This window comes from Podarcis raffonei, chromosome 9, assembly GCF_027172205.1.
Source record: "Podarcis raffonei isolate rPodRaf1 chromosome 9, rPodRaf1.pri, whole genome shotgun sequence".
In the NCBI taxonomy this organism is placed as follows: Eukaryota; Metazoa; Chordata; class Lepidosauria; order Squamata; family Lacertidae; genus Podarcis; species Podarcis raffonei.
This window is the reverse complement of record NC_070610.1, coordinates 69,301,519-69,445,697: the sequence shown is the minus strand read 5'-3', so window position 1 is coordinate 69,445,697 and position 144,179 is coordinate 69,301,519. Positions and strand designations below refer to the sequence as shown.

Below are 144,179 nucleotides of genomic sequence, written 5' to 3'. Positions count from 1 at the left end.
CGTGAGAATGAGCACACACAAAAATATAAATTCACTTCTGAGCATCAAAGGCATTAAATGGATATTCTGGGCCAGAGGGTCACAGATATTAGGGTGGGCATTTCCAACCTGACATGGCACCAGGGCTGTTTGAGGGAAGGGAAGGGAAGGAACTGGAGTTTGCCATGCACATAGAAATGGTTGCCAATACCCCGCAGGACTTACTCCAGGTAGAAAAAGGGGGTCCTTTGCATAGGACCCTCTGGTGGTTACCCCGCCACCACCATTGGTGGGCCTTGGCAGGCATATCTGGAGGTGTTAGCCATTGGCATCACGCACCTTCAACAACTTAGAGCCACCATTTTAATTTCCCACAAAGCCCTCGATACAGTGGCTTTCAGGGGCATTGGGTGGAATGCAAATGGCAGCTAGCTCCCAGTCCAGCTGCCTACAAACACATGAGGAGACCTGGTCAGGTCAGATCAAAAACCTATCTAATTCAGCATCCTTTTCTCACAATGGCCAACCAGCTGGCTGTGGGAATCTCAAAAGCAAGACCTGAGCACAAGAGCTCTCTTGCCACTAGTGATTACCAGGAACTGGTATTCAGATGCACACCGCCTTTGACAGTGCAGGTTGCCTGGTACTGCTCACCTGCCACATTAAGCATCATTGCAGCAGGGAGTCTTGACAGCTAAGAACACTGTGTGCCAGAATCAGGCCTGGTGGCATGGATACATGGTCAGGTGTTGCAAACAAACCGTAGAGGCACTGCAGACAGGTCCCAGCCATAGCTGCCAACTTACAGACTTGAAAATAAGGGACCAGCAGCCTCGAAAATAAGGGATCAGCAGCCAAAATAAGGGATTTTTCCAAGCACAGGTAGGTTCAACTTCTGAGCCCCTCTGAGCCAAAGGCAGAAAGCCCAGCCAGCAGCCAAACGAAGCCTCAAGCAGTGGTTCCCACAGCGAAGCAACCCGGCAAAGGGGATGCAGCAAGGGAAACCACTGTCACCTCTCCACTGAGAAGCGCTGAGCAAATGCGAGTCCCCAGGCAACGCGGCCGATTTGATCAGCACAAGGCATGCAAGCTCCACCCCCCAGTCGTCCTTAAACTCCTTATTGGGTGAGCAACGCAGCCAAGCAACACAGTTGGAGCCTCCCTCCTCCCTGGCCGGCAGGGAGGGAGGGAGAGGAGCTGCTTCCTTTGAAACCCAGGAAATTTAAGGGACATCATCAATAAGGGACAGCAGCGGGACACGGCGCTGCAATAAGGGGGTTTCCTGCCAAATAAGGGACAGTTGACAGCTATGGTCCCAGCTGAGCAGATATCTATGCGCAGTTCAGGCTTCCCAGCGCTGTCTCGTCAAACATTTAGTTTGTACCCCATCAGGGGAAGCGTCACGTCACTGCTGCTTCACTCTCATACAGCACCTTGCACATTCTGGACTTTAAATAAATGTGAAGAAGCCGTTCTGAAACGGGGAAGTTGGCGAGTGTAAAATACAGCTTCCGTGGAAAAAACGAAGCGATACTTTGCCTTTGGGAGGCATTCATGCTCCCTCAAAGCATCTTGTTTTCCCCAGCTCTCTTGTTTCCCAGCTGTCCCTCCCTAGCACAATTTCAGTTTTAAAGGCCATTATTTTCCCTGCAGGGTTTCCCCCACCTTCTGCAGTCAGGATGACAAACAGCAACCAGATACCACCTGACTATGAGGCCACGAAAGGGCAGACTTCCAGCACAGAAAGCACAAACGTTCAAAACCACCAACCAACTGCAAAATCCTAGCTGGGAAAGAGGAAACTGCTTCTGCCTTTAACTGTCCTTGGTTTTTAATGCTAGCTAATGAAAGGGTCCACAGAGTTTTCTTGGCAGGAATACTGGAGTGGCTTGCCGGTTCCTGCTCCAGGTGGATCACGTTTGGTCAAAACTCTCCACTATGACCTGTCCATCTTGGGTGGCCCTGCACGGCATAGCTCATAGCTTCTCTGAGTTATTCAAGCCCCTTCGCCACGGCAAGGCAGTGAGAGCTGGACCATAAAGAAGGCTGATCGCCAAAGAATTGATGCTTTTGAATTATGGTGCTGGAGGAGACTCTGGAGAGTCCCATGGACTGCAAGAAGATCAAACCTCTCCATTCTGAAGGAAATCAGCCCTGAGTGCTCACTGGAAGGACAGATCCTGAAGCTGAGGTTCCAATATTTTGGCAACTTCATGAGAAGAGAAGACTCCCTGGAAAAGACCCTGATGTTGGGAAAGATGGAGGACACAAGGAGAAGGAGACAACAGAGGACAAGATGGTTGGAGAGTGTTCTCGAAGCTACCAGCATGAGTTTGACCAAATTGCAGGAGGCCGTGAAACACAGGAGTGCCTGGCGTGCTCTGGTCCATGGGGTCACGAAGAGTCGGACACAACTAAGTGACTAAACAACAACAACAACAATGAAAGGGTATTACTTAACCCTCAGCCCTACAGCTCTACACCAGGCATGTCAAATTTCAGGTGCGGGGGCCACATGCAGCCCTCCATGCCTCCATGTGGCCCTTGAAATCCTCCCAGGCCAAGCCCCTCCCTGGTCCTTCTTCCACACCTCAAACATTTTGGCCTGTGGAACTCCTTTCTTGGGGAAATCCAACCGGCTCCATCCTTTCTTGCCATCTTTAGATATTTGCTTATTCTCCAAGGCTCCATAGAGCTTTAGGCTTCATCCATGCTTCCCTTTGTGCGGCATTTCCAGGCACAGATCTGAAATTTAAAGCTCCATGTCTGAGGGGTTTTGTTTGTCTGTCTGTTTTTTTTTTTTTGACCCAGTGTTTTCCCTGGGAGAACCTGCTTTTTACCACTGAATCAGAGCAACCAGCAACTGGGTTTTCTGCAGACTGAGGTTTGCTCCAAGTCAAAACACAGGTTTTCCAGGAGGAAGTGCTGAGATGAACAACAACATGCTCAGATTTGGAGCTTAAAAGCACAGACCTGTGCCTAGAAAACGCAGCACTAAAGGAAGTCTGGATGATGATGATGATGATGATGATGATATATTTATACCCCGCCCATCTGGCTGGGTTTCCCTAGCCACTCTGGGCAGCTCCCAACAGAATATTAAAAACACTATAAAAAAATCAAACATTAAAAACTTCCCTAAACAGGGAATGAGCCCTTGCCGTCTCTGCTCTGACTTGTATATACTGTTTTAAAACCCTTCTCCTGATCTAAATATCTCTGGTGAGCCTTTTATTATTGTTATAGATAAGGGGGGGATCCCCCTAAACCCTAGGAATGTATAAATATTAGGATTTTGATTAATTGGGATATGGATTAAAGTGCAGAACTGTGCCATACAGGGAATTCAGGAGGCTCCTGGGCTGGCTTAGGCAAACCAGCCTGGCCAAGCTAGGGCCATTTAGGGGATAATTGCTGAGGAGAGGAATCTTTCAGCCTGCGGGGTGAGATGTTACCAAGGTGATAGATGGAGCATATGTTTGAGGGGACAGAAAAAGGGAGTTGGGAAGCAAGGGTTTTTCTGGGAAGAAGGGGTGAGATTCATCTTGACCAGTGAGAGGGAATGTTGCCTGCAATGCCCCGGGCCATGCTGTAAGCTCTGGTCATAAGTGGACCAACCAAGCATGTACATAGATCAGCTCAGGAAGACCGACCTGGAACCATTTTTGATTCCCAAACTGTCCCAATGTTTTCTCTGCAAGGTCAAAGGAAAATGGAAAAGCCTCCCCATTGTCTTTTCCTTCACAAATCCTGTCTTAAGGGTATGTCTGTGTCTGAATAGGGTGAGCCTGTGACCTGACTCAGGAACTATTTATCATTACTAAGTATTTACCATTACAAAAGACTGCCCAGGCTCCCCAGGGTATTCAATCAAGTAAGCAGGCAATCCAATCAAGTGACCATTAAACAGGTAAACCAGTCAGACGAGATAAACAAGTCACTCAAATTTCTGTTTTAGACAACCTTTTCTGTGATGTATGTATGAGGTATGGAGGGGTGGTCTTGAGCTACACCCTTGAACTCCAGGGCAGGGAATTTAAAATGTCTATATAAGGCCTTGCATGGCATTGTTCTGGGTTCCTCCTCCTTTCCTGCATGTGAGGGGAGCACCCTGTTGCAGCAGATCAATAAAGATCAGGCTTACCAGCTGCTTTGCTTCTCAATATTCTCTGGTTGGCCTCTGTTATTTTCTCCTACCAATAGGGAACCTACATAAAGGACTCTATATGGGCTCTTGGATACCTCATAAGGGGGAAAAGGGCAGATTTTTGTTTACAACAACTCCCTCCATGCAGACTGAAAGTGTAAATAGGTGAATAAACCATATTTCTTAAAGCACGGCAGCCTCCGCTGTGTACAGTATGTGCCTGGGACCCCATGGGCTCTTGCCACCACTTGGCAGAGAGAAGGACAGGCCCCTGGCTTTTGTAACATTATTCTTTCCTGTTGTTTTTACTCTCTTTTAAGCCAGCTTCAAAAGAGACTAGCTTGAAAGGAGGGGTGTATATGAATAAAATACTAAATAATGCATATGTTTCTCAACAAGACAGATAGCTACACACACACATACACAGAGAGAGACTAAAAATAGCAAAAAATTACTCCATTATGCCTAAGTCTTTCATAGGAGCTGTGTGTCCACTTATACAATATTGCCACCCTACTCTGTTGGGTTTCCGACCCACCCACCCATAGCAGCCACCTTGCAGTTGGCTTCTCGTCTGTATTCCATCTGGCTTTGAGAAATACAGCACCTCGTGGGCCTGTCAGGATGGAGCCCTCTGCCAGCTCAGTCAGACGGGTGGCTTTGCCAAAGGAGCAGAAGTGAATCAATGAGATTTCCAGAGCCCGTGCAAGTCTGCCTTAGGCACAGATTGGAACTCCCCATCCAGAGGGCAAAATGCCACGGTGTCTTGTGCCATTTCCCTGGAAAGGAAAACAGCTTGTCTAGCACGGCTGCTACGCAGCATCTGGGCTCGCGGGGAGGGGGGGATAGAGAGGGAGAGATGGCCTATGTCTGTGCTCTGTGTAGCTTGAGATGAAGCACAACCAGCACAAAAAAAGAGAAAGCTGCTCCTTTTATATTGTCCAGGTCCGGAACACCCAAGTCCTCCAGCAAACACATGCATACGTTGTTTGCAGTTTTCCATTTTTAGCAGAAAGCTTGTGCTGTTAATTCTGGTCTGCATTGCTGTGCACCAGGAACAAACTGCATAGCGCAAGCCTTTCAAGAATAGCTGAGGCCACCATTATTTGAAGCCAGGATGGTGTAGTGGTTGGAATGTCAGGCTGGGACCTGGGCATAGCTGTCAGCTTTTCCCTTTTCTTGCGAGGAATCCTATTCGGAATAAGGGAATTTCCCTTAAAAAAGGGGAAACATTGACAGCTATGGGAGCCCAGGGTGAGAATCTCTGCTCAGACGTGAAGATCACGGCTACCTTCCCAGGCTGACAAGCCCACCTGCTCCTCACTTCCTCCTTTTTTGTAATTATTATTATTATTATTATTATTATTATTATTATTATTATTTCCTTAAAGTAATAATAATACAAATAAAAAATGCACACCCCATCCCTGAGACCATTATTCATCATAGTTAGCCAACTTTCCAAAAATGTAACACTTCTTGAGATGGTTTGACCCCTTTCTGTTTTAACAATACAAATTCCACAAATATTTTCCCTATTTCCTCAAAGTCATTTCTCTTCCACATTCCCCTTCTTCAGTTAACACCACACGCCAATTTATCATTAATCGCTGTATCCCACACGTCTTTGTGCCATTCTTCTATTTGATATCTGCCTTGCTTTCTCCATTTCCTAGGTATGAGGAAACTCTTGCTGCTGTCAACAAATTTGTGAATTAAGTCCTTCCTAGTTCTTTCTCCAGAATGCGGGTGGCGCTATGGGTTAAACCACAGAGCCTAGGACTTGCCGATCAGAAGGTCGGCGGTTCAAATCCCTGTGACGGGGTGAGCTCCCGTTGCTCGGTCCCTGCTCCTGCCAACCTAGCAGTTCAAAAGCACGTCAAAGTGCAAGTAGATTAATAGGTACCGCTCCGGCGGGAAGGTAAATGGCGTTTCCGTGCACTGCTCTGGTTCGCCAGAAGCGGCTTCGTCATGCTGGCCACATGACCCGGAAGCTGTACGCCGGCTCCCTCGGCCAATAAAGCGAGATGAGCACCACAACCCCAGAGTCGGTCACGACTGGACCTAATGGTCAGGGGTCCCTTTACCTTTACTAGTTCCTTCTCCAGAATGTGCAGTAAGCACCTGACCATTTGACCCCCTATTGGTCTCATCTGCTCAATCCACTACAGCCTGTCTTTGCAGGCAGCCTGTGCTTAACCACTGTAATAAATACATCTGGGTTTTATGCACCAATAATTGGAGGAACATAAGAAGTGTAGACCAGCAATCAGTTTATACAGCAAGAATATGTTACAGGTGTGTATGGGCTGTTGGCAGGCAGGCACCAGGCCTGAACATTACATACTAGAAACACAACAACTTGATTGTCATTTTGAAAACAGCTTTACATGCTTTAAATTTTCTGCCATACTCCTGACAATCAGTGCTTGACTGTTTCACTACGCATGTTATGCCCTATTTTCTGTGAGGTATATGACACTCACCCAGATTTATAATGAATATGAATATTCATGGCAATGCAATCTGCCTTGCCACCTGTCAGACCATTGTTTTCTCGTTCTGCTTTTCACTTGATGGCAATTTCACAGTTTCAGTGCGTATTTTCTCTCCAGTTTCTTTTTTCAGAACATTCAGAAATCAATTTATAATGTTGAGCCAGCAAGAAATTTGGAAGAAGTGTGACTGTGTGCCACAGACCATTGACCCCACCTTCTTATTGCAAGTATATATATTTTTATTAATTTCATTTCTATACCGCTCTACATTTTTAAGAAAAATTCTCAAAGTAGTTTACAACACATTGAAACATAATATAAAACAATCCAGAATAAAACATTACTGAAGAGAGTCGGCCATAAAGTATACATTCAAAGTAACATAATTAACAGGAAACTAAAATATTATTTGAAAAGATTTCAAAACAAAGCATTATGAAGGAGATTGACTACAGAATGCGTATTTAATGAATTGACAAAAAAATCTTGAACATTTCAAAAGAAAACATTACTAAAGTAAGTCGAACCTAAAATTCACATTTAAAACAGTATTTCTATATACATATATATATATATATATGTGTGTGTGTGTGTGTGTGTGTGTGTGTGTGTATCACATAAAAATTAAATGCCAGGTGCCAGGGGAAATGTAGGGGCAGGATTGTCAACTTGGTGCTAAATACTGACCATTAGACTTAGTTATAAAACTATATTTTTATATAATCCTGTCAAATTCTGTTTCTGTAAGAGACCTGATCACACACCCTTGAGAACTGGAGAGTCAAGATAGGACATGTTCCACAGTGCAGAGCTATGAGCCTTACAAGAGGACTAGAGAGACAGGTGCTGTGCTCATGGCTGGCTTTCACTGAGCAATTGAAGCACCAAGCTAACAAGATGCCTTCCATACAGACTGAGAAGTGCTCTGGTCAGATTAATATGGCTGCTTTTCAGGTACAGGAGACCCTCTTTTAGTGAGGAAAATGTCATATACGTTTCTACATTATAATGCATATTTGAAGCTCACCATTTCTCATTGTCGGTTTTCCTGTGAAGAGAAAGTCAGAGATTTAAGATGATACTTTATGAAACTTTTTCTAGCACACAATTTTCTTGCAAAGGTACAGGGTAAGCAGAGGGGAAGCAAGCAGGCAGACAGACAGTCCCACTACAACATCTTTCCAGCACCCCAGCATTCTGCCAAGCTGCAGCTGCAGCCACAAACATCCCAGAAGGGAGAAGACTTGGGGTAGCCACTTGTCTTTTTTTAAAAAAATACAATTGCATTATAGGAATTAAAGAGCCAACTCTACTGTCTCGAATACCTTTTGACCCAATCACTCAACCATGGGGATGGCCGAGGTATGACTAGCTGGGTGCTGGTTAATTTCCTCTCCCTTTCCCAGTTTAACTGCCCACCATAACCTCCTATTTACCTTATGGGACAAAACGTACAGCTGGCAGTAAAATGCCTACATGTTTTGCCCAGTGTGGGCAAATGGTAGTCTTGGGGAATGGGAGATGTTGATGGGAAAATAATTCAAGAAGGAAGGGTCGCTCCCAGAACTACAACCTCCTTCTGAACTAGGTACTCCATTGCTGCTATTTACTTTTTAAAATTTGGGAAAGATCCTATTCGTGTATCTCCCCACATCACCAGTACTTTGATATTTGGCAATAGCGATAGACCAGGGAATACGTGTGGGTGGGCAGGGGGCTTCCAGATTGCCAATATTTTCAGGTGGGAGTCAATCACATACTGGCAAATTCAGGTTTTCCCATTTAAGTTGATGTGGAGGTCTTGTGCAACAAACCCACCTTCCCAAAAGATCAAACTTTTTGTGATAAGGAAAGGGACAAGGAACTGCACCGGTAAGCTGCAAACCAATCACAATGCATGCTCAATAAACAAGACATTTGGAAGCTACTTGTGCACTGTCTAAAATGGACACTATTTGAAAAAATCAACAAGTTCATCGGGAGGGCGTTGAAGGCAAAACATCAGGGTATGTTATTTTCTTTCTCCCATTGTGAGCTGCTGAACTATGTCAGCCAGGAACCAGAGTTGCTCGTGGCATCTTCATAAACTCACAAAACACCATGTGTAAATAATTGTGCAACTTGGCAACCTGCTTATTTTTAAAATTTAAAATAATGAGCGACTGTTTAAAAATCCAAAAAGGCAATTCAGATCTCTCCTCTTGATGTTGAAAGAGAAGGCACAGAGCCCACCCATGTAGTACAGAATGGGTGTGTGTGTGCTGAGTTAGGGAGAGTTTAGGGTGGGAAAGGAAAATAAAAATTCTACCATAGCCAATTCCATCTCCTCTTTTCTACTCCAGTCCACTCTCAATCCCATCAGAGATCACACTCACATATTCCTCTTTTGTGGAATGTATGCAGAAACTGGATCATGCTCCCACCCCCTTTTAAGGCTGAGGTCTGGGAAACATTTGAACTGAAGGACACAAGTCTTGTAAGACTCACAGCTGAGTGATAGAATCATAGAAACACAGAATTATAGAAGAAGAAGAAGAAGAAGAAGAAGAAGAAGAAGAAGAAGAAGAAGGGTAGAAGAGTTTGGATTTGATATCCCGCTTTATCACTACCTGAAGGAGTCTCAAAGCGGCTAACATTCTCCTTTCCCTTCCTCCCCCACAACAAACACTCTGTGAGGTGAATGGGGCTGAGAGACTTCAGAGAAGTGTGACTGGCCCAAGGTCACCCAGCAGCTGCATGTGGAGGAGCGGGGAAGCGAACCCGGTTCACCATATTACAAGTCTACTGCTCTTAACCACTACACCACACTGGCTCTATAGAGTTGGAAGGGACCCCAAGGGTCATCCAGTCCAACCCCTGCAATGCAGAAATCTCAGCTAAAGCATCCTTGAAAAGATGGTCATCCAACCTCTGCTTAGAAAAAGAGCACCTGCTATGCCTACACAAGGCCAAGTCCATGGACACTAACAAAGCAAATAGAGAGAGACCTCCGACTGGGAATTCTGTAGCTAGGCACTGTCAACCAGCCTGCTCCAACCTGGTGCCATCCAGATGGAGTTCATAGAATCAGAACTGGAAGGGGTCACAAGAGCCATCTACCCCAATTCCCTGCAATGCAGGAACCTTTTGCCCAATGCGGGGCAGGACCCCATAACCCTGAACTACAACTCCTGTCATCGCTAACCATGCTGCCTGGGGCTAATGGAAGTTATGGATGAGGTTCAAAACATCTGGAGAACATATTAAGAGCCCTGCTGGGTCAGGCCAGTGGCCCATTGAGTCCAGAATCCTGCTCTCGCAGTGGCCAACCAGATGCTTATGGGAAATCTGCAAGCAGGACAGGAGCAGAAGAGCACTCTTCCCTCCTGTGGTTTCGGGCAACTTGCATTTCAAAGCCTTCAGACCATGGAGGCTGAGCACAGTCATCATGTCTAGTAGCCATTGACAACCTTATCAATAGTCCCTGGTTGGCAAATATTTCGGCAGGTACCGTATTTTTCGCTCCATAAGACACACCTGACCTTAAGACACACCTAGTTTTTAGAGGAGGAAAACAAGAAAGAAAATATTCTGAATGAAACAGTGGGTGTATGATTTTTGTGGTTCATGCTGTGGCCACAGACATGATATGTGATTTGACGGTGAGTTTGGGGTAGCTCAATGCAAAAATCCTGAGAATCCATGTGGATCTGTGCTTTGAAATCCTGGAGAGCCTCTGCCAGCCAGTGCAGGCAACAGTGAGCCAGAGGGAGCAATGGTCTGACTCAGCTTAAAGCTGCTACTTCCTGTATTCTTCCTATGCTTGACAAAGTCCTGGTTGCTATCACTCTAGCAGGACTCCAAGCATCAAAATGTGCAAGGCAAGCAGGAAGGGAAGAAGTCCCAGAGAACGGTTTGGCCACAAATACGGGAGACAGAAGAAAACAGCTGCAAGTAATTCAGGAAGAGAGAGAGAGAGAGAGAGAGAGAGAGGGAGGGAGGGAGAGAGAGAGTGGCCAGTGCCAACCAAATTGCAAGCGCAGCTGATGATGAGAAGCCTGTGTCCCAGGAGACTTCCTTATGACTCACGACAACCAACCAGGAACGGAGACGTGTAACTACACCAGCTTTGTGATTCCCAGCAGTACCCTATTTCCAAGCAAAACAAAACCTTGGCTTATTATAAGCTAGCAAGGCACCTGTCCAGAAGAACACTGAGAATCTGAGGCTGGGGTGTGCACCCCGACAGTGTGAGAAAGGAGAGCTTTGGGGATCCTTCTCAGTGGACGTCATCAAAACTCTCCCAAAAAGCCCTGCAGGATTTTGGTTGAACCATTCTGTTTGGCAATCCTGCTCCAAAGATTTTGCAAGGCATGTTCTTTTCTTTGGGGAAATTGATTTTGCTTTAAAGCTGAGCACTGTCTGTCCACCATGCTCCTCCACCCCTTGCCTAGGAATGACACTACATTAGAGTCTTTCCCTGGGGCATTTTATCCCAGGAACATGGTGGAACAGCGAAGCTGCCATTTCAACTAGCAGTAAGACTTTAAAAACCACAAAAATAAAAGGACCAGGGAAAGAAACCCAGGAACTTGAACAATTCTCCGGCTCTCAGAAAAGCCTCTGAATATATTTTCCGCTTGCTTTGTGGGGGCTAAATGGTCCCGAGAAAGGCGTGTGTGGTATTCAGCCCAGTTTTAATACAAATATGTTGAGAAATAAATGTATTTCATGCTATGACGTTAGTCTCATGAAGTGGCAGGGGAGGACCATTTGCATAACAAAATACATTTCTGGCTCCATAGTATAGCTTGGAGCAGCCTTCTCCAACCACCAGATGTTAGATCAGGGCCCCCATCACCCCTGACTATTGGTCATGTTGTCTGGGGCTGAGGGAAATGGAGTGGGAAACATCTGGAAGTCACCTCCAGTTGGCCTAAAGGGTAACTTCCTGTCAGGACTGCATCTGCATTTTAACAAGGACTTAAGTACCTGGCTGTACAATAAGTATACCTTATTTACATAACAGTCAAGATTATATCGTTAGAAACCTCATTAGTGACTTGTTATGCAACACATTCCAATGCTGACGGTTAATTGTGGGTATTTGCCAGTAATGATGTGTTCTCTTGTTTCCTTCCTTTCTCCTTTAACAGAAGCAGCAAGGTTTGTTTTCTAGACTCCCTCTTTCCCTTGCCATGAATGTCTTGTTTTTAATCATTGAAAACCTGATCACTAACCAGTTTAGTGGGAAAGTAGCACATCATTCAGCTCTCTGTAGCTACTCATTAGCTCAAAAATGGTTTGGGAAACAGAATTTCCTATGCGGATGTGTGGGAATTTATCATTCACTTGTTTGTTTAAGGTATTGATCCATCTCTTTTCAGGCAAATCTTACATAAAAAAGGAAGAATTAAAATCTAATACAGGGGTTTCTAACCTTTTCCAGTGGGAATGGAAGGCCACTGAGTGGGAAATGGTGGTTTTAAACAGCAGCAGAGGATTGAATAAAGCATGGAGGTAGAAACACTGAGGTGAAAAAGTGGCAATTTTAAAAATGGCAGAGGTCTGAGTAGAGTGAGCAGGTGGTGATATTGTGTGAGGGAAGTGGAAGTTTAAAACAAGGTTTGAGTACAGTGAGAAGTTGGTTTGGAAAGGCTCTGTTGTGTTAGTTTTTTGGTGTTTGTTGGCTTCTGTGCTGTCCCTATCTCTGCTATTTCTCCTTGTTAAACTTAGTTTGTTTTCTTAAAAAAAACCAAAAACCGCTCAGTGCCTCTACACCTCTGCTTTACTCCAAGTTTGTCGTTGTTTTATCAGCCACTATTTTCCTTTCAGTGTCCATTCCTTCCTGCTGTACTCAGACCTCTCCCTCTTCCATTACTCACCTTTTCAATGTGAGAAAGATAACAGATGTGAAATCCTCAAATATTCCATAGTACATACACACAATGTATTTCACTTCTGGTACTTCAGCATGAAGTTTCGGATTCAATTTAGTGATTTAGAAGCAATAATTTGTTAGCAAGCAAACACCCAGGTATGTCCCCTAGCCATCATCTGAACTGAACATTCTCCAAATTAACAGGCTAGCTCTTAATATTCTATTCATCTTAAATATACAGTAACATGTATCATCATTGGTGGGGGGAGTTGTGCAAAGGGTGGTGCAGAATAGGAGAGAGGGCAAGGCATGGAAATGGGGGTGATTTGTGTGCAAGGAGAGCAGAAAAAAGGAGGAAGAAGGAGGTAGGAAAAGGGAGGTGAAAACTCCAAATCATGGACCTAGTACCTGCCAGGAAGCATTTAATATTCTAAAGATGGGAGGTTAATATACATGTATTTGTGAACCAGCTCCAGTGGTTATTTCACAAATGATTGGGACTGATCGGTGCTGTGATTTATTGAAAAATGCATGCCAGTCCTCAAAAATCCCTTGGCTTACATTTTCTGCCTTATATCAAGTCAGCAGGACTTGTTTCAGCAGGATGTTCTGGGGACTGGAATGCCCAGGTGTTTACATAATCACCTGCTGCCTTTGCTGTTCCTAAGGAGACAATCAGGAAGTTAATGGGCTAGGTAAGAAGAGACTTTCATGTGGCCTTTGGCCAAGGTTGAAAGATAAAGGTGGAAATTGTGTTGGAACTGCACAGTTAAATAAAAGAAAACAAGTTTATGAGTGCAGTTCAGCCGTAATCTGTCTAAGGCTACTGTTGGGGACGAAGTGCTTTGGGTTCCTGAAAGCATGCATATTCTGAGCCAGAATTCTGCAGAACTTGTGACCTTAATACTTAGGGCTGCCAAGTAAGTAGAAATAAACCAGTCTACCCTGCTCCTGTGTTTTTAGCACCAGAGTGAAATACAGAGATCAGCACAACACAGGGATAAGCATTCAGGGATTCGGATAACCTCCCCCACTCCAATAGAAGGGAGAAGGTTTGAGCAGGATTGTAAGGCCACTGAGGGCACAGGAGGCCTCTGGGAGGGGACTGTATTTGGGGCTGTATAATTTGGTGCCAAAGGCAAGTTCTGCTGGGTTTGATTCAACTGGGGAGTTCCCAACTGGCTTTCCCAAGTGGAGCTGACTCCAGACCCTCCAAGTGTCCCTAATTTCCAGAGAGTCCCGGATTTACAGAAACGATTCCAATTTCTGATTTGATCCCAGAAAGTCCCGCTTTTCCTTGTTGTTGTTGTTTAGTCGTTTAGTCATGTTCGACTCTTCGTGACCCCATGGACCAGAACACGCCAAGCACTCCTGTCTTCCACTGCCTCCCGCAGTTTGGTCAAACTCATGTTAGTAGCTTCGAGAACACTGTCCAACCATCTCACCCTCTGTCGTTCCCTTCTCCTTGTGCCCTCCATCTTTCCCAACATCAGGGTCTTTTCCAGGGAGTCTTCTCTTCTCATGAGGTGGCCAAAGTATTGGAGCCTCAGCTTCAGGATCTGTCCTTCCAGTCAGCACTCAGGGCTAATTTCCTTAGGACGTCCCTATTTTCATCAAAGAAATGTTGGAGGGTGTAGAATAGGACATCACTACTGGATAAATATTGGAGGGTATGTGATTCCTGCCAAAAAGCCAGGATTCAAGACAGTGCTTATCAGCTGAGTAATGATGGCTTCAGGCACTGATGGGATCAACTAAACTCAGAGTTTCTGACCAGCTGATTGGCAGTAACTTCAAGATTGCTCGGATTGGGGGCACTTCAGAGTGGAGAGAGATCCTGGAGAGACACTGCCTGTCGGTGTAGACAATATTCAGCCTAATGGACTAATGGACGGACTTTATATCAGGCAACTTGCTATTTAGCTATTCCTTAAAAAAAATAAATTCAAATCTCAGTTTTGAAAAACACAACACAGCTAGCAAAACAAGATTAAGGCTAGGAGTAAAACCTTTTAGATTCAATTAGCCTCCCTTCTGAGCAGACACACATAGAATTGCACTTTGAGAGAATAACCAATTTCTACGAATGACAAACAAACTAACACAACAGCAGAACGAAGATAATAGCACACTTAAAACAGCCTATGCACATCACTATGCACTAATGAATGAAAAGGGAACGGTCATTAGAGCTGGAAAGCAATGAACATAGAGATCAGAAGATCCCCAAAGCTTTCCAGGTTGGGAGCAGGCAGGCCTGCCTGGGGCTCACTTTCCAAAGAGATGGTACCACTAGTAAATAGGCCCTGCTTCTAATGGAAACCCAATTCATTTAAGTTGCCTTAGGCACCTGCCACATAAGCTCAGGTGTTCAACAGAATGCACAGGGCCAGGAGCTCCCCTGCACTATATTGCTTCATGTTTTGTGGCAACATTTTCCAGCCTCTGCTTTTACAGCTTAGAAGGGAAAGAATTGCCAGCAAATGCACTTTGCTTTTCAGCCTGCACACTCTCCCACTCCAGTTCTTGGTATCTTCTGATTTTTACCTGTAAGTTGCTGTAAGTAGAGTATTTATACTTTTTGTGAAATGTTCAGGTGTTACATAAATCAATAATATCTTTAAAGGTGTCAGTATGACAACATCCAAGTTACAATTTTCTTGAACTATGGGTTGAAGACAGTTCCGGTGCCGGGTTTCGTGGGGCCCATAAAAGGTAAAGGTAAAGGGACCCCTGACCATTCGGTCCAGTCGTGACCGACTCTGGGGTTGGGGTGCTCATCTCGCTTTATTGGCCGAGGGAGCCGGCCAGCATGACTAAGCCGCTTCTGGCAAACCAGAGCAGCGCACAGAAACGCCGTTTACCTTCCCGCCGGAGTGGTACCAATTTATCTACTTGCACTTTGATGTGCTTTCGAACTGCTAGGTTGGCAGGAGCAGGGACCGAGCAACGGGAGCTCACCCTGTTACGGGGATTCGAACCGCTGACCTTCTGATTGGCAAGTCCTAGGCTCTGTGGTTTAACCCACAGCGCCACCCGCGTCCCGTGGGGCCCATAGAAAGGGGTATTTGGCCCACACTCCTTAACGTAGAAAAAGTGGTGCCTGCAAGCTTGGGAATTCCTTCTGATTTTCTTGGGTTGCTGTGCTATTGCTGTTGGGGCAGTGGGTTCCTCATTCTTCTTGAGTTCCCAATAAATTCATGATCTCACTCATCTCTGGAACAGGCCTGGATAGGAAGAGCTGTAACTCAGTAAAGAAACAGGTAGTTCTGCATGCAGAAGGCACCAGATTTGACTCGATATTTCCACTCAAAATGGACCATGGGAAACAGGGATAGGAAAGATCTCTGCTAGTCAAAATTGCATTAGTGACATGAGCCAGTAGTCTGAAGTGGAAGATTAATATTTTCCACTATGCTAAGGAGATAATGGACCTATAAGTTGTTGTTGTTGTTTTCAAAATGCTTCATTTCTCCACTTCTCCACAGCAGAAAAAATGATTTATTATTATTTTTTTACTAGTCAGGAAGCATTATTATTACAGTGTCTTTTGGTAAATTTAGGTCATTTGGATAATGAAGATTTCTGTGGACATTTGAAGTTAAGTTTAACTGTATCAGAATAGTGTTTCGTGTTGAAGTTTTTGTATTTGACAGTCAAAACACAGGGCTCTGTCCATTCCTTGCCACCTTGTTACTCACTCACTTCCCAAGGAAATGGGTTAAGTTAATATGCTGGATGGCTTTGAAGATGAAAGGGGCTATAGAAGTGTTTGGTGTCATTATGTAGCTGACACCCTGTTCTAAACAGTGATGGGTTGAACCACAGCTCCTTGGGGACCGATGAAGGATAAAGAATTGCTGGTGGCACAGCAGGTTGGATCGAAGCCATGGCCATTATAAAGTGAAACAAGAATAAATAGTAGGCACGGTTTTAAAATTGAATGGTGTGCGTGTGTGATTTTACTGGCTGGTCCTAGCTTTTCTAGGTATCTTTTAAACATGTATCCACTCCAGAATTAAACTTTTAAAAGCTTGCTTTAACCAATAGTTAAGGCTGACTAGATTATATGTGCATCCTTTGATACCTGGCCCAGAATGCAGCAGCCTGCCTGTCGATGGGAGTAGGTCAGTAGAGGTGCATTAACACTGGTTCTCATTTCCACTGGCTTTTTCAAGTCTCTCAGGGACAATTCAGTGCTCTGGTTTGAACATATAGCACTTTAAATGGGCTGGGTTTCACATTTTGCAGAATTTACCTGTTTCCCAGCTGTAGCATAGTTTACAGATCAGCAAGCTTTAATGTCTCTGGCTTTGATCTCACCTTAGCTAGGAAACCATTTGATGTCAGTATTAGGGCTGGGTGAGAAATTCGACTGATTTTGAAGATGAGCCTGCCAAACCCACACTTTCTCACACAGTATGTGAGCTGAAACATAGCTCTCCTTTGAAATTTGCCTGCCTCTGAATTTTGCAGTGCAGTTCTGCTGCCAGGGAATGTGTACACAGAAGCGATGCGAGATTTTCTGACCTGGCCAAATTCTGACCTAGATATTATAGGAGTGCATGGCTCAGAACTTTCTCCTTGTCAGTTTCCTTTCCATGGAGAAGGTCCCAGTTTCAACCTCTGATGCTTCCAGGATCAAGTAGTCATTGATGTGGAAGACCTTTGTAGGGAGACTTTGGAGAACAGCTGCAAGCCAGAATATGCAATATTGGGATGGATGGACTTATAGTCTGACCTGGTAACGGCCAGTTTCCTATGCTTCAAGTTAAATAGAACAGAAACATGGAAAATAACACCAAACACACACACCAGAGATCTCTCTTTTACATGGCTTTATAAACTTCAATATATCATCATTTAGAAATTAGGCAATAATAGATGGGGAGCAGCTGTCAGCACAGCAATGCTAACTCCTCAGCTAAATCACTGTGGAACCTCTAGAGGCCATGACTAAAAAATAACTCCTCCATAGAATTACTGTTGCCAAGTACTTGCATCCCACAGGAACCAGCATCAATGTGTTCCCCAGGTTCCAGTCCACATCTGTCCTCCTTGTGATTAATAACTATAAAAAGTATTTCCTAAGTGGCTAGACAGCCAAGCGAGTACAGAGGGTCTCTTCCCTTAATCAAATGATCACAAGTAACTTGCAGTAATTCAGTATACCACACTGAAGATGGTCAAAAGGTAGCAGAGCTAGTAGCAACCAGAGCATCATTGCCTTCCTGTGCATATCCTATAAATACCTAAGTAAAAAGGTGTTTTTTTTTAAAAAAAGCGCTTGGGGTTGCAAAAACCCAGCTAGCTTGCCACAGGACTAAAGCCTTTGTCTTAGAGTCCCAGCTACACTCCTGGTTTGAGGCCTCCCTTACATCATGCTTGCTTTGTGCAATGTGGGCTGGATGCTTATTTCGTTTACAGATGGGACACTGAAATTGACAGATAATTTGTCAGCAAAGCCCATTGAGTATGCCTGCTTGCTATGATGTGATTTGAAGTAAGCCTGGGCCCTTATCTCTTGGACCACACTGGATCTTTAACATTATGCTCCCGACATGAGCAAAAGCCGTAGGACTCCTGTATGTTTTGTTAGTTGCCGCAGTAAAAGTAAACATTTGATGTGGAGGCTGGTAACTGTAACTGAAACTGTACATAAGCCAGGGACATCAGCAAAAGAGCTAAAGAAGGAACATTTGATAAGCCAAGGGAGAGTGGATTGCACCACTTGTGTTCTTTGTATAAAATGCTTGTGATTGTATAAAAGTTATTTCTCAAAACACAAAGAGAAAATGCAGAAGAATGTAATAATAATAACAATAATTTATTATTTATACCCCGCCCATCTGGCTGGGTTTCCCCAGCCACTTTGGGTGACTTCCAACAAAACACTAAAATACAATAACCTATTAAACATTAAAAAGCTTCCTAAACAGGGCTGCCTTTAGATGTCTTCTAAAAGTTTGGTATTTTTCTCTTTGACATCTGGTGGGAGGGCGTTCCATAGGGCGGGTGTCACTACCGAGAAGGCCCTCGGCCTGGTTCCCTGTAACTTGGCTTCTCGCAGAGAGGAAACCGCCAGAAGGCCCACAGCGCTGGACCTTAGTGTCTGGGCAGAATGATGGAGGTGGAGACGCTCCTTCAGGTATACTGGACCGAGGTTGTTTAGGGCTTTAAAGGTCAGCACCAACACTTTGAATTGTGCTCGGAAACGTACTGGGAGCCAGTGTAGGTCTTTCAAGACCAGTGTTATATGGTCTCGGCGGCCGTTCCCAGTCACCAGTCTAGCTGCCACATTCTGGATTAGCTGTAGTTTTCGGGTCACCTTCAAAGGTAGCCCCACATAGAGCGCATTGTAGTAGTCCAAGCGAGAGATAACCAGAGCATGCACCACTCTGGTGAGACAGTCCACGGGCAGGTAGGGTCTCAGCCTGCGTACCAGATGGAGCTGATAAACAGTTGCCCTGGACACAGAATTGACCTGTCCTCCATGGACAGCTGTGAGTCCAGAATGACTCCCAGGCTGCGCACCTGGTCCTTTGGGGGTACATCGGTATATGCCAATTTGCAGAAAAAGTAGCTTTGCAGAACTGAGGTCTATGAAGCAAACTATTCTCCTTACACTGTACGGGACTCTAGAATAAAAGAAAATTGTTTAAATTAAGGAACACGTGTCATTAATTCATAATGCTCATTTTTTCCTATGGCAGTAATTCAAGTTGTGCACCATCCAGTTCCCCTCTTGTGGCAAGGAAGCAGGTGGATCACACCCCATCTCTGGAAATCCTTTCAGCAGCTGCAGCATTTCAACCAACCAGCCTGGAAGTCTCCTTGTAAGAGCAATTGTGAAATTTTCAGTTTATCAAAAAACAAAAGTGTGATGTAACACATGTTTCTTTCCAGCAATCTTGGGTCACTGAGCCTGACACTGATGAAATTTTGTGTCCTGGGAATAAGTTCTAGTTGCAGAAGGGGAAAAAAAGGATAAGTTATTTTAAACAACTCAAGACTACACATTAAATATAAACATCACAGATAAGATCCAGAATGAAGACAGATGGTCTTAGTTTTTAATCAATGTTTATATTCCCCTTAGAAATTCCAAATACTTTATTGATGCTGTTTAGAAAAATGTTGCTTTTTTCTGATTGAAACTCACAAGGATAGTTATCCAAACTGTTACAACGCTGGCTGGTATATTTATTGGCAGGAATACCAAGACTATTACAGCAAAACTGGGACTTGAGGGAAATGGACATTTTCTCCCTTCCTCTAATGAAATTTGAGGATTCTTGTATTTTATCGGCACTAGAACTGGTGCTTTCCCCGTCACTAACTGCAGCATGGGGTAGGTAATGTTCATTGGGATCACAGGTGGGCTGGGAAGGGTTAAATCCTACCAACTAGGGTTGCCATATGTCCTCTTTTTCCAGGACACACCCTCTTTTTCCTGATGAGAGTCATCATAGAGATCCATAGTCAAAAGTAGAAGTCAGCAAATGTGTCCTCTTTTTTGCTCATCAAAATATGGCAACCCTAATTGAGAACTGCACATATATTTAGTTTTTTTAATCTCCTGACATGACTGCAAGTTACACACTTAATATAATGTGGGAATGGGCCCTATGTTACATTAAAAAATTTTAAGTGGAAGAAGTCCCATTGACTGTTATGGAAAATATTCACATATTTCTGCCACCAGTGCTTGTGCTATGCATATGTTATTGACAGTTTTGGGGATCTGATATACCACCAAAATGGAAGCAGCATTCAATAGGCAATCAAAGCCAATTTTAAAAATATTCTGATATGGGAGTTTTGTAATTCCAAATATGATAGCAGTAGAAGTTTCATAGTCTAAATATCTTCACTGAGATGGGCCTGTGGTGGATATTAGTAACCTATTAACATCTGATCCTATAACCCTTGTGTATCAGATTTTAAACTGAAGATTTGGCTTCTTCCACTCTTATGGTACTTTTCAACAAATGCTGGAAAATATTAAGCCGGCTCCTGTGGTCCCAGCGTCAATAAACCAATTTTCAAAACTTTATGATTCGATAATGTGCAAATCAGCTATGAAAGAATAGTCCACCAGGGTCTTAGAAAGCAAAAATGGAATATAAATTTCTATTGAAAATGAAGGTTGATTACCAAAGGCAACTTTGGGCTTCTCTCGGTGCTGAAATTCAAACAGTGCCGACATCTGAGAAAATGTTAATTATGGTTTTTATTATTATAACAATATTTTAACAACCGGTGTTTCACAACCTGCCTGGAGATCACGCTTCCTGTCTATATTTGGTAAGACTTTCCTGATCTAGCTTTGCAAGATTTTAATGTTAATTTCCATGATACCGATCTATGGACCTATATACCGGTAGATAAATCCTGACACAGAGAAACTAATTACAAGCTGCTGTGTGATAAGGCCCCAGGGGAAGATGCGATTCCTGGAAAGGTACCCTATAGCCTCCATTCTGATTACTCAATTCTCAGAAGGCCATCACTTATGTAGCCAAAATGGCAACAGTCACAGAAGTCTCTGGAAATCTCTCTCCCCCTGCACCAGTAACAGTCCAAAGAGCACGTTCAGTAGCTATGCAACACTGTTTCCAAAAGGGTGGGGAACTTTGGGTCCAGTGGCCTAACACAGGGGTCAGCAAACTTTTTCAGCCGGGGGCTGGCCCACTGTCCCTCAGACCTTGTGGGGGGCCGGACTATTTTTAATTTTTTTTTAATGAACGAATTCCTATGCCCCACAAATACCCCCGAGATGCATTTTAAATAAAAGCACATATTCTAGTCATGTAAAAACAACAGGCAGGCCCCACAAAAAACCCAGAGATGCATTTTAAATAAAAGGACACATTCCACTCATGTAAAAACACGCTGACTGTCCACAGACCGGATTTACAAAGCGTTTGGGCCGGATCTGGCCCCCGGGCCTTAGTTTGCCTACCCATGGCCTAACACGATGCTCCAGGCTTCTCTGTCTGACCTTGAAGACTCTACCCATGCCACCCTCCTTGACCACCTGCTCTGCTCGCCATCCACTCTTAACCCCCCAATAGCAAAACAGTGGCAGTGATCATCCCAATTCTCAGCTCAAAACTGCATCTGAGAAAGGACTTCAATGTAAAGTAGCATCCTGTCAGGTACACAGGTTCGGGGTGGGAAGAGACATGGCTGTTTCCACCGGTGAACTGCATGGCAGTGTGGTCAGTCATGCTTTCCTCTGCAATGCACCTGGTAGGATGCTACGCCATGCAGCTTTCCCCTCTTAGTTTGCTCAAGGTCTGTTGGGTTGATGAGGGCTCTTCGCTTTCAAAGCCTTTGGAGTGGCATCAAATCCATCTTGCTTCCTGGTGCCGGGGGACCTGCTGAAATGGCAGAGATCTTGGGCAAGCAAGCTGGAGTCATCTCTCTAAAGCAGGGGTGTCCAGACTTTTTTCAGAGGGCCAGATTTGATGAAGTGAACATGCATGAGATGAGGGCCGAACAAAGCTGTTGAGCTTTTTAGGGTTCAAGTTGTTGAGCTGGTTTTCCGGTTTTACACCAGAGTTGTTGAGTTTTTTGGGGGGATTGAAATAAACTGTCGCAGGGGCTGGATTAACCCGACGGGTGTGCCGGATTACGCCCCTGGGCCGGACTTTGAACATACCTGCTCTAAAGGCAAGGACGGAGGATAACACAACATACAGATTGTTTAAATGTAACCATGGCTCCCAGGTTTAAGATTATACTGATTTGGCAAGTATTTTTCCTTTTGGGTATGATTTGAGTATTATGGTTCCTGTTTTTAAAGGGAGGGCAATAGGAAGCTACCTACCAATTACAGATTGATAATTTTGATTAACACAGCTGTAAAACTGTATGCAAAGTAGTTGAGAGAACTTGAGAACTGGGCAATAAGAAATTGCATTTTTAATGAGGCGGCTGGAGTTAGAAGAGGCTTCTCCCCAGTGGATTAATGTTCTGTGCTTAACCACAAGCTGCATAAATATTTTCATAAAGCAAGCCTTTGCCTTTGCTGCTTTAGTTGATGTATGGAGAAGATTGATTTTGTTTAGGCACAATATTTTGGTCAAATATAAGCTTTGTCATATTTATTACAACCCCCTTAATAGTGGTACTTAAAAAAAAACTTTAAAAACCTTAGGCTTTCTTTTCAGGCTCTCTAAATCTACTTGTTACCTGGGGAATTGAAAGAGGGCTTGCTTCAACCACTCTTTAGCTTCTTTATTAATATTGTTCTGAAACCAGCAGTTAACCATTTTTCACTTTGTACCTGGGAATAGGAAATAGATTTTGGAACACTGTAGACTTTTGCTTTTGTGTGTACGCATGTGTTTTGCACAGATCAGTCTTAGAGGATTATTACAAACTATGGGAATACATTGCAAAAAGTACTTATAGATTGGGGGGGGGAGGTGGTGATATTTAGATGTAAATTCAACCTGCATATGCTGCATCTTATTTCCAAGGCAACCGAGTAGGTAAAGTGCCATTAGTTCCTTTAATTTCGAGAGCTGCCAAATGGAAAACTGAAGGCAGCTGCTCTGGCAAAGAATTGAGGGTGTACACTACATTCTTAGTTTATCAAAATCAAAGTTTTGAGTCAAAGTTTTTTTTTTTTTTAAGTTTGAGGGACATATGGAACACCAGCTTTTAACTATTTTCAGAAAAAGTAAATGAGAAATATTAGGTGTTCCTAAAGGCAAACCTGCGTTTTTATTTTTTTTAGGGGAAACTGACATATTCCCGGTTGAAACTAAGATCCAACTGTCAATTTTTAATTTCTGGCTTGATGCCAGAGAGCAGACTGCTTTTTAGAGCAGGTGCACACTAAAGAGTAAAGTCCATACTCTCTACATCAGTAAGTAGTACAAATTATCTATTTGTATGATTTTGAAGAAATGCAGGAAAATCTGCTGCCATGCAGTATTCAATACTAGATAAATGTTAAATATGTATTCTGTAGTTGACCTCCTTTGTAATGTTTTATTTTGGAATCTTTTAAGATAATATTTTAGTTTTGTGTTATGTTGCTTTGACTGTACAGTGGACCCCCCCGGATACGAACTTAATTCGTTCTGGGGGTCCTTACGTACCCCGAAAAGTCCACAACGAGGTGCCGCTTGAACGCACACATGCAGCACGATAGAGTGCTTTTGCACATGTGCGCAGAGCGAACCCTGGAAGTATACGGAAGTTTGCAGAGTTCACAACCTGAAAGTTACGCGACCTACAGGTAACGTAACCCGAGGGTCCACTGTACAGTCACACTTTGGGTTAAAGTTGCTTCAGGTCGAGCATTTTCAGGTTGCGCTCCGCAGCGACCTGGAAGTAACGGAACAGCTTACTTCCAGGTTTTGCCGCTTGCGCATGTGCAGACGCTCAAAATGATGTCACATGCATGCACAGAAGCGGCAAATCACAACCTGCGCAGATGCGGGTTGCGTTCTGCTCAGGATGCGAACGGTGCTCCGGAACGGATCCTGTTCGCATCCAGAGGTACAACTGTATACTCTATATTTGACTTTCTTCAGATTCTTTTATGTTTGATTGATTCTTTTACGTTTGATTGATTTAATATGCTGTAAACCGCTTTGAGATTTTTCATAAAAATATAAAGCGAACAAAAATACAGTGGTACCTCGGGTTAAGAACTTAATTCGTTCTGGAGGTCTGTTCTTAACCTGAAACTGTTCTTAACCTGAGGTACCACTTTAATAGGGCCTCCTGCTGCCACCACACCGCCACCACACGATTTCTGTTCTCATCCTGAAGCAAAGTTCTTAACCTGAGGTAATATTTCTGGGTTAGCAGAGTCTGTAACCTGAAACGTCTGTAACCCGAGGTACCACTGTAAATAAAAATAAAATAAGAAAAGCAGTAACACCAGCGGCCCAGAAACTCCATTATAGTCCTTCCACCCCAATCCCCTCCGCCCCCCTTTAGCCTAACGGTCCTTTTGCAACGGCTCCATACAACGATTTCGAACGTTCGCCTCGCAAGAGAAAAAAAAAACAAACCCCGGCGGCAGCAACAGCAGCACGTGAGCGCCCGCGCCCGCCGAAGCAGAGATGGGCGGCGCCTGCCAAACCAAAGCGGTTCCCCGTCCAAGCTTCCCCCACCCCACCCCACCCCTCCCAAGCACGTGCTACCCAGGCGTGGCAACCTCACTTCCGGCAGCACAGAGCGGCGTTGCGAGGAGGGCGGGGACTTGTTAAGAAGAGGAAGGGGAAAAAAAAGTAACGAGCCAGCCACGCGCGTGCGCAGACCTCCTTTTTTGAGGGGGGGCGAGGCTTTCCCTCCCTTCCCTCAGGGCAATGATTCTTTCCCCCGCCCCCCGCCCCCCCCACAACAACAACAACTCCTGTGGCTTGCGCGAAGGGGTTAAAAAAAAAAAAGCAAGCAGGGCGACGTTAGAAGTATTTGACAGGAGCGCGAGAGGGCGAAGGGGGTGGGCCATGAAATCCAGTTCGGGTTTTCCCTCTCGTCCTTCCCCTCAGCCGTGCGCGCGCGGCGGAACGTTAAAGGGCGGCGGGTGCGCGCGCGTGCTTGCAACCTCGTTCTGGAGCGGGAGGGGGAGGGGTCTCTCCGTCCCTCACAGCGTCTCTCTCTCTTTTTTTTTTCCCCTGTGAGGGAAGAAGCGCGAGCGCGAGGGCGCGCGCGTGTGAGAGAGAGAAGGGGAGAGATACGGCGCTGCAGGCGGGGGTGGCCGAGACTCGGCTCGCCTCACACACATAACACGCCACTTTCCTTCCCGGAATGTGAGGCGCGGCGGAGCCGGGGTTGTCAAGCGCAGGTTCCCACAGTAGCGGCGGCGGCGGCCTGGGGCTCCCCAGTGCGGGGCCGGGCGCTGACTGACTGGCGCGAGCCTCCGCGGTCCCAGCCCCTGAGGGAAGAAGGGGCGGCTCCTTGGGCGGCGGCGGCGGCAGAGGCTTCTTCTCCCCCTCGCCCCGCTCCTCCTCGGGTCTACTTCCCCGAGCTCCTCGCCCGCCATGAAGAAGTTTTCTCGCATGCCCAAGTCTGACGGCACCGGAGGCAGCACGAGTAGCGGCGGCGGAGGTGGAGGCGGCGGAGGGACGTCGGCGGCCGTGTCGGGCTTTGTGGCCGGAGGCGGGCCGGCCGTGGGCAGCAGCAGGGTCTTCGCCGTGGGGCGCTTCCAGGTCACGGTGGAGGAGCTGCTGGCGGAAGGTGAGCGGGGGAAGTAGGCCGGGCAAGGACCTCCAGGCGGGGTGGGCTCTCGGAGAGGCCTCGTAGGGCGCCCGGGGCTCCGCCGCGACCCCCCCCCCTCGGTATCGGATGCAAGGACTCCTTGGGGTGGGGTCTCGGCTGTTGCCATGACTCGCAAGACCAGCTGCGTTCAACGCCAGCTGTTGGTAAACCGAGGGTGGGTGTGGGTGGGAATCTCCACGGAGTTGCTGAACCCGTAAGTTGTGATAAGTGCTGCAGACGTGTCCCCCCCCCCGCCTCTTTCTCTTTCTCTTCCCCTCCCTTGTGTTTTTCTGATGTAAGAACCCCGCATGCTACTCTGGGGGAAGAGGTGCTACTACGGCCAGATGCGGATGCCAACAGCGCTTGGCCTCACCTGCACACCTGGTAGCGTTGGCCGTAGCTGCCCCCTTGAGCAGGATCGGCTGCAAAGCCAGGAGGGCGCATGCATTGCTCTCAAAAGCGCACCTTTTGACACGCCCAAGACCGGTGCCCTCATCCCGGAGGTGTCGTGTGAAGTGGGGAGCAAGTGCGACAACAGTGTATATGATAAGGCTCTGTGCCGAAGCAGCTCCCTGTGGTGTAGTTTTCTCCAGCTGCGGGCCTCAGAGAGGCACTCTTCTTATCTTTGGGGAATAGGGAGGGGATCTAAGGCCCCCAAACTGAGTTAGACCCCACCCACCTTTTTGTTTGGGTCTGTGAAAGCCACCACAACGTCCATTCTAATTGTCCCCCCCATGGGTCATTATTGCCTGCGCTGATGTCCTTTAACAGTGGAGTTGTGTGTTCTTGATCGTCAGGGTCAGACTCCAGCTGCATGCACATACATAAGAAAGTACTGTAAATCCTATGGAACACAGTTTTGGTAAACATCATTTAGATAAGGATGTGTTTTTTTCAGGGAGGGTGGAATCCTGTGGCAGCACTGTGAAAAGCACTGTGAGGAATACACAGGAGTGTGTTGCCTTGGAGGACCCAGCCACACTAGGTTTTATAGAGGGAGAGGGGCTGTGTGTGTGTGTGTGTGTGTGTGCACTTTTGCTCTAGAATGTGAGGCAGAATTTCTTGCCATATTGTGGTGTTTACTCGTAAGAATTCACAGTTTAGTTACAGCTGTAAATAAAATAATGAAACAAAGGATTATCCTGAAAAACTGCTTACAGGAGTACCCCTTTAATAAAAATCAGGGAAGTAGCCCTGAATTTGTGTGTCCCTGTAATACACACAAAACACAACACTTGTGTTGTTTATGGTACATGTAGTAGTTTAAAAATGTCCATATCTTTTGACAAAAAAGAGTTGCTGCTGCTGCATTTGAGACATAATGTTAATCAAGTAATGAATGTACGGTATTGTGTGTCTTCTTTCTTGAGGGAAAAATTAATTTTTTTTAGGTTTGCAGGCAGTGCCATTCATCTTGGGGCATGGCTAACCCAAACAAAAACATGTGTCTTTCGGGGGGGGGTTATTGTAGATACATCTGTCATTTGTGGGGATGATAGGATGCAGTAAAGTCCTATATTGTGCTATATTTCTGCTCTTTATCCCTAGAAAATGGACTATTTTATTGATGTTGAAAAAGAACTTTAGGATTGTGCTATTAGCACTCACTTGCCAGTCTATGCAAGCTTTAAAGCTTATGAGTTTCTTTTTCTAGAGATTTAGGAAATGCTGTTTATAAGCAGTGATTGTAATAGAACTTGTAGTCCTCTTTCCCCATGGCTGGGGTATAGGTAAATTACAGGTGGCTTCCTTTAAAAGAAATATTTTTGTGTGTCTTATGTGTAAACCTATCTGTAAAATTAACTGCATTATAAAGTATCATTCTGAAAAACAGATTATTTGAAGTTACTTCCCTTAGATGGTAAAGATCCTGTTAAATACTCCTATCATTTTAGGTGCCTAAATGGTGCATTAAATAATATTTAATATTTGTTAGTCTTATAGTCCATACTGTGGGACAAAGGTACCATAATCCATGCCCATTTAAGAGCAGCTAGATGGCAGCTTCATTGGCACAGGTGAAACCTTGTCTCAAGTCTAACTTTTATCCTGAAATCTTAATTATCTTAATTGGTACCCACTTAATTGGGGAAGGTGCCTTTCCTCCAATATATTTTCTGTGGTCATTTAAATGCTTTCCTGTGTGGGGTATAAATGCCATTCACCAGGAGTTAGTATAGATGTCTTGTGGTTTTATTTAAGATATGCTGGGGAAAGTGTTCAAAGTAACAAACAAACAAACACCTGAGCATTCTTCAGTTCAAAAACATTTTGCAAATGATCCATTTGCACCATGGATAGCACCCATGCATGTTAGAACCTGATAGATTTAATAGAGCTCTGTTTCTTCCCATACCTATGTGCGTACTGGCAGTGCATGGGATGTTAGGAATGGGAAGCCTGTTCATGGTTCCTTTACATCTATCCAGCTCTTCCTTTTTGCCTGTGGATTGAAGTCTGAGGTGCTCTTATCTGCTAGTATTCAGTTAAGTAGCTGGTTTATAATGAAGTTTGCCATTAGGTCTCCCCCATTCTCCAGTTTTTGTTAATAATCTGTAGTATCCAGAATCTCTGATGTAGCCAAATAGCTCGTGTTGATTTTTTTGTTTACATATTTTAAATGAAATAGAATTGAGAAGTCTTCAAGTGAATAACCTGTTACCTGCAAATACTTGTGTGTTAGCCCTATTCTGTGGTTGTATTTGAAAGTAAGTCTCAAATTGCATAATATAAGAGTGTAATTTATTTAGTTGATTTAGAAAATAAATATTAGCAAAGCTGATAGCAATTTGTTTTTTTGATGTGCTGCAGATAGTTACATTTGATAAAGTTACCACAGGCACGAACTAGCTAGAGTTAGGCATATGTCTCATTGACTTCAGTGAGCCAGAGTTAAACTTGTCTTTAAATAAATTGAACTTGAAGGTGCTTAACTTTATTGGATAGACGCCCTATTCTTATTACATATTACATATCTTCAGCTTATTTTTTCCAAAATTGTGTTGGAAAAAAGTTTGCCAGAGTTGTGAATAATGGGTATTTCCCAACAGGCATGAATTTGATGCACAGTATTTCTGAGTAGTTTTCTGTCTTGCTTGGTTGACAGTATTTGAATAATCATTGCAAAACAAACTGCATATGGTCAAATAAAAAATACTGGTTTGTTGTGTTTTGCTGGGGTGCAAAATCTCTAACCTAAGGGCTAAATTTGGCCCACAAGGCCTCCCCATTTGGCCTGCAAGGCTGTTTCAGGCAACCCGTACCCATCTGTCCTATACCTGATGCCAAAATGACATGAGGCTGGGCTGAAAGGGCTTTATAGGCACTGCTTGTTGGTTGTGTATGTAAAGCCCCTTGTGCAGCACTTCTGAAGTATCAGACCATCAGCTGATTGTCAGATACTGTGCAAATAACTTTGCAAGCCATGTGCTTGGAAACCACTTAGCACAGACCTTGCAAAGCCCTTCGTGCAACACTTTCCAAATGCCCGACAACCAGCCGATTGGGGAAACGCTGCACAAGTCACTTTGTAAGCCTGTGTTCAACACTTCCCAAAAACCTAGTGCAGGGCTTGCAAAGCTTATTCATCCTTGTGCGCAGCACTTCTCAAAAGTCTGACAATCATCTGATAGTCAGGTGTTTGGGAAATGCTGTGCACAGGACTGAGCAAGCCTCATTGACCTATCTCTCCCATCCTCATGGGCCAGGTGTCAATCACCTGACATAATTATGATGTCTGATGATTGTGCACAAGAAAGGAATTTAAGCTGTAAACAGTTAAAGGTACAGAATAAATGGAAAAATAGTAAATAATGTTGTGCAAGGGCTAGAACAAAAGAGGGCCACCTCTGGATTTCAGTTCCTTTTTCTTAGGCAGTGTTCTTGTACTCCTAGGAAAACACCTTTGGATTCAGTTGTGGGTGAAGATTTGAGTGGCTGAATTAAGTGGTGTAGTCTCTTTTGTGAGAGGAGGGAAAGTAGTGAGTTTTGATGGAATTCAAATTCTCCCACAGGTCCCAGGATAGGAATACTTTGGTTGGGCAGCTCAGAAACTTGAAAGAGCTCCCAGGAGGAAGGGAAGCCATGAGGCCCAATATACATGGATTTTTAGTTGTGGCTTCGACATTCACGGCAGCCATTGTGACCTAGCCAAACCAAAGGCAGTAAGGGTGGTCAAAATGGTCTCAGCAGTGGGGCAGGGAGAGAATCAAGTACTGCACAGGGCCAAGCATAGAAATTATTGACTGTTACGCAGCCTTATTGTGGTTCCACCTGAATGCAGCTAGTCATCAGACAATCTGAAAACCTCTGCTCTAGTATCTTTTAATGCTTAAATATTCAGCTCTCTGAAGTTCAGATATGTTTGATGCCCTCAGCACTAGTATAGGGTACTAAAACCTTGAAATGTGGAAGATGCATTCTATTGGGGGGGGGGGCAGAGGAATGGACTTTTAAACTTTTCCTCTCCAGTTTCCTCCTGCCCACCTCTAGATGCCAGATAGGTGTTTAGGGGTGGGGAGGGTTTTTAGAAGTGGGAAAACACTGGATTGGAGGAAGCAAGGAGAGGAGTAGAAAAACTGGGTGAAGTGGTTTTGTGTGTGAGAGAGGGAGAGAAAGAAAGAAAAAAAAATGCTTGGATGGGAGAGGAGAGGGATTGTATCTTGAGGAGAAATGTGTATACAGAGAAAGAGCTAACACCTCAATCCACATTATCCCTCTCACAATTGTTTTGATTTAAAGAAATATTACAGGAGAAAGTATGACAGAATTAGCAAAGTTTATTAAGGGAAATAGAAAATAGAATGAGTGCATAACTGACATTGTATTTATGATTCCGAAATAGTTTCTGTGTTCGTGTCATAATAAACATTGGTTTATTGAGATAGTAACAAGCTTAGGCGAGCCTTGAAAGATTGGAAAAGGGGGGTGGGTGCTTGCCACGGGGAGACTTCTGCGGGTGGGTAGACAAAATAGGTGCCTTTGACTTTTTCCATTTTCAAGAAACCTTGTGCTCATCAGCAGCAGAGGATTTGGGATCAGATCAGGAAGTTAGCCCTGCGTCTTAGTGTATATAGTGCAGTAAGGGGAAGTTTTCAGGAGTTCTTACTGTCTCTCCTAAAGGCCTCCCCTCAAGTTCTGAACAGTGCTGTCTGACTCTTGTTCCAGATTGACTGGAGCCCAAAACAGGAACAATTCTGTTTAAGAGCTGGAGATGTATTGCAGCATTTTGTTTCAGGTTCTTTATGTGTGACAGGGGTAGGTAGATTTTGTTTGGCTCCCCCCCCCCCACATTTCCCCATGGTTAGATGGAACCCAGGCTATGATCAACAACATTAATCTAAGTATGATCAACTTGAATCTAAATATGGAGCTACATGCAGAGGTAAACTAGCTAGTTCTGCCTCCCCCCATCAGCTTGAAGATCAAGAAGGTATAGAGACTCCCCCACCCCCATCCTGATCTGTCAGAGACAGAAGCTTGTCCCTTTCCACCACCCACCCTGACTTAAGCTTAGAGCTGGATAGAGGATCAGATTTTCCTCTGACCTTGTGCTGTGTTTGAGATATCTGTTTGCCCAATAGATTACCCTAACTTAGAGAGGGATATGGGGGTTTAGGATTTGGATACAGACTTGTTCAACTTAGACTACTTTAAAATCAGCTAGGAAGTTTCTTATTCACCATAGTTCATTGCTTTGCCCAAACTGGGAAACTGTAGTTACCAGCTTCGGAGCAAGCCAGAAGTATTAAACCGTGGTTTGAAGTTGGTCCTAATAGTCTTGGCTTGTTCCTAATTTGATAGCCATACTTTTCTGGTTTGGACAAAGGAAGGAAATGTCACGGCTTACAAATCTCAAGGCTTAATTACAGCTTGAACAAAAGGGCTGTGTATATCTTAATACAAGATAGGATAATCTGAACCAGCACACTGTGTTCTGAGATTTTGGCATAGCTGGATGTAATGCACACTGTATGGTAACCAGGCCAATACAGAGACACTTAAAGGAAGGCATTCCATGTTGCTTCCAGCAGGTTAGGAGCTGCTTGGAGGTGGTTGTGCCTTAACATATAAATAAAAGGCTCCTAATGTGGTAAGAGTTTGCAACATTCTATACATCTCCTTTCATGCTGGCTACAAAACTAGTGTTACTCTTAAATTCTATTTAAATTAGAAGTTCTCTGTATTTATGCAATCTGAATACAGGCAGTTTAAAAATACTGTAAGGTTTTCACTTAAGTATCTTTTCTAGTGAGGTGGGCTGGGAAGCTTTCAATAATGGAAATATTCTGTTGTTATATTTTTGTACAGAGTTCTCATTTTCTATGAAAGCATTGTTCCAGAAAATGAATAAGCAACAGAAATAGACACATTATCAGATTTTGCTGTTTCAAAGTTACTAACCATTGTAAATCATGTACAGTATGGGAGTGTGTGTGTATATGTGTGTGTGTGTGTGTGTGTATGTATGTATATATATATATATATATATATATATATATATATATATATGTATGTATATATAGAGTGTGTGTGTATAAGGTCTCTATTTGTAAATGTGTAAGTGAATTAAAACCAAAAGTATGCATAATCCAAGTGTGCTGAATCAGTTTCAGGCTCCTATTCTCTTTCGGTGTGTTTTTGAGTACCCTTTAATTGCCATACGTTGCATATTGAAAGCAAAATCCTCGAAAGCTTGTGGGGAGGATTTTTGAGAGAATGGCCATATTTTTTCAAGCTACACTAAACAGGAGCATGGCGCCGGCTTACGTGCTCCCCTTTCAGCTCATCTTTCCTATGCAGGTGAGAAAAGGAGTTTAGGAGCATTTGTTCCTTTAGTTTAACTGCATTTTGTCATGTCATCCAAACCAGCAAGTGTGTGTTAATGGAGACTACATCCTCCCCTCCATCCAAAGCAAAGGATTGCCCCAATGCCCAACCAGACGATTGCTATGAGGTAGGCAAAACCACCGGATGAGGTAGGCAAAACCACCCGGTGAGCAAATTCCTACCTGGCTGCTTAAAGAACGGTGACCACTGTAGTCACAGCATAGCCATTGACTATCAGCTTAAACCTAGGGTGGGTGAGCAGGGAAAACCCCTGGAAAGGAACAAACAGGTAGTGCCCCAGGTACAGGCTGCTTAAATGGGCAAGGGGTGGATTGAGGGAAGCCTACCTGCTTCGTTGGCTCCACCCCCTGGCACAGCCCGAGTCCCCAGCCTGCATCCCCATTTGCCAAAGCTGGGTGCCTGCTAGGATCTGTTCCTGATAGGCGGAGGGGGTTTAAGGCGCCTACCAGGAAGGGCACTGCTGTTCAAGTTCCCTCATCAGGTCCCCAGTGAAGCCTCTGCCGTCCTGCAACGCTGTTGCACCAAGAGGGGTGAGCAGACTTGTTATGCCATCCAAAACAGCAAGTGTGTGTGTTAACATTAATGGGGGGACTAGTCTCAGAGAGTTTGGTTAAAGCTATACTTGCTGGAGCTGACTCATTTAAACTTGCCATTGTTAAAATAAACAACAGCCAGGTGTGCCTGCAAAAGTTTATTGGGGGGGGGCGGGTGGCTTGTACACTATGTTGATTGGGCCTTCTGCCCCACTTGTATTTTTACTGGGTTTGCGTGTAGTAAACCAAACCATGGCTTAATACACATGAGCAAATGTTAAAGTTCTCAGATCCTCTTCTTCAGGCCTGCTGCTGCAGTATAGCATGGGGCTGATGCATATCCAAATCTATGGTTGTGGTTTGTCTTCCTCCAGACAAATTATGAGGCAACCAAGATTTGTTCTCAGTTTACCTTTTTTGTTGTTTCCACTTCTGCCATGCTTTCTAGGCAGGGGCTGAGTGGTTTTTTGTTTTTCCCATCACTTTCCCCAGGAAAACCTGCTCTTTAGCACTGAATCAGAGCGAGCATCAATTGGGTTTCCTTGCTCTGATTCATGAAAGCATGGGAGAAATGGAAAACTTCTTGAAGCAGAAGTGTGTGTGCAGGAATACAGGTTTGGATATGAAGAGTCATGTGTGTTCAACTAGTATTGCTTTATTGTCTTAGTTGTTGAGAGTCTGGTAACTTGAAAACTAATATTGCATAATTGTTAAGTTGCTCTGCATACTACAACTTAAGTTCAGACAGTGCTTCTAAGTATTAAGGAGCAACGTTGCATATCAGTGTTTGTCATGAATATAGGTTTGATGTCAAAATTTGTCTGAGAGTGTATTACTGTGAATGGAATTTGGAAATTTGGGAAATGGCTTCATTCTTTGAAGATATTTGGACACATGCTTTAAGCGGAAAAAGCTTTGATATCTCAGTTTTTTCATAAACCTGAACTAGCTTTCCATGATTTATAGTAAGGAATGTATCGAGGATATTAAAGGGCCCACAGTTCTCTAGTAAATGTTTTTTGTTGTTGAAAAGTAGGTTGTTTATACTATGCAAGTTATATTCTACAGTCGTTAGAATATAGCAGGACACTCAACTCTACTTATAGTGATATAAGCTATATCTACATAGTGATATAAGCGCTTTCTTGATTAGACTGATAGCAGTTAAATAACGTGTAGCCTTTTTTGTTTACCTGTGAGCGACAATAAATTATCATTTTTCAGATCATCATGATTGATTGAATTGTGCTGGAATTAAAACTGTATATGTTAGGCTATGTTGCCACCTAATGGCATAAGAGTAATTGCTTGCATTTTCCCTTCAATATTTTCCATGTTGCGTTCCGTGGAACTTTGCAATTTCCCAATGAGAAGGTGAAAACTGGTGGACAAACTTTCCTGAAGAACAGTTTGCCCACCATTACTGCTCTTGCCCTACAGTGCACAGCTGCAGGTGTGTGGTTCATGCAGGGCAAGGAGGAACTATGTGTGCCCATGAAATGTCCTTGGCACTGAACAGGGCCTCTTTGGCAGTTTAAATCTAAAAATGATTCTAAGACGTAGGAAGCTTGAACTAATGTTGCAGTTGAAGAAGTGCAACGTGTCTTAAGCTTTTATCTGATTTGCTTTCAAAAACAATATCTTAGAGAATTTCAAGCACGTTCAAAATCATCTTTCTTGGATGCTTTGGCTTATATCCAGTACTGTTCTCTCCTGTGCCCTCCAGTCCCCTGTTCATCCTTAAAAACAGTTCTGGAGGGTTGGGGTAGCCTGCTGAGGAGACTGTGGGAGTGCATGAGGGGGAGATAAAAGGAAACCGAAAATCCATTGGGTGAATGGGACTCCGCTAGTGCAGCATTGGATCCAATCTTTCCTTGCTAACATGTCCTTGATTATCTGATTATGCCCAGTAAAGTTTCTCTTCTCACTTTGCTTTATCTGTACAGTGGAACCTCAGGTTACATACTGTCCTCCTTACGAATGCTTCAGATAACGAGCTCCACTAACCTGGAATTAGATGCTCCTGGTTGCGAACTTTGCCCCAGGATGTGAGCAGAAGTCGTGCGGCATGGCGGCAGCGGGAGGCCCCATTAGCGAAAGTGCACCTCATGTTAAGAACAGCTTTGGATTAAGAACAGACCTCCGGAACTAATTAAGTTTGTAACCGGAGGCACCATGATATCAGATTCCAGAAGTGGCAATGGCAGCATGATTTGATCTTGGTTTGTAGGGCAAAAGCAGACCATAATTTGACAGTTTAGATGAAATGACAAATTGGCTTTCTGCAAAGCAGGGAGGGGTGGGAATTGTTGCAGGCAAAGGAGGAGGCAGGCATGCCTGAGGATCTTTGGGGTTCATTCATATAGGGCCAACCACAGCTTAAATCTTGTTTCATGTGAAGTGACAGGATCTCTTGAGGTACATGGTCTCCGTAAGTGTTGTGTATTAAGCTGTTGAGATTAGGGCAATTGACCGATTTGGGACAGATAGGTGTATTTGCATGGTCAAATTTGCTTCCACGCTAAAAGTTGACTGAAGTTAAACCATAGGGCATAATGCAGTGAAGAGTCTTGCTGTCTATAAATAGCAGAGACGTGATCAGTTTCAGAAGTTAGGTATAATATGCTTTTTGCCTTTTGAGGCATATGCTTCTGGCAATAGGACGGAAGTCCATGGGGGTAAGTTGGTACAGGGTAGATACGTATGTTGTTGTTGTTGTTGTTGTTTAGTTGTGTCTGACTCTTCGTGACCCCATGGACCAGAGCACGCCAGGCACTCCTGTCTTCCACTGCCTCCCGCAGTTTGGTCAAACTCATGCTGGTAGCTTCGAGAACACTATCCAACCATCTCGTCCTCTGTCGTCCCCTTCTCCTTGTGCCCTCCATCTTTCCCAACATCAGGGTCTTTTCCAGGGAGTCTTCTCTTCTCCTGAGGTGGCCAAAGTATTGGAGCCTCAGCTTCAGGATCTGTCCTTCTAGTGAACACTCAGGGCTGATTTCCTTAAGAATGTATAGGTTTGATCTTCTTGCAGTCCATGGGACTCTCAAGAGTCTCCTCCAGCATACGCATGTTATGAGTTGTCAAATATAGCCCCAAAGTTATTTGGACAGTAATTCCAGAACCATGCCTATGACATGAACTGAGCAGTGATAGTATGCATATCTAGTCTTTTAAAGTATGTGTTTAGTCTTTATGCACTGCTGAACATCTTGTAAACAGATAAAAGCATGTCATAAACACTATTATGTAGAATATATTTTTTTTGTACTGAACATGGTGGGACATAGAAAATACTTGAATGGTTTAAAGAGATAAAAAGTAGTACCTTGATAGATGCTAAAGATTTAAAATTTGTGGTTTGTATTCAGATCCACCTGCTGGAATCCATTTGAAATTTGCAGTGTTTGGATGTGAGGGTACAATGGCAGCTTGGATTTTCAATCTGTTTTTCCAGATAGTGTTAAACTCAGCAGAATCCATATTAAATGTTTCCAGAACCATTGTAACATTTTTCTTCTTTTGTGTCCTGTTCAATCTTTTGAGCCATCATAGAAATCCAGCATTTCACAGCATTCACGCAACTTTGCTCCTGTTTCATTTGGACATTGGTGTAATTAAAAATGGCAACAAATATTGGTTTGGCTTACTAGTCAGCTGTGACTTCTGTGTCCTACGCCTCTTCCAGGTCCTCTCCATGTGCACAGAGAAGGGACTGGGTCTTGTTTTCTTTAGTAGCAGGAGGCTGGCTGGCTATAGGCATAGTAGAGGTTTTCTCTGAGGACCCACTATCAATCTTCAGTTCATTCATACCAGGTGTGTGTGTGTGTGTGTGTGTACAATAATAGTCTCTTGTCCTTTATCTTGTCATTCATTTCAGATTCTCATTTATAACTCAGAAATAATATTTTAAAATCATTTGTTTATACTTAAGCATCTTAATATGTTTATAGACCTAGTAAACTTTAGTCTCTGTTCTTTCAGGTGGCTTTTCCACAGTGCTACTTGTGCATACACATGGTGGAGTCCGATGTGCATTGAAACGAATGTATGTTAATAATGTGCCTGACCTCAATATCTGCAAAAGAGAAATAACAATAATGGTAAGTAAAATAATACCTTATTGTCAACATATTTTTTCGGTATATATTACTGATTTTCAAGAGAAAAGAACAACAGCATAAAAACATGCAAGTTCCACCCACTTGCAGAAGAACAAGGAGTTGAAGGGCTTTTGAAGATATCCAAAGTGAAATAAATTGGACTCCAAATGGCAGAGGACAGAAGCCACTTCAGACAGTGTTCTGTGGTCTTGGGAAGGCAGACAAAAGATGAAGACCCTGTATATATATGTCCCATCACATATTCCATGTGTGAGCCTCAGGCAGCAAAAAAGTCAGAAGGTTTTTGCCTTTCCTTTGGCCAATTCTATATTGAAAGACATTTTTTTCTGCATGCACAATACTGGCAACTCATTTTTTATACTAAGCATGCATTAATATAAAAAAGTTTGAATATGTTGGCTTCACTTGTATTACTTTCAAACAGACATAGGAACTTCTGTGGGCAAAAGCTTCAGAACCCCTGGCTGTGCTGGAAGAGAAGAGAGGGGGAATGTGTGAGCCTGGGAAAGGCTAGGCTTATTCATTTCTTTCTAAATAATAGTTGAATGTGGTCTAAACATAGTGTTAAAACTAATAGAGGTTAACATAACATTCATGGGCAATACACAATACAGATTACTCTTCGTAGTCATTTCACTAGGATAGTGTGAATGTAACAGAGGCCAGGTTTGGCCATCACGTTAAAGCATAATTAAAATTAAATTGTGGTTTAATGTGGTTCAAAAGGTGTCACTGCACTCTTTCCCCCACTCCTTCCTTTGGTGCGCTGGGAAGGAAATGAACCAGAGGCTGACTTCATCGTACCTACAAACCAGTACTCATTATTGTTTTTTCTCCTTGGCGTCTGCCCATTATTTGCTTGTAGAGAAAAAAACTACAGGGGTAATGCAAAGCCAGTCTGTGGTCTGTTTTCTCCCCTGCGTGATGAAGGAAGCAGTGGTGGAGTACAATGAGACCTTTTGACCAGCACAATTCTCATTCATGTAAAACCATAATTTAATTTTAACTATGGTCTAATGTGACTTCGGAACCAAGCCATAAATTCTATAGTTTCCCTCCTCTTCAAATCTGTAACCCACCCTTTTAAACCTAACCTGCAGTGTGGGACGCGTATCCCTCTTGTTCCGTTTTCTCACAACCTTTTCCTTCCCCTCTTTCTCAGGGCCCACTTGCAATCCAGACATACTGGTTTAACAGTCATTTTGTCTTCCTTGAGAACCCTGGGAATTGCAGTTTTGGTGGTGAGACAGAGATGTTGAACAGAACTTCATCACCTGTATCAAATAAAGGCAGAGGAATCTTAAACTGCTCATGCAGGAGTCCTTATTGTGGACAGTTCTTCCCACTGCAGCACATTGTCCCACATTGTCCAGTAGCTCCCTTTGACCCTTGGGAGGGGGGTTCTGGTAGTGGTGGGAAACGTGTCTTTATGGCGGAGGAACAAAAGAAATCAGTTGTACAAGTTGCCTTCTGCTTGCACAACATTGGATACGATCTTAAGCTATTTACTTAGTCTCTATAAATTGATTTGTCAAACTGTTTAGTCAAGATAATCATGAGAAGCAAATGTTTTAAAGTGCTGATAGACCTATAAAGCCCTACATGGTTCAGGTCCAAGCTATCTGAGAGAACATATTCCCTCATATGAAACCGCTTGTGTTTTGAGAACTTTGGGAAAGGCCTTCTCTCAGTCTTGCCACCCTCACAGGCATACAGGGCCCTCTCAGTGGCTGCTCCAGGACTTTGGAACTTACTACCTAGATAAGTTAGACTGGCTCCCTCCTTGTTCTTCTGCCGGCAGGTGAAAACTATTTTGTTTCAATAGGCTTGGGGGTAGCTGCTTTTAATGAAAGGGATGGTGCCATGCTGCCTTTATTATAATTATGAGTAGCTTTAATAGATTTTAAAATAGATATAGTCCCCCCCCTTTTAGTGATTCTTATGTTAATTGTAAACTGCCTTGAGTCCTGTGAGGGGAAAAAGAAGGGATATAAATAAATATATAATAGTAGTAATATTTTAGATAGCTTTGACTATGGCATTTTAGGCTAATTGCGGTAATGCATGTATACTATTTTTTCCAACCCTTAAAAAAAGTTTATTTCTTTATTCCTAAACTATTCTTTCTTTTTCAGAAAGAACTGTCTGGGCACAAGAACATTGTAGGGTATTTGGATTGTGCTGTTAATTCTGTTAGTGATAATGTTTGGGAAGTGCTCATCTTAATGGAATACTGTCGTGGTAAGCCTCTGTCACTTTAAATATAAAAAATGGTCTAACACACAATAGTTACTTTCATATGATAGTCCTTGCTATATTAAAAGTGCAGTCTTACTCACTTTTTTATTCTGTGAACTGCCCTGAGATCTTTTGATGAAAGGTGTTACATAAATTTAATAAATAAATAAAATGTCTGTTCAGAAGTAAGTCCAACTGAATTCAGTGGCGCTTATACCCAGGCAAATGAGAGTCTTAATGTGGTACTTCAACTTTTTAAAAACAGTGCTCATAGTTGGTCAGAGATTTAAAATGTTTGTGTTTTGAATAAGTAGTGTTTTCACTGTGCTAACATCCTCTTTAATGTATTATTGTAATATCTGCCTTCTTTTTGTAGCTGGGCAGGTAGTGAATCAGATGAACCAGAGATTGCAGACAGGCTTTACTGAGCCAGAAGTGCTAAGGATATTTTGTGATGCCTGTGAAGCTGTTGCTAGGCTGCATCAATGCAAAACTCCCATTGTTCATAGAGATTTGAAGGTGAGAGGAACTGAGAGGAATTCTTCTGTTCTTGAAATAAAATCTCTGTGTTTGACTCTTGTTTTATTGCATGTAACAACACTAAGTTTGCATTAGATTTAGGTACGTCTATTCCTTTTCTTTTTAAAGCTATTCACCAATTTTGAAAATCCTTGAAATAGAAGCTTATGTGGTGATACAGTAGGGATTTCTTGTTTTGAACAAGAGTCTCCAAAAGTTTAAGAACAACTTCATTGTTTTTGTAGGTTGTTTTTGAGTAACTTGAATGAAATAAGATATACTTTGGTATTACTGTAATAGCAAATTGATGTGCATTGCTTAGGAGATCATGTGCAACATCCTTAGATTTCCTTTTCTTTGGATTAGGAATGGGGATAGGGGTTGAAATTTTGCACAACTTGGGAAGAGCTCTTCACTCAAATATTTGAAGATCGCAAAGGTCCATGATGTCCCACTTGTCCGAATCCAGCTGTCCGAATCCTTTAAAGTTGAAAGAGGCAGTGCAGAGAGCCTTTTCGTGCTACTCAACTAGGAAATGGCAACTTTGTGGGAGCTGTATATCTGTACTTTTCATTCTGGCTTTAAAGGGCTAATGACCTTCAAGGCCAGGAGAAAGAGCGCTTCTGCTAGCCTTTTAAGGCCTGAGAATAGACTGCCCAAATTTTTGCAAGGGATGTGTGGGTATGGAAAAATGGCAGGAGGATGAGTGGATTATTACTTTTGGATCAGGTATGAGAAACCTGTAGCTTCCAGGTGGAGTTAGATTCCATCTCTCAGTCCCGCTCGGTATGTTCAATGTTCAGGGACAGTGGGAGTCGTTCAGCAACTTTTGGAGGACCATAAGTTATCTATCCCTTGTTTAGAGGGTATCAAACTTTGCTACACCATAAGAATAACCACCAATAATGTGTTTGTAATTGAAGGTTAGCCATTGTTGAATAATGGCATCAATCTGAACAAAACATGGCAGTGTAACATGCTGTGCTTAGCTTCTTCATTTGGTTAACACGCTTTAACAATTGGATCTAAAGCTTACATGCATTTGGCAATACTTTTTTTCCTTTAGAGCAATCTTGGGTCCCAAGATGTTGGACTACAACTCCCATCATTCCTGACTAATGGCCCTTCTCACTAGGGAAGATGGGACTTGTAGTCCAACAACATATTGGGATCCAAACTTGAGTAAGGCTGCTTTAGGGTATTTAAGCTTGGTCCTTCAGTATTGGTGCTGAAGTATGAACACTTTAAAGTGCCGCTGACCCTGCCAGATTAAGACATTAAATGAAAGGTGACTGCTTGAAAATTAGGAGTGCCTTCTATTTTATATGTGTGTGCTTTTTTCTTTCTAAGGTTGAGAACCTTTTGTTGAATGACAGTGGAAACTATGTCCTCTGTGACTTTGGCAGTGCCACTAATAAATTCCTTAATTCTCAGAAAGATGGAGTTAATGTAGTTGAAGAAGAAATTAAAAAGTAAGTTCAATTTCTTAGGGCAGCTTTTTAAACATCAGTACTCTGACAATCCTAGAATTATCTGTCTAATAACAATAGGAACACATGCATGGCAACTTCAAAGTGTCGTTCTACATATGCATAGGTATTTTAGAAGGTAAACATCATAATATGGCGAAAGATCCAGTTTACCACATGGATATATATCTACATCTGGATATGAGCTTGTATTAGTGTCTTTTAAAGCAGGATAAATACATTAATCTCTCTTTTGAGTGCTAGATGCATGATTTTCTGTTCCTTTCTCCCTTGTGTGTACTGTTATGGTAATCCTTTTCATGGTCTCTCTCCTTCCAAGGGTCAGTCCATGAATAGAGATTAGTTCAGTTCTTTGCTATTTAGAACACAAATTTGTATACGTTCTGTGATTATAGTGCCCTTTTTCGATGGTATGTTATAATTGTGGTTTGAATTCCCAGTTTCAAATTTACTGTTTAAAATCAGTACATTCAAAGAGCTATAATAACATAATTTTAAAAATTGCATTGAAGTGCCATTGGGCCTCTAAGATGCTTTTTTCCTTTTCCTTTTTGTTACTCTGTTGCAGCTTTCATTTTATTAAATAAAGAGTGAGAAAGCACTTGCCCTCTAGGCTGCAGAGGTCAGTTTAAAAATCTGATTTCAAAATGGTAAAGGCATGAAAAAGGGGCAAGTAGAAAGAAAAAGCAACCCTATTGACTTTACAAGTTCATAATTTTGTTACATTTTGAGGATACTTTCAGGATAATAACAAAAGTGCTATCATCATATGGTGATACATAAAAGAATTGTTACTCTTTGATATGTTTAGGCTTTTGCCCATATTGCTGAATTGCATTGCCCCAATCTTAGTGCAGTAATGCACAGTCTGAAAATTCAAAACAAGTCTATATTTTATTGTTCACCTTTAATTATCCAATTATATGTTCATAGGTATACTACGTTATCATACAGAGCTCCTGAAATGATTAATCTTTATGGAGGGAAACCAATTACTACCAAGGCAGATATCTGGGTAAGAAAACTGAATATTACTGTTGATGAATAGTATAGAATTTGTTGCATTTCCCCCACAAGATGTTCCTTTATTAAGCATAGTATTTAAATAAAAGCTTTATGAATAACACCGAAATGGCTTGCATATCTGAATGTTTGTTCAGTCAAATATAGGGTAAAATACATAATCTCAATTAATAAATCATTATACTTGTTACTTGTTTCTTTGTGCTGAATCATGGGGAAAAAATAGGATTCAAATTCTTGTAAAGTGCTTTAAATGAAAGCACTCCATTAGCAAATCTACTGTATATTTTGAAGTGCAACAGGTTGAGCAATTTACCATCTCTATGAAGCTTGACTGTGTGCCAGCAGCAGCAAGAAATGCTCTTAGCAAAGCTTTTTGTAATGAGTGTGCGACACTACCAAATTTCCACTTAATAAATCTGTGTAAATCTGATGCTTGATGTGCAACAATGTCACAGTATATAAATACGTTTATAAATAAACAAACAAACACAAGTGCTGAGATGATCAGATTAGCAAAAACATTTTAACAGTTTTGCTGTTCTTGCATTCATTTAGAAAACTGTGAAACACCTCTCATTAATTAGTTTGGAAGCTGTGATACTTCTATTATCACTGAAGTGTTAAGTTTTACACTTAAGTTGTTAATGGTCAAATGCTGCTTGAACAGTCTTGGTATTTGGTGATTTCCCCCAATAACTGTGTTTCACCTGCTGTTTCACTTCATAGGCTCTTGGTTGCTTGCTATATAAGCTTTGTTTCTTCACACTTCCCTTTGGTGAGAGTCAGGTTGCCATTTGTGATGGAAGCTTTACCATCCCAGACAATTCACGTTACTCCCATGGTATACATTGTTTGATAAGTAAGTAACTGAGGCAACTTTCAAATTACATTGTCTGTGAAATGCTTTAATCTTTGATGGGGTGCTAAACCAAAAGTGAATTACCTTGCTGATTGAAGGTTTCATTGCATAGAACTTTGCTGAGTACATCTGTGGAAATAATGTATGTTTGCTTTCAAGTATATGATCATACCAATATTAAGATAAAAGGACAATCCTTCCCCAGGCCTTTTTGAGTGTTTGTTTCATTTTATTTTCTGCTCAGTGCTTTGACAGCAATATACATAATACATGTTGTATACATTATTGCATAACGAAATACATATTCTAAAATGATTCAATCCAAAAGTGCCTCAACAAACACTAATCAGTATATTGGGTCAGATCTAAATTTTGCCTTCTGCAAACAAAGGCCCTTTTCATCTACGGAAACTTTTTGTGTCGGCAGAGGGTTCTCCTGATGGACAGTGAGGAGCTGGCTTTGATTATATTGCTATCCTTCTCCCAGCACCATCTCTCACACGGTTCTGGAAGGTTCTTTCCAGAAGAGGTTGAAGGGGAAATTGGTAGAAGCGTTTTTCCCTTTCCACCAGAGGCTTCTTCATGAGAAGAACTCTGTTTGGGATACTCCTGCTAATTGGAGTAATGCTAGGATCCAAGCCCCAGTGCCACAAAAACAAAATCTCAACCATAGCCTTAAAATGGAAAATATAAATTGATGAGAAAATTTAAGAAGGGAAAATAGGCCCCCTCCAAATGTTAATGCATAAAATCTGTTTTAAAAACCTAAGGTTCTAATATAATCAAAGGGATTGCCAACCCGATTTACCTAGCCAGGCACATTTAGAAAAAGTGCCATGGACACTAGTCAGAAATTGACTTTCATGGCGTAACACAACATGGCAGCTTGGGATGTGTGGCATAACATTGAATTAGACACAGCCATTGCTCTTTTCTGGTGGTACGCAGGGGTAGGCATACTCCTAAAGATTTTGTGAATCTAAGTTTGGCCTTATTGAGGGACAGTATTTGAGTATGAGTAGGAAAATGAGAGTACCCCAAACTTTTTTTTAGAAAAAAAGCACTGGATACAGCACAGTTATTGCTACTTTTCTTTGCCCATTCCAGCCTGGGACTAGCTCAGGTTTGCCATGCAGTCAGCAATGTCCTGTTGGTCTTGATTGTGGCGGTTACGCAGTAATGCAGTCTCTCACTCTCACAAACACACACACACTCATGAACACAATAATGGTGTTGCTGTCCAATAACAGAGCATTTACCGGTACAGTGGTACCTTGGGTTACAGATGCTTCAGGTTACATACGCTTCAGGTTACAGACTCCGCTAACTCAGAAATATTACCTCGGGTTAAGAACTTTGCTTCAGGATGAGAACAGAAATTGTGCTGTGGTGGTGCGGCGGCAGTTGGAGGCCCCATTAGCTAAAGTGGTGCTTCAGGTTAAGAACAGTTTCAGGTTAAGAATGGACCTCCGGAACGAATTAAGTACTTAACCCGAGGTACCACGGTACTATGAAAAATATACAAGGTGGCCACACCACACTCACACTCCAGCACACACACACACATACATACTTACTGTGCACTTACAGATCTTATACACGCATGCATCTCTTTCTCTCATACATACCAATTTGACATATACATCTCTCCTTCTCTGCCCAAGTGCACCTCTCTCTATGTTTCACATACCACATATTCATAATCTCTCTCTCCCTTTCACCTCCCCCCACCCCAAATGCATCTTCTAAGTGCATCCCTCTCTCTCACACATGAACTGCTATAGGATTTTTTCTGGGGGGCATGCGGGCAAAGTAATACACTGAAAAGGGTGATACATGCTGATTTCTCACAAAAAATGAGAAGAATGGTGTCTGTATATTTTACTTTGTATAATGCAACATGATAGAGAAGGCAATTTTTTCTAGATTGCATGGTGCCCAATTAGTTTTAGGACCTGGCAGATGAAAATAAGAGGCTCGCTGGATCTTGTTTGAGCATTGGGTTTCCCACAGTAGGCAATATATGCCTTCGGGAAGCCCACAAGCAGAATATGGACAACAGCAGCTGTTTCACGTTGTTTTACCCCCCTGCCTACCACAAAAGACTGGTTGTGCGGTACCTGTCTGTCCATAGAAGCAATGAAAGCTGCACTACAAAATCTATTTGATTCACTTTTATTCTACTTTGCTCAATCTAGGCTTCTTTCTTGCTGCTAATCTTTTAATCTGCTGTAATCTACAGGGTATATGCTTGAACCAGATCAAGAACAGAGACCTGATATCTTTCAAGTTTCTTACTTTGCCTTTAAACTTGCCAAAAAGGACTGTCCAATATCCAATATCAATGTAAGTAGATCTTACATAATGCTAATATTTTTAAGGTTAGCAAAAGGAATGGCACTAGCTTTTTGACTTTTCAAAAAAATGGGAACTCCTTCCCCCTTGTACAAAGTGGCTCTAAATTTGGTAACTTCAGATAATTTTTTCGAAACATTGCCTTCATGGTAATTCAGAAAAACACACTGTGCCTGCTTTGAAAAGTAAATGACATTAACCTATGGATTTTTTTTCATATCAAATGCAATATAAAATTGTTGGATGGTCTGGGCACTTTCTCTTTTTTGAGCTTTCCTCTTGGAGATGTCAGGAATTGTTAATTCAATCAGTTAATGCAATTGGGTTGGTTCCCCCACAAAGTGTATTTAGAATTCAAGGACATAGTAAAGCAGAATGCTGCTATAGACACAATTTAGCCTACTGCATGATGAACTCTGCAGGTGCAGCAAAGCTTTTGAATTCGTTCTACTCATTCCCACAAAAAATCCCAGTAGTCCTTTTGCTCCTAGGTGACATAGAAAGCTTCTAAAGGGAGTTGCAAAAGCCTTGGTCTTTAAGCTTAATTAAGATTCCAGACTATGGTTTGTATTTCTTGGCATACCAGTGTCAGCTTTTTACTAAGTAGATATCAAAAATATTATTTATTTATTTACTTATTATTTAGTAAATTTATATACTTCCCTTCATCCAAAGATCACAGGGCAGTGTGCAACATAAAAACACAAAACCTGTAACATCATAATAAAATGTATCACCCTTCCAAAACATTTAAAATATCATATTCATCCATAATTAAGGAATTCATTATGAAACCACCTCTAAGTTTTAAAATGGTGGCTGCAGGAAATGTAGCTTTCTCTCCCCGCCCCCACCCCCAGCGAAGCATTAATCACTCCCTGGACCCACCTCGGCATATCCCCCTGTAGGATATTCAATTCTGTCTCTCCCCACTGCATAGTTTACCGTTTTGCCTCTTCCCAACAGTAAGCTAGTATTTCAAGGCCACTGAGCATTCTCAGTTCTCACACTGTTTTGGGGTACCCTCTTGGATTTTTAAAACATTTTTTGTACTTCCACAAACCCTGGGGGTTTCTCCTTGTTCATGAATGGCAATGTGCTGGGTATAAAAGGACTGGCTGTCAGAGAATTGAGCTTGATATTGATAGATATAATTATTTGCTACTGGTGCTACATATTTTGGAACTTGCTACTTATTTTACTTTCAGAAGTCTAATAACGTGGTTAATTTATTTCCCCAAGAATTCTCCTCTCCCTTCAACTCTTCCTGAGCCCCTGACAGCTAGTGAGGCTGCTGCTAAGAAAAGCCAAATAAAAGCTCGGTGAGTATGGCAGTTTCATGCACTTCTTGCATAAAAACATTGCACCTTAAAATCTATTTTTCCTCACCTAACAAAAATTGTTTGAAAACATTTTTCCTTTTTCAGACATTGTTAAGCCTTGCTTGTTAGGTTGTCTTTTGTTCCTGTGCTGCTGTAGACTAATACCAAAATATAAAGAATAACTGAATCCAGGAGTAATCTCGAAGTATTTAAGACCAGCCGCGCACATGCATAGTCACAAATAAAGAGAGATACCTAATGTTGACTAGCAAGTATTCTTATTATATTTAGAAGAGAATATAAATACAAGCCAAATACATAAACTCACCAGAATAGTAGTGGAAAAATACTGGCTAGACTGGTGTGATTGTTGAGGTTGAATGTCATCCACAAACTTCTCAAAATTACAGGTGTATGAGGGGATCATAATAGTGGGTGGGAGTCAACTAACTTTTACACATAGTAGACACATTGAACCTAATTTAGCTCTATTCCGTGAGTCTACTCAGGGTAAAATTTAGTTGAAAATCACCCAGTGTTTCTGCTTTTCCACTGTGCTCTGTCCTCCCCAAACAGCTTGGGATCAATCTTTGCTATGGGCCAGACAGGAGGAAAAGTTGATGGTAATAATGGTGCTTCTGAAATGGGTCCCCCTAAACAACAACAACAACAAAAGATATGATTAAGTATTATCACCATCATCCATATGATTCCTGGGTTCCCACCCACAAAAAACATTTGAAACAATGGCTGCTGTAGGGCATGCAGCAAAGACAGGAAAGGATTTCCATATCCTCCCTCCTCCCCAAAATCAACTAAGGCCCTTCTCAAGCAGCTTCTCTGTTCCATGTGCATGTAGGCAATAAACTACAGCAGCAATGGGAAGATTTGCATGTTTCTTCCACACACCACATTTTCAAAAAGTGATTCAAGGAGGTACCTGCTCCACATGCCCAGCAGGCAACAAAACAAGTGACATACAGTTCCTTTGTTTCTTCCTTTACCCCACATTCTTTAAAAGCGTCTCAAATAGCTGGCCACATGACCCAGAAGCTGTACGCCGGCTCCCTCGGCCAGTAAAGCGAGATGAGCGCCACAACCCCAGAGTCAGCCACGACTGGACCTAATGGTCAGGGGTCCCTTTACTTTTATTTAAATAGCTAGTGGATCCATTGACCAGGAAATGGTTTCTGCACATGTTGCATCATAACTCTTTTTCTTGGAGGACTAGAGACATTTTTGAAACAGAAAAATGCATTTGTGGGCACTGATGGGGGCTACCAGTGCAAGTGGTGAATTGATTACTCCCACTACAAGAGAATGGAGATTGTGACAGTATGAGGTACACACACACACACACACACACACACACACTCTTCTTAATCTACTTGAACAAAATGTGCTTGCACAGGTCTACAATAGTAAAACGCACAACTTTGATCACACATTGCACAAGAAGAGTGAGAAGTTGCACAAATTCATTATATTACTGTCTCTACATCTAATGTGGAGTTTCAACAAAGAACTGCTTTCAATGACTCATTTACCTGTTCTGAGTGGAATATTGCTTTGCAGAAAGGAGAAAACTGAGATGGATCTTAAATTGCTCCTCCGTTCTCATAAGGGAGGGAGCAGTTTCTGTCCACTTCAATCCACCTCCTCCCTACACAATGTACCGCAGCATTCGGAAGGGTCTCTCAACCCTCATTGCAAATGTGTGTGTGTATGTGCGCTTGCAAGGATCTGCAGAGGGAAGGGGAAATTAATGAAAGTGAATTCCGTTTCTAGGAGGAAAGTTAGGATTCAAGTCACTGGAGTGTAGTAATTCAGTTAACACTGGTTAAGAGCTGTTTTGAATCAGCTCTTAGCCAGTTTTAACCAAATTACTAAACCATGACTGACTGAACTCTGTGAAAACTTTAGTCCAATGATAGAGTTATTGCTGAAGAAACCTTATAAATTACTTTATGTAATGATTGCAGACTGATCCAGTTTCAGAGATCTGTGAGTGCAACAGAAGTCTCAAGTCAATACTGAGCTATTGACTACCTGAAATAAGTTTGGCACTCTAGATCCCTCATGTGTTAGTTATGTATTGCAATCAAATAACTTGTGCTGGTTATGGGCTGGGTGTGCAAAGAGGAAGACAGGAGACATTAAGGAAAGTGGCAGATTGAGCAGAAGCAGAGAATGGAATGAAATGAGAGGGAATTCATTAGAGCACTTGATTTTGTGGATAGCAGTATTTTCATACTTGAGTGTACACTTGTTAGTTAAATTTACTGAATACACACCATAAATATGTGCTGAATGGCACATGGAAGAATGCTGAATCAAGCTGTTGCTTCCTGGAAAGGAAAATATTTTTCAAGACCCTTCTTGTGGTAATTGCGCACATTGAGAGAATATATGGAAAGTTATTTTTGTATAAATGACAGTGCAGAAGATATGCTTCTAATCTTAACTATACCCTTCTTTTTGAAGTTCAGAAATTTCTAGAATCTCTTTCATTCTAGAATAACAGATGCCATTGGACCAACAGAAACCTCAATAGCACCACGACAAAGACCAAAGGCCAATACAAGCACTGCCACTTCTAGTGTACTAACAATTCAGAGCTCAGCAACACCAGTCAAAGTGCCAGTCCCTAGTGATTTCAACAATGGACAAAAAGGTAACTCTTCAAACTAATGGAGTGGATTTGAGTGAAAAGCATTATTAAGTTTGGAGATTAGATAGCACCTTTTTGCAAAGCCTTTGTGAATCCTTTTGACAACTATTTTGTTTTGATTCCTGTATATCTACAACTATGAGTTCCTCCTTTGCTTAATTGCCCAGTTGCATCATGGTATGAGAAGAGTTGCTACACAAAGTTGTGGTGACATACTGCTTTGGAAAACTCAGTGCATGGTCCTTTTGACAGGCAGCCTTTTCATTCATGAAAATGAACACTGGGATTGATGCACCTTTTTAAGGAGATATGTTAAATTGCAAATAGTTGTATTTGCATATTGTTGTGGTGCTGAAATTTCAGCTTAACAAGGCCAGAATCACTGGAGACTTAACTCCAGAGTTACAGCTGAGATTTGTCCCTATGAGACAGATTCATGGGCGGGGTGTGTGTGCCTTAAATGTCTTAACTAAAGAAGTACTTGCAAAGCATTCTGTAGAGGAATAAAGTACAAAGTTAATGGGTTTCTGTGGTGGTTTTATCTTGGAATAGAGAAGTTAAATGTGTAATTTACTAGGAAGCTTTCCATGTTCAGACTTTAAAAATGCATTGAACAGATAATGTGCATTGAAAATATCCTAGGAGCCTCAAAATCTGGAAATAGCCAAGAGAGTATGTTGTCCCAGGGAACTAATCAGGCCCCACAGCAAAATAGAGTACTGCAACAACTACAGCAAGGTGACTGGAGGCTACAGCAGTTGCATCATCACCACCACCAGCAGCAGCAGCAACAACAATTGATTCAGGATGCATACATGCATCAGGTACCAATGTGTTTTGGCTGTAGTACAAACCAGTTTTCAGGTTTGCCTCTTCTGTTATCAGTACAACTTTATAAATATAACTTGCTAACATTCAGTTGATGGTTGTGCTCACTTTGCCCTTGGAGAAGAATTTCCTGCCCATGTCAGACTAGTTACTTTGGGCGTTCAACTTCATTTGAGAGCCAGTGTGGTGTAGTGGTTAAGAGCGGTAGTCTCGTAATCTGGGGAACCGGGTTCGCGTCTCCGCTCCTCCACATGCAGCTGCTGGGTGACCTTGGGCCAGTCACACTTCTTTGAAGTCTCTCAGCCCCACTCACCTCACAGAGTGTTTGTTGTGGGGGAGGAAGGGTAAGGAGAATGTTAGCCACTTTGAGACTCCTTAAAGGGAGTGAAAGGTGGGATATCAAATCCAAACTCTAGCTTGGTTAGATTACATTTCTGGAGCTATTTGTTCTGCAAGTACCCTTCTATCATACATTCTCTGCTTATGGCATGCTGATTTGGTTTATACTGGACACTTGGTGGGAAGAGAGTGAGGATAAGAAGTTGGAACAGTATGGTCCAGCTCTTATTTTGGAACAAAAGTTGACTTGTCTGACTTTTTCCTCTCTTACATAAAATTAAGCATTTACAGTAAAAATACTAAGTGCAGCTTCTCAAAGTGCTGCACATGCCCCAAGGACAATTATTTGTGTAAAATCACTTGATCAGCTGGTATTCATGACTGATAAGAATTTGTCCCTTTCTAAAACAGTATCAACAAGCAATGCAACAGCACATGATTCAACAGCAGCTTTTGATGCGCTCTGCTTACCAGCAGCAACCTTCCCCTTCCTATCCAGCCATGGTAAGTTAACCTTTGAATACAAAATTCTGTTTACTTTGATTACTGATAAATATTACTACACAGATAAAGAAGGGTAATAATTAGCCACTTAAAAATTGAGTGCCTTAAATAGCATGACTCTGTTGATGGCATATTTTCTTAACTAAAGTCGCTGCTTTTTACAGAAACTGAAGGGAAAAGGAGGTATTTCTTACTCTACAACAGCAAAAACTAGCTCTCACTCCAGTGGTTCTTAACTTGTGCGCTGGTACCATTCAGTCTCACTTATTGCCTCTGTACCATTGACTTACAAATAACTTGGTAATTGTGTGGTACAGACATGGTACAAACCAGGCACAGACATTGTAGGTAACAAGGGTATTGGTTTGTTTGTTTGTTTGTTACAAGATTATTAAATGGTACTGCATCTTTAAATGAGTATAGGATTTGTTAATGTTACTGGTATTTTAAATACCAACAGTTTATATTCAACTAAGATAGCTTTCAAGAAATAGCTAGCCTGTTTAGCCAAATTGTCCTTTTATTCTTTTCACCCCAGTTAAACTCACCAATACTTTAATGGAGGACTCCACTAGAAGTCTGTTTTTCTATCCCTTAGCTTTGTCTTTTTGTATTGTCCTGGGAATCTTCCCTGTAGTACTCCTACTAGTAACCAGAGTCCAGCTTTTTAGGCTGCTTCCCACTTCTTCCCTCAACACTGCAAACTGGCGTGGAATCTACACACATTTAAAAACCGTTCTGAAAATGCTTTTTAAAAAAGTGTTTTAAAAATACATGGAATTTTCCATAAGGCTCATCATTGCCATCTAGTGTCACATTGTATATTGCACTTAAAACGTTTTATTTGCAGCTGTATAGCTGAGTCCAGGTTCTCCATTCGTCTCTTCAGCCTAAGCCAGGTGATTTCAGCTATCTCTAGCAAGTCTTCAGCCACTAATCCACTCTACCTACCCTTTGGGTTCTCTTTCTTTCCCAGTCTTCTTCCTCTGCTGTCGTCTTCTGGCTGATTCCACAAACACCAACCACCAGCAACTACAACTAGCCGGCTTCTTTTAACTGCTGGCCAGCCTCTAGCCATATATACCCTCTAGTCCAGCCCCAGCCCCAGCCAAGCACAGCTGAAAATTCTGAATCTGCACCTACCCACCAATCAAAATTGCATACTACCTATCCTTCTTTTGCACGCTGAGAGTTCTAACCCACAGCTGTAAATTAAGATCAGTTCATCTTTGCACCTTAGATACATTACAGTATACATGTCTGAACACATTACACAGTACTTGTTAAAACATAATTCAAAGTAACAGGTTTTCTTCACTGAAACATTGGTGCTTACTGCAGCAAAGCAGTGAATGGTGTATAGTACAGATAACATATTTATTGTTACTGGAGGATCTTCTGTGTTACATTTTATTTTTCCTGTATTTTTTTTGCTTATGAAACAACAGGCATCTATCAACAAAATGCATGCCTTATGAAATGTTTTAACTATGGAAGCAAGAGTTTGATTTCAGGAAAATTGAATAAATCAAAGATTTTTAAAATCTTGAGTAAAACACTCACTTATTTATTTGAGTCCATTTCCTTGCATAAGACTGTACCGTAGAAATAATACCATTAATTTTAGTGCTTCCAAAATGGACTTGATAGCTATAGTATATAGTTACTTAAGTGAAGAACAAATTCCCCTTGTGTTGAATACTGGGATATAAGTATTCTTGCCCATATTCACAAACAAACAAAACCATTTTGGCCATGTTGCCTCAATCTCACGATGAATTGAAATATTTTACTGTGCTTACACCATGTGAAAGTAAAGTCATATTTCATGTTTAGCATAATATAAAATCAAATGGATGTCAGATGCTTGGTTAGTTATGTCACACTTGTCAACTGATCTCACTCTTCCAAGTAATTCATTTTAATTTAATCGAGGGACCTAGGGAGCAATCCTATGTTTCGTTGGAGAAGTGCTCTAGGCTGTTGTGGAGCTACCTCTTCAGTCATAGGAGTCTGTGGTTGAGGTCCACCATGATGGTCTGAGGCCCTCCCTGAGGGATGAGGTAGGCAGAAATGTCAGCCATACTGCCCACACCTTCTGCTCTGGCTGCTGCAATCCTGGTGTGGTTTAGAAAGTGGCAGTTCCTCCACCACAGACTCCCCACCTCTAACCTCAGTAGAATGGCTCTATTGATCCCATTGTTTGGTATCAGTAATGGTAAGTACATCAGTAATGGTAAGTACATCAATTTAGCTTTGATAAATGTTTCTGCACACAATGAAATATAATTGTTTGTTGAAGGTACCATGATTTTCGGAAGGTTCACATTTTCTTCCTCTTTCTTTGAGGTGCAGCAGTACCAACAAGCTCTCCTACATCAACAAGCCCTTGTGAAGCAGTTGCAACCTCCGAAACATTCTCCTGAATTTCTTGCCTCTCCTCAGGAGTTTTCACCAGCCTTAATACCCCATTCTAAATCCTTTCCAACTCATGTTGGTGCAGCGTTGGACACACCTTATACTACAAACAGGCAAGCCCCCTCAGTTGATGTTTGTAACGAGTACAAAGACGGGCTGTATGATAGCCCTCCCCAATCTGATTCTTAGAATGCTGCTCTGATTTCTGTGGGACACCTTAATTGTTCATTATAGAATAAGCATTACAGAATAAAATACCTTTTCCTCACAATTACAAAAGTGATTCATTTGATGTATTTTAAATTCTATTATCACCACAAGTAATTCTCTCAAATCAATTTTTACAGGTCATCTGCCGCTGATGCTGAGTCTGTTTCCAGCTATCCAAAACAGAATGTCAGTAACCCTCCTGATATGTCTGGCTGGAACCCGTTCGGAGAAGACAATTTTTCCAAGCTAACAGAGGAGGAGCTGTTGGACAGGGAATTTGACCTTCTGAGATCAAGTAAGGGACGCTTGAAGGCTTATTTCGCTTCACAGTAAATAAGAGCTCTTTAGGTTCAACCGGCAGTGCCAAAGACTGTTCTGTTCCAGGGTCACACAGTCTTGTTGTAGAAAACATTCTGAGCGTTTCAGGACAGAACTAGGCCCGCTGTGTGTCTTGTCCTTCTGTCACAAAAATGTGTGCAATAGAAATTAATTGTTTAGCATTTGTATTAATACAAAGAATGTTAAGGTCATCTCTTGAATACTTACTTTTCTTGAGTGTGAAATTCAAAAACGGAAAATAATGGGATGTACAACAATGCAGAACACCAGTCAGCTGCTTGCATTGCTTCACTTCGCAGTTGTTCCCTTGCACACTAGAACAGAAGATTTTTGTCAGTCTGGAATGCTTTTTGAAAATGACTGAAAGAGGGGAAATGACCTAGTACATTATGTTAATGTTTTGTAATGTCTTTTGAGTGGCTTAATGTAAGGGCTGCTTTATTGTTTGGACACAATAGTTGAATAAACTCTCTTAAAAGTCAAAAAGCTAACGTGTTTACTTGCAATCACTTGCACCTCTGCTTGTTTTCTTCATACATAATTTTCACAGAAATGAGTTATGGAGAAGGTATAAGGTACAGGGCAGGATAGAGATTCTGAATTTTGCAGAAAGCAAATCACTCCACATGTAAATGACACTTACGGTATATGAAATCGGTGATGCATTCTGGTGTCCTCAGTTTGAAAGTAACACTAGTTTAAAAGACTTGTAATTCAGTCATAAAGTCATGGTTTATTCTGAGCACAAGCCTTGAGGATCCCTTGCAATTTATTAGGGAAGGGAATTATTTGGGCTGGGGAGGGGGAAAAGGTTTTATATTTTGATTTTGTTCTGTGAACCACCCTGAGACCTCCAGGTATAGGGTGGTATATAAATTCAATAATAATAATAATAATAATAATAATAATAATAATAATAATAATAATAATAAAATAAATAATAAGTCATTTTGTAGCATGCAGACAAAGAAATGTTGATTTTTCTGCTATGTTAGTATTTTCTAATGTTTTTTCACATAAATTAAAGCATTAAAAAGTCAGAAAGGCATTTTCACATAATATTTGGAGCCAGAGGAAATGAAGTTTCCAGTCCTCAGTGCAACCATTCTGTGGGCAGTAGTTTTGAAAATCAGGCTTATTTTGGTAGGCATATTAAAAATATGATTGGGAATCTTTCACATTTGCATTGAAAGTCTGCGGATAAGCTGAGTAGAGCTGATCCTTTCAATGTCTCAATAGTGAGTTTGAAGACTTGGCCATTCTCAACTGTCAGTTGCCTCATTTTGCCATATTGTGCTTGACATCCTGATTACGTTTTGACACCTGACGTTGCCATATATTCTTTCCTACGTAACTAAAGTATACTAAAGAAGAAAGTATAGAAGACTTGGCAGTCCTCGGCTTTGCAAGAATGTTCTTTATTTAGCTGAACCATTACTGGATCAAAAAAGAAGTGAACAAATCATATATTCACAGTGTTTTCTATTGCATGCTGAGAATTTTTGTCTTGTAGAACTGGAAGGCTGTGTGAGTGAGAGGCTTTCGAGTGTCCTTTGGAGTTGTTAGATGAACAGCATGTCCAAACCCCGAGTACTAATGAAATTAACATTTACACTGTGGGAGAAAACTGCAACAAAAGTGTAGTACTGATTTGTATGTATCAGATAAAATGTCACAAGTTTCCTTGTTTCTGATGAACTACCATTATATCTGGAATTGTAGTTTCCCCACTAAATTAATAGAAGATTCTAATTATTGTTTATGCCGTAATAACTTTTGTATGATTCACTGTTAGTAGTTGTTTTGGATCCTGATCAATAAACAGAATGTTATTTAAAGTGGAGCTGCTAGAACTACTTCAGCATTTTTGCTGCACTGTATGTACTCAATAATACAGTCTAAATGAGCTAGGTAACGGTGTGGAAGTGAGACAAATAAGGATCAGTGTTGGCAAATTGGGAAAAAACCCTCCAGTTTCTGTTTTGCCCTCTAGTTTTAGTGATCTGAGAGCAAGAAGGATACATTTTAATTGTGGTTTTGACTAGTGTACACAATTATTTAACACTACAACAAATACTGTTCCTCATAGTGTGAAGAAGTCACGCATAATAGCCTTGAAATATACATTACTTAAATATTTCTTCATGAACTTTCTGTATTTAGTCTGTCCTCCCCACCCCTTTTTGGTGGTCACTTGAATCAGGTCTAAGACAACACACCAATCTTCCACCGTGGCTTTTTTAGTGTTTGCATAGAACATGAACCTTTATAAAAGCCTCAGTTGGCCAAATTACTTTTATATAATTAGCAACGCAGCATAATAAGCTGACTGAATGTTTCAATCAATCCTGTTTGTAAGTTGCGCTTATGTATTCCGAGAATGAGAATTAGTTATGCTCTTCATAAAGCATTTTGATATGTATGTAGAAGAGAAACTGTCCTGTATCAAAAATCGGTTGGCTGTTGAGTTTCTTTCTCTTGTAAAAGAAGGAATATAAAACTTAAGGAAATTTAAGCACCTTTTTATTTTGCCAAAACATGGCTTTGCTGTCCACATAGTTAAATAATTGCTTAAGGAATATTTTTCATTCACTGTGTTTTTTTAAAAAGGTTGAACATACAACCTTACCTGTATTGTCCCTTACAATGTTACAATTCTAATTAAAAATATTTACATTTTGTTGTCTTCGTTCATCACTACATGACCTTGGCTCTGTGAATAGTCAACATCTATATTTCATTCAGCAAATAGTAAAGATTTCTAGACAATTGGGGCATGTACAAGGAAAAGTGCACTTGCTCTAAGGTTGCTTTTTCAATTTTTATACTGTTGTTTAATTATTTTAATGTGACAATTTTGATGCGAGTAGCTGAAACTGTCTTTAATGACTATGGCTTGAACTCAGATTTGCTTGCATAGGTGGCAGTTTCCCTTTCTGTCCCCCATTATGTATCCTTCTGAAAAGTAGCCTCTGTGGGTTTGGGGGATCCTTCAGAAGAACATGGGATGGGACCTGACAGACTGCAGTGTGCAATTTGTCAAAATTGGGAAAAGGTGCTCAGAAGTGGCATGGGGGTGGGCCCTGGAGGTGTGGTGTAGGGGAGGGAGCAGGAAATGCCACAGTGTGAACTACTCTACTTCTGCAAGTCTGGTTTCAAACCAATATGATCTGAATCAGAATTGGAAACTTGTTTACAATGCTAAGGCGCTTTTTTCGAATTGCTAATTACGGATTTTTTTCAGAGGGATATTTGAAAAATACATGGGCTGGAATCTAAACACTGACTTGGGTATGCTCAAACACTTGCACGTTTCTTATAGTTTACATTGAACAGCAGACTAGAACTAAGAGAAGAGCTGCAGCAACAAAATGGCAAATCCTCTGATTCAAGGAAAAGTACAGAATTTTAACCTCACAGACTTTTCAGCAATTTTGATTGTTCTTCTTTTCTTTTCTTTGCTAAATGTCTGTTGGTTCTCTGCGGGCTGCTCCATATTTGTGTGATGGAAAACTTGCTGGAAGTGGTGGTGCAACTTGCTATTTCACCTCACTAGCTCGGTTGCAGGAAGTTGATAAGGCTTGAATCAGTCATTGTTTTTATAAGACCTGTTGTTTTTTTAATAGTGTGGCCTACCATGAGGTCAGGGCTACCCATATTACTATTTTAGGAATTTATGGACAATTCCCCTTCTATTTCTGTGGGGCTTTCAATAAGAGTCTTGGGATGTTGTGCCCATGAATTTTTTCAAGAGCTGGTAATAAGATACATCTGTTTATTTTCAGCTGGCGTAAAAACTGCCATTTTTATTTTACTTTTTTGTTCTGTTTTCGTTTTTATCCTTGCAGATAGGCTCGTGGAGAGGAGAACTTCCTCAGATAAGAATGTGGAGCCACATTCTGTTCCACAGAACCATCCTCCAGAAGATCCCTTTGGTTCTGTACCTTTCATTTCTCACCCAGGCAAGTTACATACTGTAACATCACTGCTTTTCATTTAAATATACCTTGATAGTGCATTAGGTTCGTTCTTGAAATCAATACTTGCTTCAGTATCTTTCCTATTCCTGCTGCTTATCTAACCCAGAACATGCCTAATAACTAACACCAGATACTGAATTTTAGAAGACTTTCCCCCGCTATTAAACTTACTGGAATGTTCATTGCAGTGTTAATCCTTGCAGTATTTCTGTATTCTCATATTTCTACTGCATATTTACGATATTCAACAGCTGATCAACTGCACAAGCTCTGGGCTGGTCACCTGCCTTACATAATTCAGAAATGTGTTTTAAAATGTCTCAGCATATTGGGAAGATCCTATTAAGTGATACACATGCCGTTCACAGTTAGTTGAAACTTGCTGGACTCTTGCCCTTATTTCGATACTTAATTGGAGTCCAGATATAAAGATTCATCAATGCCTACTGAACCCTAGGTGCAGAGACTTTCATGTATCCAAATAGATTTTTGGGGTTTTTAGGGAGGTGGCAAAATCACCCTTAGCTGTGCCAGTCTTCCTATCTAGGACGAACCTTTCTTTTCTGTGTTTTGCTAGAATTTAGTTGCATTTCACTTACCGTATTTTTCCCTCTATTACACGCAGATTTTTTCTCCTAAAAAGTAAGGGGAAATGTCTGTGCGTGTTATTGAGCGAATGTGTGGTCCCTGGAGCTGACAAGCGCGAGTGAAGGCAAAAATCAGGCAAATATCAAATCGTCCGGAGAAGGGAGGAAAGGAGGAAGCGGCTGCTTTCCTGCATTCTGCCTCAGGGTCTTACTGCCCACCCGCTTCTGTTTCCTTACTGTGTTTGCTCAAACGGAACAAAGAGCAGAGAAAACCCCTCCCCTCCAGGCAAGCAGAGTGCAAAGCAGAGCGTCCTTCCTTCTAATTCCTCTCCGTGCATCTGGGACTCGAAGGCAACATGCAGGTTGGGGGGGGGGAGAGAGAGAGAGAGCTGGCTGGCTTGTGGGGGGGGGGACTTTTGCCTTCCTTTCCTCCCTCCGGTAAAACCCCTCTCCTGCATTCTTAGCCAGCTGCTTCTCTGCACACCCCTCTCCTTGTCGCTTCTATGTTTTTCCTTCCCTCCCTACTTAAAACGTGGTTCCAATCACGGATCCACATGGATCCTTAGGATCTTTGCATTGAGTCACCCCAAATTCACCATCAGATCACATAGCAATGATCTGATGCAAAAACAGGGCTGCAATGGTGCAAAAACATGGTTACAAAGCACGGATCCACATGGATCCTCAGGATCTTTGCATTGGGTCACCCCAAATTCACCATCAGATCACATAGCATGTCCATGGCTACAGCCTGCACCAAAAAAATCACGCACCCACTGTTGCCTGGGGCTGCAATGGTGCAAAAACGTGGTTACAAAGCACGGATCCACATGGATCCTCAGGATCTTTGCATTGGGTCATCCCAAATTCACCATCAGATCACATAGCATGTCCATGGCTACAGCCTGCACCAAAAAAATCACGCACCCACTGTTGCCTGGGGCTGCAATGGTACAAAAACGTGGTTACAAAGCATGGATCCACATGGATCCTCAGGATCTTTGCATTGGGTCACCCCAAATTCACCATCAGATCACATAGCATGTCCATGGCTACAGCCTGCACCAAAAAAATCACGCACCCACTGTTGCCTGGGGCTGCAATGGTGCAAAAACGTGGTTACAAAGCATGGATCCACATGGATCCTCAGGATCTTTGCATTGGGCTACCCCAAACTCACCGTCAAATCACATGTCTGTGGCCGCAGCATGAAGCACAAAAATGATACATCCACTGTTTCATTCAGAATTTTTTTTTCTTGTTTTCCTCCTCTAAAAACTATGTGCGTGTTATGGTCAGGTGCGTGTTATCGAGCGAAAAATACGGTAAATTTAGTTTTATCTCTTAACTGGTTGAGGTTTGTTGGGTGACAACTGTTGGTCACACTCAACTGAAAAGAACTTAAGTGGTTTTAAGTCCATTGAGTATGTCTTGGATGTCACCCTTTTGATTTGTTTCTGTATCACAAAATCTCAATTAAAATCAAACCAACATAACAAACTCAAAGCAAAGTACATTGAGAAGTACCAAATGAGTCACCTGACACTGATGGGTCATCAATGCCTTGTTCCATTTTGTCCTGGTTCTTCCTGGATTCTTAAGCTGTTATATCACTATCCCACCAAACGCTAAAAACCTTCCTGAAGGGCTGTCTTCAGATGTCTTCTAAAAGTCATATAGTTTTATCTGTTTGACATCTGATGTGAGGGCATTCCACAGGGTGGGTGCCATTACCGAGAAGGCCCTCTCCCTGGTTCCCAGTAACTTCACATCTCGCAGTGGGGGAACTGCCAGAAGGCCCTTAGAGCTGGACCTCAGTGTCCAGGCTGAAGGATGGGGGTGGAAACACTCCTTCAGGTGTACAGGGCTGAAGCCATATAGGGCTTTAAAGGTCAGCACCAACACTTTGAATTGTACTTCGAAACCTACAGGGAGCCAGTGTAGATCCTTTAGGACTGGTGCTATATGGTCCCAGTTGCCGCTCAAAGGTAGCCCCACATAGAATGCATTGCAGTAGTCCAAGCGGAAGATAACCAGAGCATGCACCACTCTGACGAGACAGTGTGCAGGCAGGCAAGTAGGGTTCCAGCTGGCATACTAGATGGAGCTGGTAGATAGCTGCCCTTGACACAGAATTAACCTGTGCCTCCGTGGACAGCTGTGAGTCCAAAATGACCCCTAGGATGTGCTCCTGGACCTTCAGGGGCACAGTTACCCCATTCAGGACCAGGCAGTCCCCCACACCTGCCTGCCCCCTGTCCCCCAGAAACAATACTTCTGACTTGTCAGGATTCAACAAAAGACAATTATTGAGGCATGTGTTTAGAGCCACCCTCTAGCCTCAGTTTGTAAAATTTAAATTACAATAATGGAATCAAGACAAGAAAATTCTCACTGTTTCAGATGACTATAAATTCAGTTTGACTTTTGCTAGTTCCTTATCACTGAAAGAAACAATTTTCTCAGTTTCTCCTTGATCACTTTCATCATCAATGAATAGAATACAAGAGACTTCCATATTATAGACAAGTTTAAAGTCCAGCTGTGTATTTGATAAAGACATACAGAAACATACATAATTTCCAGGTTTCGTCTGTCCCTCAAAATAAAGAGCAGTAAGCAGCCCCTAAATCTGTCTGTGTTTGTCATCTGCCTCTCTGCCTGTTGCCAAAAAACAGTGCAGATTTAGTTGATGTGTCTCAGTAATCCTTGGTGCTGACATGTGGCAAATTGTTGTGAAATGATGATGGCAGTATGTTACCAATTCAGAAGGAGATTTAAAATGGTTATGCCTCTGCTTTCTCACAGTCCCTGAAATGATGAACTAGCAGAAGGCATGTAATTACTCCAGTTGTTACAAGCCATTCATCCTCTTATAATCGGATGTCTAGAAAAAGAACATCAGAACAGAAATATTCCTTGAAGATTGGGATCTTATGATTAGATGTTCTACCTGCATTGAATTTGAAGGAAGAACAATAGCCTTATACAAGAGGCAAACCTGATTAGAAGAGATGTAATCTGCACAATACATTACAAGCAGATGTTATGCCACAAAGTTCTTCAGCTCTTCATAAATTTAGATTTGAAATGTTCGTTGCAACAGTTTGGAGATTACTTCAAATCTTTTTCTACATGTTGATCTTAAAGCGCCATATTACAACATTATCATGGCATTAATTTAAAAGTGAACTTGACATTTTCCTCCTCTTGAGCATTTGCCCAAATGTAACAATGTTAAATGAAATATGGATTTGTTTGGTCTGAGCTGAATTGATTTTGAAATAGGTTAGTGCCTCTTGTGTGCGGAAACATTTTAAAAATAGCATTCTGTGAGAGAAGTAGTGCTGAATTACTTACTAGGACTCTGACTTGGGCCTAGGATAATTTTGAATGTGGTGCTCCTATAAAGATAAATTAGAAATCTGTGTTCATAGAATCATAGAATTGTAGAGTTGGAATGGACCATGAGGGTAATAAAGTCTAACCCCTGCAATGCAGGAACCTTTGCCCAACATGAGGCTCGAACCCACAACCCTGAGATTGAGAGTCTCATGCTTTACCGGCTGAGCTATCCCAGCTTCAAAGAAAATAAGATGGGCCTTTTAAGGTATGCAGAAGAATAGAAGCACCTACAAAGCTCTACATGAGCTCTTGGTTCAGATCTCATATCAACAAAGAACTTACTACATCTTAAAAATTGTCTGCCCTAAGGGAGGAAGAAATAGTTTTCTGTTTTCCACATGTGAATAAAAGAATGCTCGTGCTGATAGCCATTTGAAAATTGGTATTCCAACAACAAGGTTGTGTTATACTCATGTGGAAAGATTAAGCTTTTTAATCTTACAAAATTGCATCCATGTAAACAAGTACAGTATCCACGCAAATGTTGAAAATGGCGGGATTTAGATGGCATGGACATCTACATTTCTGTTATTACAGCTATTCCTTTGGGAAATCTACATCAAGAGATGAAATCTACATTTTAATTTGACTTAGAAGAACCTGACACTGGGAGTAAACCTGAAATAGCCTGAAGATCTAATCACCTGATCTTTCTACTCATTCCTATTTTTTCTTAAAATGCATGTGCAGATTTATTTTGAATTATTTTCATGAGACTGTAGCGAGCGAAGGTTCTTGAATATTGAGATCAGAGTGCAGGTTCTCCCCCCACCCCCCAAAAAATATTCCTTGGGTACTAAGCAGTTAAGAATGGAGTGCCCATGCTCTGCAAGTATAGGATAGTTTCCCAGGGCCATTAGATTTCCCACTATTGGAGGGATAACAACTAGCTATCATCTAATGGGCTGTTGCCTTGATTCAGAAGAGCAGGTATTTACTTAGGTATTTTTTGCATGTCCTAGGGTGGTTGAAATGGGGTCCTCTTCACATTACATAATACATATGCAAATCCCATAATGCAGCAAATGCTGTACAATGAAAAATAAAATTTTCTCATTTGCCTTCATTTATTGTGAAGTCTAGCACCACTATTAAAAAAGGAAATGTGGTCCATCTCAATGTGTAGTAGCAGTGTTAAACGTATACAGTATGTTTATCCGGAGTGTGGAAAATTAAGAAGAAATTGAAGTTCTCTTGCATATTCTTTCAGGTTCCCCTGGAAATGAAATTAATAACTCAGACAGCAGTCTAGAGAACAAGGTAGGGAGCCCAACCAAAAATGAGAGGTCAAGCCAGGCTATTGGGGACTGTGAAAATGTAAAGAAGGTGAGAGAAGGAAACACGAAAAAAGGAAATGATGAATCAGAGAGTGACTTTGAATCAGATCCTCCATCTCCTAAGAGCAGTGAGGAAGAGGAGCAAGAGGATGAAGTCTTGCAGGGCGAGCATGGAGATTTCATTGATGACAACGATACCGAACCAGAGAACTTTGGCCAGCATCCTCTTCTAATGGATTCTGATGAAGATGCAGAAGATGATGATAAACCAAGTTCTGACTCTGATTCTTGCCATGCTAGGCCTGTGGATGAGATGCCTTGCAGCAGATACAGAGAAGGGACTGCCAGTGTTGAAAACAGGGAGCCTAATGTAACATTTCCTGTGTTGACCGAATTGCCAAATACAGTAACCAAGGTGAGCCCCAAACAAGAATTTGATGTCTTTGGAGCAGTTCCATTCCTTGCTCTTCATTCTCAAGAGCCCAAGCAAAATGATAGCAAAGGTTTCTCTCCCCAGGCTACGCTCCCAGGCTTAGACCAAGATCAGGATGATTTTGATGTCTTCACCAAAGCCCCATTCAGCAGAAAAATATCTCAGCAAGATGACTTGATTTCAGGTTCTGAAAACCAACCTTCTCCCATATCGCCCAAAAGTGTGGATGCTTTTGGCTGCATCCCATTCCCTCATTCCATCCCAAAGAATGACGAGAGTAAAGAGGACTTGTTTGGGCTTATCCCGTTCGAGGAGATAGCAGGGAGCCAACAGCAGCAAAAAGTGAAGCAGCAACGCAATCTGCAGAAACTCTCCTCTCGCCAGAGACGCATGAAGCAGGAAGTATCAAAGAACAATGGGAAGCGCCACCATGGTACGCCAACTAGCACCAAGAAGACCTTGAAGCCCAGTTACCGCACACCAGAAAGAGCCCGCAGGCACAAAAAAGCTGGCCGTCGGGACTCCCAGAGTAGTAATGAGTTCTTGACAATCTCTGATTCCAAGGAAAATATAAGTATTGCCCTTTCAGATAGCAAGGACAGAGTCAACCCTCTGCAAGCAGATGACGGTCTTCTGGATCCCTTTGGAGCCAAGCCTTTCCACCCTACGGAACTGGTGCTTCTTCCCCAGCATCAAGGTTTGGGTGATCATTGTGGAGACTATAACACAGTAGTTCCTGGTAGACCTAGACAGAGTTCACTACTTGGTACCATTCATTCTGGCGATGGGATAAAATTAACAGATGATTTTGGGGCAGTTCCTTTCACGGAATTTGTTGTGCAGACTGTGACATCTCAACAAAGCCAGCAGCAACAGACAGTAGAGTTGGATCCTTTTGGGGCTGCTCCATTTCCTTCCAAACAATAGATTGAACCAGGAGCACTGTTGCATTATTTAAGGATTTTCTGTACCACCATACACTATCTGGTTCAACTGAGAAGAAACTTTTTTTCTTAGTACAATTGATTCATTTCTCAGTAGAGAACCTCATATTTTAAAATCTGCTATCTTAAGCATATAATATTGAGATGGCGAAGAGGTAAAAGAATTTCACTAAGACCTTCTGATCTCTTTTCAAAATCTCCTATCTGTTGTTGCAGCTACTGCCTATTACTTTATCAACAAACAGCCATGGTGTGCTTTTTACCATGTACTCTTCACCAAAGAGGTTGTTACAAGAAAGGTCCGATTTGAGGTTTGTTATAACTGGCCTGAGGGGAATGAGAAAATGCCTAAATATGTAAGAAGCTGGATTGATCTGGGACTGCTTCACTTGCTAGTTGTGGGATCCCTCCTAAAACATCTCTGAACTTCTGAGGTTTCTGACTTGACATTAGATTCCTAAACATCACAAAAAACCCAAACCTTTGTAGCTGTGGTTCCCAGAACTCTGCTTCCCGCCCCCCAGTAAGTGCCATTAATGTAAAACAAGGATAGTTCTAACTCTTAAGATCTCAAGAACTTAGTGGAATACAATATTAGATAAAGTTGGGAATCAAGGAGGAAAATAAAAATACATAGCTGGATTCTGCAGCACTTCGAAGATTATACAGTTCCAGCTTGATTTACCTGCATATACAACATTCGACAAGACAGAGAAGACAAAAGCCGGAAATTTGGTGGCAAGTTCTAACCTGTACAGCTCTATGATAAAGTAGGATTTTCACCTAATGTATTTTTCTAGGGTTTTGTACTCCGTGGTATACCCTAGAAATGTCTTTTGAATCACTCTCACTTAACTCGTCCCATTTAATCTTTTTGAGTGCATTCTGTCTCACAATATTGTACTTACCTTGAGAGTTCATACAAAATACACGTAACTCTAAAGAAACTTTTAACTTGAATTTAGGCAGCTTCCAGCACTGGAGGTATAAAACTGAAGCCTTTAAAAAAATGATGCTGATTTGAGTCTGCTACCAGTAAACTGCATAGTAAACCACCAATGCCTTACAGCCAGGACCATTGTCCTGTCATACTTTTACCTCTGAGCCATTTGGTGCCCTTGAGACACAGTTTAAAAACATGTAGAACTTAGAAGGTGAGTATTTGATGCATTTCTCAACTTCCCATGTGGACAAAGGTGTTCATAATGTCCTTGGCTGTCTGTGGCCCATTCTTGACTAGCTGCAGGAGCTCTGGCTGAGTATGTTTTGCGTTTCAGTTCCTTGGGCTACAATCTAGCCCAGCTTGGCTTTCTTTTAAACATGTAGGTGTGAAAACACTGCAGTAACCAACTGCTGCTAAATCATACAGAAGTGAGTGGTCAGGATCCATGGAACACTGCAATGTAGTTCCCGTGCCTATGCAGAAGCAGCTGACCCCTTGCTCCCATGAAATATAGCAAACTATTTCTGAAACTGAAATGTTTCATATGTATTGGGTCAACTGTATAAAAGGGGTCAAAATCCTACTTCATGCATACAAGCCTGAAATGTTTCTGGATCCTGGGCTTTGCATAGCCATTCACATTGTAAATCTGACTTTACGCAAAAGGTACAAGAACTGGGCTCATCAGGTATTGTTTACCTGACTTGAATATGAACTTGTGGGAGTAAGAAATCTAAAACAGTTACTGCCTGGGTGAATGACTTTCCGTAAATGCTTTCCCAGCAGTGGACTCTTGCTCTCCAGCTGCTGTGCAGAAGCAAAATATCAAAAGAAACTTTTTTTGTGTGTAACATGATGTTAATACAGGATAAATTTGACAGAGGCAGAAAAACAAGATGCTTTAAAAAATGAGAACTTTAAGAAAATTTGATGGGTTTGGGGGCGATCAAAATATGATTGGAAGCTCTCTCCAGATGTATGTTTCTAGTCCTGCAATGTTTCACTCTTTTGTCATATCAAGCACAAATCCCAGGTCAGTTAGATGTCTTGTCATTCTAAATATTTCTGTAAAGCACATAAGGCAAAAAAATGGGTAACTGTGCACATACCTCAGAATGCCTGCTCTTTTATTCTTGTGCCAAAGCTTCTTTGAGCTAAATACAGATTTTGTAACAAAGGTTTATTAAAACTGTAACCGGACAGCTCTATTGAAGTGCTGCTTTAACTGTGACAAGATTTCCTACCCATAAAGAGATCAGCTGCGTGTTCCCAGCAAATGAGCACACAAATAGATGCAGAGAGCAAACATGTATATGTCCCTCGTGATTGTTTCTTCTATGGAAAGGATTTCTGTGAATGAAACGTACAATGTTTGAAGCAGGCTGGAGTTGCAGAGTTAATCCAGAGCTGCCCACAACTAGCTGATTCCAATGTAATAACTTCTACTTGTGCGCTTGTAAGGTCTTAAGTGCTTTCAGGTGGCACAAAATAGGCACAGCAGCTCTGGTAGTCAAGTTAACAGTCCCATTAAAAGCAGTTGACTTGTCCTGTTGATTTTGACAAAAAAAAATCTGGCTCAGGAACAGTATCTAGTGTCTGATCTTAACCTGGCATCCGGTTGGTAGCCAGCTTTTATATTCCAAGCTGTCTGAAAAATCCTTCCTTGCCACAAGACTCCATGTGCTGTGAAATACGAACACTAGATTTAGAACAACCTGGTCATTTAATTATTTGTAGTAACCTAAAACCATTGCCTGCATTTGTCAGAGGGGTTTTCCATTTATCTGTACTACCTGCCTAGTTACTGGCAGATAATTCCATTCTGAACATTTTGTTATTGAGATATGGAATGCCTTTGACCCAAGATGAAAGTAAATCTTATCCTGCAATAATTCAAAGGCAGTGGGGAACGTAGAAGCAACACATTTGCATTGTTCTGACACTTTCCCTACTATTTATCCTAAGAGTTTGTTGGTATAGAAAATATACACATTTTTCTCAGTCATCACCTCAGGTCCTAAGGCACACTTTTCAGCAGTCTCTTGGAAGACACCTGCACTGCTCAGTTCATGCTGTTAGCTTGGCAGTGTAGAGTTAATAATGGATGCAACTCTGCAGGACTGGGCCATAGGCAAAACGTCTGTAGCATAACCCTTTAAGGCCAAAATAAACGTGTGGCCATTGAGATTGTTGCCAATATTCTTTGCTTTCTCATAGGGCCTTGCTTCACGTATTACTGATTGCATATGACTTTATTTTCATAGGTTTTTGTAAATAAGAACTTTTGTTGACTTTCCTTTGTGGTTGCCGGGGTATACTGGCAGATCCCACAGAATTAATTTCTCCCTATGTTTGTTTGTTGCTAAAGAGCTGCAGAAAGCAGGTTTAATAATTTTCTGGACTTCATTGAAAGAAGTGATTGGTAGTTTGGGAGAAATATTTTTGCTTGCATTGCGTACATGTACATATATTTGAAATCCAGCCTACCATGGTCTTTCCTAGAACCATAGGAAGATTGTGAAGTATTAGTTCATATCAGTGGCCGCCAGATGGAGGATTTTTCACTACTCCAATGGTTTGACCTTTCCAATTAGCATATAACAGACAGCTGGGTACATCTTCTAAAATCAGCTGCAGAATTAGTTCATCTTGAAGCAGTGTTGCGTGTTACTTCTGACATGATGGTCACCCTAAGGTGCTTTTATTGTACAGATTAATATAGCAGACATGCTCCTAAAGGTTTGAAAGCAACAGGATCTGGTTCAATGTTAGCCATCACTGGTAAAATCAGCTCATGGTTACTATACCATCACCCAAATTTGTGTGATTCAGTTCTTTGAAGGTACAGTTGTTGATCTTGGTGAAAGAAACTGAATCCATACCCCTATCCAAATATCAGTGGGGGTGGGTGCTTACCATAATTATTCTGTAGAAAAGGAGGCCTATATCTTACAGCTTGATCCTGCATCTCTTGAACTAGGTTACATGTGTCTGGTAATTTTAGAGGAACAGGAGCAATGCCCAAGCTTCGGGAGGAGGGCTGCCTAAAAGTCTGTCCTTTTCACCCAGAAATAACTACTGTGAGATTGAATGGCTGTAGCTACTACTGTGAGAATTGCAACTAGAGTCTATCTGAAGATTTTTTTTATATGATAGGGTGTATTTTTATAGAGAGAAACATATATAAAACATACATGCACACATCACATCTCTTGGAGTTTGTGATCTAAAACAACATTGCAGTCACAATCATTGTCATGGCGTTGGAAAAATAAGTATAGCCAAAAGCTGCTAAGAGTAACAAGAAAATGCAAAGGACTGGCTGTCCAGTTATTTTTCTAAAGCACTTCATTGAAAAGAAATAATAAAAGTAAGTGTCTATAGCCAAGTTTTGTTTCTGTGACTAAGAACATCACTCAAGAATAAAACAATGCTATATTTTAATTGCTGGCAAACAGCTTTAAGTGCACTTTTCAAATGACACTTCCATTTCTTGGCAAGACTCAAAATTTCTAAAGCTTTTTTTGTTGTGTGCGTACCACTAAAACAGAACTTTTGTGTGAAATTAATGTAGCTGAGAACAACTGTCAGTTGTTACTAAAATATACCAGATGCCATGATTCTGTAAACCTGTGTAATTTTTACAGCAGAGCCGGGGTGTTCTAGATCTTGCCATGCAAAATGCTAATTGAGTTTCCTGTGTATGTTGCCTCATATGAAAAAAAAACCCTTATTGCATTACTTATGCCTCCTGTTGTTTCTTTTGCTGCAGTCAATGCCAGTAATTAGCTCGTTTTGTGAACTTATTTAATGACAATCAACAAATCTATGAAGAAGTTGACCCTAACTTCAGCATCTTGTTTTGATACTTGTTCCAAGGACTTGGGCTACCATATCCTAAGCAACACCGGACATCGGTTTGGCTCTATATCACATCAAGTTTTGTCGTACCATCTGACAGAACTTTGTGAGATTTAGTGTTTTGTGACAGCTCTGAGGCTGCCAATACCTTTAGTGCTTTTCAGAACTACAGCTTAAGAGTTTCTTTGAGGGAAGCAATGCCAGTGGTAGGACAGATGTACTGCAGAGTGTCATGGCCTGAGGCAATGTGGGTTGCAACACAAGCACTACCACAATGCAAAATATATGAGTAAAGATTAAGAAATGGGTTCCCAAATAAATGGTTTTGTTTAAAGTCGGCGCTGAGTCTGAAAAAAGTTGACAATACCTGGTGTACAAAACCTTGTTTTCTTCCATCGGCCCCTGTTGAAGCATCAAGAAAGTGGGCCTAGAGATCATATATATGGAAGGTACCGAAATAATACTGAGAATATGAACAATGGTTCTGCATAAAACGACCTCCTCCCCATTGGTTCTTCTAATCCAGTCTTGATTAGCAGCCATTCCGCAAGGTAATCTTCAGATACATTGAAAGGAGAGGCTGTCCCACCTGTGCAGCTCAGGCCTCTATAGAGCCCAACACATTGCTTGTCTCTCACACGCAGAAGAGCAAGTACATTTGCCAACAAACAATTTTATTCACAGAGGAGCTATTTACATAATACATATTGGTACAACATGAATAGGTTGCAGCAACTTTCCTTTGTACATCTAGTTGAACATGGATAAAGGAATCAAAACATTTTTTAAAGGCACAGCAGTATGTGTCACTGTACTTAAGCAAGGCTTATAGTGTAACTTAAAAATGAGGCTCCAACAGCAAATAATGGTACATGTTTGCTGGCTGATAATCACAATTATTAAGCTTAGAAGGCAGAAAATCTATAGTAGTGTTTCACCATTCTGCATTCCATTTTCTATTGTCTTGAAGAGCTCTCTCTCGTCAGAAAGCTCATTTATATCACAGCTCCTTAAAAATAAATATTAGAAACGACGCATGCACAGGTTTGACATTTACAAAAGGTTTTTTTATACAGCTATACAAACTGGAGTTCAATTGAACTCAACTCTTCCAATTGCAATACTAAACATTTATATCCTAGACTTTGTTTTTAGAAAAACAATGCATTAAATGCAAAATTAAAACAAGGGTGGTGGTGAGGGCCAGTTAGAGAAGTGAATTCTCAAAGCAGAGTTGCTTCTGTATAATGCAAGAAGCTGTAAACAAAAACTTAGCATTTTCTTTAAAAGCACGTAGGTTTTGGGGGACCAGTTCTCTGAAGCTTTCTAACTAAACCTATAAAGTATACACTTTTAGAGTTCCTTGACTATACAAGCAAATTACTACTTTTACATCCCACCTTGCCTCCGGAAGTACTGGTTTTCTGAAGAAGAAAACTCATAGGACTGTTCCCTAGCTGTTGTTACTTTTTTCCAAATTTGCCATGCAAAAGGGTAGGTTTACTTCTGTTACACTCTAGCAAAGTCTACAATTCAAGCTGAGATGTGTCAGTTGGAACTTCAAAACAAAGTGGCTACACTCCAACATCTGCCAATGGCTAGGCAAGGAGCAGCTGCTCTGTGTTTGTCAACAGATACCGTATTTTTCGCCCTATAGGACGCACTTTCCCCCCTCCAAAAATGAAGGGGAAATGTGTGTGCGTCCTATGGGGCGAATGCAGGCTTTCGCTGAAGCCTGAAGAGCGAGAGGGGTCGGTGGGCACTGACCCCTCTCGCTCTCCAGGCTTCGCGGACCTCTCCGCAAGCAGCGGGAGCGCTCCCGCTGCTTGCGGAGAGTTGCCAGCATGCCGAAGCCTGCGCGCACTGAGCTCAGCGCGCCCAGGCTTCGCGGACCTCTCCGCAAGCAGCGGGAGCGCTCCCGCTGCTTGTGGAGAGTTGCCAGCATGCCGAAGCCTGCGCACGCTGAGATCAGCGCGCCCAGGCTTCGCGGACCTCTCAGCAAGCAGCGGGAGCCAGCGCTGGGCTCCCACGGCTTGCAGAGAGCTGCCTGTTTGGGGGTTGGGGTCGGGGGAAGCTCGGGCCTCCCCCGCCCCAGCCCCGCGCCTGGGGGGGGGGGGAAAATAATTTTTTCCCTTTATTTCCCCCCAAAAATCTAGGTGCGCCTTATGCGACGGTGCGTCCTATGGGGCGAAAAATACGGTAAATGCTATTCTCTTAAAACATCACTCAAGAGCAATTCTCCTTAGTGCCATCACTGCTAAAATATTGATTTGCGCTTCATGTCAGTACAGTCATACATCGGGTTACAGCCGCTTCAGGTTGCGTTTTTTTGGGTTACGCACCCGCCGAAACCCGGAAGACCAAACGGGTTACTTCTGGGTTTCAGCGGTCGCGCATGCACAGAAGCGCTAAATCACACTTTATGCATGCGCCGAATCACCACCTACCTGTGCATGCGCAGACGCACCGCTGCAGGTTGCAAACGTGTATCCCACACGGATCACGGTTGCAACCCGAGCGTCCACTGTATTTGACAATAAACCTTGGGCACTGAGACACGTTTAATCAAGGGACCCCAAATTTCTGACACTGCTAAACCGCATTTTGAAGAGCACCCCAAAATTTACAATTACTGGGGCATCCCAACTTCTTTTCCAAAGATTAGTCTATGATATCACTGAGGAAAACAACAGCAGATACTGTTCTACAGAAAGGGAGGGGGAATCAAGTAAAAATCCATGTTTAAATTATAACACATACATCAGTGCAAGGACACAAAACATGTTGCACATACAGTAGACATAATACATTTTCAACTTATAATGTTACATCCTGGAATGGGAATTTGTCACGGGAACCGCACATGCATACTGGGGGATGTTTCCTCAGCCTATCAGAAGAAATAGTTTCCTGGCAATTTCTGCCATTTGTTTATCAGTAGTTTGAACAAATTTGATTTGTTCTACTGTGGCCAACAACAAGAGTTCACCAAGCTATTTGGCTGCTGGCGACCTCTTCCATGGTCTTTGGCATGACTGTCAAACTTATTGCCTGTGAAAGGAAAGAGAACAGCTTTGGGTGCTGCCTCTGAAATTGGCGTACAATGATAAGATGGAAATAAAATAAATAAATAAAATTAATCAATTTCAAAAGACTGCAAGTAATCTCATGATCAGCCTCCTGCAGCCAGTGAGGTAGTGGGGATGGTCAGTCTCTGCAAGTTTTTTTTTTTTGGGGGGGGGGGAGAAACACAAAAGTAAATGGGTCGGTCAGTCACTGGGTTTCCTCATATTTGGTCTGGGAAGATGTACAAAATAGGATAAGGAGGATGAGGGGGTCTACAATGCACAATAAATGGGTACTAGGCATAGGGTTTTCTCAGCAATGGTTCCCCATTTGTGGGCTAATCAGTTCTGGCTTTTAAATGGGCCTTTTAGAAGATGGACTGGTTTAAAACAATTTTAAAATGGCTTACATTTCATGAATTGCTCAGTTGACTTTCCAACTGCTGTGCTTTAAGTGGTGACATTTTGGTAGCAAGTTTAGTTTTATATATTTATGTAAACAGCATTGGTGGGACTTTTTGCCGTGGACATAGACTGTAAACAAAACAAACGAGAGATCCCTTGGAAAGCAGTAAAAGAAAGTTGATGCCACCACCAGCAGCTGCTATTTCAGGGGGGTAAAAAAGTGGAACAAGTTTTGTAGAATGCAGAGTCTTCAATATGTGCAATCAAATTGTTGAAAGTCCTTTCTTCCCAGCATGCGGTGAAATCAGAAGTGGCAGGGTTTAATCCTTCACAAAAGAGCCTCGTAAATCATACAGAAAACCAGTATTTTCCTTTCCTGTTACGCTGAGAAGTAAAACTACTGCAATTTGAAAAAGGCATCAACATGGCCCTGGACACCAATGGGAAAAGATACATTTTTCAAGAAGGTTTTGGGGACTGGAACGCGCCTGTTGTATACTTCAAAATGCTTCCTGTTCCTTCACAATGGTAGGCCACATTCCAGCACCGTCCCTTCCCTGGAATTTCTGTCTCCTAAAGTAGAGCTATTAAATAGCAACCTAAGGGGAGTCAATGCAAAATATTTGGGTCCCCATCACTTTCCTCAGCAGGGGCCATCTGACTTTAGACCCACCTGTGAGCCTATATAGTCCGAATTCAAAGAAGTGGATTCAGGGCTTCAGGTGCCATAGCACTGCCACATGATTTACAGCTGTCCCGGTAAGAGAGGCTGTTGAGCCCAAATACAAGGAAGCTAGGAGAACACAGAATTAATACTGCAGGGATAAGGTCTCTAAAGAGGAACTGAAACGCTCATTAGTGGAGCATATGCTTTGCATGCAAATATATATATATATCCCAGCTTCAATCCCTGGCATCTCCTGCCAGTTAGGGTACAAAACCAAGTTTAGGCAGACCAATGGTCTGACTCTGTATAAAGCAGCTTTCTATGAATCAGGAGCAGCAGAAGCACAAGTGAAAAGGGAAGCATGCAGCACTCTGTCTCCTTACCAGCTGGTGACCTAAGAGCTCCAGGGCTTTTGTTACTGGCCAGTTTACCCCAAAAAGGACTCCTCTTCCTGAATAGACCCTTTATGACTTCTGGGCAACCACTGTCTTTTTAACTGTGGCAACAAAAAGGCAAAACCCCTTCCCCATCACAACCCAGTCCATCTTCATCTCCTCCTGCACAGGAAACCGCCATACCTTTGCGTGCTAATGTGCACTATGGTCAGGGCAAGGTTTGCTGTGTCTATACTGCATGATGTAGACGGTAGACTGATGCCACCAGTACAGCATCACTACTGCAAGGATGTGCCATACTTGGTGGCTCGAGCCGAGGTAGTTTAACTGCCCTGTTGGAAAAGAAAAACACATTAATTTAGCTAAAATATTCAGTAGCAGAAGCTACTTCTATGCGTTGGGTCAGTGCTTTGACGCACAAGGGTAGGTTTATTCCAGTGTGACACAAAGTGGTCTGGCTGAGATAAGTCTCCTTCCCAGTCAGAATGTGTGACAGATTCCCAGCATCATAATGTATTGCTGGGAAACGAAATAATACGTGACCTCAGACAATTCTCTTTCCAACAGTGGTGGCATTCCTTTCAAGTTAGCTACCAAGCCACTTAGCGTTGTACTGTTAGAAACAAGAACACTGGGCAAGATGTACCTTTGGGTGTGTTCTGGGAGCTGAATTCTTAGGTAGATATTTAAAAACTTGTGCATGGAGGAACATGGCATGCTCCTTTATTATACCATACAGCTGGGACCAGCAGCCATGGGGAAGAGATGTAGAGGGCAATAATTGCTCCCACAACCTTAAATTAACAGTGAATGGCCTGTGCCCTGGATAATTCAGCTACCAAAAAAATTCAGCCCTACCTGGGAAATATCTTTCTGGGACTTTAGAAATATAAAAGAGAAATGCTATGGCAGCGATCAAGTACATCACAATCACACGGGGAGCAAATTCCTGAAAGACAAAAGCAGCAGAAAAAGGTTAGCAAGATCCTCCTCTTTCTATCTATCTAATACCTGAGAGGCAAGACAGCAATCCTTTTCAACAGATTTAAAATGTTAAGTAGGTCCCTAAAATCAGGGTGCAACCCAGCTCTACTAACTTGATTTTCTTGTTTCTAAGCAAAAGCCACAAACAGAATTTATGTACCATGAACATTCCTGAGTCACCTCCTCCCCATAGCTTTTCTCCAGAGTCAAATATGTTCCTAAAAAAAGAAGCCAAGATGGATACACACTTCATTTACAGAAGAACTCTCCCACAACAAAGCTCTTCTCTCCACACCCTTCATTATGTCTTTGTAGCTATCAAACTAATTACTTGGATCAGGGCTAGTGATGTACACAACTGAAAAACAAACCTGTTCATCACAATGCAATCTAAGTTTCCATTTCTACTGTTCTTTGACATTGTGTTTGTTTATAGAAAATGTTCCTTAAAGGATAAAGTAAAAGGGGTCATTCCTAAACCGGCTGATCATGAAGTCTTAATATAGTCAATGGAACTTACTGTATTTTTCCATGTATGAAATGCCCCCATGTATAAGACGACCCCTATTTTTTTGAATCCAAAGTTTAAGGAACCACAACCCTACAGCAGAAGTGGCGGGGGCAGAAAGTTGTTGAACTTTTGTTGGGCAGGTAAAGGTAAAGGGACCCCTGACCGTTAGGTCCAGTCGTGGACGACTCTGGGGTTGCGGTGCTCATCTCGCTTTACTGGCCAAGGGAGCTGGCATACAGCTTCCGGGTCATGTGGCCAGCATGACTAAGCCGCTTCTGGCTAACCAGAGCAGCGCACGGAAACGCCGTTTACCTTCCCACCGGAGCGGTACCTATTTATCTACTTGCACTTTGACGTGCTTTCGAACTGCTAGGTTGGGAGGAGCTGGGACCGAACAACGGGAGCTCACCCCGTCGCGGGGATTCGAACCGCTGATCTTCTGAACAGCAAGCCCTAGGCTCTGTGGTTTAACCCACAGTGCCACCCGTGTCCCTTTTGTTGGGCAAGATCACCCTCAAAGTTTCCAGCACCCAGTGGTGTGGAAACTGTTCCCCCGCAGCGGTGGCTGTTGCTGGATGCAGGCAATTGGCAAGAGGCTCCCAAGCAGAACACAGAGACAGAGCACGGCGAAGGCAGCTGGAGCAAACTGAGCCAAGGAAGGAAGGAGCAGGCCAGGGGCAGAGGTTTGAGGGCGAGAGAGAAAAAAGGAAAGAAGTGCAAGGAGAGGTAGCTGAGGCAGCTCTCAGCAGCTGCTGCTCTTGCGGTCAAGCTGGAAGGCCGCAGGAGGCAAGCCAGTCACCAGCACGCAGCCAGAAGGGGGAAGAGAATGAGGGGACAGTGGCAGGATGGACCGCCACAGCCCGTCCAAGCCAAAATCCCGGACATTTGTTTAAAAATGAAAAAATCCCTCCCCTGTATGCCCATGTTCCGTGTATAAGACCCCCCATTTTTTAACTAAAATTTTAAAGCAAAAAAACCTCATCTTATACATGGGAAAATTTGGTACTTTGGAGCAAAACCCAGTTAGGTTTGGGATGCAAGCCTGGTGACTCCTTAGCTTACCTGCACAATAGACGCACCAACACCACCGTTGAGCCAAACCCAGTGGATGGTAGGAATGATTCCGTAACCTGACACAGAGCAAAAGATGACTGAGCGCAGCCTGTGCCACTGCTGAGTGAGGTAACTGGGGTGGATCTGGGCAAAGAATACTGCCAAGATCATAGCAAGGACAGTGATCAAGTAGACTTGACGCCAGTACTGGAAAAAGGAGGGAAACAAAGTAGGCAGCCACTAAGTGATAAGAATAAAATATTTGCATCAAAATAGAGCAAAATGAAATGGATTTTCCCCAAATTCTGGAATGTGCTCTTAAAGCAGCCTTTTCCAGATTGCAGTAGAGCTACGAAAGGCACAAAGGTAACATTGTATTCTCTCTTGGCACATACAATAAAAGTGTGTTTTACATCTAAGCAGCAGAATTATTATTTTTTTAAAAATCCAGATTTGATTATTTTTTCTAACATGTTTCATTTTGAAGTCCCTGTCGAACAGGGCTCTCCCTCAAAATGTGTAGTAGTGCTACAGGCAAGCTTCTTCATTCCTTATTATACAGACTGGAGTAACAACTTAGATTCCTGCAATACAGGGGGTTGGACTAGATTTAGTCGTACCTCGGAAGTCGAATGGAAGCTCCTGCAGCCAATCGGAAGCAACAGAACCCAAATAGGACGTTTGGGTTCCAAAGAACGTTTGCAAACCGGAACACTCACTTCTGGGTTTGTGGCATTTGGGAGCTAAAATGTTTGACTAGCAAGGCGTTCAACTTCTGACATACGACAGTATTATGAACATTAACACACTGTTCCAAATATATAGAAATACTGACAGCTTTTCATACTGAGCACCTGTGGTCACTTAGTCACTTTTTCCTTGAGAAAATGCTTCACATTCCAGGGTTTATACGTAGTTAAAATACCTTCCACAGGCAGGATTTATTTTATGCCGATGCTAGCAAATGCAACCAACTATTAGACGCACCTACAATTTTAAGCAATGAACTGCATGATTAACCAAGGCAATCAAATTATCTACTGCAGGATTCTTAAAGAACCAACAATTACTCTGGAGAACTGTCATTTAATATATAAAAACACTCTACTCCCTCCTATCAGGAAATATTGCCTTTAATATTTTCTTTTTCATTGGAAAAAAAGTCGGAAATATAGTTCAGCTGCCATTACAGAACAAAATGATCTTAAAATATTTCATACCACACAGTATTGTGGAAGATCCAGTTTAGGAGATGCATGGACAAGTCTTCAGCTGCCTCTTGTTAAACTGGCTGAGAAAAGTGAGGCCCCTGAGCAGCCTGGTTTCTGTTTCCTTGCATGCAACGTACTGTCTCTCTTGGACTATAAAATATGGTACACTTGTTCAGGACAACATTCTGCATTTCATGCTAGAACAATAACCTGACCTCAAAGCCTTTTTTTAAAAAAATTAAAATAGCATATGTATACTATATATATATATATATATATATATATATATATATATATATATATTTTAAAGCAAGACTAAAACTGAATTTTTCAAAGGAAAGATCTACTTTTTATTTGATTTTTATCCATGGGAAAGCTACACCAGTCAACCTGACTGCTTAACTTACATTATTGCAATAAAATGCGTAAAAGACTCCAGATACATAACAGCCCAGGATTCCAATGGAAATTCCTGCATAATCCAGGGCCATCCATCGTCGACCGGTCTTCTCTGAGCGATGACAGCAGAAGAGGTGATACCCTACTGAGCAAAGCATACAAACCTATAAAAACATTCAAACAAATTGCATTAATTTCCTCAAAGTCTAATAACTTCAGCGTCAAGCAATAACAACTTTAAAAACAACTGGATTAAATTTAAAGATTTTGGATCTGCAAGAGGAAAATTGGTCTGCTGCTAGAAAAGAATTCTGGTGTGATCTCTGTTACTTAATTGACTAAGAATGTAGCCCTGATTAATCAGGCAGCAGATTTTTAAAGACTCATATTTTAATACTTCTTCCTTTGGAACAATTGCTTTTACCCAAACACAGATATGCTGCACTGCTATTTTACAACATGATCAAAATGATTTCTTTAGTCAAGTGACACCCCTAATATCTTAAGAAGCCTGCTCTACCTCAACCAGAAGTGGCAGAGATCAAACCTTCAGCCTCACCGCAGGTCCCACTTCAGTACAATCCTATGCATGCTTACTCTGATGCAAGGCCCATAGGCTTTACGCCCAGGTGAGCATGCAGAGCTTGTTTTGGCCCTGGCCTCCTGAAGCACACCAGGCACCTTGGCCTCAACCAGTAAAGATGCTTGGCCCCACTAAATACTGCACAAAGGCATGGGGACATTTTTCATTTTGTTAGGAAATGTATATCCACTCTCTCAATGGATTTGCCTCAGTCAGGACGGCTTAAAACAGCCAACTACACGGTGAAATGAAGACAGGCTCAGCAGCTAAGTTTAAAAGATATTCTTGCATCACAAAAAGCCATCAGCCTGAAAAAATCCATATTGTATGGGGCAAGATGTTCCATAATATAATAATAATAATAATAATAATAATAATAATAATAATAATAATAATAAATATTTTATTTATATCCCACCCTCCCCAGCCGAAGCCAGGCTCAGGGTGGCTAACAACAATAAAATAATACAACATTCTAAAATCATTTCATTAAAATTAATTCAGCTCAAATTCATGGCAACCATTAGGCTAAAGTTCTGTGAAGATTGCCAAAGGAGGGAGTCAGGCTGTGCCCTGACCAAAGGCCTGGTGGAACAGCTCTGTCTTGCAGGCCCTGCGGAAAGATGTCAAGTCCCGCAGGGCCCTAGTCTCTTGTGACAGAGCGTTCCACCAGATTGGAGCCACAGCCGAAAAAGCCCTGGCTCTAGTTGAGGCCAGCCTAACCTCTGTGTGGCCTGGGACCTTCAGGATGTTTTTGTTAGAAGACCGTAAGTTCCTCTGTGGGACATACCAGGAGAGGCGGTCCCGCAGGTACGAGGGTCCTAGGTCGTATAGGGCTTTAAAGGTTAAAACCAGCACCTTAAACCTGATCCTGTACCCCACCGGGAGCCAGTGCAGCTGGTATAGCACCGCGTGAATGTGATCTCGCAGTGAGGACCCCGTAAGGAGTCTTGCCACAGTATTCTGCACCCGCTGGAGTTTCTGGGTCAGTCTCAAGGGCAGCCCCACATAGAGCAAGTTACAAGAATCCAGTCTGGAGGTGACCGTCGTGTGGATCACAGTGGCTAGGTCAGGGCGAGAGAGGTAAGGAGCCAACTGCTTAGCTTGGCGGAGATGAAAAAATGCCGCCTTTGTTGTAGCTGCGATCTGCACCTCCATGGAAAGGGATCTAGTAACAGTCCGCCCTTCCAATCTGCAGTGGAGTGAAACTTGTAGCTTATTCATGGGTTGTTTTGAGCAACTGCTTTTAAATGAGAACAGGAAGCAAAATGCTTACTTAAATAAATACAATGTAAGGCTGAGGTGGCCTGAATGCAGGTTCTCCAACCACCAGCGTCAAGACACTGTAAGTGGGCTAGTTAGCAGAAAGACTCCACAAGCCTCAGCTTTTGAGAGAATGCAGACCGTTTTTCCTGTCTGTTGTCCCTGACACAAGCACAAAAAATGTTTGCTATTTACCAAGGGACTTACTTGAAAGCAGAAGAGACAAATAGAACAAATAACAAAATCTTCTCTAGAGGCACTCGCTGAAGGCAACACAGAAGTCATGTCATATATGCCCAAAGTGAAGAAGAGGAAGAAGCCCAGTAAGTGACTCCAGATGTTAACTGTTTCATTGGATAAAATGAATAGGCTGGGAAATGGAGAAGAAAACCATAATGACTATGAGCAAGGTCAAAGGAACAATTTTTGCAACTGACACCCTGATCATGTGTTCCAGATTAGATGCTTGCTGTATTCTCTATTGCTCTTATGCAAGCTAGTCAGTATTCATCCTGCTCTCTTGTGTGGCTCATTTCCACGAATGCTTGGTTGCATTCATAGAACTGCAGAGTTGAAAGGGACCTTGAGGGTCATCTAGTCCAACCCGTGATGCAGGAATATGCAGGTGCCTTTACGGGGATTGAACCTGCAATCTTGGAGTTATCAGCACCACACTCTAACCAACTTAATTTATTGCTCTGGCAAAAGTAGCAGGACATCTGGCTCTGGCCTTTGAAACAGGATCAGGAGTTGGGTCAGCAGAGACAAAAGGCTGTATAAACTCTCACAAAGAAGCATATTTAATGAAATCTATGCCCTTACTTTGCTAGCTTCTTTGATTACAGAAAAGCAAGACATTTAGTGAAACAAGTGGTTTTCAAGTAAAAGTATTAAATCCAACTACTGAGGCCTGATGTTGTACTTCAAAGTTGAACCATTTGGATCAATTCCATACCTTTTCAAACATAGCCTGGAAGGTAGGTATGCTCTGTAGCCATCTGTGATGTATGGATTGTCCTTAAGGAACACTGGAATCTGCTCATAGGTGTATAAGCGAATTCCCCGAGGGACCAAAACCGGCCAGTACTGGTAACTTCCAAGCTCAATGTAATGAGCACTCTTCAGGAGCTTCTGATGCATTCCAGCAGTATTTCACTCACCAATTAAGGCAAGAGTAAAAAATACCTAGTAGTACTGAAGGCCTCTGCTACAGTTTACCTGCAAACACATCAAGACATATGATAACATCCAACTACACGTTTCACCTGTCTATCACAAAGCAGTTCTCTAAAGTTATACGGAGACCTTTCAGCGCCTTATCAGTTCAATATACTTAGGGAGCTAACGAGCAGCAGCTCTTAATATCTCTTTTTCATTGTAAACCACTTTGAGGAGTTATTTTTAAATCATCAAGTGGCTTATATATTTTTATGAAGAATATAAAATAAGGTCACCTTCCCCCCTACATACATCGAACCCTGAGAAGTTTAAAAGTTTCACACTATAGACAAGACTATGTGCCAAGGTATTTTTCTTTTCCTGAGAAGAACATTGGGACAAGAAGGCCTATCGTACAAGCCAGAAGTTATAAAGCACAGGAGAAACTTTCACCAATAGAGCCTGTTGGATTGATAAATTGAACCCAAGGCAGCAATTGGATATACTTTTTTTAAAAGGCAAATGGGTTTGTTAACAATCCACTGTTTTAACTGCTGAATATCACCACCATCTTGATTATGAAATACATAGGGAGCAAGTCTGGTTTGAACTCTGCAGGTAAATATTGTGGGAAGTCTCACAGCTGCCACAATTATAATAATTATATATTTATTTATACTCCACATTCCCCACCCCACCCACAGACAGGGACTCAAGGTGGCTTATAGATAAAAAATAAGAACAGGTAAAAACATAGAAACCCCCCCCCCAATCAATTAAACATTGACAGAATTAAAACTCTCTATGTGGTTTTTTAATGTATGTTTTGTTGAAAATTTTCAGTGGACAAGTGAAAGAAATGGAAGAAACAAAAACGGTGTTTGAAACTAATACAATGCAATATATAGGTCTATAAGTAATGTTAATGACAGAATTAAAGCGCTCTGTGTATGTGTGTGTGTGTGGTTATTTAAATTTATGTTTTGTTGGAAAATTTTAGTGGACAAGTGAAAGAAATGAAAAAACAAAAAAGGTACTTGAAACTGTAATAGTATACAATAGATAGGTATATAAGCAGTGCTTTTTTCTGGGAGTACGCACATCCCTACACATTTTGGGAATCTAAGTTTGGCCTCATTGAGGGGCAGTATTTCAATATGAGTAGGAAAATGAGAGTACCCCTAAACATTTTTTTAAAGAAAAAAAGCACTGTATATATGATGATGATAATAATACCCTCGCCTATCTGACTAGGTTTCCCCAGCCAGTACACAATTGCTAACAAGCCATTACATTTTTTATAAACGCATTCCGAGCATCCTTACATTCATGCATACACCATTTGCATCTATTAAAACCCTACCAGTGTGACATTTTAATGTATTTTTTAAAATCTTTGTTGGAAGCCGCCCAGAGTGGCTGGAGAAACCCAGCCAGGTGGGCTGGGTAGAAATAATAAATTATTATTATTATTATTATTATTATTATTATTATTATTATTATTATTATTACCAGCAGTTAAATGAAGGCAGTTAAATAAGCACCAGCCCTTTCATTTGGGATCATGCAATCCCTCTACGACACAGACATGCACGCGCTTCCCTGGGAGTTAAGCCCCGCTGGAAGAAACCGATGCCGAGCAGAAGACGCGCCTCACGCGAGAAGAAAGGAAGGCGGGCCATTGGGAAGGCGGAGGAGTCGCCCCTAGCAACCCGGCCCGCCACAAAGCCCTCGCCCCGCCGCTCACCCCGGTCGCCGCCGCTGCCTCAGCAGCCCCAGCCCTCCCCGCATCGCGCCGGGCAAAGGGCCGCTCCCCGCCTCAGCGACGAAGAACGAACGCCGCACCGCGCCGCTCCCACTTCGCCGGCCGGGCCCGCTGCCCCGCCCCCCTCGGACTGCGCCATCGCCGTGCGACCGTCGTCGCGCGAAAGCCGCGTCGCCCGGACGGCGGCAACCAATCAGGCGCCGAAGCCCCGCCCCGTCAGCGGCGCACGTGCCGCGCGCGCGCTCGCTCGCTCCGAACCAAACAAACCAAGGGGGCGAGCGGGCGCTTCGAGCCCTGACGTTGCGTAGCGACGGGAGAGAGAGAGGGAGGGGGAGAGCAGGGTTAAGGACTAGCGCATGCGTAGTCGAAAGGGAACCGCGGCGCCGGTTGGCACCTGGGGTTTGGGATTTTGAATCCTTTGGGAGACCGGGAGGCGTGGCTGAAAGGGAGCGGCCTGATTGGCTGGTGCTTCTCTCCCCTCTAATCTGTTCCTATTTCACCTGAAGAGAGGTGAATGGCCGTGGCAAAGATGGCCGTTAATTTCATATATTTATTTTTAATTTGTATTTGTTGTGATTATTATTATAATTTTTTAAATAGATATTTATTGAAGTTTTCAAAAAATAGAGAAAAAACAAAAAAACAATTAAAAACACATAAAATTTACATTCCTTACTTTCACTAACATATTTCCTTGACTTCCCCACACCTCCCCTTCTTGTATTCCAGTTCCAATTTTTAGCTCAGCAAGTTCTTGTCCCCAAATTTTACCTTATTATATTTAATTCATTTTAGTTAACCAATTTTAACTTATAAACCTCAGTCTTTATACATCAGTACTTATTCTTATAAATCTTTTTCTAAGGTCGACCCCAATTCCCTTCCACGAATTCCCCATTTTTATATTAGTAGCAAAACAGAATAAAAAGAAACAGAGTATAATTGTACACCCTTTGGATTCCCAAAGCCCCCCCCCATTATTATAATTGTTGTTTAGTCGTTTAGTCGTGTCCGACTCTTCGTGACCCCATGGACCATTGCATGCCAGGCACTCCTGTCTTCCACTGCCTCCCGCAGTTTGGTCAAACTCATGCTGGTAACCTCGAAAACACTATCCAACCATCTCATCCTCTGTCGCCCCCTTCTCCTTGTGCCCTCCATCTTTCCCAGCATCAGTGTCTTCTCCAGGGAGTCTTCTCTTCTCATGAGGTGGCCAGAGTACTGGAGCCTCAGCTTCACAATCTGTCCTTCCAGTGAGCACTCAGGGCTGATTTCCTTCAGAATGGATAGGTTTGATCTTGCAGTCCATGGGACTCTCGAGTGTCTCCTCCAGCACCATAATTCCAAAGCATCAATTCTTCGGCGATCAGCCTTCTTTATGGTCCAGCTCTCACTTCCATACATCACTACTGGGAAAACCTTAGCTTTAACTAGACAGACCTTTGTTGGCAAGGTGATGTCTCTGCTTTTTAGCAGAGGTATTATTATAATACCCCGCCTTTTTACCTGGCTGGGACTCAAACATTTCATTTTATACTATAAGTATTTCCTGTAATATTTTACTATAACCAAGCAGTGTGTAATTAAGTAAAAAAAAAAAAGGATTTCCATGAAAAGGCATGCAGCTGAGAGGATCTGAGCCCTCCTTCCTCCTCTGACCACCTTCTTTTACCCAGGCACTTTTGTCAAAGCTGAGCTCCAATATTGGGGGTCAACCACCAGGCCTCCACACAGAGCCATCTTTCCTATTGGGCTTACTGGCGCATTGCACCAGGGCGCTGGACTCTCAGGGGCCCTCAGCAAGTGGGGAAGCTGTGCGCCTTTGCCAGCGGACTCCCCTTTCCCTTCACGCCCACCAGCTGTGCCCCATCAACCATATGGTTGGTGGACATGCAGCTTCCTTCCCAAGCCTCTGCGGGAGGAGAGTGATCCCCGCAGAGGCTTGGGAAAAGATCGACAACTCTGGGAAACTGGGGGGGGGGGGGTTGGTGGTGCCTGAGGGATCTTTGCACCACGGCGCCAGATATGCTTAAGACTGCCCTGCATCCACACGCCTTTTCATGTAAGAATTCAACATCAGCTCCTGTTTTATATGTGAATAGATAGATGGGACATGGAGTAATAATAATAATAATAAATAATAATAAATTTTATTTATATCCCGCCCTCCCCAGCCGAAGCCGGGCTCAGGGTGTCTAACAACAATAAAACAATACAAAAGTACAACACAAACAACACTCTAAAATCATTCATTATAAAATTAATTAAATTCAAGCCACTGGCCACCATTTAGTGGCTGCTGTCGCATAAGTTCGGCTTTAAGATTCTGGCAATACTTTTTAAATAATGCCTTCTAAAGGGACAGTCCATTATTGATGGACTGGAAATAATGATATAATAATAATAATAATAATAATAATAATAATAATAATAATAATAATATCTTAAAGAGCATAAGATGCACCCCTTGTTTCCAAGCAGAGATCTTCCCACCACCCCAATAACCTCTGACTTTATCATGGAGAATAAAACATCTATTGATGGCTACAAATTATGATGATATTGTTATTATTTAGACATGTATACTGCCCTTCATAGGGACGCGGGTGGCGCTGTGGGTAAAACCTCAGCGCCTAGGACTTGCCGATCACATGGTCGGCGGTTCGAATCCCCGCGGCGGGGTGCGCTCCCGTCGTTCAGTCCCAGCGCCTGCCAACCTAGCAGTTCGAAAGCACCCCCGGGTGCAAGTAGTTAAATAGGGACCGCTTACCAGTGGGAAGGTAAACGGCGTTCCATGTGCTGCGCTGGCTCACCAGATGCAGCTTGTCACGCTGGCCACGTGGCCTGAAAGTGTCTGCGGACAGCGCTGGCTCCCGGCCTATAGAGTGAGATGAGCGCACAACCCTAGAGTCTGGCAAGACTGGCCCGTACGGGCAGGGGTACCTTTACCTTACTGCCCTTCATGGGACGCGGGTGGCGCTGTGGTCTAAGCCATTGAGCCTAGGGCTTGCCAATCAGAAGGTTGGCGGTTCGAATCCCTGCAACAGGGTGAGCTCCCGTTGCTTGGTCCCAGCTCCTGCCAACCTAGCAGTTCGAAAGCATGTCAAAGTGCAAGTAGATAAATAGGTACCACTCCGGCGGGAAGGTAAACAACATTTCTGTGCACTGTTCTGGTTTTGCCAAAAGTGGATTAGTCATGCTGTCCACATGACCCGGAAGCTGTACACTGGCACCCTTGGGTATTAAAGCAAGATGAGTGTCGCAACCCTAGAGTCGTCCGCGACTGGCCTTAACGGTCAGGGGTCCCTTTATCTTTATACTGCCCTTCATCCAAAGATAGGGAAACTTCCAGAGTCAAAGGTAGTAGGCTGCTGAACAATAGGCAGTAGTAGGCATCAACTGCTTTCATGCCTTTTTTGTATGTTTCCCAGAAGCGTTTGGTGGCTTACAGTGGGGAAAAGGATATTGGACTGCTACATACATGACATACATTTAAAGTAACTGCATCAAAGAAGAACCCTAGGAGCTGTTAAGGCTGCTTGGAATTGTAGGGGTGAACGACAGTTCCTAGAATACTTGGGGGGAAGCAATGTGCTCAAAATGCATGGTGTGTACCCAGCCTAAATTGGTCTGAACCCAGCTGGTATCTTTGTCTGTTTTGATCTGGGAGATTTTCTGAGCATAGAAGTTGCTTCTAAATATGGATCACTATGAAATGTTGCAACTCTGGACTTAACAGTAAACAAATCCATTGAATTTGATAAGGAATTGACTCAGGAAGCCCATGCAGCTGGACAAGAAGAGAAACTTGAGAGTTTTGAGAGTGTGAAGAAAGAGATATATGTTGTTCCTGAGGAAAAGGAAGGAGGAGCTGTAACTTTGCAGATGATAAAGGAGAGCCAGAGGCCTGACATGATGGCTACAAAGGAAAATAAGAACTTGATGGCGAAAATTTGGTCTGAATTGGAGACTGAAGAATGGAGAGATCTCCTTATGTGGAGATCTGAAGACCCAAGGATTACAAATTTGATTAAGGTGGAAGTTGGAGCTTTGGAGACATTTGGATTTGAAAGGAGTAAGAAACGAGATTCAGGCTCCACTTTTAAGTATGGAGGTCTGGCTGGAAGAAACATGGACCCTATTGGACTAGAGCTTCTCCGAGATTTGGTGCTTAATACCAAGGACTATAAAAAAAACCGGCAGAGAGGAATTGAGAGAGAATTAAGAGCTTCGGATGTGAGGTCTCCAGGCTGATAGTAGATTGACTGATAGACGCTTGTTGGGGATTGGAACCGGGAAAGGAGGGGGGGTGGAGTTTGGGAATCCAAAGGGTGTATAATTATAATCTGTTTTGCTTTTACTTTGTTTTGTTATTTGTATGAGAATTGAGGAAATCGTGGAAGGGAATTTAGGCCAACTTTAGAAAAAGGTTGAACTAAATATAAAATATAAAATGGTTAAAAATTAGGGACAAGAACTTGTTGAACCAACAATTTGAATTGGAATACAAGAGGGGGAGGTGTGGGGAAGTCAGGGAAATATGTTATTGAAAATAAGGATTGTGAATTCTATGTGTTTTTAAACTTTTTTGTTTCTTCTTTTTTGATTTTTTAATGTATTACAATGGAAAATTTTAATAAATATCTTTTTTAAAAAAATAAATAAATATGGATCACTATGACACCAATATAATTACCCAGGTACACAGGGACATCCTTCCCATGCTCTCTGTATTTCTCTCATTTGGCAGCAAAAGCAGTTTTCCCCCCATAAGACTCAACCCCAAATGTGAAAACTCTTTCCCTACCCAATCCACACCCCCACCCAACATGGCACAGAAAACCTGGACTATGAAATAAAAAGATGGAAAGACAGCTGCCAAGGGCCAGATGTTGTGGCCTTATAAATTGCAATTAAATTACACTGCCAGCTATGCTACATAACCCACCAGTTTTTATATTCTGCCATGCTGTATCATCTGATGCCACCATTCTGCCAGTTCCAGCCACATAATGACGACTTTCAGATATTTCCTGCTTTCAATCACGCACTTACTTCCCCTCACCATGTGAGTGTTTTGAAAATGTCCTATTACGTTCCCCGTTCCCCGCTCCCCGCTGATAATGACTTAAGAGTTTTTCCACATCACCATTTGCAACAGCATCTTCCTGCTCTGTTGGTTCATATACACCCTTCTACAGCATCTACTCAGTCTGTGCAGTTCCTGTTTGACACAGTGACTAGGGCTGGGCAATAGCTGTTTTTCAACATTGTGATACATCGTCAGCTAAACATTGCGATGAGGGACGCGGGTGGCGCTGTGGTCTAAACCACTGAGCCTCTTGGGCTTGCAGATCAGAAGGTTGGCGGTTCAAATCCATGTGACGGGGTGAACTCCCATTGCTCTTTCCCAGCTCCTGCCAACCTAGCAGTTCGAAAGCATACCAGTGCAAGTAGATAAATAGGTACTGCTGCAGCGGGAAGGTAAACTGCATTTCTGTGCACTCTGGCACTTGTCATGGTGTCCTGTTGCATCAGAAGCAGTTTAGTCATGCTAGCCACATGACTCGGAAAGCTGTCTGTGGGCAAACACTGGCTCCCTGGACCTGAAAAACGAGATGAGCACCTCGCCCCATAGTTGCCTTTGACTAGGTTTAACCGTCCAGGGGTCCTTTACCTTTACCATTGCGATATACAGTGGTACCTTGGGTTAAGTACTTAATTCGTTCTGGAGGTCCGTTCTTAACCTGAAACTGTTCTTAACCTGAAGCACCATTTTAGCTAATGGAGCCTCCTTATGCCGCTGTGCTGCCGGAGCACGATTTCTGTTCTCATTCTTAAGCAAAGTTCTTAATCTGAGGTATTATTTCAGGGTTAGCAGAGTCTGTAACCTGAAGTGTATGTAGCCTGAAGCGTATGTAACCCGAGGTACCACTGTACTGATATACAGTGGTACCTCGGGATGCGAACGGGATCCGTTCCGGAGCCCCGTTTGCATCCTGAACAGAACTTAAGACGCAACTGCATGTCTGCGCGTGTGCAGGTTGCGTTTCGCCGCTTCCGCACATGCGTGTGACATTTTGACCGTCTGCGCATGCACGAGTGGCGAAACCCGGAAGTAACGCGCTCCGTTACTTCTGGGTTGCCGTGGAGCGCAACCTGAAAATACTTATCCTGAAGCGTATTTATTCCGAGGTATGACTGTACCACGATGTCTGAAATAAGGATGTACGTGTGTGTGTGTGTGTGTGTGTGTATCTATCTATCATCTATCTATCTATCTATTTATATGGAACTGATAATACACATTGCATTATGCTATATCTTAATGTGTTTTTCATGCTTTCTTTCAACACTTTGTTAAAAGAAAAAAAACCAACAAAAATCTAGCTGGAGTTGATGGGAGTTGCTGTCCCCAAATAACTGGAGGGCACCAGGTTGGTGAAGGCTGATCTTAAGGCTGCTAGCTCTTGATTTTAAACGTTCTTTCCAATGCATTCAAGCTACTTGAAAGGAGATTTCCACTAAACACCAGGAAGAACTTTCTGACTGTAAGAGCTGTTTGACAGTGGAGCAATTTCCCTTGGGAGGTGGTGGACTCTCCTTCCTTGGAGGTTTTTAAGCAGAGGTTGGGTGGCCATCTGTCATGGATGCTTTAGTTGAGACTTCTGCATTGTAGGGGGTTGGACTTGATGGTGCTAGGGTCCCTTCCAACTCTACAATTTGATGATTCCCCTGCCCCCCAGAACCACGTGAGCCAGAGGAGAGTCTGGATTAGATGACTCTGAGAAGCTGGGGTATAGTCGGAGTTGAACCTGGTGCCCACATTTATGGGTGAAGCTGAAAACGCTCTTGCCAGGTCTTGGACAGAACCTGGAACTTACAATTTTCTGGCCACTCAGAATCTACTTTGTAACCCTGTCTTAAACTTAACATTTCCCTTTACAATACCATTTGCCAAAACTTAGTTTTCTTCACGCTTTCCAGCAGATGTCACTCTGTCTCTGCATAATTTCCATTGGAAGTAGTGCTTTCACTGATAGAGGAACAGAAGGGCTGCCCTGGTAGTCCCTGTTCTCAACAAAGGCCACAAAGAGAGTTTTGTTGTGGCTTTCTAAAAACTACCAGATTGATTGCGGCAGAAGCTATACAGTATATCAGGCATAGGCAAACTCGGCCCTCCAGATGTTTTGGGACTACAACTCCCATCATCCCTAGCTAACAGGACCAGTGGTCAGGGATGATGGGAGTTGTCGTCCCCAAACATCTGGAGGTCTGAGTTTGCCAGGCCTGATATATATCTATGCATGAGTCTAGAGTAAAAAACAATGCAAGCAATGCGAAGGAAACTTGTAGAAACCCAAGGATATGGTGCTTGCTTTCGGGAAATGGCCCTAGTTTAGTGCAGAGCGTCTGCTTTGCAGGCAGATGGTCCTGGGTTCAATCCCTGGCATTTCCAGGTAGTGCTGGGAGGGACTCCCTGTCTAAAATCCTGGAGAGCTGCTATGTCATGGACTGGTTAGATGTAGAGGAATGGTGGGAGCAACCAGCTGTGGAATCCCCCAGGGAAGAAGGCTCAGAGCCAGGGTGGTGGGACGATGATGAGTGGTCAGAGGAAGAAGACTGGGAGGAGGAGGTGTCAGCAGCTGAAAATGTAACAAGGCCTAGGGAGCTGGGGGAAGTCTGTGGCGAAGAGAAGTCCAGAATCAAAGTAGGAGAGGAGGGAAGCCAAGAGGCAGAGATGAGTCTGGCTGGTGAAGAAACCAAGGTGTCTCTCCCTCCTACTGCTACAAGCTCTCTTCCCCGCTGGTCTCCCATGAGAGGCATGATGTGGGAGGTGCAAAGGCAGACACACATGCGCTGTCTCAGATTGCTTGAGAAAAAACTGGGAGAGGAGGAGAAATAGGCAGCTGTGGGAAGGCAGGAACCTTCAGTCTCTGCAACTGCTTCATAGGGGCAAAACCTACCAAAGAAGAGTTGCTGTGCTCATTAGGCCTGACACTCCCATGCAGATCCTGTTTTTCTAATAACTTCACCTACTCTGGGTGATCTACTGCTGGCTCACTCCTGACATGCCACCTGGTCCATGTAGACCATACTGGAGTAAGGCGACCCAATGGTCTAACTTGGTATGCAGCAGCTTCTCTTAAGTATAGTTCAACATAGGCTGTGCTCCTGCTCCACCCTGCTCACCCAACTTGTATATCAGGAATGAAATGGATGCTGCCAAACAACTGTGGCATTGCTGATGCCAGTGAATTTATGAAGGGTGCTTCTCAAATTTCCCTTTGGTTGGGCAAGAAGCGAGCCTTGAAAGCGGTCCATTAAGGTGAATGGGACACTGCCCCACCAAACTCAGTGTGCCCCCAGGCAGCCCCCTATCCCTGTGTTGACATTTCCATTCCACCTTAAGGAACAGACATGGGATTGTTACGTGTCACATGTCTGTTTACATTCCAGCACAGTATGCTGGGAACTTCTGTTGTGTGTATTGCTTTTGCTTTTAGCTGTTCTCTCTGAGACGACATGAGAAAGAGAGATGACAGGTTTCTTTGTCCTGATTTATGATTAATAAATCTGTAGTTGTAGTATGCTTCCACAAGCCTCACGCCTATTCTGTGTGCACAGTTCAATCTGCTGATAGTGTGCCCTGGCTGTGAAGCCTGGGTCGCTGATTTACATCGGAGCAGAGGTGATGGCCTTGCACGGGTCGGTGGATGGAGACAGCCGAGCTGGGGCTTGCCAACTGGCCTCCCATCCCTCTGCATGCCGACACCCTGCCTGTTTTACAGACAGACAGTCCGGGGGGTGTCATTACCTGCCAGCTTCTTCCTCCTCCTCAGTCTCAGTGTTGGCCCTTGGAGGACTCAGCAGGGAAGTGGATAACGATGAAACTAGAATTAGTTGCCTCTGCCTGCCGTTAGATCTGGCACCATCGACTGTTGGGCTCCCTGCCTTCTGCCCCACCCCTCCCCATCAGCACCCGCTGCCCCTGGAAGGGGGCATTTGTGATGCTTTTAATAACTGTGGACTGAGTTTGAATGCAACCTCTGTAGAATGATGGCTTACCTTTCAGTTCTGCATGGATATCTTTTAACTCTACACATTATGGGGCTGTCTATAGCAAGCTGACATTTTCGCCTGATGCATCTCCCCAAGGAAGCTGAGGTCTGGGGGGGTGGGGTGGGGGGGAGCCCTTCAGATGCTCCTCTCTTGAACAGAGCTGAAATTTCAGAGGGCAGCTGGATTTGCTAATATTCTGTGTTTCAACACACTGAGTGTGAGGCGCAATTATGGGACATGAGGCAGAACAGCTTGCTCGATTGCCGTTGTATTAACTCCACAGAGCTGATGGTAGTTTAAAAAAAATGGGCTTGCTCGCAGACTAAGCCAATATATAGGGTCTGGAAGGTAAATCCAAGCCAACTGTAAATTGTGCCATAGTATCTTTCTAATTCATGGAGCCATGCCCTCTACCCCAAAATGCTCTCTTGTTTTAAATCACTTTGGAATTATTACGGTGGGAAGAGGAGGCCATTTGTTTGTGCAGCATTAATAGAAATAACATCACCCACAGTTTGCAGTGAGGCTGTGTGCTGTCAACCCCATTGGCTGGCTCAGATTTATTTTGCTGGCCATTAGGCTTAATGACAATTGTCCTTTTATGTTAAAGTGCGATCTAGTGCAAAAACAAGCACATACGCAATGGTGTCTGGATAATTGTCTGGGAAACAGGGCTGGATTCAACATTTTATAGGCGAAGGCGAATTCTTAAAGGAAAAGACAGTTCTGCAGTGATGGTGATGAGTCAGTCAGCAACACTCAGCAGGGATGGGGTTGTGGTACAAGACATCTGGTGGGCACCAGGTTGGGAGAGCTGGTTGTAGCCTATAGACCCATCTCCTTAACCCCACCCCATAATGATTTGGGAGGGCACTGAGCTGGCTGCCGCTGACTTGGAGTTTCTTGTGGTTTTCAAGTGGCGCAGGAAGGACACAACCTTTAGCATCTTCCATGCCTGTATGCCTCTTTCTGTAAGTGTTCATGCAATTGCATAGCGTGTAGCCACAGGGGCAGTTGACCCGGGCGCAAAATTGTTAGGTCACAAAATTCCAACTCCCAGTGCTGCCTCAATACAGCTGCGTGCTTCCATTGCTGGGCTCCGTTGAAAATGCTTCTCCATGCGAACCAGGAAGTGACCACTCCAGGCAACAGAATGACTCTTATTTTCTTATCTCTGTGGCTGTGATTTCCTGGGTGATGCAGACGCCGTTAGGTACTTGAATGCACATGCATACTCCATCCATTCCCTCTCTCCCACCCCTCTGCGCAGCCCTGGGTGCTGGCAACCCACGCTACGACACTGAGCTCATGTGATATTGGATATCTCAGCAGAAGCAAGAGAGCTGAGAATCGAACGTTTCTGATTGACGTCGACTCAAGGAATCCCCAGGACCTCTTTTCTGTCCTTGATTATGGCCTTCTAAGGCCTGGCCCACTGCCCCCCTTCCTGCAGTAAGATGGGAAATAATGTTTATTTTTGTATGCTTCCATTTTACTTATATTTGAAACATTTTCCCTGCTTTTTCTAATTGCAAAGTCTTTGATCACATCCTCAAAACTAATCTTATGTAATACATCTGCTTCTATGCGTAGTAGAGATAAGGCATCCAACAGAAGTTCTGTTGGGATTGTTAATACAAACACATTCTTTATTATGGTCCAAAGACCCGCAAAAACAATTTCAAAAGCAAAGTACAGCAGAAATACAGAAAAGATAAAACTAGACAGCCACTGTTTTATCCAAGACATGTTGATTTGTAATTCTTTCTACCTCCGTGAGATATTTTTGCCACGGCCAGGGTTATATCATTTTTCTTATCTTCAAGGAGATACTTAAGATAAAAGATAACAGGGTTTCCAGGTAAATTGACCAATAAGGGCTTAATTAATTGGTTCCTGGCTTGTTTATACAGCCCACAGTATAGTAAAATATGTTTCATGCAATCAACAGCCTGAGAGCATAAACAGAGTCTATTCTGGTAAGGTGTACCAGTCAGCCTGCCGTTTAGGGGATTTTAAAAATATACTTCAACTGAGAAAATGAATGTTTAGCTGAGCAATTTGTGACCGTTAATGTTAAATATCCAGCAATGGAAAATTTCTGTGGTGCCCCCTTTCTATGATGTTCTAAGCACATGTTTATTTTGCTTAATGGTTAATCTAGCCCTGCTTAGAACATAAGGAAGGATGGAGCAAAAACCCAGCCAGTTCCTTTTCTCCCTTCCTCCTCTTTGGCTGTTTCCTGGGCTCCCAAGCTCTGACAGGGACCCCTTAAGAGTCCATCTCCGCTTCTCCCCATCCCCGACCCCCTGAGACACCCCCCCAAGCAATGCCCCAACTACTAGCTGCTGTGACCTGAAGAGATCCAAGACCCCGATCCTAACGCATGAGGCAACAGCAACAACAGTGGCATAATTCAGTGGGGTTTTTTTCTCCCCTCCTCTTTCTCCCCCCACTGCCTCTCGAAAGAACGGCAGTGTTATTATTCATCTGTACAACTTCAGACGCGAGGCGAAGACGAAGCAATTACTACCTTTTGGACTGTCAGGCCTCGTTGCAAGTTTTGAGTGACAGCGGAGAAGCCGCGCGCCAAGGCTCACCCCAAGTTTACGGACAGGCCTACTGGCTGAGAGGCTCCGGTGATTTAATTTCTGGGAGTTGAAATGTATTTATTGTTTGATGGCCTACTAAATTATGAGGCTGCGGGCTTGTCAAACACATTTGCCAGATTTTCCCGCGCATCATCCCAGGTGGAGAGCCTGATAAACAGCCTGGCATCACATCACATGGAATGACCGATGGATGCGTCATATATTTTTAATAGACATAATGTTTTAATAAACATCTACCCACACGTTACTAAAACACTGGCTTTAAAAAGAGGGAACCGAGCGGGGGGGACTTGCCTTGAGCCATGTAGCTACCCAGCTGTGAATTTTATAATGCAAGCATCTCTACATCATTAGATGTTATGATGGCTCTTCCAGCTACCCAACTAATAATTGTCTAGGCACACTTTAAAAAAAACAAAACAACTGAAAAAGTTTCACACAATAGGACTGTGGCTTAATATCACCCAGGAGTCAGACACAGATTGTGCACTGTGCTCCAGCATATCTTCAGAGCATGTGCAGAGTATCGCTGAGAAACTGAAACATGCACTCACTTGTACCTGAGCACAGGGGCAGAAGGTTTGATTTCGAGGTAGGTGTGAGTCCACAGCACCCATTGTTTTAGCCAATTAAACACTACACAAAAGTGAAGGAAAACCACTATGTTCTTACACATGTATGGAATTCTATCCAGAATATGATGCTTGGCATAGAATTTGTGTTTCTGTGTATCTCAGTTTTTACTAAAACAGGCAAGGAAGAGTTTCTAGTCCTCAGTGATGTTTGGAAGGGATGTTTGAAAGCAAACACAAAAGCTGGGGTATTGAAACCGGAAAAGTAGTTTTATAAAAGTGAGGTTTTCTCAGGATTTGATTTAAAAGCAAAACCTGTAAGCCTATTTCCATGGAATCAAGCTGTGCTTAAGGCTGTAATCGTACGCACATTTGTTGGGAGTAATCCCCATATTCCAATAAATAATACAAACGATGTGTGTATATTCCATCGACACACAATGTGCAATGCAATCTGATGCATAAGACCTACTGATTTCAATTGGACTGTCTTCCTTGAGAGCGCGACAAATTGGTTCCTTGCATTAGTTGTGACTTCTGGAAAAGGAAAAGGAAACTGCAAACTCTGATCATTACATTGTAGATAGCAAATCAAACACAATTTCTCCCAATATTTCTGTGCAGAAAAATTTCTGCTGTTTTCCCTGCCTAGCTTTGCAAGTTTGGGTCAATAGTATATTGAGGATCGTACTGTTAAATTGCCACTTGATCTTTCCATAGTTTCTTCAAGCCCCATTCCTCTCCTCCACCAGCCCCTGATTCCTAAGGGAATGTGGTTTCATTAACTAGCAAAGAAATATGTTTCTTCCCCGAAGAAAATATGAGCTGCATTTGCTGCTGCTTGTTTTTGGCTTTGATGGCTGTGTCTATTAGAGAGTGATTTCTAGTGCATCCCTCTTGTTTCTGTCACCGTTCATAAACTCCGCTCCCAGAGGCTCTGGAGAAACTTGATCTCTGTCTTCTTTTAAATTATGCTGTGGCTTCCTAGGTGGGAAACGAGAGTTGCCACCTTGGGCAGCAGCCGAGGCGTGTCTACTCAGAAGTAAGCCCCACTCACTGCATTCAGAGGGTTTTACTCCCATGCAAAGGATTGCAGCTTGGGGTGGAGAAATATCTCAGTTTCAATTTCTATCCATTTTCTCATTTTTTAAGCCTTCAGTTCAGCTCTCCACATTCTTGCATATGTTTGGGATTTTTAAAAAAGTCCTGCTGAAAGTTTGTCAGCATTTTGGCATACATGTCTCCTAATGTACACAGTTTATTTGGTATGCACTTTTGTCTTATGTTAATTTCATTAATCATAGAATTGTAGAGTTGGAGGGGACCACGAGGGTCATCTAGTCTAACCCAGAATCTTTTGCCCCAGATGTGGCTCAAACACACAACCCTGAGATTAAGAGTCTCCTACTGTACTGACTGTCCAACCCATGCATTTCTTCTGCATGTTGCTTTTGCTAACATATGCGATTTTATGCACACTTTCCACTGATATGCACATTTTTAGCACACATCACTTGGCTGGAGAAGCGCATCATGAAATATGAAGAAATGGGAATTTCAAAGTATAGCTCGGTTTTCACAATGTTTCAGGAAAGTGTGAATTAGGTCATTCAAGCTGAATGGAAATTATGGAAAGTCTAACTATCCATTATATGGTTAGTATTGCTATTCACCAGTGGAGCAAAACAAGGTGATTATTGCCAACCCCCCAAAAATATTACGGGATAGTAAGTAAAGAGAACTAGCGTGGTGTAAGTGGCGGAGTCAAGCACAGAACCTTCTCCCCTGGAACACTGAAAATCTTGCTCAGCCTCCCGATATTTCAGCATTCTCAAGCCAACCTTCACCTTCATAAGGACTAGGAACTTGAGGGAGTTGTGCTCCATCCAGACCCTCCAAGTGTCCCTATTTTACAGGGTCTGCCCCAGCTTTACAGGTGCCCTCCCTGTTTCTGATTTGATCCCGGAATGTCCCGCTTTTCCTTGTTGTTGTTGTTTAGTCGTGTCCGACTCTTCGTGACCCCATGGACCAGAGCACGCCAGGCACTCCTGTCTTCCACTGCCTCCCGCAGTTTGGTCAAACTCATGCTGGTCGCTTCGAGAACACTGTCCAACCATCTCATCCTCTGTCGTTCCCTTCTCCTTGTGCCCTTAATCTTTCCCAACATCAGGGTCTTTTCCAGGGAGTCTTCTCTTCTCATGAGGTGGCCAAAGTATTGGAGCCTCAGCTTCAGGATCTGTCCTTCCAGTGAGCACTCATGGCTGATTTCCTTCAGAATGGATAGGTTTGATCTTCTTGCAGTCCACGGGACTCTCAAGAGTCTCCTCCAGCACCATAATTCAAAAACATCAATTCCTTAGGATGTCCCTATTTTCATTGGAGAAATGTTGGAGGGTATGGAGTTATGCGACTCCCGAGCCAAAGAGATAAGTAACTATCCAATCTTTAGAAGACATCTGATGGTAGCCCTGTATACACAAGTTTTTAAAAATGTTTTATTGTGTTTTTATATATGTTGGAAGCTGCCAAGAGTGGCTGGAGCAAGCCAGTCAGATGGGCAGGGTACAAATAATAAAGTTGTCGATGTTGTTGTTATTATATAGGGTGCCCCTATTTTCATTGGAGAAAATGTTGGAGGGTATGTCCATCTCCCAGGAATTATGCTTTGAAAGCCACGTTGGGCTTTTCCTGCCACCAAGCGGCATATGAACTTTATTAAATAAATAAGAAAATGTGAGCTTTTTGTGTGTCAGGTTGCACACCAGGAATGCAATAAATGTCTGTTTTGCCACCTGCCTGGAACTGAAAACAAGGGCTTGATGGCAGACCACAGCAATTGACTTTTGCATTGGTAGCCCTTGCCTGATCTCCTGATGGCCGAGTTGCTGCTGTTTGCAAGGAAGGAGAGAGAGAGAGAGCGCTGTGTGAGTGCACCAGCAGGATAGCGTCATTGTGTGAACACAGATTAAAAACACAGTTCTGGAAATGCCACGAGTGCGTAGCAAACAGGAGGCAGAACGCAGCCTAAATTAGCGTCTTCTCCAAAGAGAAAACAACACCTTCTGAGACCACCATTCCTCTCTGTTGTTTAACCTAATGCAAGGGCCCACTTTTATGGCAGGGCGGCTATGGCATATTGCCCCCCCCCCCCGCGCACATAGTTATTAAGCAAAACGAAACGCTGTCGAATTTCTCTGACCACCGTGTTTACACATCAGGAGCGTGCTGTCAGGGCAAAGTCTCGAAAGTCTTTGTGGGTTATGACATTCCCTCTTAAATGTGCTGAGCTTTCTTTTTAACCTTTCGTAAAACGTTGTGATCTTTATGGACTGTATCATATTGTGCCATAATGTGCTTTATTGTCCACAGAATAAGCTTTTCTTAAAGATAATTGGAAAGCTGGAAATGGCTGCTATCGGATGGTGTTTTTTTTTTATTAAAAAAAAATACATTATTTCTGAAATGGGGCTGGTGTGTAATAATGACCCTATCTGTTCAAGATTTAAGATTTGCCTTGGCAGAGAAAATTGATCCATTTCACCTTTGTCTAATGGAAATTTTTATCTTGGATTATCTGTTTATGTAAATGAATGTTCCTATGAAAAGAGAACTTGAGGGGGCTGTAAATCTCACTGACACTTCGGTTTCATGGGGGGGAAATTGGAAAGGAGGCTAGTATTTATCTGTCTGAAATTGGTTATAAAAACAAAATTATCTGCATGTACTTCAGCATCTGATGTTCTCTGGAATTTCATTATGCTTTTGAATAATGTGTGGCTACAATATGAATATGAAGGATTCTTTCTCCCCCTTCCTTTTGACTAGGTTACAAGTTCCAGCCGCAACACACATCCCTTACTAATACCAGCAATTTCATGCTTAACACTCTCTGCAGTGCAGCCATAGTCAACATGGTGCCCTCCAGATGTGGTGGACGACACCTCCCACCATCTCTCACCATTGGCCATGCTGGCTGGAGCGGATGGGAATTGTAGTCCAAAAGAGCACCACATTCACTATCCCTGCTGCAGTGTCCAGCTAGCAGAGCTTTAGTATGTTGTGACATCATGACATTCCACCTCCTGCATGACAGCCAATCACATGTGGAGCCCTGCTAGTAGAACTTTAATATATTGTGACATCATGACATCCAGCCCGCCAGGGCCAGATTTAGGTTTGATGAGGCCCTAAGCTACTGAAGGTAATGGGGCCCTTTATATGTCCAGCTGTCCTTTGTCAACAACCAATTGTCACTGTTTTTTTGTGTTGAGTATATGCTATATGGTAATATATGGACCTAATAGGTATCTAAAGCCATTTGCACGTAACAAAATAGGTATTTTATCAAAGTAATTGTTGAACTGAAATACAGTTAAGAAGAAGTATATTAATAGTGAAATACAATTAAGAAGAAGTATATTAATAGTGAAATATTTATTAAGCTCTAACTTAAAATGATTTTTTTATTCATAACAAACTTAGTAATGCAAACACATTGGCATTTGGCAATAACAAAAGTTCCTTTAGAAACACAATTTACAAAGACTCATAATCTAGTCTCTAGAAACTTGCTATAACATGATATAATAATAGCAAATCAGTAATGTTTTAGGGAGCAGGTTAGCAGGCGGGGCCCATTAATTATATCATAGGAGCCTACACAACACAACACAACACAAAACAAAACACTGTTGCTGTATGTAGGTTTTATTTTATTTGTTTTTTATCTTATATTTTGGAAATGTACATCCAGGTATTTTTCCTTTAATTTTTTTTAGGGCCCCCAAGAGAGTGAGGCCCTAATCTATAGCTTGTTTAGCTTATATATAAATTTGGCACTGCTGTCTGCTCCCATGACAGTCAATCATGTGTGGAACAAGGACAGGGAAACTTGGAAACTGTTTTACAGTCTGCACTGGTATTGAAGGTCTGAGAACTGCCTGTCACACTTTGCATTTGACCATCTTGTTTTCAGTGGCTTCCACACTTCTTTCTGGAGCTTTAGCACAGTGGGGTCTTTGGGGCTTTTGTTTAGCAGAGCATCTTGGACACTCCCAATTACACTTGGCTACCAGAGTTCTACTTTCCACATTTCCCTGCCAGGGAGCTGCAATGACACTCAGGCAATGTGGGCAGCATTAATTGTCACCTGAGCGCTTGGCAGGTGAGATTGAGATAGATGGAACGAGTAAAAAGCAGCGTTGAGATACAATTGCCGACTTAACATTCCATTTGTGTACAACCAAAAAAGGAGGCTGGGAAAGGACAAAGGGGAGGGACAATTCCTGCTATTTTCTTGAGCTAGTAGGTTTGCCTGCCGCAGGGACTCTGCAATGCTGCAAAAAGGGATGGCCAGCCTGCTGCTAGAGACACTTCTGATCACCACACAGCTTCATATTAACTTGCCACCAGCTGACCCATTCGTTGTAAACAACTTCCTCCAGGCACAGTTTTAATCTGGGCTCCTTAGCATGTTAAGGAATGAGTTAATTCTCCATAAGATGGTAAAGTTAAAGGTAAAGGGACCCCTGACCATTAGGTCCAGTCGTGGCCGACTCTGGGGTTGTGGCGCTCATCTCGCTTTATTGGTCGAGGGAGCCGGCGTACAGCTTCTGTGTCATGTGGCCAGCATGACTAAGCCGCTTCTGGCGAACCAGAGCAGCGCACAGAAACACTGTTTACCTTCCCGTTGGAGCGGTACCTATTTATCTACTTGCACTTTGATGTGCTTTCGAACTGCTAGGTTGGCAGGAGCAGGGACCGAGCAACGGGAGCTCACCCTGTCATGGGGATTCGAACTGCCAACCTTCTGATCAGCATGTCCTAGGCTCAGTGGTTTAACCCACAGCGCCACCTGCATCCCCCATAAGATGGTACAAAAGCTTTCCCCCCCCAGGATAAAGCTGCAGAACATTCATGACTGTCATATCTTTGTTGCTGTGCAGACTGGCATGTAGCGTTGGCTCTTATAGCTGGAAAGACTCGTGAAGAAGAAACAGAGGACTGAAGTTGCAGGACTTTGGAGAAAGGTCTCTGAAAGCTGAAAACCCTCTCTGGGCTCAGAGAGAGGAGCCTTCTTGAAGCAACTAGGTATAGTGTATGTCTAGTGCAGATGTTTTGAGACTACAATTCCCATCATCCCTGACCACTTGTCCTGTTAGCTAGGGATGCTGGGAGTTGTAGTCCGAAAACATCTGGAGGGCCAAATTTGGCCATGCCTGGTCTAGTGTGTTTTGCGTTTACTAAGTAAAACAGCCTCTGCTACACTTTGTCTGCTGTGGGAAGTTGTATTGCTTCTGATTGTGCACAATCACCCAACAGGTTATTAGCACAAACATTCAGCCTAGGAGCAGGGAAGGAAGGAATTGGATTCAGTTTTGCATGTAAAGGTGAACCTAGTTTGCTCTTTGCGGATCAATACGTGAACCAAAACACTGCCATCCTTTATTAGGGCGAAGTGTGAAAATATTGGTGAAAATGGCATACAGAAATGCATTATATTTTTTGCAAAAATGTGTATATTAGGCAGAATGGCATACAAATGTGTATATTATGAGAAATTTCTTTTAAAGTGTTGAATTGTCATGAGGCCTTTTTTAAAAAAGGCAAACTGATGTAGAAATGTGGAGAACTGAACTTAAGGTCAGAAAAATGGAAAACTGAGAAAAAGCTGAAATTGACAAATTCGCTCATTCCTACTTAGGGCTAGACCCTGGAATTTATTTTCAATGGTCTAATTCAGCCCTTCTTCATAAGGAAAATGAAAATAGTGCTCTTAAGCACACACAGAGGGCCTTTCTTTTACCACCTAATAACTACCATCATATAGCACACATAAATATGTCTGTCTGGTTTTTGTTTTCTAAAACAGGGTTGATTTGATGTGCTCCAGACCTTAAATTCATTTTTTTACTGATGTTAGCTAGGAAGGAGGGATGGAAATATCAAAATCAAACAAACAGTACCCAGGATTAGAGAGCAAGGCTTTGGATGGCGATCAAGTAAGGTTTATACAAAGTAGACCCATTGAAGTTAATGGACCTTAACTTAGCCATGTTCATTAATTTCAGTGGTCTACTCTGAGTAAAGCTTAGTTGAATGGCTCTGAACATGTGCAGAATCTTTTCTTCTTAAGAAATGGCGAAGGGCCACCATAGCTCAATAGTAGAGCATCCATATTCCGTGCAGAAGATTCTAGGATCATTCCCTGGTTGGCATCTCCAATGGGACTGGGAGGGACCCCTGCAAGAAACCCTGGTGAGTCACTGCCAATCAGTGTAAACGATACTGAACTAGATGGACCAATGGTCTGACTCGATGTAAGGCAGCTTACTATGCATAATTACAACCAGCTGACATTTTGTGGGCGGGGGATTGGGTGCAAAAAGCCTGGTCCTTGGCCTCTTCCATTGCAAAAATAAGAGTACCGTTTCGTTCTAGGACATTTCTGCCAATGAGCTATTAAAAATGGAGCAGACTTGCGGAGGTGGAAGCAGGCGGAGGGAGAGCTTTGGACATGGAAGAGACTAAGCCTGGCTCCTTTCCATGGCTAAAGACTGGGAGAAAGAGGTCCATCATTTCTTTGAACTCATCTTGCATTCAGCCAGCTGCATATAAATTTCCTCCGAACTCATCAAGCCCTCACTGTTTGGCCTCCACTGACTGATACTGCCTCATCATACTTAATCTAGGGTGAAATTTCCTCGTCTGAGCTAAATTACTCGCAGCCATCAAGGGAAGCGATATTTATTTTTCGCGGGGCTAATGACCTGTCCCCCGGACCCACCCACTGATGGTTATTTACTAGGCCCCAGATGCTTGAACTCAAAATGAGTGCTAATGTCAGCAGGAACCATCCCTCATCCAGCCCTCTGATTGAATTGGAGCCTTCCCATTGACATTGACTCGGTGACTTTTAAGGCCATTAGCCTCGGTGAGAGATGAACCTCTCGTCATCGCTTTGACGCTGACAGCTGATTAGCAACAAATGACAAGCCAGGAAAGGGGGCTTTTCTTGGCCAGGGGGGCAGAGGGAGAAGAACGGGTGACCAGAGGCAGAGGCTGAGAAAGGCACAGGAAAACCTGGGGGTGGAATAACACGTAGCCAATATGCGTGTGTGTTCAAAGTGCATGTTTTGCAACAGCAGCCCTATAGGGCCCCATCTTGCAGGTGTCGGGGCTGAGAGATAGGAGCTTATGTACTGCGTTCAGAACTGATACAGAATTTGAACAAGGGGATTTTCCCTTCTATAGCTCAGGGGCAGAGGACCTGTAAATAGTGACAGAGCTGTTTGCTGAAACCCCAAGCTGCCATGATGCACATGCAAAATTGAGAGCTGGGGGATGGGTGTGTTCAAACGAGATGTGCCAGTAAATGTGTGATTGCATACAACACAGCAGCCATGGGGTTAATGGAGGCATCCCTCCTGGCCCAACACAAGGTGATTTGCAAATATAGCTTCACAAGTGGGATCTGAAGTGAAAAGTCGAACCACACCTTATGTTAAATGTGCAACATGCACCCCCTTCCCTTTTAAAAAAATGCAAATTGAGTGTGTGTGTGTGTGTGTGGAGGGGCAATGTGAGTTTTAACTCTCTCCTAGTGAGCCATGACCCCCTCAAAAAATACCCTTGCATTATTTTCCTGGAAGATGTTTAGTAGGGCCAATTCTGGGGTAATTTCTAATACTTGCTTAGTTATTTTACATATTTCTCATATGGTTGTTGTCCAGAATAGTTGGATTTTGGGACACTCCCACCACATGTGGAGGTATGTGCCTGTGGAGGTGCACCCTCTTCAGCATTTTGGTGAGGTTCCTGGGCATATTAGCGCTGGTTTCCTTGGTTTAGGTACCACCTGTCGGTAAGTTTCAGAGTGAGTTCTTTTCTTTTCGTTACAAATCAATATGGCGAACCTGATCCAAAACACCCACTCACCCCACTCACACATGAAGACAAAGATCACCATAGCCAACCACAAACAAACAACCACACCCGAGGCCAACCCCAACCTCTCTCACCACCAAAGAAACACAAGTGAATAGCAGAGAACCTGCACAAGCGACGCTGACACAAAACCCCACATATATTAAGTAATATAGAAACATCGCCACCCGACCCCACCCCCACTCACCTTTCCCCCTCCCCCTCTTTCCCCCCTTTCTTCCTAATGTCTCAAGAAGCTGATCTGTAAGAAATGTTACTTGAAAAAAGAGAGAGAGAGATTGCACATACTTTTGTAAACCAAGAAAATCTTTAATAGAAATATTTTTTTAAAAAACCACCCTTGCACATCAAATTACCCTTAAGAATAAAAGTTCTCTGTGGTGCCAACGATGGCATTTTTCTAAGGCTAATTGCCACAGGGGGCAGTTTTCATGGGGGTGACGTGGTGGAGGAGGGGAGGATTAGACTTCCTCCATGGGCTGCACTCCCAGTAGTAACTGTCCCTCCCACACGACTCAATATCAATTAAAAAATAAATAAATCTGATGCTAGGCTGACACTGTGGCTGTGTGAAGTGCTCCTCTTCAGTGTTCCAGCCAGCCATGCCCCCCATCAGAATACTCCAATCCGTCCCCACCCCTGACACTTGGTATGTTCGCTCCTCATTGTGCAATCGTTTTTGGAGGGGTTCCCTCTCTGGAGTGCTGCTTCTTCCTTTTAATTTTTTTATCTACATAAATTTATGTAGACAAAGATTAAATGTAAAGTATTGGTTGTGTTTAGAATAGATTTAGGAAAGATTTAGAAAACTTATTGATTAGAATATTCGTGTGAGATTGTATGGGAATAATACAGAATAACAGATACAATCTTGCTTTAAATGTATATAGGAAATGCAATGTAAGCGATGGAAGTCAATCAATGAAATATTATTAATATTTTCATATTGAGATATTTGTAGAATAAATTTGGAAGAAATTCTTCCAACTTTTCTTCTTCTTTTTTCTTTCCTTCTCCCCCCCCTTTTGTTCTTTTTTTTATATATGTGTGCTTATCTGAAATATATATGTATGTATTTGCAATATTTTGCTTATATTTTGTAATAATTATGTTAAATAAATTAATAAAATAATAATATTTTTTTTTACTTCTGCAAGAGCCTTGGCTTTATTTATTTATTACTTTTATACCACACCAAGGATTTCAAGGGGATGTAAACAGCTCCCAAATCTGATCCTCACAACAGCCCTGTGAGGTAGGTTAGGTGGAAAGGTATTAACTGACCCAAGCTCACTCATTCAGGCTCCAGGACTGTGTAGCTTCGCTTGCCCTCTTGCCAAGAGGATGGGGAGCTGTCCAGCAGGTCAGAAAACCGGTTTTTTCGCAAGAGCAAAGGAGCTGTCCAATTATAGGCAGAGTGAGCTGAGCTAAATAGAAATAAAGATGCCGCATTATAGGCCCTGTCTTCTTCTTCTAATAGCCCTGACCATTAGGTCCAGTCATGGACGACTCTGGGGTTGCAGCGCTCATCTCGCTTTACTGGCCAAGGGAGCCGGCGTAAAGCTTCCGGGTCATGTGGCCAGCATGACTAAGCCGCTTCTGGCGAACCAGAGCAGCGTACGGAAACGCCGTTTACCTTCCCTATTTATCTACTTGCACTTTGATGTGCTTTTGAACTGCTAGGTTGGCAGGAGCTGGGACAGAGCAACGGGAGCTCACCCCGTCACAGGGATTCGAACCGCCAACCTTCTATTTGGCAAGTCCTAGGCTCTGTGGTTTAACCCACAGCGCCACCTGCGTCCCCTTCGCAGGATACTCAGGGCTATATGCCAGTGGTGGGTGGAGCCAGAGATATAAGTAGGTGCATCTAATAGGCTATTTTCTTCACACCCACCCACCCACTCACACACACACTCACACACACACCTCTGTCTTCCATCCAGGCAAGCAAGACACATTATCTGAGTTCAAGGACACAGTCCAGACAGGGGGAAATTCTCAAGGAGAATGAGAAGCAAGACCAGTGACCTTGGGAGAAACCTTGTGGCCTGTGGGGAGATTCAAAGGCCAGGTAGAGAGATCTGGAGGGCTCCTGTGTCTGAGGATCCCCTCTCCTGGTATAGACCGCCTCCCAGAAATCATATGTAAAAATATAAATATATATTTCAACGTTTTGCAAGCAGCAGGACTTGGGTTGCGTCCTACCAGCCGATCACCATTTTATCACCCCAGCTGCATTTCTGACCACATTTGGCTCACGACAAACTCTATGCAAATCAGTCCTAAAATAAGAGATCAGCAAAGAACGAGTGGCTGGACTTCGGTGGGCGGCGGGGATTTTATGAACGGTGGAATGCGCACATATTTTCAAAAGAAGCGTGGCCAGCTCCCCACCGTCCTATTGAGAGAATTTGTTATGGGCTTCCCTGCGTGTGGCTATGCAAATCCTGGATGGGGTTTTTATTTTGCTTTTCAGAGCGGTGGCAAACATATTTATGGGACTCAGCACATCAGTTCGTTTTCAAGGGCCAAATCGGATCATTTCAGATGGAAGGCATAGCCAGACTCAGCTGTGCTGCACTCATACAGAACCAGCGAAGCCAGCCGATTGGTTCAGTGGCTGCAAGAAACTTATTTCAGTGCCCAGAGCTGCTCTTCTGAAGCTGGGGTTTCTCAAGCTTTTTGTTATTTATTAAATTTATTTATTAAATTAACAATCCCAGGACAGGTTACAGCATATAAATATAGAACGATACAATCGCATTCAATGTGAATGACACCCATAATTAAAACTACCACAATATACCTCCTAAGTTGTCATAAAACTTCTCCCTTTATCTTCTGCCCACCTGCCATGCCAGCCTCTGCTACCGCTATGAGCCTATTGTGTTACGGTGTGGCTTTGGACATTATTGTGCAGAGAGCTGTATGTCAGGAGTACAGCAGAAAGTACCAGGTTCAATCCCCAGTATGTCCTGATAGGGCTGAGAAAGATTCCTGGCTGCATCCCCGCAACTCCCCCAAGGCTTGGAAGCACTGCTGGGTTTGCTTACTGGTCCCTGGAGCCTCATAAATCCCTCCTGTATTGAGTTCATTTTGAGCAGAGATCATTATTAGCCAGGACTTGCCCTCCACCCAAAAACAAATAGACAGAATGTGAAGCCAACCCGATAAAAGTGAAACCAATACTATGTGACCGCGATTTCCAGCGTCTGCGCAGATGCAATTTCCAGCACCGTGGAAGCGAGTCTCTGTGCCGGTTTAGCGCAGCATGTGGGGACTTGCTGAGCAGGCAGCTCGGTTCAGGGGTGGCTTGTGGGCCAGTTAAATGACCCCCATGGGCCGCTTGTGGCCCATGGGCCTTAGGTTGCCTACCCCTGTCTTAGAGTGTGGGCTTAGTCCCTTTTTATCTGGCCTTACCGTTCAATGCAAGGGACACAGGTGGCGCTGTGGGTTAAACCACAGAGCCTAGGACTTGCCGATCAGAAGGTCAGCAGTTCAAATCCCCCCGACGGGGTGAGCTCCCATTGCTCGGTCCCTGCTCCTGCCAACCTAGCAGTTCAAAAGCACGTCAAAGTGCAAGTAGATAAGTCGGTACCACTCTGGCGGGAAAGTAAACGGTGTTTCCGTGCGCTGCTCTGGTTCGCCAGAAGCGGCTTAGTCATGCTAGCCACATGACCCAGAAGCTGTACGCCGGCTCCCTCGGCCAATAAAGCGAGATGAGCGCCGCAACCCCAGAGTAATCCACGACTGGACCTAATGGTCAGGGGTCCCTTTATCTTTACTGTTCAATGGTAATGCTTATGGAAGATGTGAGTAGCTTTGTCTCACGGCAGCAGACGTTACAGGCCTGTTTCTGAAGTTCCCCATTGCAGTCCTTTTTTTTTAATTGGAGGGGGCTTCTGAAGGCAAAGCGTATCGCGTGCTGCCATGGCCCTCCCACTGCCAGCCATTCAGCAGCACCGATGGCATTACATTGATAAATAATAGCCAGGTATATTAATCCCTTTTGTTTGTGCACGAACTACTAGGCGAACAAACCACCAGCAGCCATCCCACTGATGGAGCGGGTGCTGGTGATAATGATGAATTAAGTGTCAGGCAGGCAGGTACGGCATGCAGTCAATCAGCTGGCGCTTATGAACTTTTCCTTGAATGAAAGTTGCCTTTCATCATCAAGGGAAATGGATTGGAGGCGCCGGGATCCATCTAAATAAACATGGCGGGGTCGTGTACCCATTAATTAGAGGCCAGCCCGCTGCGTCTCAACATGTCGGGCAGTCACATGCTCGGGAAATTGCCTTCAACGCGGTGAACCAAACAGTAACATTTAAATCACTAGCAGAAGCATGATGGAGCTGATGGACTCCGCTTGCATTTTGCTCTATCTCTTGCCTGGTTAGGCTTGTTTATCTCCCTCCTCTAGTGCAGCAGCAGCAGCAGCAAAAAAAAGGGAGGTGTGTACGTGTCAGATATAACAATCCCGAAGAATCAAATGCCCTGTTGACTCGGAAAGATATTGCTGCATTAAAGGTCTTGCTTGTGTGTTTCTCATATGGGCATCCGCTTGGCCACTGTGTAGGGCTGCCATACGTCCAGATTTTCCCTGGCACTACAGGGATTTCAAAGGTGGAATTGATGTCCAGGAGGAATTTCCGAAGGGTGGCACTTTGTCCTGGATCTTAGGCAAGTCAGTTTTTAAAAAAATCATGGGTTTTGGCCATATTCATGACTGTTCATTTCTCCTCCTTCTCCACTTCTCTCCCCACCCCTCAAAAGCAACCCCCCTTAGTGTAATTTGGAAGCTGTGTAACTTGCAGTGCAGCCTGAGGTAAATCATCATCATCACCACCACCTATTTTGGTGTTTTTGTAAAAACAGCTCAAGCTCAACAACTTTGAGGTTTGTACAAAAACAACTTTCAGGTTTTCCTAAAAGAAGATCAACAATTTTGGGGTCTTCATAAAAAAAGCCTAAAAATATGGCAACCCTACCACTGTGAGAATGGGATGCTGGACTAGGCAGGCCACTGGCCTGCTCCAATACACTCTTCTTCTGGTCTTATGTAAGGGGAGATGTGATAGATGCCTTCAAATATCTGTGGGAAACTATCAGGTAGGATCTGAGCACAAGAACATTCTCCCCTGCTGTGGTTTCCTGCAACTGCTATGCAGAAGCTTTACCTCCTCACCTGCCATGGAACGATAGCATAGCCATCATGGCTGGTAGCCTTCAGTAGCCTTCCAGAGATGAGAAACTCTTTTCAGGCTGAAGGCCACATTCTGTGATGGACTGGCTGGTGGAAAGTATCAGCTGGGGAACCCCAAAGGGAAGAAGGGTCAGAGCCAGGGGACTGGTGGTGGGACAACAACGAGTGGTTTGAGGGAGAAGACACCCGCCCTGACGATCCTCTTCTGGGAAACTATCCAGAGGCCACATGACATTGGTGGGCGGAGCAGGAAGTGAATGTGGGTGGAGCAACATATGCAAATTTTATCTTTGGACAGTAGTCTAGCTTCTAGGCACACCCTTCCCTCTCCACCCAGACAAGCCAAGGGGTGTTTGAGGGCATTCCAGCCAGGCACAAACATTTGGGGCATGAAACCGGGGCAGTGTGAGGTGTGGCCTGAGGAGAAATTCAAGACCTGGAGTTTTCCTGGCTGTCTACTTCCTGCTGCACTCAAGCACCACCGCTTCTGCATAAGCATGCACATATTAACTGCTTAAATAAAGCACTGTACATATAAATTCAGCAGCTGTTGTCCCTTATATTCAAAGCACAAAGGTAAAAATAGATGATATAAATTTTGCCTGCGCAAGCAACACAAGACAACATATTTTACCAAGGGCCCTTAGCAATGCACATACATCTTGCCACCACCCTGAGCTCAACATCGAGTGATTCAAAGAATAAAGTATAGTAGCTAAGGAGAGCAAGACTTGTGAAAACTCAGTCGCACACCTTTATTCTCTGTGCCGCTTGATGGTGATTAATGCAGACACCCAAACACCCAAGAAATGTTGGTGGGTTTGCTTGTTTTCTTTCTGTCAGAAAATGCCTTAATGCTATAGGTCACAAAGCATAACTTTAAACACATCTGATGTCCTACTGATTCCAACTTGTCTCCAGAAGAGGTTGAAGCAACTTTGGCTTCCTGTAGGTAAGAAAACTAGACGCTGCTGCCTTCATGTCCTGCTCTGAGGATTTCCAGAGATATCCCAGCACTGGAGGCTGCTCCTTTAGGGCAAATGGGGCACTTTGTCATCCCACATAGGGAACGAGTTGTGTCTAGTGCCAAGCTGTGCCAAGTTGTTGGAATAGCTCAGTCGGTAGAGCATGAGACTCTTAATCTCAGGGTCTTGGGTTTGAACCCCACTTTGGGCCAAAAAAGGGACGCGGGTGGCGCTGTGGGTAAAACCTCAGCGCCTAGGACTTGCCGATCGCATGGTCGGCGGTTCGAATCCCCGCAGCGGGGTGCGCCCCCGTCGTTCAGTCCCAGCGCCTGCCAACCTAGCAGTTCGAAAGCACCTCCGGGTGCAAGTAGATAAATAGGGACTGCTTACCAGCGGGAAGGTAAACGGCGTTCCGTGTGCTGCGCTGGCTTGCCAGATGCAGCTTTGTCACACTGGACACGTGACCCGGAAGTGTCTCCAGACAGCGCTGGCTCCCGGCCTATAGAGTGAGATGAGTGCACAACCCTAGAGTCTGGCAAGACTGGCCCGTACGGGCAGGGGTACCTTTACCTTTTACCTTGGGCCAAAAAATCATGCATTGCAGAGGGTTGGACTAGATGACACTGAGGATCCCTTCCAACTCAGCAATCCTATGATAGTGCCCTTTTTCAATTGCAGTGGTCCGCTGGGCAGTGCCACAATCTGTGGGATAGCTTTAAACAACTTTCTGAGGATAGAGTGTGGTCCCCCCCCCATTTATGCAGCCAAAGGCAATTCTTCTGTTGCCTTTTTTTGGTGTTTTGCACTTGACACCCTGGCTCGATCCTCCTTGGACACAAACAGAACTGGGATAAACACTGCTGTTTTTTGTTGTTTAGTCATTTAGTCGTGTCCGACTCTTCGTGACCCCATGGACCAGAACACTCCAGGGACTCCTGTCTTCCACTGCCTCCCGCAGTTTGGTCAAACTCATGCTGGTAGCTTCGAGAACACTGTGCAACTATCTCGTCCTCTGTCGTCCCCTTCTCCTTGTGCCCTCTATCTTTCCCAACATCAGGGTCTTTTCCAGGGAGTCTTCTCCTCCCATGAGGTGGCCAAAGTATTGCAGCCTCAGCTTCAGGATCTGTCCTTCCAGTGAGCACTCAGGGCTGATTTCCTTCAGAATGGAGAGGTTTGATCTTCTTGCAGTCCATGGGACTCTCAAGAGTCTCCTCCAGCACCATAATTCAAAAGCATCAATTCTTCGGCAATCAGCCTTCTTTATGGTCCAGCTCTCACTTCCACACATCACTTCTGGGAAAACCATAGCTTTAACTTTTTACGGACCTTTGTTGGCAAGGTGATGTCTCTGCTCAATATCAATTAAAAAAATAAATAAATCTGATGCTAGGCTGACACTGTGGTTGTGTGAAGTGCTCCGCTTCAGTGTTCCAGCTCTCACTTCCATGCATCACTACAGTGGTACCTTGGGTTACATTTGCTTCAGGTTACATACGCTTCAGGTTACAGACTCTGCTAACCCAGAAATAGTACCTCAGGTTAAGAACTTTGCTTCAGGATGAGAACAGAAATCGTGCTCCGGCAGCGCGGTGGCAGGAGGAGGCCCCATTAGCTAAAGTGGTGCCTCAGGTTAAGAACAGTTTCAGGTTAAGAATGGACCTCTGGAACGGATTAAGTTCTTAACCCGACGTACGACTGTACTGGGAAAAGCATAGCTTTAACTATATGGACCTATGTGCACCTAAAAAAATCTGCACTTCTAAAAGCATGCCCAGAATGCCCCTAGGAAAGCTCCTTTCATCTAGCACCCTGTTGCCCCTGAGAGCTGTCATTCTCACCTGTGCTCCTATTCAGCAGGTGGTGCTAATACATTTTGGGAGAGGAGGGAAAGCAGCAGCCCACTCACAGGCCAAGCAGAAAGACGCCCGAGGCAGCAAACGCATCCTGCAAAGTGGACTAAGCTGTCCTGGTTTGCCTCAGGCAGCAGAGGCCCTGCAGCTGAAGCTCCACACTGCGTGTCTACAGTAGGGAGTGAAGCAGGTGGATGGATAGCCTGTGATAATATTCCAAGAAAGGAAGCGGAAGGTGGGTTCGGGGTGGGGTGGGGAGGGGGGAGGCAAAGCAGTAATGCAGAGAAAAAGTAGAATAGAGAGAAGCAGCAGCAGAAGGAAGGAGGCAAGGCCTATGCCACATGGCCAGATGTATAAGAATTTAAGAACATACCCTCCAACATTTCTCCGATGAAAATAGGGGCGTCCCATTCCATAATGATCATTTTGCTATTTATACCCTACACATCTTATTGGATTGCCCCAGCCACTCTGGGCAGCTTCCAACATACAGTGGAACTTCGGGATACGGCGGGGATCTGTTTCGGAGGCCCCGCTGCAACCCAAAAATGGCACACATTGAAGCGCCACGTCTGCGCATGCATGACGTGCGATTTAATGCGCATGTGCGAGCAGTGAACCTGGAAGTAACCAGTTCTGGTACTTCTGGGTTTGTCGCGGACGTTCACCGAAGCGGATGCAAGCAGAGGCGGACACAGAATTAATTAAACATTAAAGAAACCTTCCCTACACAGGATTGCCTTCAGACGGCTCAGGGGTCAGATAACTCCTTACCCTCCAACATTTCTCCAATGAAAATAGGGACATCCTAAGGAAAAGTGGGGGGATGCGGGTGGCGCTGTGGTTTAAACTACTGCGCTGCTTGGCCTTGCCGATCAGAAGGTCGGCGGTTCAAGGCCCCGCGACGGGGTGAGCTCCCGTTGTTTGGACCCAGCTCCTGCCAACCTAGCAGTTTGAAAGCACACAGTGCAAGTAGATAAATAGGTACCACTGGAAGGTAAACGGTGTTCCATGCGCTGCTCTGGTTTCGCCAGAAGCGGCTTAGTCATTCTGGCCACATGACCAGGAAAAACTGCCTGCGGAAGCGGACAAACGCCGGCTCCCTCAGCCTGTAAAGCGAGATGAGCGCCGCAACCCCAGAGTCGTTCGTGACTGGACTTAACTGTCAGGGGTACCTTTACTTTTTAAGGAAAAGTGGGACCTTCTGGGATCAAATCAGAAACCATGATGGCTTCTTTAAATCAGGGACATCTCTAGAAAATAGGGAGTTCTGAAGTTTACGTGCCACCACTTGAGATCTACGGATAAATGGCAGAATAATAATAATAATAATAATAATAATAATAATAATAATAATAATGTGTCACTTTCAGAGAGGGATTTTCCCCGGCCACACCAGGAGATGCCAGCGATTAATCCTGGGATGTTTTGCATGCAAACAGCTTGTTTTTACCACTGAGCTCTGACCTGGTAGAATTCTCTCTGCACAGTGACCTCGCTTCCTCTTTGTGTGGCTGGGATAAATTGCTAGTAGCTGGTGGCAGATTCTTCCTGTAAGCCTGGTGAAGTACTGTACTTTTCAGCTGAACTGTGTCCTCTCTGGGAGAGGGGAGGGAAGGAGGGAGAGAAAAAAAAACCCCCAATTGAGTGTGATGGGGGTTGGGGGGGAAGGGGAAAAAAGGCAAGGAAAGAAATTGTCAGGTCAAACGATTGAGTACAATTTGGAATTACAGGGGGCTATTGATTTTTCATTAGTGTAGCATGTAGCGCTATAAAGGTGGGAGGCGGGGCAGAGTAATTCATTGATTTGAGCTGAGGGCCATGTTCCCTTATTGGCTTCCTGCCACTTTCCATTATTCCCAGGTCTAAATGCACAGAGAAGTCAGTTTATTCTAATCGCTGCCTCCTGTCACCGCAAATGTTTCTCAGTAACTATTAGTTTAATCATCCTTTCCTTACAGTGTTAATGAGTGGCAATTCCCAGCATTACAGAAGGTATTGTTTGTGAGAGGCCAGCATTCACCACCCTGGTGCCCTCAAGATGTTTGGGATCACAATTCCCATCAGCCCCCAGCCAGCACGATTGGAGAGGGCTGGTTATTGCATTTAATATTGTGCAGTTTGAAGCGACTGGGTGCGTAAAAACAGAGTCCTTTGGGAATAAAAAATTTGTCCGGGCCTATAAGTTTAATCCAAAAGTTTACTTGCGGAACTTTCTTCAAAACAGAACAGAAACATCAAATATACATCCCAAAATACCGCCTTTCTCCATATGAACCTACCTGGACCCTGAGATCATTTTCTGAGGCCCTCCTTCATGTACCTCCTTCTTGAGAGGTCCGGAGGGTGGCAACATGAGAACGGGGCCTTCTCTGCAGTGGCTCCCTGTCTGTGAAATGCTCTCTCCAGGGAAGTTCACCTGGTGCCTTCATTATACACCTTTAGGCGCCAGGCAAAGATGTTCGTTTTTAACCAAGCCTTTGGTTGACCTGATCAACATCCCATACCCCTTTAAAATGTGGCTCTTTTGGGTGTGTGTGTGTATTATTGGGTTATTGCTTTTATTTTTATTTTATATGCTGCAATCTTTTTATGTGAACCGCCCTGAGACCTCTGGGTATGGGGCGGTATATAAATTCTATATATAATAATAATCTTCTTCTTTGGCGATCACTTGTAGCCGAGTAAGATTGTCTTCCATAAACATGGTTTTAACAGTGGGTCTGTAAGTGACTGTGGAGGCCACTTCTGGATCCACATGTCTTTCCACAGTGGGGACATTGGTTTCCGGGCAGGAGTTGATCGCGGTGTGGATTTGCCAAGCATGCCTTCCTCTTAGCACGTTTCTCCCTTGCGTTCTGAGTTTGAGTGTCTTCAAAGCCTATGACACCTTTGGTAAAGGCTGTTCTCCAACTGGAGTGCTCGCAGGCCAGTGTTTCCCAGTTGTCAGTGTTTATACTACATTTTCCCCCCCCTTAGATTTGCCTTGAGAGAGTCTTTCAACCTCTTTTGTTGACCACCAGCATTACGCTTTCCATTTTTAAGTTCGGAATAGAGTAGTTGCTTTGGAAGACAATAATCAGGCATCCGCACAACATGACCAGTCCAACAAAGTGGATGTTGAAGAATCATTGCTTCGGCACTGGTGATCTTTGCTTCTTCCAGTACACTGGTATTAGTTCACCTGTCTTCCCAAGTGATGTGTAAAACTTTTCGGAAGTTTCTTTTATATATCTTAGAAATAGCTCCATGTGAGAGAGCTCATCTTGCTGTTCTTTAGCTACGATGGAATTCTCCAGTTAAACCCTTTCACCGACATACAACTTAGCTATTCCCATTTCAGTGTGAATTAAACCAGTTATACTCAACAAAGGTCCGCAGTGTTGCATTGAGCAACACCCACCAGGAAGGGCCTCATAAATCTCACCATTACAGGAAGTCTCTATTTGGGAACTGGAACGGGAATAAATTTCTCCGAAATGTTCAGCACCATCTGGAATGGGGCAGACATTGAGTCACACGATCCGTATGAACAGTGCCTTGTGCTGGTGCTATAGGAAAGGGAAAATATTGTTATGGTCTGCTAAGGAAAGGAAAAGTGTTGCTGCCTCAAGAGGGGGGGGGGTTGTGGGTGTTAGGATATTTCCGTTCCACCTTAAAAGGGAGCAGGATGTTTGTGTCACAGCCTGCATATTTCCTGTCTCACAGGATGTTTCTGTTGTGTCGTTGCTTTCGTTCCTTCTTGTTGCCTGAACATACCGATGCAGGCGGTCATGGTTTCTTTGTTCTGACCAACGCTGAATAAACTGTAAATATGCTCTCCTGCTGTGCATCTTTTGCTGTGTGAATTCTGCTGATAGAGTGTGCACCAGCCTAAGAATGTGGCAATCTATTCTTGAGGCTTCGTGTCGCTATTTGCTGATACTGCGTGTCTACGGGAGATCGATGGATCGTCCGGCACCGAGCTTGGGGGCTCAGATTGGCTTTGTCTCCCTGGCAGTATCCCAACAGTGGGCTCACGCCCCCAACTACAATCTCGCAGGACTGGCGTCAGCCCCGCGGGACTCAGGGATTCCCCTATCTCATCAATATTCAGCGCCCTCAGCGCCAGCCAATCGGCTGGCGCTAGGGGGCGGGCTTACCAGGTGCTCTTAAGGTCAGGGCAGCCCTGGCTCGCCCCTTTTCTTTCCTACAGCAGCTGTGTTTTCCCACCCACCCGCCCTCTAGGTTTGCATTCGGACTTTGCTATGGGCTTCGGCTGGTCGCCGCAAGGGGCCTGGTAGGAGTTTTTCCATTTGGCTAATTGGCTGTATTTTGGAGCCACTTGGTTTTTTCGCCTACCTCGTAGCAAAACGTCACAACTCCTGGTTTTGGCGGTTAGGCATTGGCAGGGGTATTGTCATGCAAATGAAGTCGGGGGGGAGGAACGCCATCACCTCCCCCAAATCTTGAAGGGTAGTTCGTTAAAGGACTCCGGGGGGCATCGCCTCGTCCGAAACCTACGGAGGCTAGGGCCTAAAGCGCGCTCCCGAGCGGTAACTCCTTGGGGAGCACCTAGGGATGTGCATCTCGGGGGCTCCCCCTGGTGGTGCTTAACCCTTCCCGGTTAGACCGGATAGTCTGTTAGGGCCAATGCCTAAGGCCAATACCGCTCTTACTTGTAATCAATAAAGTTGTGGCCATTTCCGCCCATTAACCTAAATTCTGGTGTCCGGTGTCTTTATTTACTCCATCTGTGGGAGGGGGCGGGAATCGCCACGCAATGGTCTGCTAAGGAAAGGAAAAGTGTTGCTGCCACTTATTGTTGGGGCTGGTGAGGCACTTGAGCTCAGTGGGGTGGGACAGGAGCATTGGATTGGCTCTGACGCACTCCATGAGGCCCGGTGAATGTGCACATTGGCCAGGTATTATGCACATTAATTGCTCAACTTACATTCCTCTTAGTACATCATCATCATCATAATAGAATCATGGAATTATGGAGTCAGAAGGGACCCTGAGGGTTCTCTAGTCCACTTCCCTGCAATATAGTAATAGTAGCAGCAGCAGTAGTAATAATAATTTTGTTGTTTTTATTATGCATTTTGTGATTTTACATTGTAACTGCCCTGAGATTTGTGGGTATAGGGCGGTATACAAATTAAACAAACAAACAAATATTAAGTGAATTTATCCTAATACACACACATAATTTTTTTTGTTTTTGTTTTTTGCAAAGAGCTCTCCTCCAATATAAAGCATTTTTGTACACTATTTTAACGATATATGCATCTTTACCCCAGTATATACATTTTTGCACACATTACTTGGCCAGAGAACTGCATTGCAGAATTTGGAGAAGTTCGGCATTCCAAAGACGGCTGTATTTTGGTTCGCATACTGTTTCAGAAAATGCAAATCAGGTGGGCCTGTCCATCACTAGTTACATGTACTTTGGGATTCACCAAAGCATTTGGGCAATTATGAATTCAGCGAAGCAAGGTGGCTCTTTACCATGGCCGACGAAGAATTCAGATGTTTTGCATAATGGAAGCCTATGTAAAAGGAAGTCTTCTACAGAATGGCAAATTATTTCAGGAATGAACTACATTTCAAAAACTTCTCAATAAAATGCATTAACGAAAAACTTACCTGAGGAGACAAATGTATTTTATGAGAGTTCTCAACCATTTATAGTTCTGTTTAATGGATTAACTCATTTGCTTTTACTGCTATTTCTTGATCATTCTATTGGGGGGAAAAGATTTCCGTATCTCAATGCAGGCAATATTTCAAAGCTATTGAATAAAGGTAACTTTATGCTAGTTCAAGGGAGAGGACAGAGAATTAAAGCCTTCCCAATGGAATTGTGCCCACTGGTGCACCTTAAATAGTGTTCTATGAAAGAGGAACAGTCTGCAAGGTAAAAGCAAACATCTGAAATGCATAGTGCAGATATGAATTTTTGCAAAAATCCAAAGTATTTGTATTAATTAATTAATTAATTAATTAGGGTACAGGCATGTTGAGTCACATGTTGGGCATGTGTGTCAGTTGTCAGTGTTGCTTCTCTCTCTCTCTCTCTCTCTCTCTCTCTCTCTCTCTCTCTCTCTCTCACATACTTCCTCCCCCCACACATTTTAGGCAGACTGGCGACCTTAAAAAACATTTCAAGGGTCAAAGTGCTATTATGTTTTAACCCCCCTCCCTCTTTATTAAAACAAACAGCTGCAAAACTGGATCAGAGGAAGGAGTCTTGTTGACATGATGGATGCTAGCCAATTGGCGCTGTCCACAAATGGCATTTCGCTGCAATCATGCAGAACTGAGCTTTTCAGAGGTGGGCCTTGGAGAGGGAAGATACCATTGCCTTTGACCATGGTGAGGCCATTTCCAAGCTGACCCCACAGCTCTAGAAACATTACGCCATCCATCCTCAACTTAATCTAACAGCACATCCTTGCCTTCTACTTTATACCTTAGTTTCCCCCCTTATGTTTAACGACCACCCCCCTCCCCGTCCAGCCTGCTGTTTAGAGCTTTTACTGGGAGGAAAATAATAATGATAATTAAAGTCTTCTTCACATCTTTCAGCTGCCCACTCCCATCTGTGTCTGAGCTGTGTGGCTGGCCAGAGCAGTGCAGGCAAAGGGTTTTTTGTGTGTGTGTTTGTTTGTGTGGGGAAGAATCGCTGCATCATGCTTGTGTGACGTTTTGTCTCCAGGAACAAGCTGGCAGACTGACCATCGCAACAAATGAAGACAGTGCAGCCAGTGGAGATGAAAAGCGCCAACCAGAGTTACTTGTCCTGTCTACTCCTTCCATCCCCTTCGCACCATTCCCTTGCTTGATCTTCTGACACATTTTGGTGTCCCACCTATCCCTTTCCTCTACTCCATCTCTCTCTCTCTCCCCCACACACTTTCCCTCCCCTTAAGTAGAGCTGACACAGATCAATACCTTTGATGGAAAGTAATAATCAGGCCTATTAAGTGACAAAGGTTTACTCTGTAACAGCTGTGCTGGCGGGAGAGGAGAGCTTGTCTGCCTAATGAATCATGAAACAATCAGGCAACAGCCATTTGTGTTTAGATCTGTAAATATGGTGTGGTTCAAGTGCCAAACCATCTCCGGCATTCCAGCTGGGGGCACAGATGGTCCACATTCAAAGCCGCGCACAAGTGCAGAGAAAAGGAGCCCCCTCCCTTTCCCGGTTCCCCCTGCCTCTCCCTTTCTCCATCCCATATTGCATCTCTCAGAGGAACAGGCCAGCGTGGTCCAGGTTGAGAGGGATGCATTAGGAAATACGCAAGGGCTCAGCAATGTGCGAAAGGGAAAGGAGAATAAAAAATATATAAATGGCTATGGGTCGGGGGGTAGAGATTTAAGGAGTTAAAGAGAGAGAAAGGCAGAGGTGGAGAACTGCCACTGGTAGACTCCTGCACTTCCATTTTGTTAAAGCCATCAGTGTAATTCCTTTATGCCCCCCTGTTTTAATTTGCAGTTGAACAGATTGGCTTCCCTCCTGGTGGGACAGAGCAGCCCTTCGTGTGTAGCTCCTCAAGGACACTGAATGGCACATGAAAGAACGCAAACCCACCCCCAAACCGAAGCAGGCAGAGGCAGAAATGGAGAGGTCTGCTCTTGTTCTCTCTTTCAACATGTGCGTTTGCGAACATGGCTGGGTTTCAGCCAGGTAAGCCAGTGCCTCATCAGAAGACCCTCGCCATAGCAGACCAAAGGGCCACCCAGTCTTGCATTCAGTTTTGTAACCGATAACAACCAGGCAGTTACCTCTGGGAAGCCAGATTCTTCCACCATTGTTTTGCTTTTAAACATGGAAGCTTCATTGAGAGTGGCCAGATGCAAACCAGGACAGGGCTCCAGAACCGTTCACATTTGTGGTGGCGCTGTGGGCTAAACCACTCAGCCTAGGGCTTGCTGATCGGAAGGTCGGTGGTTCAAATCCCTGCGACGGGGTGAGCTCCTGTTGTTCGGTCCCAGCTCCAGCCCACCTAGCAGTTCGAAAGCACACCAGTTCAAGGAGATAAATAGGTACCGCTCTGGCAGGAAGGTAAATGGCGTTTTCATGCGCTGCTCTGGTTCGCCAGAAGTGACTTAGTCATGCTGGCCACATGACTCGGAAGCTGTTTGCAGACAACGCCAGCTCCCTTGGCCTATAGAGCGAGATGTGCGCTGCAACCCCAGAGTCGTCTGCGATTGGACCTAATGGTCAAAGGTACCTTTACCTTTTATCCTGTCCTCTAAGGTTCACTGGCTGATATTCTACATGACAGTGAAAGGTTCTGGACTCCTCTTTTCGACTTGAGCACCCTAGATGTCTCCCCCTCCTGCAGCGACAAGCTCCTCTTCCCTACAGGTCTCCCAGAACCAGGAGAGGCATGAAGAGGGCGGAAAAATTCATGTCATGAAGGTACAGTCTCAGATTACTTGAGGAAAACGCTGGAGAGGAGAGGAATTAGGCAGCTGTGGGAAGGCAGTCTCCACAACTGCTTCATAGGGTCAAGACCTGCAGAAGAAGACTTGCTGTTCTCATTTGGTCAAACACTGCTGTGCAGATCCTGTTTCTTTCTAACAACAACAACAACAACAACAACAATTTATTTATACCCCACCCATCTGACTGGGTTTCCCCAGCCACTCTGGGCGGCTCCCACCAGAAGATTAAAAACACGATAAAACACGAAACATGAAAAACTTCCCTAAACAGGGCTGCCTTCAGATGTCTTCTAAAAGTTAGATAGTTGTTTATTTCCTTGACATCTGATGAGAGGGCATTCCACAGGGTGGGTCCTCTGCCTGGTTCCCTGTAACTTCACTTCTCACAGTGAGGGAACTGCCAGAAGGCCCTCGGAGCTGGACCTCAGTGTCTGGGCCGAATGATGGGAGTGGAGATGCTCCTTCAGGTATACTGGGCTGAGGACATTTAGGTCTTTAAAGGTCAGCACCAACACTTTGAATTGTGCTTGGAAATGTACTGGTAGCCAATGCAGGTCTTTCAGGACCAGTGTTATATATCCATTGACTTCATGTGATTTACTGCCGGCTTGATCCTGCCAGATGCCCACAATAAGTGGAATGAGGGCCACCTATAGGCAGAGCCAACTAAATCTGCTTTTGTCTTTAACATCCTCCCCAGTGAGTTCTACAAAAGCAATACTCGGGCTAAGGTGGAGGAAGCTGACAGCCGGTGCCACTCTTTGGACTGGTTGTAAGTAGAAAGGCAGGCAGGTGGGGCATAGTTGAGGAAGACCGAACTTTGGGGCAGTGCTCCACTTGTCCTAATGGACCAGCTTCCAATGCATGGCAGGCTGGGATCCTGAGAAGGAGAGGTCCACACTGCAACATTTTGTTGCAGACCCCACACTTCTTCATTCTTTTTATTACTGTTCTGTCAACTGCCCTGAGCTTTCTACTGTAGGGTGGCACAAATGCACCTTCACTAAATAGATACTAAGCTTGCTTTAGATTCAAAAGCACCCCCCCATCAATAGGTTTCATGGCTCCCCACCTCCAGACAACTCGGGGCTTCCCATAGCCTACAAACTTGTCAGTGGGTCAGAATTCCCCGTGCTGATAATATATGGAGGGCATAAAAGGCAGTTGTGAAAAAACACACACACCCAAAACCTTCCAAAGCATTGATTGTATGGGAACAATAGTGAGAGTTTCCCAGGCTGAAAACCCTCTGAAATACTGATTTTAAAGATTTTCACAATACAACTATTCTTTTCCTTCAAAAAAAAAAAAATCGCATTACATCCCAGCTCATTTGAACTTCTGAATGGAATATCATGCAAGAAAGAAAGGGGTGGAGAGTTAGGGGGCAACAGAGGGGTGTGGGGCGTCTCCATTTGGGCATTATCTCCCTCCACCCCATCTCTCCAGCATGCATAGCAAGTAAGCAATAATTCTTACAATAATAAATCTCAAAAGTTATTGCATGTTACTTCGCTACCATCACCAGTTTGGGCTGCCTATTAAATTGTGCCCCCCACCCCCAAGCCAGGAGTGTTTTCAATGCCACTCTCCCATTTTCTCCAATTATATTATTTTCTCTTCTCCTGAGTTTCAGTTATTTAATCATGTCACCTTATTTGCATTGTTTTATTCAACGTTGCTTAGTTTAAGCTGTTGAATTAGGTTAACCTATCTGTTTTACACAATTTTGCATGGATTGTTTGGTGGGGTTTTTTTTTTGAGCTTATTAACACTATGATGCGCTTGTGAGTCACTTCGGACACAATCATAGAGGATGAGGTGGCCAATGGCTACCAGCCATGAGGGCTAAGTTCTGCCTCTACTGTCAGGGGCAGAGTTGGTCTGGATGCCAGTTACTGAAAATCACAAGTGCAGAGAGTGTGGTTGTGTCCAGGTCCTTCTGTCCAATTTTGCATCGACATCTGTTTGGCCTCTATGAGAACAGGATGTTGCGTGGCGAGTCCCTCCCCCAGTGGAAATAATGACACATCACACAATTATTAAGGTTAATGGGCTAAATCAGGCCACAACTTTATTGGTTACAGGTGATGAGCGGTATTGGCTTAGGCATTGGTCCTAACCGACTATATCTGACTTCAGCCCGTCCACTTGAAGTCTGGGAAGGGTTAACCACCATTGGGTGAGTCCTGCTGATGCACATCAACTAGGAACTCCCCCGGGGTCTCCACTAGGGGGCATTCCTTCAGCCCTCACCTCCCCAGGCTTCAGACAGGGCCATGCCCCCCGGAATCCTTTACCGGACTACCCTTCAATATGAGGGGCAGGCGATGGTGCTACCTCCCCTCTTCCATCTACAGAACAATACCAATGTCTAACCGCCAATACCAAGAAAGTTGTGACAATTTGCCACGAGGTAGGTGAAAACCAAGTGGCTGGTGCCAATTTGCCAAGTGGAAAAATTCCTACCAGGCCCCTCAACAGTGACCAACCAAGGTCCATAGCAAGGTCAAGGAACAAAAACCTTATAGGGTGGGGAAAACTGGAACAGCTGGAAGGCACAAAGAGGGAGATCCTCAGCCAAATCCTGTTTAAATAAGGCAGGCCACACCCCCAGAGTCAGCCGATTGGCTGGCCAGGAGGTGACATGGCCAGGAATCTCCCCAATCTCGCAGGGCCTGGGTTCCAGCCACCGCGCGCGTGGTGGGGCCTGAAGCCCGCAACTCCACCTCCTCCGAAGGGCGGAAGTGGCTCTGCCCTCGATAGGTCACTGGTTTGACCTGGTGGCTCTTCTTCATCTGGTTCTTCCTGCCTAAGTGCAGAACCTTACATTTCTCCCTATTGAAATTCATTTTGTTAGCTTGGGCCCAGTTCTCCAATCCGTTAAGGTCCTTTCGAATTCTGATTCTGTCTTCTGCATCATTAGCTACTCCTCCCAGTTTGGTGTCATCAGTAGATTTTATCAGCATCACCCTCAATTCCTTCATCCAGGTCATTTATGAAGACTTTGAACAACAACGGGTCCAGGACACATTTTCCTAAGTTTACGAGGAACCATTGATGAGTACTCCTAGGGTTTGTTCCGCCAACCACCTACAGATCCACCTAAAGTGGTATGAGACGGCTTTCAATGTGAGCCTTAGTTCCCACTAGTAACAATGGAGCATACATTGAATCATAAGGGGGTTCATTTTCTATTGTTTTCAAACAAAAAGTGGTTATTTTCTTACTGCTCTTAATACAATTTCTAGCTGCTTTGTGGTATGTCTGTATGCCTTGCCATCCACTTAAACAACAACAACTTGTCCCATTGATTTCAAACGTTCAACTAACATTATTTTAATTTTGCCACCTGCACCCCAGCGCTGATTTCTTTCACCTGAGTAAATTCCTTTCCTTTTCGGCTGGGGAGGGCGGGATATAAATAAAATTTTACTATTTATTATTATTATTTCCCCCTTTAAAAAATGAGCTCAGTCGCCTCAACCTCCCAACACCACCCCTCTTTCCAAAGGCCTCCTCTCAGGGAAGAGACAGCAAGCTGGTTTCTGAAAAACAAAATAAAACAAAAAAACTGCGGTGGAAACTTTCCCGCTGTTATCTAGACAACCTTCTTGTTATCAAAGTGGGCTGATATTAGGCTTGACCATAAACACTCATGGCGGGGAAGAGGCACAGGCTGGATCGAAGTGTGGAGCGAGCCGCTAACTACAATCCCCCCTGATGTAACAGCCATCAGAACTTCATATCCTCATACTGTGAACCTCCATTTTCCCCGGCCCTCTCACGGCTGCTCAGTGCTTTCCCTCCTCACTGCCCAAACCACGAGGGTCGTTGGCAGAACGTTCTGCAAGACTTCAAACTGCAGGCCCTGCTGTTAATCGCTTCAGGGCAGGATTTCTGCTTTGCTGGAGAGCGAGTGATTTAACTATTAAACTGAGCTGGGCCGCGTGGCTTTTGAACGGAATCGTCTGCGAGGTTGTGTCAGGTTCAAGGTTGATGAGAGCAGGAGTGCTTCTCTCTTTTTCTCCTTTCAATGTCTAAACAACAGACAAGTTTCCAATTTTCCAGGGATGGTCTCTGAATGACAAAAGCCACCTCGGCTTCTGATCTGATCCTGGAATGTCCCTATTTTCGCTTCCAGTGCAGCTGCCACTGGGCTCAGGGAGGAGGATGAGTGGGCGCTTGTCCTGAGCAACTGCGGCTGAGAGGGAGCACCCTTTTGCTTCTTCATGGTCTCTTCATGACTGCTCCTGCTGGCCTCCTCCCTTGGGGAGGTCGTGGCAGTGGGCGAGGAGACGGAGGGACTGCCATCACCAAAGGCCAGCCCTGTGTGACACACCGGCTCTGAGGGACAGGCAGAGGGGAGGGCCACCCTGAGTGGGAAGAAAAGGGGAGCAGAACTCAAGTAGTCTTGAATTTTTAAATATAAAATGCTTTGTGCATCTGGATCTAATCTTGCCCCTTTCTAAAATTTGTTTATTTATTGGTGTGTGTTTTTCTTCTTGAAAATCCACCAAAGAATAAAATAAATAAAATCAGGATTTAGGAGTTTTCTAAGGATGTGGGTGGCGCTGTGGTCTAAACCAGTGAGCCTAGGGCTTGCCGATCAAAAGGTCGGTGGTTCGAATCCCCGCAACGGGGTGAGCTCCCATTGCTCAGTCCCTGCTCCTGCCAACCTAGCAGTTCGAAAGCATGTCAAGTGCAAGTAGATAAATGGGTACCGCTCTGGCGGGAAGGTAAATGGTGTTTCCGTGTGCTGCTCTGGTTTGCCAGAAGTGGCATAGTCATGCTGGCCACATGACCCGGAAGCTGTATGCCGGCTCCCTCGGCCAATAAAGCGAGATGAGAGCCGCAACTCCAGAGTCGTCCGCGACTGGACCTAACAGTCAGGGTCCCTTTACCTTTTTAAGGACGGTGGAGGGCATGTGTGCTGTGTCCCATTAGGGTAGTGGTGTTGGCCCTCACCCTTCTTCTGATAGGAAGTGCTCTGTGGGGTGGGGAGAGGACCGTACAAAAACAGGGGTTGAGGAGGATCAGTTGTTGGGGAGTGAGAAATGTCCCTGTTTTCATCTGAGGAATGTTGGAGGGTAATGAAAGACAGAGGGCCTTCTCGGTATTGGCACCTGCCCTGTGGAACGCCCTCCCATCAGATGTCGAGGAAATAAACAACTATCTGACTTTTAGAAGACATCTGAAGGCAGCCCTGTTTAGGGAAATATTTATTGTTTGGTATTTTATTGTGTTTTTAATCTTCTGTTGAGAGCCACCCAGAGTGGGCAGGGTATAAACAACAACAACAACAACAACAACAACAACAACAACAACAACATATTATTATTATTATTATTATTATTATTATTATTATTATTAGTCAACTTACATAACAGCTGCAAAACTGCTTGACGGTTTGATAGGCCACATTTTGGGCCAGAATGTGCAGCTTCCGCTTTGCAGGATATCACTCACAGAATGAGTTGCATGGCCACATCTGCATTATGCATTTAAAGCACTTTTACAGTCATGGCTTCCCCCAAAGACACCTGTGAGCTGTACTTTGTTAAGGGTGCTGAGTGTCATTAGGGAATCTCTATCTACATCGCAGGCGTGTTTGTGTAGGGAAATCTACTCAGCAATGGGCAGGACTCACTGACAGAACAAATCTGCCTCTTTCCCCCATACATCCCTAGGTTGTAGCCACATTTTTGAAGTTTCCCCTCAGGCCAAAATATCTTGAGGTATTATGGACGGAAGCCAAAAAGGTTTCAGTAAGAGGAGCAACATTTCTTAGGGGAGTAGTGAAGGTGGCAGCATTTGCATAGTTGTTCATTTATTAAAATGTTTGTAGGCCTGCTCTTCAGCAATGCTCTCTGTGTGGCTGATGGCGAAATGGCAAAAACCACGACTTAAAAACAAGGAATGAAGCAAAACAGCAGCAGCAATCAATGAGGGGGGGAAAAGATGTGAGCATAAAACCTCCAAATGTGTCAGATTTGGAAATTTAGCTCTCTAGTCGAGTAAAATGTGCAAAAGTGTATATGCTGAGGTAAAGTGAGTCCATTTGGTGACAATAGTGGAAAAACAAAGATGGTGCCTGGAGTACCTCTCAGGATGGAGAGTTCCAGAGATGGGCTGTTGCAGCCAAGAAGGACCTCTCTCCTAAGGACAGGCAAGTCTGTCACATTTCAGTTTCTCCCCATTTCTCATTTTTCCAAACTTAAGTTCACTTCTCCATGTTTCCACATCGGTGTGTGTGTGTGTTGTTTGTGTATATGTCAACATAAAAAATTCACCACAATTTTCTCCTAATAAGCACATTTTTTTCTAGGCATTTTTGCCCAATATACCCAGTTTTGCAAGTGGCTTCCCCTAATATAACCCACTTTTGCATGTTATTGTCACCAACATATGCATTTTTTAAATAATGCTTTACCCTAGCGGATGGAGAACTGCGTTGCAAAATTCGGAGATGTTTCAAATTGTGTTTCAGTTCCTGCATTATATTATTATATTCTGCATTATATCAGAAAGTGCAGATTTAACCGGTTCACCTTTAAATGTGGACGGAACCACATTTCCACGCTGCCTATCCCTGCTCATGCTATCGCTCACCTCACCGGGTGATGGATAGGTCCTTTGGCGGCTGCTCTTATGACATGGGCAAGTTCAGAGCACAGTCTCACTCCAGAAGCGTCAGGGAGCACATTCCGGATTTATATACCAAATATTAGATATTGTAACAGAAGGGGAGCCATTTCAGTGAGCGAGCACCAGCTGTTTGTGTCGGGGGCATACCTGAGAAAAGACGTCAAGCTCATTCGAGCATTGCTCTCATCGCTGACAATATCAAGTCACCGTTTAAAATGTAAGTTGCAAGTTCCCAGGACCACGGGAGCTTGCCTCTTGTTTAACCCGCCTGCTGTCCTGGAAAAATTGAGGTCAGAGGGCACCAATTGGGTCTGTGCCTCTTTTATCTTGCATATTGAAATGTAGTTTGATGAAAGGGGTAGTCGTGTTGCAGCCAGTGTCTACCTCCAAGCCATTCGATGGCCAAGGGTGAGTTATTATGGAGCGATCTTGAAGCTGGGTGGCCAGTTGGCACCACAGAAAAGGCCCTCCTTTTTCCAAACATGGGCGCAAGGAGGGACGCTTAGGTTAGGTTAGCCAGGGCACTGAGGTTAGCACCCTTGATCTTCCTTTGTTGCAATCGGTGGGATTTTGTAGCAGGCACAAAGCAGAAGAAGTCAGCGCTCCTCTGAAGCCGAGATGCAAATGTGTGTGTGTGCCTGTCTGTTTCTCAGGGTGCCATTCATGTCAGAAAGAAGCAGGGGCTTTTGGCAGTGGAGCATACATCACGCGACTTTATGGACAGGAACAAGTAGAGCCTGGGGAGAGAGGGTTAAGAAGCCTCCAAGGTCTCTCCGCCATTGATCCTTGCATGCTGTGAGCCTTTCCTCTGCATCCGACCCGATTTGAAGCTTCATTTCCCCCCTCAAACTACAGTATCTGTCTGTCTATCCACCTGCCCTAGTTCCCAATACTGTCACACTGTAGGGGCTTTGGAGTACAATACATACCCTCCAACATTTCACCGATGAAAATAGGGACATCCTGTTCCATAATAATAATAATAATAATAATAATAATAATAATAATAATAATAATTATTTTATTATGTATACCCTGCCCATCTGACTGGGTTGCCCCAGCTGCTCTGGGTGGCTTCCAACATATATAAAAACATAACAAAACATTAAACATTGAAAAAAACTTCCCTATACAGGGCTACCCGCCAGATGTCTTCTAAAGGTTGTATAGTTAATTATCTCTTTGGCTCAGGGGGTTGCTTAACTCCATACCCTCCAACATTTTTCCGATAAAAATAGAGATGCCCTACCATACCCTCCAACATTTCTCCGATGAAAATAAGGTCGTCCTAAGGAAAAGCAGGACATTGCAGGATCAAATCAGAAACCACGATGGCTTCTGTAAATATGGGACCGTCCCTGGAAAATAGGGACACTTGGAGGGTCTGCTATAAGTGAGCAAGTGTTCAACTTCCTGAATGATCTGAAAATGCTCTGACCATTTCGGGATGCCACCCATTTTGAGGGACAGGCACAAAGATCGGGACTGCCTTTCCTGGTATGTCCCACGGAAGACCTTACGGTCTTCAAACAAAAACATCTTGGAGGTCCCAGGCCACAGAGAGGTTAGGCTGGCCTCAACCAGAGCCAGGGCTTTTTCGGCTGTGGCCCCGATCTGGTGGAATGCTCTCTCACAGGAGACTAGGGCCCTGCGGGACATTAATTTGATTTTGAATTGATTTTAGAATGAATTGATTTTAGAATGCTGTTACTTTTATTGTTGTTAGCAGCTCTGAGCCTGGCTTTGGCTGGGGAGGACAGGATATAAATAATTTATTATTATTATTATTATTATTATTATTATTATTATCCATTTTTAAAAGTTAGCTCAGCAGGTTAGAGTGTGGTGCTGATAATGCAAAGGTTGCGGATTTTAAACCCTTATGGGCCACCAGCATTTTCCTACATTGCAGGGGGTTGGACTAGAAGATCCTCAGGGTCCCTTCAAGTCTACAATTCTATGATCAGGATACCTTGGGCTACACGTTCCACATTTTCCAGGTTTCTAGATCTTGTAGGGCTTTCTCTGTGAGCCAGTGAGGGAATGGGGGCAAAGCATCTGCATATATGTTTCGCCAGCATACTTTTTTTTTTTTGGTATGTTATAAATGGTTTACTTACAAACTCTCCAAAGGTCAGATTCATGTGCTTCAGAAAAGTTGCACAGGCAGTAAAACCTAGCTTGGTTACAAACTGATGAAAGTGCCTAAATTATTGGTATATGAACTCAGTCATGGTTTATGAGAGCCATGCTGTTGGAGCAACCAATACATTATTGGAATGATAAGGTCAAAGATGCAGTACAACCATATATTTTTAATTAGTAATCTAACCATTCAAAGCAGGTACCCACTTTGACTTTTTCCAGCATCCCTCTGACCGGCACGTCATCGCCAGGTATACATCCTCATTAAAGGGGCTCATTTTCTTTGGCATGACTTTACCAGCAGTCATTTCTGAAGCTCAAGGATGTGAAAAAGATGGAGCGGTGCCAATGCTGAATGGACTCAATGCAACTGCTGAATGAAATGTCAGCTGCCCAACTAAATATAACCCCCAAAAGTAGAATTTATGCCTCGTGCAGCCCTTTCCGTTTTATTTATTTATTTATTGGGATGATTTGAGAGGACAAGGAGGAGGGGGGGTGGAACCCAACCAGGAAGTCAACGGGCTGTAAATGTAATAGGTAATTCCAGTCTCTGCTTACCTTTACAAAATCCCAGTTATGCAGGGAAGACAATACAGTGATCAAAGCAATGATGAGATTTTTTTAGCGGCATTAACCGTCATGACCTAGCAAAATGAAAGAAAATGGTTTAACAGAACTGTCAGATCCAATATAGCTAATAAAGGCATGGATAAATGTTTATTACATACCGGAGACAGATAATTTCTGTACAGAAATTGAGAATGACCTTTCCTGATAACTCTTATCTGCCTGATATCCTGAATATGAGGGGTGGGGTGGGGAGAGAGAGGGAGGGAGGGAGAGAGGGAGGGAGGGAGGGAGAGATATGTGGAACAAGGGAAGAGATGTAAGGGTGGAAGCGGGTTATACTTTTGGTGATGCTTATGAAAGATGGAAGGAATGCAGAGGGAAATTTCAATTCTGCATGTAAGCACTGACACAAGATAAAAGGGTGGGGGTTTGTGGAGAAAGTAGAATGCCACCCACCCTGTTTTTGGCAAGACGCTGTAAGAATTAATGGAGTAGGCTGGAGAACCAAAAGAGAAATGGGAAACTGCCCAGTGCTTTGGGCTTTCTCTACTTGTTTGTAGCCTCAAACCCATGAAGGCTGGAGAACTGTGTCCATTTAGTCTCTAGAAGCTCCTTGATGTTTTGGACACTCCAAGGGCATGGAAGGTAAAGGTAAAGGGACCCCTGACCATTAGGTCCAGACGTGGCCGAATCTGGGGTTGCGGCGCTCATCTCGTTTTATTGGCCGAGGGAGCCGGCGTACAGCTTCCGGGTCATGTGGCCAGCATGACTAAGCTGCTTCTGGCGAACCAGAGCAGCGCACGGAAATGCCGTTTACCTTCCCGCCAGAGCGGTACCTATTTATCTACTTGCACTTTGACATGCTTTTGAACTGCTAGGTTGGCAGGAGCTGGGACCGAACAATGGGAGCTCACCCCGTCGTGGGGATTTGAACCGCCGACCTTCTGATCAGCAAGTCCTAGTCTCTGTGGTTTAACCCTTTTTGTCCACCTGCTAGACCTGGATCCCAGGCGGATGAGGTAATGGCTGCAGAGTGATGATAAGAGCAGAAAGAAGAGAAAGGCAGAAGCAGAGTGCTGGTGGCAAGAGCAAGTATCCTTCCAGTTACTTCCAGTAGGTCTTAAAGGATCTACACTGGCTCCCAAAATTCAAAGTGTTGATGCTGACCTTTAAAGTCCTAAATGTCCTCAGTGCAGTATACCTGAAGGAGCATCTCCACCCTCACTGTTCAGCCTGGACACTGAAGTCCAGCTCCGAGGGCCTTCTGGCGGTTCCCTTACTGCGAGAAGTGAAGCTACAGGGAACCAGGCAGAGGGCCTTCTCGGTAGTAGCGCCCACTCTGTCGAATGCCCTATTGTCAGCTGTCAAACAGATAAACAACTATTTGACTTTTAGAAGACATCTGAAGGCAGCACTTTTCAGGGAAGTATTTTAATGTTTGTTGTTTTACTGTGTTTTAATTTTTTTGGGGGGGAGCTGCTCAGAGTGGCTGGGGTAAACCAGTCAGATGGGCAGCATAGAAATAATTATGCATTATTCATTATCATTATTCTGTGGCTGGAGATGACCAGTCGTACAATGGGTGGATTCCCACCCAACATCCCTCAGATCCTCAGATCAAGCCCTTCTGTGGATCAAGTCATAGTGCCAGTAATACTGACCGTGCCATGTAGAGCCTTCCTTGCAGACAAAATGCTGAACAACTTTGGGAGCAAATGTATATGGTTTGTGCTTTTGTTTGAAATGTGTTTTGCCTTTAGGTGAGTTCGGCATTGGTCTCATGCAGGAACCATATTGATGCTGCAAAATGGCCACTCCCTTGATGCCTCCTTACCCTCTTCCACACACATTGCAATGTAGGATCTCAGCTGTACAGTCTGAGGGGCCCGGTACTCCATTTCTCCAAAGATCTCGAACCCGAGACCACCCTCTTTTGACTTTCAAGAGGATTATTTAAAGTGCCAGGGAAATAAGCCGCGGGCTTCAAACCAGAATATTTTGTCAAAATCAAATTTATTTCAATGAGGGAGACTCACTCTAATGCCTGGAAAGAAATGCGAAGATTCAATGAGGTATGAATAGCTGGAAGATGGGACAATTACCACCTCCTGAAACAATATATTTGTAAAGTTAATTCCTCCCGAACGTGAACAATCTCCTTACACTTGACCCTTTTCTATTGCCTCTTCCATGGTTGAACTCTCCTTGAACTTTGAAGATCCATCTTGAGAGCCTGAGATGGCCGTCTCTTTTGCATCTGGTTATTTTAGCTCCAATTTGCAGCCCTAAAACAGCAATTATAGTGATATACTGCCGAAGTCACCCGATGTGGATTAGTATCGGGATCAGCACATCTATGTACAGGAGTCATGAATGGAGGGACTAGGGCCATGATTTTAAATGACTTGATTAATTCTGAAACAACATTTCAGAGTCCATTAGGTCCGGCAGGTGTCCGGGTTCTTGTCTGCACAGCCCCCACCCCCCCAGCACCAAATGGCCATTTTACCCTCCCTTAAAGAGCTAGAAGTGCTTGTATTTATTGCTCCTCTTCTCCTTAGGGCTTTTCCTTTGCTCCCTTCCATGAAAAGTTCAGTGGCCTTTGGGGTCAATGTGGACAATGCAGTCTTTTCCTAAATCACGTTGCTGGATTCATGTCACCCAATTGTAATTTGTCCCCTCAAATATCCAGGCGTGGTTAGTCCTGGAATTGGATCCTTGCTGAGAACGACTTCTTCATTCCTTCTCTACCCCAAAAGGAAGCAGGAAGCATAGGGTCTGTTTCACACATGCATGGACACCCTTGAATTCTCTGGGCTCGTTTGCTGTACCCTTGGAATGTGCACCATTGGAAAGCATTATGTTCTGAGGTGATTTGAGGACACCTGAAAGGTCAGTCTGTGACATTATGTCCATGATGTCCCATCCCCTCAAGTCATCACTCCAGGTTGAAGCCATTAATGTGTATGTGTGAACCAACTCACCAAGTCAAATCTTTTTCATCATCATCATTTTTAATTTGTATACCATCTTTCTATCTTACAATACTCAAGGAGGTTTACAAGCTGAAGAAACAAAAAATGTACACCTTATAACAATCTAATGCGATAAAAAAATGTGATAATAAAACATAACTTTAAAATAGGCAACCTCCATCAAAAAAGTAACATTCAACAATCATTAGAATAGTATAAAATAATAATATCAACATATAAAAGTTAAACAGAAATCCACTCAACAGTTACAATAAAATCTAAACTATAATCAATAAAACAATGGCAAGCCACAGTACATAAGAAGAAGAAGAAGAGTTTGGATTTGATATCCCGCCTTTCACTCCCTTTAAGGAGTCTCAAAGCGGCTAACATTCTCCTTTCCCTTCCTCCCCCACAACAAACACTCTCTGAGGTGAGTGAGGCTGAGAGACTTCAGAGAAGTGTGACTGGCCCAAGGTCACCCAGCAGCTGCATGTGGAGGAGCGGAGACGCGAACCCGGTTCCCCAGATTACGAGACTACCGCTCTTAACCACTACACCACACTGTATTGTAAAACAATACAATACACACTGAGAAGCAGAGGGTGGGGCAAGGCAGCTGGAAGGAGGCCTTGCCTGATGGAGTCTCATGTGCATTCTTTCTCTATAAAAGATCTTCAATATGATCAATATAGTCACCTAACATTGCACAATGGCTCTTGTTTTTTTCCATAGTGGGAGACAAACCCTTACTTACAGGACTGACCTATTACTCAAGAGGTCAGTAGAATGCTCAAGGTGATAAATGGTCGTTGTTCATTAATTTTTGGAACAAGAAGTACCAGGAAAATATCACCGTCGTCATTAGCGTTAATTTGTCTGCTGCCCTTTCATAGTTAAAATCATGCTCAACATGAAAAGGTTCACGTAATTACAAAAATATAAGTACTCGTAAGCAGTAAATAAAAAACATGACAAAACGTACGCAACAAAATTAAACAATCCCCACACAAGTAATTATAAGATCTGAAAACACACATCCAACTATATCCAATCATATCTCCCCCCCTGCAATATTATAGCTGAATATCTAAATTCGTAATGATGCCAGCTTAGCTGATATCAAATAAAATAAGCATAATGCTCAAAATCTGAGACCCTTCACTGTGCCCTCACATCTCCAAAGGAGAGGAAGATTGTAAGAAGAGATAGAACCTGTTCTGTACTTGTGCCATGCCAAAAAACAACCTCCCCAGAATGTTTTGTTCAGCATCTACGTTACTATAGGCACCAAACTTTGTTTTATTTTCTCATGTGCCTTCATTTTGACCTTTGCTTAAAAGCTCGCTTTCATACAACCCTCTGTGACCCAGCTGCTGTTTTCATACTTCTGTGTTTGATTTCTTGATGCTGCTGCATCTGTCAGCGAGGTTATTATTTTGGGTTGTTTGGCAATTATTCACAATGCCTTGTTTGTAACCCGCTTTGAATGCCACGAGAGCAAAATTTCAGAGCATGTATATGAATGAATCAATGTTATTCGTTCGTTTATTTAAAAATTTATAGCCTGCTTCTCACTTGTGTCTCGAAGTGCCTTGCAAGGACAAAATAAAACATGCCCTGCTGTCCTTGTCTGACCCAGTCTCCCAAAGTACCCTTTTTTCTACCAAAGGTGAGGGATTTTTAATAGCCAGCCAGATTCTCTGGAGACGTGGAGTTCCTACAATATAGACCCCGTCTACATATATAAGGCTTCAGCATCATAAAAGTGGGAGACTTTCCCTGAAAGACCATCATAAGGCACAGGGCAAGCTGCTAAGTATGTCTGATACATGAGGGCAGCACAGACGCTCCAAGTGTCCCTGTTTTCTAGGGACAGTCCTGGATTTTCAGAAACCACCCTGGTTTCTGATTTGAAATGTCCCGCTTTTCCTTGGGATGTCCTATTTTCATTGGAGAAATGTTGGAGGGTATGGTAGGACCTCCCTATTTTCACTGGAGAAGTGTTGGAGGGTATGGAGTTCTGAGACCCCTGAGCCAAGGAGATAAGTAACTATACAACCTTTAGTAGACATCTGAAGGCATCCCTGTATAAGGAAGGTTTTTTAATGTTTAATGGACTGGGTATAAGAAATAAAATGGTTGTTGTTGTTGTTGAATAGGACATCCCTATTTTCATCAGAGAAATGTTGGAGGGTATGACAGCACTAGCCAGGCATTTGATACCACCAGCCGGCTCCATAACCACAACCACAAAAGTGGAAAACTTTAGTGACTTCACCTTAAGACACTAAAAATAGTCTATAAAGTACTGTAGTGGTCCTGTAGTAGCAACATGTGGTCTTCCTTTTTTTAAAAAAATAATCTTTATTATTATTATACATTAATTAACATAAACTCAACAGATACCATACAATATATTACATACCCTACATACCTTCATGGCCGACATTGCACCACACGTGTTAGGCTTCCAACTCTTTATGCTTTGTTACCAATCTTAACTCTGTACGCAGATCACATTGAATCTTCTACTTTCCCCTCTTTGTTATTCTAAACATATTTTACTGTACCTTCCCTCTGTTTACAAGATTTAATCTGTATCTGCCAGGAGACTTGCATTGTCCATATAATTTTTGAGATATTCTTTGAAAATTGACCATTCTTCGTTGACTTTTTGAATGCTATTTCCTGCTATTCTCCCTGTTAATTTTGCAAGATGTAAGTATTCAATCATTTTTGCCAACCAGAGCAACATGTGGTCTTCCATCCCCACCCAAACGTAACCAATGGCTAGCAATGCTGAGGACTGCAGTTGCTTAACATCAGGAGGGGCACAGGTTTTCCACCATTTCCATAACAGGGGAGCTCAGATGTCGCCCTCACATTGAGCTTTAATCTGGAGCTGTGGCTCTAGTTCACTAGCTAGTTCTGGTCTCCATAGGGGAGACCTCTTCACTTAAAGGGCCCCAGCCTCTTTCTCCAGCCATTGATTCCACTAGGGTTTCTGAGCTGGAACCCTCAAAGTCAGAGCAGAGCAATATATTGTCCTCAGGAGCAACAGGTGCCTTTCCCCCATTACGTGATGTGCTTCCCTCCTGCAGCAAATGCTGTAAGGGTTTGAATAGTGAAATGTATCAAATAGGCACCCTAATTGATTACATTACTTTGCAGAGCCAATTGAGAGGCCTTACTTGTGAGGGGAAATAATAATAATAATAATAATAATAATAATAATAATAATAATAATAATACATTTTTATTTATACCCCGCCTTTCCCGGTTCAGAAAACTGGGCTCACTTAATTGATGCAACAAAAAACAGCATAAAATACAGTACAGTGGTACCTCGGGTTAAGAACTTAATTCGTTCTGGAGGTCTGTTCTTAACCTGAAACTGTTCTTAACCTGAAGCACCACTTTAGCTAACGGGGCCTCCTGCTGCTGCCGCTGCGCCGCTGGAGCACGATTTCTGTTCTCATCCTGAAGCAAAGTTCTTAACCCGAGGTACTGTTTCTGGGTTAGCGGAGTCTGTAACCTGAAGTGTATGTAACCTGAAGCGTCTGTAATGCTAGGTACCACTGTATAAAACGTGAATAACAATAAATTCAGAATTCAAAAATCAATTTTGGGGGAAAATCCATCCAATAAACATTAGATGATCACCAGGGCTAGCTGGCTAAGTTAATCCTAGTTGGGCCAGCGAGGAGACCAGGGGAGAATTAGCTGTGGGATCCCAGAGTGGGTAATCTTCATAGAATGGGGAGGGCGAGAGAAGGAAGGGGAATAAAAGATTAGGCTAAGTTCAAATTGAAAGCCAGGTGGAATAGCTCTGACTTACAGGCCCTGCGGAAGGGAGTTAAATCCTGCAGGTCCCTGGTCTCATGGGGCAGAGCATTCCACCAGATAGCAGATATCTGCATAGTGCTCCCTCCCTCTGTTTCCAAGTTTCCAGGTCCTTGTTAGTAGCCAATAGCTGTCTTTCTTCATGCCAACCAGCTGGAATGGCCATGACACTGGTTAATATTTTGCACATAAAAGTGGCAGAGAAACTCTCAGAAGTCTACCATTTCTCTGAGAGCAACCTGGATGCAAGCTGAGGCCTTTCAGTTGCCGAGTGTACAGCCAAGCTGGATGGTGATTTTCTTCCCAGAGATAAAGGAAGACCAGCAGCGCCATAGTCACTTTGTGGAGTCTTGACAACCAAGTGTATCTCATCAGTAGCTGGGAATAGAAGAGCACTATCCCTCTGTTGAATACCTGGCCAATCCCTTCCAAGAAAGTGGGAAGCTAACTGCAGGCAGGTTCGTATAGTTAAAGCTATGGTTTTCCCAGTAGTGATGTATGGAAGTGAGAGCTGGACCATAAAGAAGGCTGATCGCCAAAGAATTGATGCTTTTGAATTATGGTGCTGAAGGAGACTCTTGAGAGTCCCATGGACTGCAAGAAGATCAAACCTATCCATTCTGAAGGAAATCAGCCCCGAGTGCTCACTGGAAGGACAGATCGTGAAGCTGAGGCTCCAATACTTTGGCCACCTGATGAGAAGAGAAGACTCCCTGGAAAAGACCCTGATGCTGGGAAAGATTGAGGGCACAAGGAGAAGGGGACGACAGAGGACGAGATGGTTGGACAGTGTTCTTGAAGCTACCAACATGAGTCTGAGCAAACTGCGGGAGGCAGTGGAAGACAGGAGGGCCTGGCGTGCTCTGGTCCATGGGGTCACGAAGAGTCGGACATGACTAAACAACTAAACAACAACAACAACAACTGCAGGCATGTTTTAGGTGCCAGCTCACCCACCAGATAGCATTAAAACCTTCCTGCCTCCTGCCATCTCTTCCCCCTTTGCTACGTGAGCAGATTCTAGCGCACAGTCCCAAGCTAACGGCAGGCATTTGGCAGAATATCCAAATGGGTTATTTTACTTTATTTATATCCCGGCTCCCTTTTTCTCAGGACTGTCAATTTCCCCCGGCGGAGAGGCGAACGACAGTTAAAGGGACTTTTGGTGACAACCCCTCTGTTTAATGAAGCTTGGAGTTATGGGCAAGCGACTTGAAGTGCCGTTATTATCTGCATGAGCGGCTAAAGGCCGAGGGTCTCGAGATGTGGAAAGAGGTTTCCGCTGCAAATGGGCACATTGATCATTCATAATCAGACCAACCAGGTCAGGTGGGGCGGGGGGAGAGAGCCGGAGAGATGAAGAGGTTTGCGGGAGGGGGGCTGGGAGCTGACGAATGAAGCGGCAGTGCTTGGGGTTAATGTAATATTCAAACAGAATGAGGTCTTCATTTTCTTTGGAGCTTGTCACTTTCCCCTCCCTGTGATGCCTTTGCTGTGCATTGCAGTCAGGAGAGAGCGAGAGAGCTAGAAGGAAGCAAATCTCACCTTATGTTCGGCAGGGAAACGAGACCAGAGGGAGGACATCAATTTCCCCCCTTTCCCCTTTACATCAGTTGCGCACAGGCCTCTTCAATATGGTCCAGGCTCTGTTTTTTCTTGCAGGGGTGACCCTTTGTCTTTGCTGACCTGTAAGCACTGCAGAAGAAGAAACCAAGCCAGTTGACAGATTTTACCACACTCCTGTTACTCCACAACAACCCTGTGTGGTAGATTACGCTGAAAGATACTGACAGGTATAGAACTGCTTGGTTAGATATATCTATATCTATATCTATATCTATATCTATATCTATATCTATATCTATATCTATATCTATATCTATATCTATATCTATATCTATATCTATATCTATATCTATATCATCATCTATCATCTATCATCTATCATCTATCTATCTATCATCTATCTATCTATCATCTATCATCTATCTATCTATCTATCTATCATCTATCATCTATCATCTATCTACTATCTATCTATCATCTATCTATCTATCTATCATCTATCTATCATCTATCTATCATCTATCTATCTATCATCTATCTTTGAGAAGCAAAGCGGCTAGTAAGCCTGATCTTTATTCAAGGAACTGTCGCAACAGGATCCCCACTCATCACACGCAGGAGGGAGGAGAGAACCCAGAACTATGATATGCAAGCTCTTATAGAGACTTTTGAAATTGCCCACCCTGTAGCCCAAGACCACCCCCCAAAACATCATACATACCTCACAGAAGGAGGTGGTTTACAGCAGAAATCCTGTCTGCCAGGATACCTGATAATGGTTACTGATTGCTTTACCTGGGGAGCTTGGCCATTCTTTTGGGATGGTAAATACTTTAGTTCCTGAATCCAGGTCACAGGCTCACCCTATTCATACACAAATACGCCCTCAAGACAGGATTTGTAAGCAAAAAGAATGGGGATTTGAATCTCTGGATCCCAATCTGACATGCTTAACCATCACACTACAACACTGACTCTCAGATGACATTATATTGCATTGGATAACCCTACCAATGAGAGCCAGTGTGGTGTAGTGGTTAAGAGCGGTAGTCACCTAATCTGGGGAACCGGGTTCGTGTCTCCGCTCCTCCACATGCAGCTGCTGGGTGACCTTGGGCCAGTCACACTTCTTTGAAGTCTCTCAGCTCCACTCACCTCACAGAGTGTTTGTTGTGGGGGAGGAAGGGAAAGGAGATTGTTAGCCGCTTTGAGACTCCTGAAGGGGGGTGAAAGGCGGGATATCAAATGCAAACTCTTCTTCTTCTTCTTCTACCTCGGAACCTCTGCAAGGTAGGTTCCATTTGGCTTGGAAAAAACCTGAAGAATTTCCATGCTGGATTAGACAACTGATTTGTCCCAGGAGTACCTTATGCACAGAAATGTCCAGCCAAATGCCACAACCTTGTTCCGAGTGCTAGTCTTGGTTTGGATTAGGTTGGGGAATCTTAATGCAACCATTCCAACAGGTGCTGTTGCAACCAGGAGTAACAAGTTATAGTTTGAGATACAACCCTTGATGTCAGCATGGATGTGTAAACCACCCTGTGCTGTTCAGATGAAGGACAGTACATATGGCCCCCCTCCTTTTGTTATAATGATTTAATTTATGACGTATTTATAGCGTTTTTTTCCTGTGTGTAGATCCAATCTAAAACACTTTGCCAGTTCCTCCAAGACACTGCTTAGACAACTATTTTTTCTGCCTCAGCTGCAGGGTTGCTAACCATGGTCCTGAACTACTCCTTTGGTCCCTGTCCAAGGTGCTGACCTTGCTGTAGTTTCCTGTCTATTTCAGAACCCTTATATTGCAGGTTTCTATCTAGCTCAGGCCATCACCTTCTCTTGGTAGTAGACAACACAGTGGATCAAGACATCTACTCTGTGCCCACCCTGTTCAAACCTTGCCTCATGCTCTGCAGAATGTCAGGACAGAAGCATAATACAAGTTTCATTTTTGAAGCCCCACATCCAGAATTTCTCTCATCATTTTTGCATGCTTGTAGCTTAGCGGCTCCTTGCAAAGTTAATGAATTCAATGTTTTCCCTGGACAAATCACTTCCCACCAGGAAGATTTCGCCTGTGAAACTCATATTCGCATACTCCTCTTTATTAAACTTTTAAGCAGATCTCTGGTCTCTGCACAGTTTACAACCTCCTTCTGGTAAACAAGTTTTAAACAAGGTGCCACATCTAATTTTGCAACAGCAGACAAATGGAGGACAGCAAGAAAGGGAGCTAGCTAGTCATTCCCAATATCCGTCTTCTAAGTATTGCCGGAACTGCATCTCCTCTCCTCTGCCAAACTTTAAAACATGAAAACTTTTGTTTTAATGGGCTACATACATTTCTATCAACTCCCCTTGCAACAGGGCAAATCAAATAGGGTTACCTGAGCCCCAGGTATGTCAGGGAAGCATGGCAGTAGGGAAAACAATGGCTGGTGCAATTGGAACAAAACTGAGGTGCCTTTTGGAGGCCTTTCCCAACCTTGAGTCCCCAGATGTTGTTAGACTACAATTTCCATCATCCCTAACTGCTGAACATGCTGTCTGGGGGTGGTAAGAACATAAGCTAAGTCTACTGGATCAGGGCAATGGCCCATCTAGTCCAGCATCCTGTTTTCACAATGGCTAACCAGATGGGAAGCTGTCAAACTGGATGTGAGCAGAATAGCACTCTGCCCTGTTTAGGGAAGTTTTTAATGTGTGATGCTTTATTATGTTTTTAATATCCTGTTGGGAGCCGCCCAGAGTGACTAGGCCAACCCAGCCAGATGGGTGGGGTAGGGTACAAATAATAATAATAATAATAATAATAATAATAATAATAATAATAATAATGCCCACCTGTGATTTGTAGCAACTGGCATTCAAAGGCATAATTCCCCTTTTTGTATTTATTTATGTGTTTTCAGTTTTACAGTTACATACATTTTTACATGAAGTTACATATTTGGACTGTGTGGACTTCCCAGTCTATCTTTTACTGACATTCTAATTCATACCCTTTCATTGGCTGCGGTCCCATTGAACCCTGTTTCATCCTTTCTGTTCCCTTGTCTTATTCACTGCTGATCATATTTTTAGCCCACTTGGAAATTATCCGTAATACATTCTCTTTTTAGATATTCTCCTAGGCAATCCCACTCACTCTTTAATTTTTCTTCATCCCAATTTCTTATTTTAGCCATTTTACTTGCTAGTTCTCCAAATTCTATTAGTTTATGAAACCACTGATCCTTCATTGAAGTTGCCTCCTCCTTCCAGTACTTTGAATAGCAGTTGCATAAAAAAATAGGTTTTTAAACTTCCTTTGATATTTCTCCCCCACTTATTGTTAATAGGAAAGTTCCCAGCTTATTGGAAAAGGTGAGTTGAAACATTTTTTTTTTCAGTTCCTCATAAGCCATCCCCCAAAATTTCTTTGCAAACCTACATGACCACCACATGTGTATGAATGTTCCTTCCATTTCCAGACACTTCCAACACAGGTCCGAGCCTCTCTTATACATTTTATAGATCTAACTGGGCATCAGATAACATCTGTTAATTACTTTTAAAATATTCACTTTAAGGCTGAGAAGTTAATTGTCTTATTCCATTACCTTTCCCATGCCTGCAGCTCAATGTTGTGTCCAATATCGGTCAGGCAGCAGAGGAAACATCCCCTACGTCAGGTTGCCAGGAATGGACAAGACAAGGGAACATCCTAACCATCTGCTTTTATTCAATATTCACAGAGAGAGGCCTCTCGGAATAATGGCATTGCTCAGTGTGAATCTCCACCCCTTCCCAATTCCTCATGAGTCATCAATATGGGTACTGCTACGTACCCTCTGCCTTTGAGCTCTTTGCTCTCCTACTTTCAAGGTCCGCCGTGTTCTGGGAGACGGAGGGTCTGGAATGCTTTCTAAAGACACTGAATCCATCAGCTATCACTCACCTTCTTCTTCTTCTTCTTCTTCTTCTTCTTCTTCTTCTTCTTCTTCTTCTTCTCCTCCTCCTTCTCCTCCTCCTCCTCCTCCTCCTCCTCCTCCTCTTCCTCTTCCATTATTTCCCAGCTTTCCCCCTCATCTGCCTCTTGAGTCATGATCTCCCTCAACCCCCTGTTGTAATTCTGAACTGTCTCCTTCTTCTCTGGAAGGGTCAGGCTGGGCAGGCAGTCTCCACCATTCCTCCTCTGCCCAGTCCCTGATGATAACTGACACCCAGTGAATCGTTGCCACCTCAAAGGCATAATTCCTGCGACAGTGGAGGGAGAACAGGGCCAACATGGCTATTATCCATTGACAACCTTGTCCTCCGTGAATTTGTCTAATCTTTATTTAAAGCCATCCATGTTGGTGGCCGTTACTGCCTTCTAGGAGAGCGGGTTCCATATTTTAGTTGTGCACTGTGCAAATAAGTACAGTGGTACCTCAGGTTAAGAACTTAATTTGTTCTGGAGGTCCGTTATTAACCTGAAACTGTTCTTAAACTGAGGTACCACTTTAGCTAATGGGGCCTCCTGCTGCTGCCGCGCCGCCGCCATGCGATTTCTGTTCTCATCCTGAAGCAAAGTTCTTAACCCAGGGTACTATTTCTGGGTTAGCGGAGTCTGTAACCTGAAGCGTCTGTAACCCGAGGTACCACTGTACTTTCTTTTATCTGTCCTGAATCTCCTCAACATTCATCTTCAATGGACGTCTAGCAGCAACACTTTCTCCATGCAATGCATAGTGATGGAGGTCAAGCAACATCTGGGGACCCAAGATTATGGGGAGGATGCTCTAGAACTAGATCATATCCACACCAAGAGGTTGCTATGCACGTCTTGCATCAGGAAGTTTGGTCTAACACTGATGACACAACTTTTTCTGAACCCCTCAGGCTAATGTGCAGGATTGCAATTATGTACCTCATTATGCTCCTCCAACACTGCAATGCAGTTCTTGACAGTTTAAATGTACCTAAATATGTGTTTTGAACTAAAACACACATTTAAATATTACAATACATATTTCCATAAATATTTTAAGTGTTGTCAGCGCTGCCCAAGGTCCCAGCTCACACAAGACCAACGCTGCTTCTTCCTCAACTTAAAAGGTCTTTATTGAAGTTCAGTTTCATTTCCAGACGCGCAGCGCGCAACGCTACGTCTATGCATCAGACCGTAGAAGTCCCATCTGAATCTCCTCCCCCCTGACACCAGCTTAAGATTCTAGCCTTACTCCACCTCTTCCTCTGTTCCTTCTTTCTCTGGGTCCTCCTGCTAGTCGGAGTCTCAGCCCTCCTAGATTCTTCTGACGCTGATTCTGCCGACTCTTCTCCCCCCCTCCTTCGGGCTTTAGGACCTGGCTCCCAATCCGGATTTTCTGCTGTCCCGCGCTCCTCCACATTTGAACTTGGCGCGCGCGCGCAACCTCCCACTTTCCTTCTGACCGTTACACTTGTGTCACTGCTCCCCCTTTCGGGGAGGCTAGCTGGACCTGGCCTTCCCTCCGTTTCCCCACTCCCCGATGGAGGAGAAGCTGGTCCTGACTCACGTGACTCTTCCCCCCCACTGT

General features: G+C 43.5%; 2 protein-coding genes across 3 annotated transcripts; one reads left to right on the top strand and one right to left on the bottom strand.

The window, feature by feature from the left end:
• Nucleotides 1–25,124: 25,124 nt before the first annotated feature.
• Nucleotides 25,125–66,167, top strand: BMP2K (BMP2 inducible kinase). Its single transcript, XM_053404328.1, has 16 exons — nucleotides 25,125–25,693; nucleotides 37,078–37,196; nucleotides 39,353–39,458; nucleotides 39,832–39,974; nucleotides 41,325–41,446; nucleotides 42,398–42,479; nucleotides 43,217–43,349; nucleotides 45,592–45,695; nucleotides 46,947–47,026; nucleotides 49,543–49,700; nucleotides 50,340–50,521; nucleotides 51,276–51,368; nucleotides 53,718–53,899; nucleotides 54,134–54,291; nucleotides 58,184–58,297; nucleotides 63,518–66,167. The coding sequence occupies exons 1-16, from the start codon at nucleotides 25,498–25,500 to the stop codon at nucleotides 64,942–64,944; spliced, it is 3,399 nt and encodes a 1,132-aa protein (XP_053260303.1). The 5' UTR covers nucleotides 25,125–25,497; the 3' UTR covers nucleotides 64,945–66,167.
• Nucleotides 66,168–73,170: 7,003 nt separating this feature from the next.
• Nucleotides 73,171–83,364, bottom strand: PAQR3 (progestin and adipoQ receptor family member 3). 2 transcript variants are annotated; one of them, XM_053404326.1, is made up of 7 exons: nucleotides 83,207–83,364; nucleotides 81,257–81,519; nucleotides 80,509–80,671; nucleotides 78,464–78,619; nucleotides 76,855–77,052; nucleotides 75,156–75,246; nucleotides 73,171–74,629 (listed from the first exon to the last, which is right to left on the bottom strand). In XM_053404326.1, the coding sequence occupies exons 2-7, from the start codon at nucleotides 81,439–81,441 to the stop codon at nucleotides 74,490–74,492; spliced, it is 933 nt and encodes a 310-aa protein (XP_053260301.1). In that variant the 5' UTR covers nucleotides 81,442–81,519; nucleotides 83,207–83,364; the 3' UTR covers nucleotides 73,171–74,489. The 2 variants fall into 2 exon arrangements, with proteins under 2 accessions (XP_053260301.1, XP_053260302.1); XM_053404327.1 differs by lacking the exon at nucleotides 83,207–83,364 and adding an exon at nucleotides 82,972–83,176.
• Between the last annotated feature and the right edge of the window lie 60,815 nt (nucleotides 83,365–144,179).

Bases quoted from the DNA above. Each gene is read 5' to 3' on its own strand.
- PAQR3 (XM_053404326.1), bottom strand. From the start codon at position 81,441: ATGCATCAGAAGCTCCTGAAGAGTGCTCATTACATTGAGCTTGGAAGT. The intron at 77,053-78,463 runs GTAAGTTAAGCA...TCCTTTTTCCAG, and splicing joins ACGCATTTTATTGCAATAAT to TACTGGCGTCAAGTCTACTT. The intron at 74,630-75,155 runs GTAGGGCTGAAT...CTTTTCCAACAG, and splicing joins CCCAGAAAGATATTTCCCAG to GGCAGTTAAACTACCTCGGC.
- BMP2K (XM_053404328.1), top strand. From the start codon at position 25,498: ATGAAGAAGTTTTCTCGCATGCCCAAGTCTGACGGCACCGGAGGCAGC. The intron at 25,694-37,077 runs GTGAGCGGGGGA...CTGTTCTTTCAG, and splicing joins GGAGGAGCTGCTGGCGGAAG to GTGGCTTTTCCACAGTGCTA. The intron at 42,480-43,216 runs GTAAGAAAACTG...TTCACTTCATAG, and splicing joins CTACCAAGGCAGATATCTGG to GCTCTTGGTTGCTTGCTATA.